Consider the following 144,179-nt stretch of genomic DNA (forward strand, 5'->3'; position numbering starts at 1 on the left):
CACAGGAGTCATTTGCAGGTATTGGTCTATTGTGCTTACACTGTGCAAGCACCATTTTGGACTTCTCTCTCTTGTTAGCTTGTTAGCACAGAGGCCTGACCATTCACCAATGGGCTACAGCAGACAGGCTCTTCTGGGTTGCACAACCAGCCAGGCTGGAGCCATCTCTGCCCACCAGCATGCCCACTGTAGTCAGCCCTGTCACAACCAAAGGGCACACAGAGCTAACATAAGGGATATTCCTGGAGCATCTAGTTGTGGTAGCCAGAGGGACGCAACCTGCTAGGACCCATAGGCTCTCTCCTATATAAAGCCACTTCTCCAAGATTAGGAAAAGAAACAGACCTACCTAATACATAGAAATAAACACAGAAAATTAGGCAAAATGAGGTGACAGATGTTACAAACAAAGGGAAAAGACATAACCTCAGAAAACAACTAAATAAAATGGAATAGCAATCTGCCTGATAGAGTTTAAGGTAATGATTATAAAAACACTGATCTTGGGAGAAGAATGGATGAATACAGTGAGAATATCATCAACAAGTTAGAAAACATTAAAAAAAATCAATCAGAGCTTAAGAATCAATAACTAAAATTTAAAAATACACTAGAGAGAATCAACAGTAGATTAGATAATACCAAAGAACACATCAGCAATCTGGAAGACAGAGTAGTGGAAATCAAACAGGTTAAACAGAAAAAAAGAAAAAAGAATTAAGAAAAAAATAAGATAGTTTAAGTGACCTCTGAGACAACATCAAGCATTCTGACATTCACATTATAGGGATACAAGAAGAAGGGAGAGAAAGGGGCAGAGAACTTATTTGCAGATATAATCACTGAAAACTTCACTAAACTGGGGGAGGAAACAGACATACAGGTCAGAAAGCACAGAGAGTCCTAAACAAGATGAACCCAATTTGATCTATACCAAGACACAATATAATGAAAATGTAAGGGAACCTCCTTGGTGGTTCAGTGGTTAAGACTTCGCCTTCCAATGCAAGGGGTGTGGGTTCAATACCTGGTCAGGGAGATAAGAGCCCATATGCCTCACAACCAAAAACACAAAACAGAAGCAATATTGTAAAAAAGTCACTAAAGACTTTAAAAAATAAATAAAATTTCAAACTTTAAAGATAAAGAGAGATTCTTAAAAGCAGCAAGAGGAAAGCAACTAGTTACATAAATGGGAACTCCCACAAGACAATAAGCTGACTCTTCAGCAGAAACTTTGCAGCCAGAGGAAGTGGCATGGTATATTTAAACTGCTGAAAGGAAAAAAACAAAAAACAAACCTACAGCCAAGAATACTCTACCCAGCAAAGTTATCATTCAGAATTGAAGGAGAGATACACAGTTTTAAGACAAGCAAAATCTGAAAGAGTTTAGTGCCACTAAAATGTTTTTACAAGAAATATTAAAGGGATTTATTAAAGCAGAAAAGAAAAGACAATAGAAATAAGAAAATTATGAAAGGAAAAAAATAATCTCACTGATAAAAGCAAATATACATGAAAGAGAGTGTATTATCACTTATAAAGCAAATAGAAAGTGTAAAAGACAAAAGTAGTAAATTTATCTATATCTATAGTAAGTATTTAAGAAATACACAAAATTAAAAGATGAAAAATATGACACCAGAAACATAAAATGAATAACAAGTAAACATGTAGGGCTATTAGAATGTGAGCTTAAGAGATCATCATATATATATATATATATATATATATATATATATATATATATATATACATGCATATATATGAATATATAGTTATATATCTATATCTATCTATAATATCTATCTATGTATCTATCTATCTATAGTTATATATGAACTTCATGGTAAACACAAATCAAAAACCTATCCTAGATGTACATTAAAAAAAAAGAGAAAGAATACAGACATAATACTAGAAACAATTATCAAATCACAAGGAAAGACAGCAAGAGTAAAGAAAGAAACAAAGAAGTACTACAAAACAAACCAGAAAAAAAATTAACAAAATGGCAACAAGTACACAACTATCAATAAATACTTTAAATATAAATGGACTAAATGTTCCATTCAAATGACATAGAGTGGCTGAACAGATACAAAAACAAGACCCATCTATATGCGGCCTACAAGAGACTAATTTCATATCTAAAGACACACACAGCCTGAAAGGGAGGGAGTGGAAAAAGTTATTCCATCCAAATAGAAATGAAACAAAAGCTAAGGTAGCAAATACTTGTATCATACAAAATAGACTTTAATACAAAGACTACAACAAGAAACAAAGAAGAACATTTCATAATGATAAAGGGATTAAGACAATTAGAAGCTATAACACTTGTAAATATATATACACCCAATTAGATGTACCTAAATACATTAAGGAAATATCAACAGACATAAAGGGAGAAATTGACAGAACTATTATAATAGTAGGTATTACATCATAATAGTACAGTAGGTGTTACATCAAAGAAAATATCATTTGGAGAGGAAAAATATATTAGATACATTAGACATCATAGGTCATATTAACTTAATAGATATATACAATACATTTCATCCAAAAATAGCAGAATACACACCCTTTTCAAATGCACATGAAAGGGTAGATCACATGTTTGGCCGTAAGACAAGTCTCACTAATTTAAGAAAACTGAAATCATATCAAGCAACTTTTTCCAAAAGAATGATATGAGGTTAGAAATTAACTGCAAAAAAAGTGGAAAAACATAAACATGTGAAGTCTAAAAAATATCTTACTAAAAAAACAATGGGTTAACAAAGTAGTCAAAGAGAAAATCAAAAAAATACATGGAGAGACTTCCCTGGTGGTCCGGTGGTTAAGAATCTGCCTTCCAATGCATAGGATGTGGGTTCAATCCATTTTTGGGGAAATAAGATCCCACCTACTGCAGGCCAACTAAGCCCACGTGCCACGACTACTGAGCCTGCATGCTCTAGAGCCTGTGCACCACAACTAGAGGGCCTACATGCCACAACTACTGAGCTCATGCACTCTGGAGCCTGCAAGCCACAAAGAGAGAGCCTGTGTACCACAACTACTGGGCCTGCACACTCCAGAGCCCGAGCGCCACAACTAGAGAAAAGCCCGTGCACCCCAATGAAGAGGCTGTGCACTGCAACAAAAGATTCCACATGCTGCAACAAAGATCCCATGTGCTGCAACTAAGACCTGATGCAGCCAAATTAATTAATTAAGTAATTGAAAATGCATGGAGACAGAGCTTCCAGGAAGATGGCGGAAGAGTAGCATGTGGAGATCACCTTCCTCCCCACAGATACACCGGAAATATATCTACACGTGGAACAACTCCTACAGAACACCTACTGAATGCTGGTGGAAGACCTCAGACCTCCCAAAAGGCAAGAAACCCCCCACGTACCTGGGTAGGGCAAAAGAAAAAAAAATAAACAGAGACAAAAGAACAGGGATGGGACCAGCACCAGTGGGAGGGAGCTGTGAAGGAGGAAAGGTTTCCACACACTAGGAAGCCCCTTCGTGGGCGGAGACTGTGGGTGGCAGAGGGGGAAAGCTTCAGAGCCACGGAGGAGAGCACAGCAACAGGGGTATGGGGTGCAAAGCAGGGAGAGATTCCCGCACAAAAGATTGGTGTCGACCAGCACTCACCAGGCCGAGAGACTTGTCTGCTAACCCGTCGGGGCGGGCAGTGCTGGGAGTTGAGGCTCGGGCTTCGGTTGGAGCACACGGAGAGGACTGGTGTTGGCGGTGTGAACACAGCCCACAGGGGGTTAAGCGCCACGGCTAGCCAGGAGGGAGTCCGGGGAAAAGTCTGGGCCTGCCGAAGAGGCAAGAGACTTTTTCTTCCCTCTTTGTTTCCTGGGACGCAAGGAGAGGGGTTTCAGAGCGCTGCTTAAAGGAGCTCCAGAGATGGGCGCGATCCGCAGCTAAAAGCGCAGACCACAGAGACGGGCAAGGGATGCTAAGGTTGCTGCTGCCACCACCAAGAAGCCTATGTGCGAGCACAGGTCACTATCCACACCCCCCTTCCCGGGAGCCTGTGCAGCCCGCTACTGCCAGGGTCCCTTGATCCAGGGACAACTTCCCCAGGAGAACGCAAGATGCACTTCAGGCTGGTGCAACGTCACGCCAGCCTCTGCCGCTGCAGGCTCACCACGCACTCTGTGCCCCTCCCTCCCCCCAGCCTGAGGGAGCCAGAGCCCCCAAACCAGCGGCTCCTTTAACCCCGTCCTGTCTGAGCAAAGAACAGACACCCTCCGGTGACCTACATGCAGAGGCAGGACCAAATCCAAAGCTGAGTCCTTGGGAGCTGTGAGAACAAAGAAGAGGGAGGGAAATCTCTCCCAGCAGCCTCAGAAGCAGTGGATTAATGCTCCACAATCAATTTGATGTACTCTGCATCTGTGGAATCCCTGAATAGACAACGAATCATCCCAAATTTTGGAGGTGGACTTTGAGAGCAAGATTTATGAATTTTCCCCTTTTCCTCTTTTTGTGAGTGTGTATGTGTATGCTTCTGTGTGAGATTTTGTCTGTGTAGCTTTGCTTCCACCATTTGTCCTAGGGTTCTACACGTCCTTTTTTTGTTGCTGTTTTTTCTTAATAATTTTTTTTATTTTAATAACTTTATTATATTTTATCTTTATTTAACTTTACTATATCTTCTTTTTTTTCCTTCCATGCCTCCTTCTTTCCTTCCTCCCTCCCTCCTTCCTAGCTTTCTTTCTTTCTACTTCTACTAATTCTTTCTTTCTACGTTTTCTCCCTTTTATTCTGAGACGTGTGGAAGAAAGGCTCTTGGTGTTCCAGCCAGGAGTCAGTGCTGTGCCTCTGAGGTGGGAGAGCCAACTTCAGGACACTGGTCCACAAGAGACCTCCCAGCTCCACATAATATCAAATGGCAAAAATCTCCCAGATATGTCCTTCTCAACACCAGCACCCAGGTTCACTCAACAACCAGCAAGCTACAGTGCTGGTCTATGCCAAACAACTAGCGAGACAGGAGCAAAACTCCACCCATTAGCAGAGAGGCTGCCTAAAATCATAATAAGTCCACAGACACCCTAAAACACACCACCAAACGTGGACCTGCCCACCAGAAAGACAAGATCCAGCCTCATTCACCAGAACACAGGTACCAGTCCACTACACCAGGAAGACTACACAACCCACTGAACCAACATTAGCCACTGAGGACAGACACCAAAAATAATGGGAATTACGAACCTGTAGCCTGCAAAATGGAGACCCTAAACACAGTAAGATAAGAAAAATAAGAAGACAGAAAAACACACAGCAAATGAAGGAGCAAGATAAAAACCCATCAGACCTAACAAATGGAGAGGAAATAGGCAGTCTATGTGAAAAAGAATTCAGTATAATGACAATAAAGATGATCCAAAATCTTGGAAATAGAATAGACAAAATGCAACAAACATTTAACAGGGACCTAGAAGAACTAAAGATGAAACAAACAATGATGAACAACACAATAAATTAAATTAAAAATACTCTAGATGAGATCAAGAGCAGAATAACTGAGGCAGAAGAACGGATAAGTGACCTGGAAGATAAAATAGTGGAAATAACTACTGCAGAGCAGAATAAAGAAAAAAGAATGAAAAGAACTGAGGACAGTCTCAGAGACCTCTGGGACAACATTAAATGCACCAACATTCAAATTATAGGGGTTCCAGAAGAAGAAGAGAAAAAGAAAGGGACTGAGAAAATATTTGAAGAGATTATAATGAAAACTTCCCTAATATGGGAAAGGAAATAGTTAATCAAGTCCAGGAAGCAAAGAGAGTCCCATACAGGATAAATCCAGGGAGAAATATGCCAAGACACATGTTAATCAAACTGTCAAAAATTAAATGCAAAGAAAGCATATTAAAAGCAGCAAGGGAAAAACAACAAATAACACACAAGGGAATCCCCATAAGGTTAACAGCTGATCTCTCAGCAGAAACTCTGCAAGCCAGAAGGGAGTGGCAGGACATACTGAAAGTGATGAAGGAGAAAAACCTGCAACCAAGATTGCTCTACCCAGCAAGGATCTCATTCAGATTTGATGGTGAAATTAAAACCTTTACAGACAAACAAAAGCTCAGAGAGTTCAGCACCACCAAACCAGCTTTACCACAAATGCTAAAGGAACTTCTCTAGGCAAGAAACACAGGAGAAGGAAAAGACCTATAAAAACGAACCCAAAACAATTAAGAAAATGGGAATAGGAACATACATATCGATAATTACCTTAAATGTAAATGGACTAAATGCTCCCCCCAAAAGACACAGATTGGCTGAATGGATACAAAAACAAGACCCTTATATATGCTGTCTACAAGAGACCCACTTCAGACCTAGAGACACATACAGACTGAAAGTAAGGGGATGGAAAAAGATATTCCATGCAAATAGAAACCAAAAGAAAGCTGGAGTAGCAATTCTCATATCAGACAAAATAGACTTTAAAATAAGGACTATCAGAAGAGACAAAGGACACTACATAATGATCAAGGGTTCCATCGAGGAAGAAGATATAACAATTGTAAATAATTATGCACACAACATGAGAGCACCTCAATACATAAGGCAAATACTAACAGCCATAAAAGGGGAAATTGACAGTAACACATTCGTAGTAGGGGACATTAACACCCCACTTTCACCAATGCACAGATCCTCCAAAATGAAAATGAATAAAACAAAAACAACAGAATACACATTTTTCTCAAGCGCTCATGGAACATTCTCCAGAATAGATCATATCTTTCGTCACAAATCAAGCCTTGGTAAATTTAAGAAAATTGAAATTGTATCAAGTGTTTTTCTGACCACAACACTATGAGACTAGATATCAATTACAGGAAAAAATCTGTAAAAAATACAAAGACATGGAGGTTAAGCAATACATTACTTAATAACGAAGTGATCACTGAAGAAATCAAAGAGGAAATTAAAAAATACCCTGAAACAAATGACAATAGAGACATGACGACCCAAAATCTATGGGATGCAGCAAAAGCAGTTCTAAGAGGGAAGTTTATAGCACTACAATCCTACATTAAGAAACAGGAAACATCTCGAATAAACAACCTAAACTTGCACCTAAAGCAATTACAGAAAGAAGAACAAAAAACCCCAAAGTTAGCAGAAGGAAAGAAATCATAAAAATCAGATCGGAAATAAATGAAAAGATAAGAAGGAAAGTGTAGCAAAGATCAATAAAACTAATAGCTGGTTCTTTGAGAAGATAAACAAAATTGATAAACCATTAGCCAGACTCATCAAGAGAAAAAGGGAGAGGACTTAACTCAATAGAATTAGAAATAAAAAAGGAGAAGTAACAACTGACACTGCAGAAATACAAAAGTTCATGAGAGATTACTACAAGCAACTCTATGCCAATAAAATGGACAACCTGGAAGAAATGGACAAATTCTTAGAAATGTACAACCTGCCAAGACTGAATCAGGAAGAAATAGAAAATATGAACAGACCAATCACAATCACTGAAATTGAAACTGTGATTAAAAATCTTCCAACAAACAAATGCCCAGGGCCAGGTGGCTTCACAGGCGAATTCTATCAAACATTTAGAGAAGATCTAACACTTATCCTTCTCAAACGCTTCCAAAATTTAGCAGAGGGAGGAACACTCCGAAACTCATTCTACGAGACCACCATACCCTTGATACCAAAACCAGACAAGTATGTCACAAAGAAAGGAAACTACAGGCCAATATCACTGATGAACATAGATGCAAAAATCCTCAACAAAATACTAGCAAACAGAATCCAACAGCACATTAAAAGGATCATACACCATGATCAAGTGGAGTTTATTCCAGGAATGCAAGCATTCTTTAATATATGCAAATCAATCAATGTGATAAACTATATTAACAAATTGAAGGAGAAAAACCATATGATCATCTCAATAGATGCAGAGAAGCTTTTGACAAAATTCAACACCCATTTATGATAAAAACCCTTCAGAAAGTAGGCATAGAGGGAACTTTTCTCAACATAATAAAGGCCATATATGACAAACTCCCAGCCAACATCATCCTCAGTGGTGAAAAACTGAAAGCACTTCCACTAAGATTAGGAACAAGACAAGGTTGTCCACTCTCACCACTCTTATTCAACATAGTTTTGGAAGTTTTAGCCACAGCAATCAGAGAAGAAAAGGAAATAAAAGGAATCCAAATCTGAAAAGAAGAAGTAAAGCTGTCACTGTTTGCAGATGACATGATACTATACATAGAGAATCCTAAAGATGCTACCAGAAAACTACTAGAGCTGATCGATGTATTTGGTAAAGTAGCTGGATACAAAATTAATGCACAAAAATCTCTGGCATTCCTATATACTAATGATGAAAAATCTGAAAGTGAAATCAAGAAAACACTCCCATTTATCATTGCAACAAAAAGAATAAAATATCTAGGAATATACCTACCTAAGGAGACAAAAGACCTGTACGCAGAAAATTATAAGACACTGATGAAAGAAATTAAAGATGATACAAATAGATGGAGAGATATACCATGTTCTTGGATTGGAATAATCAACATTGTGAAAATGACTCTACTACCCAAAGCAATCTACAGATTCAATGCAATCCCTATCAAACTACCACTGGTATTTTTCACAGAACTAGAAGAAAAAAAATTCACAATTTGTATGGAAACACAAAAGACCCCGAATAACCAAAGCAATCTTGAGAACGAAAAACGGAGCTGGAGGAATCAGGCTCCCTGACTTCAGACTATAGTAGAAAGCTATAGTAATCAAGAGAGTATGGTACTGGCACAAAGAAAGAAAGATAGATCAATGGAACAGGATAGAAAGCCCAGAGATAAGCCCACTCATATATGGTCACCTTATCTTTGATAAAGGAGGCAGTAATGTACAGTGGAGAAAGGACAGCCTCTTCAATAGGTGGTGTTGGGAAAACTGGACAGGTACATGTAAAAGTATGAGATTAGATCACTCCCTAACACCATACACAAAAATAAGCTCAAAATGGATTAAAGACCTAAATGTAAGGCCAGAAACTATCAAACTCTTAGAGGAAAACATAGGCAGAACACTCTATGACATAAATCAAAGCAAGATTCTTTCTGACCCACCTCCTAGAGAAATGGAAATAAAAACTAAAATATACAACTGGGACCTAATGAAACCTCAAAGCTTTTACACATCAAAGGAAACCATAAAGAAGACCAAAAGACAACCCTCAGAATGGGAGAAAATTTTGCAGTTGAAGCAACTGACAAAGGATTAATGTCCAAAATTTATAAGCAGCTCATGCAACTCAATAATAAAAAAAAACAAACAATCCAATCCAAAAATGGGCAGAAGACCTAAACAGACATTTCTCCAAAGAAGATATACAGACTGCCAACAAACACATGAGAGAATGCTCAACATCATTAATTATTAGAGAAATGCAAATCAAAACTACAATGAGATATCATCTCATACCAGTCAGAATGGCCATCATCAAAAAATCTAGAAACAATAAATGCTGGAGTGGGTGTGGAGAAAGGGGAACCCTCTTGCACTGTTGATGGGAATATGAATTGATACAGCCACTGTGGGGAACAGTATGGAGGTTCCTTAAACACTTCAAATAGAACCACCATATGACCCAGCAATCCCACTACTGGGCACATACCCTGAGAAAACCATAATTCAAGAAGTGTCATGTACCAAAATATTCATTGCAGCTCTATTTACAATATCCCAGAGATGGAAACAACCTAAGTGTCCATCATCAGATGAATGGATAAAGAAGATGTGGCACATATATACAATAGAATATTACTCAGCCATAAAAAGAAATGAAATTGAGCTATTTGTAATGAGGTGGATAGACCTGAGTCTGTCATACAGAGTGAAGTAAGTCAGAAAGAGAAAGACAAATACCATATGCTAACACAGATATATGGAATTTAAGGGAAAAAAAATGTCATGAAGAACCTAAGGGTAAGACAGGAATAAAGACACAGACCTACTAGAGAATGGACTTGAGGATACTGGGAGGGGGAAGGGTAAGCTGTGACAAAGTGAGAGAGAGGCATGGACATATATACACTATCAAACTTATATGTGTACACATATACACACTATCAAACTTAAGATAGATAGCTAGTGGGAAGCAGCTGCATAGCACAGGGAGATCAGCTAGGTGCTTTGTGACGACCTAGAGGGGTGGGATATGGAGTGTGGGAGAGAGGGAGACACAAGAGGGAAGAGATATGGGAACATATGTATATGTATAACTGATTCACTTTGTTATAAAGCAGAAACTAACACACCATTGTAAAGCAATTATACTCCAATAAAGATGTAAAAAATAAAAAAATAAAAAATAAACGATAAAAAAATACATGGAGACAAATGAAAATGGAAACACAACCCTCCAAAATCTACGGGATATAGAAAAAGCAGTTCCAAGGGGAATGTTTATAATGATACAGGTCTATGTCAGGAAACAAAGAAACAAACAAAAATCTCAAATAAACCACCTAACTTTACACTCAAAAAAACTAGAAAAAGAAGAACAAAAGAACACAAAGTTAGCAGAAAGAAGGAAATAATAAAGATCTGGATGGAAGTAACTGAAATAGAGACTAAAACAAACAGTAGAAAAGATCAATGAAACTAAGAGCTGGTTCATTGTAAAGATAACAGGAAAATCATAAACCTCTAGCCAGACTCATCAAAAAGCAAGATAGAGGACAAAATAATGAAAATCTAAAACAGAAGAGGAGAAGTTACAACCAATACCGCAGAAGTGCAAAGAATCAGAAGAGATTACTACAAACAATTATAAGTCAACAAATTCGATGACCTAGAAGAAATGGACAAATTCCTAGAAATGTACTGTCTTCTAACACTGAATCAGCACGAAATAGAAAAACTGAACAGACTGATTACTAGTAATGAAATTGAATCAGTAATTAAAGAACTCCCAACAAACAAAAGTCCAGGACCAGAGAGCTTCACAGGTGAATTCTACCAAATATTTAGAGAAGAGTTAACACCCAATTATCTCATGTTATTCCAAAAAAACTGATGATGAAAACAATGTTTCCAAACTCATTCCATTTTCCAACATTTCCCTAAATGCAAAGTGAGACAAAGTCACCACAACATAGAAAATTACAGGCCAAAAGCACTGATGAGCATAGATGCAAAACTCCTCAACAAAATATTGGCAAATCAAATGCAACAATACATGACAAGGATAATAAACCATGATCAGGTGGGATTTATCCCAGGGATGTAAGGATGATTCAACACCTTCAAATCAATCAATGTGATATATTACATTATCAAAATGAAGGATAAAATTTATATGATTATTTTGAGAGATGCAGAGAGATCTTTGACAAAATTCAAGATCCACTCATGATTAAAACTCTCAACAATGTGGGTATAGAGAGAGTATATCTCACCATATTAAAGCCCATATGTGACAAAATCACAACCAACCTCATACTTAATGGTGAAAAGCTGAAAGCATTTCCTCTAAGATCAAGAACAATGCGAGGATGCCCACTCTCACCACTTTTATTCAACATAGTACTGGAAATTCTAACCATAGCAAGCAATCAGACAAAAAACAAAAGGAATAAAAAGAACCCAAACTGAAAAGAAAAAATTAAAACTGTCACTCTTTACAGATAATATGATGCTATACATAAAAATCCTAAAAAACTCCACTGAAAAACTATTAGAAATAGTAAATGAATTCAGTAAAGTTGTACAGTCCAAAATTCATTTACAGACATCTGTCATAATGAACTATCAGAAGGATAAATTAAGAAAACAATCTCATTTACAATTACATCCAAAAACAATGCCTAGGAATAAATCTAGCCAAGGAGGTGAAAACTCTGTACTCTGTCCTCTGAATACTATATGACATTAATGAAAGAAATTGAAGACAACACAAATGGAAAGATATATTTAAAAAGTACACACTATCCAAGGTAATCTGAAGTTTCAATGAAATTCTTATCAAAATATCAATGAAAGTTTTCACAGAACTAGAAAAATATAATCCTAAAATTTGTATGGAACCACAAAAGACTGCAAATAGCCAAAGCAATCTTGAGAAAGAAGAAAGCTTGTAGTATCACAATCCTTGAGTTCAAACTACAGTTAACCCTTGAACAACACAGGTTTGAACTTCATGTGTCCACTTACACGTGGATCACCTTCAGTTGTAAATACTACAGAACTACAGGATCCAAGGTTGACTGAATCCAAGGAAGGTGAACCATGGATGCTGAAGAACTGCAGATATGGAAGAACCTCATATACGGAGGGCCAATTATAAGTTTTACACAAATTTTTTACTTCATTAGCGTTAGCACCCCTAACCCCAGCATTACTCAAGAGTCAGTTGAGTACTCCAAAGCTACACAAATCAAAAGGGTATGACACTGGCACAAAAATAGACATATAGGTCTATAGAGCAGATTATAGAGCCCAGAATTAAACTCATATTATCAACTGATCTATGAAAAGGAGGCAAAAATATACAATAAAAAGACAGCCTCTTCAATAAATGGAGTTTGGAAAACTGGACAACTACATACAAAAGAATGAAACTGGGCCACTTTCTTATACCACATACCAAAATAAACTCAAAATGGATTAAAGACTTAAATGTAAGGCCTGAAACCATAAAACTTCTAGAAGAAAACATAGATATTTCCTTCTCTTTGACATTAATCTTAGAAATATGTTTTTGGATCTTTTTCTTCAGGCAAGGGAAACAAAAGCAAAAATTAGCAAATGGGACTACATCACCTAAAAAGTTATTGCACAGTAAAGAAAATCATGAGAAAAAATTAAAAGACAGCCTACTGAATGGGAGAAGATGTTTGAAAATTACATATCCAAAAAGGGGTTAATATACAAAATATAAAGAAAACTCATACAACTCAATCTGATTAAGAAACAGACAATCTGATTAAAAATGGACAGAGGATCTAAACAGATATGTTTCAAAAGAAGACCTACAGATGGCCAACAAACAAATGAATATCACTAATCAACATCACTAATCATCAGGAAAATTCAAATCAAAACCACAGTGAGGTATAATCTCATGTCTATCAGAATGGCTATCATTCAAAAGACAACAGGTAACAAGTGTTGGTGAGGATAAGGAGATAAGGAAACCCTAATGCACTGTTGCTGGGATTGTGAATTAGTAGAGCCACTATGGAAAACAGTAAATTCCTCAAAAATCTAAGAGTAGAACTACCATATGATCCAGCAATTTAACTTTTGGGTATTTACCCAAAGGCAAAAAACTCACTAATTCAAAAAGGTATACAGAAGCCTATGTTCATGGCAACATTATTTACAGTAGCCAAGCTAATGGAAGCAATCTAATTGTCCATCAATAGATGAATGGATAAAGAATATGTGGTATATATATGTAATTGAGTATTACTCAGATATAAAAAAAAATCTTGTCATTTGTGACAACATGGACAGATCTAGAGGTCATTATACTAAGTGAAATGAGTCAGAGAAAGACATATTTAGTATGATCTCATATGTAGAATCTAAAAAGCAAAACAAATGAACCAACAAAACCAAATGAAAACAGACTCATATGTACAGAGAAAAAATGAGTGTTTGCCAGAGGGGAGGGGGCATGTGGGCAAAATAGGTGAAGGGAATTAAGAGATACAAACTTCCAGTTGGAAAAGAAAAGTCATGGGGGTGTATTATACAGCATAAGGAATATCATCAATAACACTGTAATAACTTTTTATGGGGACAGATTGTTACCAAACATTGTAGTGATCATTCCAGTATGTATTTAAATGTCAAAACACATTGTCATACACCTGTAACTAACATAATATTGTATGTCAACTGTATTTCAATAAAAACTAAAATAATGTAAATTTTCCTCCATTTGTAATGAGAAGCTTCAGGTGATAGAAACATCATAATGAAGTTGAAAATCAGAATTATGCAAACAATTTTATTATCTTCCTTTCACCTCTGAATTATGTTTTCCTTTGTTCCATCATTCATCATTGAACAGAATATTTCAGGGCCAAGTCCTGCACTTAATGTTTTATCTATAGAATCATCCATCCATTATCTACATCTGTTATAGTCACATATGGTAAAGGAGAGCAAGGGTTATTACAGGCTATTCTGATAGCATTTCCATACTGAGCTTTTTCCAAGCAAGAGAGGATGTGTAAAGTGTAAAGGCCATGCTTTTTAATACAGAATTATTTTCGGAGAGGTCTGAACTAAACATTAGAAATAATTAACAAAGTATGCATTTTTTGGAAACCATTGTTTCTCATAACTCAATGAAAATAACAATTTGGTGAGCATAATAACTGTTTTTAAAATGCACATTACTAGGCTTTACCATAGACCTTTGAAGTCACAGGACCAATGAATATGCCAAAAAACCAATCAGGCCAGGTGATTCTGATACGAGTGGTCCATGGACCACATTTTGAAAATGATTCTTTAATCTGCTATTTCTCCGTATATTTAACTCCCTACTTCTCATTCTAATGATACCCATAGACATTGCAAATTCCACAGTAAACGCTAGACATTCCTTGATGCTTGATATTAAGCTTATAATTGATTTTACCACTTCCTCATTCTTGATAGAAGTCAGCAGAACATTATAGCATATTCTTAGTGTGACCAATGAGAGATGGTGTAGAGCCTTGCAATTCTGCAAAAACTATGAGCCAAACACGAATCAAATCTATTGTTATCTCCAAGTTCAGAGATCACAAGTCTTTATGTCCATTTACTAGGAAAGAACTGATTTCTGATTTCCTTCTCTGGGCTCTGCTCTGGTGGCCAGTTGTGGGGTAACTGATGAAAACCCAGAAATTGTCACTACAAACCCACACTAAACTCTCATGGAGCAGTGTGATATTCTTACTGTGACAAATATCTATTTCAGGTAAATTAAATTAATATTCTTCTAAATTATACGTGTTTGGGATTATTATTGCTATTATTGTCATTGTTATTATTATTTTGGTTTTGATAGGCTGCAAAAAAATGAAAACTCTCCTTATGTTCTGAAGAAGAGGGAATAATTAAAATTCCGAGATCTACTTAGAGCCTTTCCATTGTAAGGTTTCTGAAGAAATCACCAAACTGCCAACATATTGCCCATTTGTGAGAAATATAGTACAGGTTTGTTGGAAATTAACCAAACAATCTAAAGAGTAAAAAGGAAGAAAAAAGAAACATATACAGTGTGTTTTTTTTAATATATTTTTGAACTTGCATTTTGTAACTGACCTTTATTTAATTCTCAGATAACTATAACAGATGAGCGTACATTTTGAGAGAAAATTTCACATCCATAAAAATATAAAAATGTATAATTAAAAACATTAAAATGTAGCAAAAGAAATTCCTTCATTATTCTCAGCCTCTTCCTCATCAAAGTTATGCCTAAATAGCAGAAACTCGTATTAAGTATGCATATATGTATATATGTGTGTATCTGTCTATCTACTTACATACCTACCTACTTTCCATCTATCTTTCTACCTATGTTTGCTTTTTTCACTTACTGTCATGAAAAGAGTTCAAGTTGCTCCTGGATGTCATGGAATGTTCCCCTAATCTGTAAGGGAGTTGTACTTCCATAAGTCTGCTCTAACATCAACATTCTTTGAGTAATGACCCTACCGCATTCATGAACATACATTATTTTGGGTCTGCAAGAGTATCAGTTAAACAGAGTGGATCAGTTAAGCACAATTAAGCACAGTGGAGCTTCTATTCCTTTCCAATTTCCTGCTCACAATCCAGCAATAAACATGATCAGAAAGAACAATCTCTCTCTTTCTCTCTCCCCACCACACCTTTGCTTTATATGGTAAGCAGTACTAAAAGTATTTTATGATATATACATATATTATGCATTTTACCTAACAAAATCTTAAAAAAATTAGGTAAAGTTAAATTTACACTTAACAAGCTTCTTCTTAGGGATTTTTTTTTCGTAGAATTAACAGCAGAGAAGTTCTCAGCACTCTGAGGCTTCTTCACCCCATGGCTAGAGACTGTCTTGGAATAAAATTATCTGTTACAAAGCATGTAGCCTATAGCCAAGTGTTAACCTGATTTTCCCCAGCACACAGGTATCTTTCAGTTAAATGAAACTCTAAAGTTGAGTTATGTCTGTCATAGAACTGCTCTAGAAAAGGTGTATTCCCTGAAGTATATTTTATTTGCATTGTATTTTCATAATCAAAACCTAGATTCTCTTTGTTAAGTCATATGTGAATTTGTGTAGACCTTGGGAAAATGCCATATACTCAGCCACACTGAAATATGAGTTTTCCATGAACATGATAGGTTGAAACAGATTTGTGAATTAGAGGTGGGTTTTTTTGTTTGTTTGTTTGTTTGTTTTCTATTTTGCTGGGGGTGGGGGATAGAGTATAAAGTTCTAGTTTACACTAAAATAACCCACCCTGTGTAGGGTCAAGTGACTCAAATTAATTTTCATTCAGTCCCGAAACTAAGAATAGATCTGATCTAAACAACTCACAACAATTGCTATTATATTTAAGAAGCTGCAAACATTGTAAAATCATGGATCATGTCTCACAAATATTTTCTTTTCAGTGGTAAAGTAGTGATATTACTTTTAACATGACTTCAGTGAATATTTAATTGTTGAAACAATCTTTCTAAGATTCATTTTAAATTTGAAAGGGATGAACATGAAGTGACAAAAGAGTCACCAGTCCTGCTGTAAGTCAAGTCTTATGTTTTCCCTGTATTGTGGAAACATGAAATTGACCTCAGACTTACATTCTTCTAATATATCCTCCACACAGGATGATATTCCTATGCTTGACACACGTTACTGAATCTACAAGGTCTAAAATGTAAAGTGAAATCCCCAGATAATGTACAAACCCTTGGAGAAATAACTACAACCTTTTCTCTCAGGTCCGTTCATCTCCCTTTTGTTCTAAGGAAAACCAATCATTTGCTCTTCCCTCTTACATTCCCTCTCACACCTGTTTCCAGGCTTTTTATCTTCTCTTGCATTGACTCCAAAAAAAAAAATCCGTTTATTCTTTATATTAACTTACTTATAACCTTGTCTAAGCTGCAGCCTCTGCTGAAATCTCACTCTCCCCTAGCTGTGCCGCATTCTTTCTTGTACCTATTTTGTGGTAGGACATTAATGCTCTATTGCAAAGGGCTGCATGTCTAAATTCTCTTACTAGTAAGGCCATCAGGTCCTGATGGCAGCACATGTAATGCTCATCTTTATGTTCTCAGCAGTGAGCACACTGAAGAGAAAATCAATATTTATAAAAGGAGGGAAGAAAGGCAGAGAGTGAAGGAGGAAAGAACTGTTGCATCTAGGAACACTATTTAGAGAGGAGAGAAGATGTGTGGCACTATTGTCGATTGCCTCAGACAACATACAAATCATATATAACTTTCGAAAAGAATATAAAAGTTCATTTCATCCATCCATTTGTACATAAATTGTTCATGTGTCAAAATTATCATTTGCTAGCTAGAACAATGAAGGGAAACTGCAGATTCAAGTTTACTTATTTTTCCTTTATACCAAATCCTAAAATCTTAAGAAAATCTCAACCTCGCAAAAATCTCCAATTTTTTTCTCCTTGTTTCTTTAGTCTCTATCACAGCAATTGGTACCTTAAAGTTAAAAAATAATCAAATAAATGATCAAATAAATGAATTTCAATTATCTCTGGGTTTTAAATGCAGTGATAAAGATAGATTACTCTAGGTTGAAATAAGTTTACAATTCATAGATTAAATGTGCCTATGTTGCAGAGATCATTCTTTTTTTGACAGATTATGTCACTGAATTTTCTTTCTTTTTTCTTCTTAAGAATCTAATCGAGTTGTTTTTATTTTTTTAGGTTTTTTTGTTTTCTTTTTCAAAGCAAGTTTTATTTTTTGTTGTTGTTGGTTATTGCTTACACAAGTAAAAAGAACATTGATTTTTTACTTAATACTCTCCACTCATAGCCTAAATTGAAATCCGGAGGTGGTCATTTCAGTGTAGTCAAAGAAGGCATGGTTTGTACAGAGAAAACACAGTCACAAGGGAATTAGATGCATTGATACCATCATCCCTTACTTTTCAAACTCAGGTTATCTCCCACCCAATATTACCCCTTGTAACTTCAATACTTACTCTCCCTCTAACATAATTCTTCTCCCTAAACTTGACTTATTCTAGCACAGGTCTCAGTCTTTGTTGAATTATTCTGGTGACTGTCACACAACTTAGATCTGACTTTCTGCCTCATCATAACCCCTTTCCTTTCTTTCTGCACAGAATGGAGCCTCTTAAACCTACAGCTCTTAATATTTCCCCTGCCTTCTAATGTTTTATCTATTTTGGACTTTCTTCCTTGTTCTTACTTTTAAATGTCTATGTTTTTGCTGTTTATAACTGCTTTCAATTCCTTCAGTTCATCCTTGTTTTGAACACTGCAATCTGGTTATTCCCTGGTCCAAATCCCCTCCTAATATTGAACATTTTTATTTGTGTTGAGCCATGTATGTTGGGAGGTGCTGAGGTAACACGCCACTGACGCTTTATCCCTAAACATGCCTCATGTGAAAAAATAGAGAGAGATTCATGGAGCTCTTATAAAATAAACCAGCTGGCCACTCAGACACTGATTAGGGGGTGGAAATTTTAGTTTGAGTCATTCAAAGCAGTCATACAAATTCATAAACTCAATGGATCAGAGTTAAATTGGTTTAGGGGAACTGACTCACCAACCAGACATACCACAGATGAATGCACAAACCAGAAAGCTGAATTATTAAGTTACAGGGAGAGATGTAGCTAGACAATTTGTGTCTCTGTTCAGATCACTCTGTCTTATGGGAAATAGAAAGATATTCAAAACTGTTTATAACTGTAGAATAAGGGCAAGGAAAATGAACTGAAAAAATATTAATAACAATTATCTTCAGGCCACCCTTGTCTGATGTATCCATCTTTTTAATCACATGGAAAAAAAATAGTCAGCTCAGCAGAAACTCCTTCTGACAGCCACAGAGGTATATTTATTAAAACTCTAGATTATACAAACACCCCATATATTAACAAACTTTCCTCAAGTTATTTCAATAGTGTTAATTAAATTTTACCTATTTACTTAAATTATTTTTGTCCCCTGTGGCTACACCTGGGTCATAGTGATTGCATTAAGCTCTTTCTCAATTCTAATCTCTCAATAATCTATTTTCAGACCAATTCATGGGAGTATAGTTACTTCTATTTTTGGTTAATCTGATCCATTGGCTTCAAAATATGTATAGATTAACTACAGAATAACCAAGCTAGGAGAGTCACTTTAGTGTGATCTCTGTTGAAATAATTGTGCCTTAATTTTCCCAGTCACGATGTTCCTCTCGGTTTCCAGAATGAATCATCTCTGTGGACTGGCATTCTGCCTTTTAAACAAAATCAGTAGTACATTTCTTCCAACATATAAATGTCAGAAGAGAGAAAGGATGTCTTAAAGCATATAAATATTATCTTTCTTTTTCTTTTTTAAACTAATAAATGATAAATGTTTGATTTAATGAGATTTGACAATCATATTCATCCATGTGACCAACACCCAAAACAGGATATAATTTCCATCACTTTAGATAATTCCCTTGTGTCACTGTCCAATAAATCTTCTCCAGGAGACAACTATGTTCTGATTTTTCCAATATAGATTAAACATTTTCTTATAGTTAGACCTCATGTAAAAGGATTCATATTATGTGTATGATTTTGTGCCTGATTTCTTTCACTTGAAATATAAAAAGAAAAAAATTCATCCATGGTTTTCCATGAATCAATGATCCACTGATTTTTCTTACTGAATAGTATTCAATTATATAATTATATCACAATGGAGTTGACCTTTTTCCTGAGAATTATCATTTGGGTTTTTTCTAGCTTTTAGCCATTACGAGTGAGGTGCTTTTGAATATTCTTGTACAAAGATTTCTGTGAACACACTTTCTTTTCTCTTGGATAGATTCCTGATATTGGAATTGCTGACATTTAGAGAGTGTGCTGAAGTGTTCTCCAGAATAACTGAGCCAGTGTATGCCACTGCCAGAAATGTAAGAGCATTCCACTTTTTCCACATCATCTACAACATTTGTATTTCTATTCTTTGTACTTTAGCCATTTTAATGGGTTTAAAATGGTACCTCATTATAGTTGTGTTTCTTTGTTTTTATATTTCCTGGACAACTAATGATGTTGAGCACCTTCTCATGGACATACTGGCCATTCTTATGTCTTCTTTTATAGAGTGTTTGGTGCTTTTTTTTCCCTCTTGTTTAATTGGGTTATATGACTTTTTACTTTCAGTTTATGAGTTCTTTATCTGATTTATCTATTGCAAATATTTGTTCCCAGACTGTGGCCTGACTATTCATTTTATTCATGGTGTTTTTTAGAAAGCAATAATATATAATTTTGCTGAAGTTCAATTTGCATTTTTTCCTAATGACCAGTGCTTTTGTAACCTGGGAAATCTTTGCTACCTCCTAGATGGAATTTGCATAGTTTCTGTTAACAGTTTTCAAGGTCACCGATCCTTTCCTCGGCTCTGTCCAGTCTGTAGCTAAAAGCATTGCATATATTCATTTCTGATATATATATATATATATATATATATATATATATATATATATATATAAAATTACTTAAAGCCTTTTTGCTTGGTTCCTTTTTTATAATTTCCATCTTTCTGCTGAAATTATTTTTCCTTTCACAAATATTGCTGCATTTTCACTAGATACTTTCACATATTTTTCATAGTTTAAGATATTATTTTTTTATCCTAGGTTGCATTTTCTTGCTTCACTGTGTTTCTTGCATTTTTATTGAATGTTAAACAGCTATAGAGCAGTAAATAGCATTTATCCTTCACAAAAAGGAATTTTTTTTTCTACCAGGCAGCAAATTTGTTTGGTCACTATGAGTCCTTTGTTCTCCAGTCCAGCCAGATTTTTTGTCACATTGTCCTGCTCCCAGCCATGCAGTTGGTGAAAACCAAGGGCACCTCTGAGTGCTGTTTCTCAGCTCTCCTAGCCTGTCCTGGCTGTCAGCCCACTGTCCCCATCAGCTCAGCTAGCACCTGGAGGAAAGAGTTTGCAAGTTGGATTCAGGCTTATGCTGCAGGTAGAGATCCATCCATGGGATTCTAATATACCAACCAGTCCGTGTACAGTTGTTAGGAGTTTGTTAAAATTAGGCTGGTTTCTCTGTAACACCCTGGATGGCACTTTTCTTTTCTACTCACTACCATGCAGGGATGAAAATTCCATAGGATTCTTCTCTCTTAGAAAGGTCTTGCTGCTGTCTTGAGTTTATTTTATTTAGGTTTCCTTGCATCCTTGAATATTTGATAGTAAAAATAAATTAGAAAAAAATAACTATTATGTTGAGGCTTACTAATTTTGTCCAAATTGCTGGAGTAGGAATGATGATCCACTGAAACTTTCTACATCCTAATCACAAGCAAAAGCCTGTTTCTTTTTTCATTCTTGTTAATTAAAAACAAATATCTATAGTGGATGTTAATGTATCATTTTTTTAACATTATTAGGAAATATGTAAATTTATGTAGGAAATCTATTGAACTGAACTCTGTAATCAAAAAGCAAATATTTATAAATTTAGGAGTAATATCTTGTTATTTTTTAAAAAAACAAATATTCAGATAAGGTTTACAAGGTGAATTCACATATGTTAATAAGAAAATGTCATTACATTACAGCCAAAGAAGCCATTTGCCTGTCTGTTGCCCTCCTAGTACTGTTTTGAAAAACTTTACATAACAACATTTATTTTGTTTTACAAAAGGAAAAGACAAAGCTGCCAAGAACATAATACTAATGGCACATCAATGGATCACTTTCACAGACGGTATTTTATCTTACTGCTGTAAAAAACAAAGGCACATATTATTGTTCTCATTTTACTGTGGAGGAAATATAGCCCAGTTGGATTACAGGACTGTTTTAAGGTCATAGAGAGGAGGTGTCACCACAGGATTGAAATGTTCCAAACTATCTCTCCTGAGACAGACAGATGAGGAATACATGAAGGTAAACTGCAATTTTAAATAGATCTAAACAAGTTTTTTCTGTTTAAAAAAAGACTTTGTTGATGAAACCAGAAGGAAGTGTTTCTGTTAGTGTTTTGCATTTGGACATTAATCTGCAAACTTGCCTGATGGCTTTAAAAGAAGAGATGGAAATAGTCATCTACTGTGTTAGGAAAAGTAAAAAGGGGGGAATATCTGGCTGCATTTTCCTGCATACCTCACAACCAGAGCTATTTACTCTCTGCCTGCCAATTAAACCCCATGCAGTGGACAAGAAGAATAACAGGACAGAACAAAATGGGTTCTCATGACTGTTACTTTGATTTGAAAATTTTGAAGCTTTTGATTGATTTGGAGCCATTCCTAAAGTACATAATTATTTCATCTGAGCAAATAAATTGATTCTTATTTAAGTTTATGCTCCAAATAATCTTTACATTTTTATTACATGTTAGAGACAGTGTGCATGAGGTAAAGGATATTTTGTTCATAACTATTTTTTTTTAATTATGTCATTTTGTTTGTCGTTAATTGAAAGATCAGATTGCAGATGAGGAATTAAAATAAATTGAAAAAGGGTGTCATCTCTAGTTATATCCTCAAACTTCAGATATATGAGTATCACTAAAACCAAAAATATTTATATATTGCTTTAAGATAACATAATATTTTCACATGCATGTTCTTAATTTTATTCTCAAATCATTCTGTAAGAAAGGTACTTTTATTATTAACCTATTTTCATGGATAAAAATGCTGAGTTCCAGAACTTAAAATTAATATCCATATTCATGCAACTAGTAAGTAGTAAATTTAAGACTCAAATCCCATTTTTCTAATCATGGAACTATACATTCTAGTTTACCCAAACAAATTCACAGAAGGTAATAGCACTTTTTTAAACTGCAATTTTTGGATCTCTTAATTTATAGGTCTCCCTCCTTCAAAATAAACATGCTGGAAATGAAGGAACTATTTGAGATGCAGTCACTGCACAGCCTAGTTTATAGCAATCATTTCCTAAATCACAGCAAGTTAGAAATACCTGGGGAATTTTCTTAAAAATACCAAAGCCCATACATCATCTATAGAAATTCTGATTTATTTGGATTGGGTCCTGTTCATGTTTTTTTTTTTTTTTTAACATCTTTATTGGAGTATAATTGCTTTACAATGGTGTGTTAGTTTCTGTTTTATAACAAAGTCAATGAACAAATGGGACCTAATGAAACTTAAAATCTTTGGCACAGCAAAGGAAACCATAAAAAGATGAAAAGACAACCCTCAGAATGGGAGAAAATATTTGCAAATGAAGCAACTGACAAAGGATTAATCTCCAAAATACACAAGCAGCCCATGCAGCTCAATATCAAAAAAAAACCTAATCCAAAAATGGGTAGAAGACCTAAATAGACATTTCTCCAAAGAAGATATACAGATTGCCAACAAACACATGAAATAATGCTCAACATCATTAATCATTAGAGAAATGCAAATCAAAACTACAATGAGATATCGTCTCACACCAGTCAGAATGGCCATCATCAAAAAATCTACAAACAATAAATGCTGGAGAGGGTGTAGAGAAAAGAGAGCCCTCTTGCACTGTTGGTGGGAATGTAAATTGATAAGAGCCACTATGGAGAACAGTACGGAGGTTCCTTAAAAAACTAAAAATAGAACTACCATACGACCCAGCAATCCTACTCCTGAGCATGTACCCTGTTTGTGGCATTTTTAAAGCTCCATAAGTTCTTTAACTTTTTGTGGTACGTTAACCTCTCACTTTTGTGGCCTCTCCCGTTGTGGAGCACAGGCTCTGGGCACCCAGGCACAGCGGCCATGGCTCACGGGCCCAGCCGCTCCGTGGCACGTGGGATCTTCCCTGACCGGGGCACGAACCCGTGTCCCCTGCATCGGCAGGCGGACCCTCAACCACTGCGCCACCAGGGAATCCCAGTTCTTTAACTTTTAATGTGTGGAGAGGAATAGGAATAGGAATAGGAGGAATAGGAGGTTTAGGAATCAGAAGTTAGGATCAAACTCACTTCTTCCTTTTGACTGTTCCAATCTGTATACACTAGTCATCTCCACACATATGACATGTTCTGCTTCAATAATCACGTTATTTCCATGTGTGTGACAGAATAGTAACTTTCATATTGCTTCATACATAGACATGTTTCTTTCTGCAGGATAATATATATATATATATATATATATATATATATACACATGTATAAATCATCAATATCATTGATACATATTCTCATTCTTTTGGAAGGATTTGAAGATCAATTCCTCCTTTGTCTGTAAGAAAGGCGATTTTTTAAAATTTAGTTATTTGTTATATTTATCCAGATACTTGCCAATATTATAGGCTGCAGTTTTAATAGTTTAAGTACATGAAAAGAAAGGCAATAAGGAGAAAAGCTATTTCTGGGGGGGATAATAAAGTCATGGATATTAAATTATGGGGAGGGGAGTGTGAGACATGTAACAAGGGATCACAGAGACTTAGGTGATACTGGGATGGTCTACTAAAGAGATAAGTATGTTATTAGAAAAAAATGTGGTTACATTGGAGGCTATTGAGAAATCATGGTATAGACTAGAGAACAGTTATCTAGAAATGGCTGTGCCTTCACTGGACAATCCTATCTCTTGTCCATGACCTATGTTAGTTGACCCGTTTCTCTATTTTTCTCAGGTAGAAAGTTCACTTCTTATAGCATGTAGTCTTTCAACTATTGGTTGCCAAAGATAAAGTATTCTTCCTCTTTAAATACCACTTCCATTCTGAAATGTACATATTTTGTGCCCGTTTTTTGGATGAACGCCCTGAATTGCTTCCAGGGACTACATTACTGTAAACATTACATTGATGTAAATTAACACCTCTAAGTTCTGACTGCAGATTCATTTGACTCTGGACCACTGTCATTTAACCATAATAGCACTCAGGGAACCTCAGTTGTGCGATGTTAGTAGGTTTTGGGGGGATTCTGTAGTCTAAGTGTCTGAAAAATCGTGCCTGTCACCACCCTGTTTTAGAGATTCATAACGTATAGCAGAGCTGTGACAAGTTCCACAGTGAAAGGCTTCCTTAATTTTGTTTGCATGCCAGTTTCCCAACTCACTTGACTGGATGCATCTTTTCACAGAATACTCAGTCACATTGGTAGAAAAAAAAAATTTAGGAAATGCTGCCTTTTGCAAGCTTCCCTGTGGGAAACGTGATTCTCAAGCTCCCCACGCCTTAAACAGAATGCTGGTCGAGTCCATCATCACAGTAGGCAGTGTATTTAGTTCCTAACTGTTACCTGGGGCTGTGGTCCACCCATCTTCCTCCACTGTGTTAGACCCACAAGTCACCCCATCGAACATGTAAGAGTGCTGTGGATCTCCATTTAACCCCTCCTATCTATTTTCCCAGCGATGCCAAAACTCGACATCTGTGCAACTGTGCTGAATTGAATCTCAGAGACAGAGTTGTGGGTGAAGTAAAAAAGAATAGCTTTATTGCTTTACCAGGCAAAGGGGGATACAACGGGCTCCGGCCCTCCAAACTGTGTGTCCCAACCTGGGGGGATTCGGTGAGGAGTTTTACAGCAATGGTTCAAGGGCGGGGTTGCTGATAAAGATCAATTGTGTGCAGGGCCTGCACTCCTTTAATCAGGTGTCAGATGGTCAATTGATGAGCTTCTGTGGGTCTCGAGGTTATGAAACTGTAACAATTTCTCTGGAATTAAGAAGGCTTCATCAAGCAGTTAACATCTTCCATTTGTTGGGGGCTTTAGTTCTGCAGAAGAGCTCAAAGATATTATGTGTATCTCTTGAGGCGGAACCAGGATCATGTCCCAAGGCTCCACTGTTGTCTCATGACTGAACCTCCCTTGTCGCTGCATTCCCTCCCTTCCCTGATTATCAGCTGCTTGAATCTGCTCTGGAAATCAGGGAAGGTCAGAAATGTGGGGCACAGAAAGGCTCTCATGCCCAGAAGCCCCACAGCTTCCTGCTGGGTTTCACCAGTGAATCCTGCCCACTGATGGAGAGCCTTGAGCTATTTCCACTGAGGGATTTTCATGTGAGTATTGCTATGATTTATTCAATGGGCGAGTATTTACTCATTTCTTTGCTCATTACTCTCCCAAACACTTTGAAAGACACTTGAGATGAAGAAATTAAAAATCATAATGCCTAACCTAGATAAAATGGAGGAGGTAAAGTGGGAGAAACAAATCCACTAAAATACAATAAGGATGCAGAGCATCAGTTCTGACTAAGGGTGCGAGGCTCAGGGGATGGGCAACTCAAACAGCTGGAGATTTGGGGGGTGGCTTCACAGAGGAAATGATGACTCAAACTGAGCTTTGACATATAAGGTGGAGTTCTGAGTTACAGGTATAAAGGATTTGGGAAGAGGAAAGAGTCTAGAGAAAGCAGATATGAGAGAGAGAGAGGAGGGTGAGGAGAGTAAGATAGGCAGATTTCACTATAATTTAAATAAATGGAATGTGGGAATATGTGATGTATTAATATCAATGCAGGGGAAATAGGAGGCATGGGGCTAAATTATGAGGAATTTTATTGCCTTATAAAGGGGACCTCTAAAATTTCTGTCTGTCCTACATCCATTCCCATTTTCTGATAACAACATCTGTCTTACTTTTAGACTTCTCCTCCTCCCTGTGTACTAGGGCTATTTATTTTAGAGTCCCACTCTTGCCCAGAACACTAAAATGATTCCAAACTGTTTCCCCTTCAGTTCTTAAGCAAAAAACTATTTCTACTTCTTCATGGATTACAGAATATAAAGATGCTAATCTCAGAGCTAACTATTAACATTATCTCTAGTAAAGAACAAGAGTCTGAAAAAATGCCATCAAAAGAGGTTGGTATGTTTTTTCCATCATCATTCCTATTATAAATGATAACTATAAAAGCAAATTATATTATTTACACCATCTTGAATTTGTATTAGATTTATGTAACTTGGAATTGATTGAATCCAGAAAAATCTACCATGCAAAGGAATCTTGACTTCATTCTGGAGGCAAAGACAAGCTATTGAATGGATTTGAAATGGGCAGCCATCAGCAAGGTGAGGGTTATATTGTAGGGAGATTAACTTGCTGGCAGGTGAAAGGACAGTAATCTAGTGGCACAAAATATTTTAAAATTTAGAGTGGTAATAGAGTTGGACTTTTACAGGATACATTAACATCATATTATGAGGCTATATTTTTGTTTAAATGGTGGGTCTAGTCTAGATAAGAGGATGAGTAACTCCCATGGAAAACACCTCAGTGAGTCCTTAGCATAATCCCGACATTGGTGGGGTGTAACTCTGCTTGCAAGAGCTTGCTGCTTATTTATCTGCCTAACTCTAAACTATGTTCTCTACGCACTGTGATTTATCCACATTTGCTTAATAGGTGGAGGAAATGCAAACACTGGAATTTAATCTGGCAAAGGCAGAGCAGAGGCTCCAGGCAATCATCAGGACTCAACTGATTACAGTGATATGAAGATTTTGCAGTTAAAAGAGATAAACCTTTAGGACACTGTGTTTTGTCTGCATCCCCACAGACACTGTAGTGACTGGAGGTTAATATCAGATCCTGCATTAGAGAGTAAATCTGTGATCCAGTTGCCCAGATCCATCTGAAGTGGAAGATGGCTGCACTCACTACTAGAAATTGTACCCTGGACCATCTTGTGACACAGAATTGTCCCCAGAATAACACCATCAATTCTACTGCCTTACTGTGAAAAAAACACAAGTAATTTTATTTCCTTGTACAATCTCTGCCCCTCAAAATATCAGATTCCAGGTTAAGAATGTCACTCTTCTTAAGTAATAACTGATTAAAAGTAATCATACTTTGGTTTATAGATTTCAGGTTAAAAAAAAAATCCTCCTCCCAAAATGATAGGAGTTTAAAAGTAGTCAGGCATTTCTTCACTTAACATAGAAAAATTGTGGAAAACAATACCTGAAAGATAATTGGGCAATTTTAAAGTCAAATTATTTAGTGAACATTAATTCATTTCACTTTTCAACCCCCTTCGCTAGTTCTGTTTCTCCTTTTGCAAAGCCTGCGAGGTAACTGGATAGTTGTTTTTCCCTTCCGCATTATTCTACAAACTCTTTAATTAAAATAGCTAATAAAAGAAGATTAGAAATAATTTGACTTAGTTGTGCAGTTTCCTGATTTTTAATCTCCTTTAAAAAAATTGTTAAAATAAGCAGAAAAGTTTGGACATACCATTTCTTGGCAAACATCAGTTGATAATGATTATTTTTCTCAGCAAAAAGGATCAAGAGAGAACCAATTCCTTGTTTCCCTCTTGTATGAGCTACAGTATCTACATATGATGAGGAATTGAGGTTATTGTCTTTTTCAAGATTATAAAATCCCTTTAAATCTAGGAAGAACTATGACTGTATTCCTAGAGTTAGGTAACATATCACTGTTACCGGCTTGGCATGCGTTGTGGTCAAATAGCTTCAACAGAGGAGGTCACGGAAGACCCAGACCAGCAGTTTCGGTCGTTGTGATAGCAAGCAAAGAACTGCAGACTACCACTTCACACCTATCTAGTCGGGGCATGTGCAGCCTGGGGAAGTCTCCTCGTGTTACTGTGCCCCCTCTTTATCAGGGTGAGTTGCCCACCACCCGACCATAGATTCGCCCGTTCTGGGTGGGGTCAAGGGAGGGTCCCCAGAGGGTTGGGGTGTGACTTGACTACTCCTCGCTTATCTTTTCACCACTGTCACCTCCTTGCTGCTAATGTCAGGGGAGGGTCCCCAGACAGTTGGGGTGTGACTTGATTTTTCCCCTCTTGTCTTTCTGTGATGGTCACCTCCTTGCTGCTCATGTCTGACTAACTACTTAACATCAACACACAGAGAGTCAGTAAACTGAGGTTAAAAAGAACATTTTATTTATTTGTTTCAGAATCCTTAGTGCTTAGTGTAAGGCAGAGACCACATTGACTGCTCAATATAAATTTACTGACTGATCAATGTTAAGCAACAATCTCATTATGCATTATTTGTATTGTTCCAAGGCTTTCCGATGTGAATGGGAATTCTGCACCGTTTGTTTCAGTGAGACCATGCTTATTAACAATGATACCCAATTCAGTTTCCTATTATATTGGTGCCTCAAAATTTGGTTTACTCCCAGCTGTGCAGTTATTACATTAGAACTTTAAAACTCAGAATCTAGTTATCTTTGAATTCAATTTATACTACACAATATTATACAACAGCATAGAACAATTATATTTAAAAATTTAAAAAGCATCCTAAGGCACCAAGAAGACATGCAATTCTAGAAAGGAGCAGCAAACACCCTCCTGAAATTACAAATAATAGCAAATAATCTATTTCAGTAACTTTCATAGCTAAAACAACATTATTTCTAAAGTGAACCAAAAGCAATTAAGTAGATGGACAAAGAAAAACTTAATAGAACAAACATACAAATGAAAGAACTATTCATACTTCACACTGAATATTTTTCAATTAAATATTAACTCAGAAATGAAGTGATATGATTGAATAAAATGTTTAATTCAAATGGAGAGTTATAATTAATTTTACATTGAGTTTGCTTTCATAGAACTATTTTCTGTGTTCTATAACATTATTTCAATTATGATATTATTCCAATTAATATGGAAGGACTCAAGAAAAACATCAGACTGGCTCTACCAAAGTTAGAGGACTAGCATTGTTCAAAATGTGTGGCATTAAGTTTCCTGCTGTCAAATTATAAACTCTAAAATAAAAGATTAAGTTCCTGTTTTCTTTCTCAATTATACTTGGGTTCCATGTCTGTGGCACCTGAACTGTACAAAGTTTCACCTAATCTTATCAATTTTAGTAAATTCTAATATTTATGTTATATATAAATTAAATATGAATCAGGTTTATTATATTTATCCATAGTCTGTTCAAACAGTGCTAGAAAGGGTTACAATATTGTACCAAGTGTCTCATATGCTAAAGCAGGTCACTTTCTTAGAAGGCTGTTCTTTTTTACATAGGAAGGGTAATCACAATTTGGTGGGCAACAGTAATATCAAAGGAGGGAATTTCACGAGCCGTCAGAGTGAAAGGAGGAGACAGTTCTTTGTAAAGTAAATGACTGCTCAGAAATCATACAGATCAAGAGGAAATCTGCGGTGAACGTTAGTTCATAGTCTGTGATGCCTTGATTCGGCCTAGATTGACTTAGGCCATTGTTTTCCAAGCATTTTATTCTCTGGATTCTTTTACACTCTTATAATTATTGAGGACCCCAAAGAACGCATTAGTAAAAGTAGGAAAACATTAAACATTGGTTTATAGTTCAATTTTTTATTTTTGGTTTAAAACACCTAATCATGATCATTCCCTAATCTTTCATGTAACACCAAGTCCTTCTACTACAGTATGATTGAAGCATTAAATCATATTTCTTGCATAAAGCATACCCAAATTTATCATATACAATGATTATTTTCATTTTTTTTACGTGGAGTGAGAACTTAAAGACAATTGAGAAGCATTTTAAGTTCAGTATTTTTCTCCTAGTGGTTTTCTCTAATCATTCATAACTGTCTAATCAACACTTCAATTAACCAGTCATATATTTTATTTTCTCTACAGTTAGTGAGCTTTTCAAAACATTCAACTATGATTTTTATAGAAAAACACTGTATTTCTCAATCATATTTTAAGAGCTTATCTAATAATTATGTTTAATTATAATAAATAGAAAGTATAAATAACCTTGGAGACCTACTGATTGATTCTTGGAAACTAAATGCTCAACTGATTTTTTCAAGGTTAGTGTATTTTAAGGAATGAATTGTTTGTACTGCTTTGCAAATGAGTTAAAATGGAGGTCAATTATACCATTTATGCACCAATTCTTAGAACACAGAATGGAGTGTTGAACTATTATTAATTTTTGTATACTGTTTATAATCAACTTAAGATGAACACCATTTTTATAGTTTTCTTTTTCAGACATGTCAACAGGTTTACACAGGATTTTGTTCAATTATCTAATACCACTTCCAAAACTTTATAACTTTAGTTGATTTTGATACTGATATGTATTTTGTGTTAGATATTTACAACATCTGTAAACAAATTAGAGAGTAAAAATTTGATAAGATAGATAGATATAGATACATGGCTGATTGTATGAGGGGATTCTGTGGACCTGAAAAGAGACCACACTCACAAGAAACAAAGAAGTGATAGATTTCTCACCTTTTATAGGAAGCAGACAATGAGAAGACCAGACAGATTTTTCAAGCTTACCACTCAGAAGAAATGCATGTTCCCATACTTTCAGTTCTTATCCTTCCACCTGGGCTATAAAAAAAGACTAGGGCACAACAGAGTGGATGAAACAAATCTTTATAATTTTGAGGTGTAAGAGAACATTTTCCTTTTTCAGAGTTGGATGGAGTGATTCAAGAAACCCACAAGTAGAGACTAGGAATGCCTGTTGGAAGGAAGGATGTTTTTTTAGCCTTTTAGATGGTCATGAAGTGGCATATTCTGCCAGTCTGCCTTGGTGCTGCCATTCAAATGAAGCTAATTCTCATGACAAAATTGTTGAAGAAATTGACACTTTCTCTGAAGTGGGAACCTAAACATGGAGAGGGATACTGGCCACCTGAACAGAGTTTCTTGAAGAAGTGAGAAGGTTTTTGAGAGCAGTTGACAGCTGATGAAAAAGAAAGCACTGTAGTAGTTGCTCTCCCCAGGTGTCTGGGGAGAAGCCTGGGCAAACCTGCACCCCAAAGCCCTTAGAACATTCAGAAGATGATCTGATATTTCCCTGTGCCCTCATATAAGGGACCACAATGATTAGCTAATAAGATAAGAACAAGAGAAAGGCCCACATATTTTCCACGTGTGGAATTGTTTCTTCCAGAGAAACAGTGAGGTTATGAGTCATAACTGGGATTAAAGGGACACTTAGCTGGCTGTCTCTGAGAGGGTTCTTAACAGGGGCTAGAGAAGAACTGAACACCAGTCCCCTAGAAAACTGTGCTATACCTTCTAAGTGGGGGTCACCATTTTGGTAGATGACATTATCCATAAGTGGATCCAAGAAAAATAGAGTGAAATCAAGCATGAACTCCCAGCACTACCGCAGTTACCAAGAGACTCAAGATTTCTGTCATCTTCTCCCCATTGCCCTAGAGAAGTCCCCAAACAGTTAATGCCAGGGGAAGGCATGGGGGCACAGGATAAGAGATTTCAACAGGACTGTACATGACTAGATTTTTCTTAATTTAATTAACTGAGAAGTTATGTGAACTCTGTAGCTTGTTGAGTGGGGATGGAGAGGGTAATTTAATACACCACAGTTAAAATCAATAATTGTTTGAAAACAAAATCATTTTTAGATTATTTTTCCCACTGAGATGACAGTGCTTAATTACAGAGGCAAGGTTTAAGAGAAGAGGGATTTTGAGTGGGGACATGTTTATAAATTTTCAGTTTATTAGTGAATATTTTTGTGTTATGGTGACTTTAATTTTGCTCTGTAATCTCATAAATATGGGTTCTTTGTTAATAAGCACTTGGATAATATGAAGCTCCTGCATATTTTGGGTTACAGTACTCTGCTTTTCTCCTATCAAACCAAATTGTAGTTAACATAATTATTTACATTTCCACTAAATTGTTCAATTAATTTAAATATTAAAGAAGATTACAGCTATCGGAATCTTGATATATTAGAGGGAGAAAAGATTCTACCCTTTTGGGGTGGGTGGTGATGAACTGATTATTTAAAATTAAGAAATGATCTTCAATTAGTAAGCCTAAGGGCAGTTGTAAATATGATTGTTTATGTTCTCTAAATCATTACATTGTTCTGTAGGATACTAATTTACAAGTTTTTCTCAAGTGAAACTTAAACTGGTAATTTTTTTTTTAGAATTTTAAAAGTTCTTTGGTATGAGTCTATCTTTCTATTGTTAAAATGAAATTGTCATTAATCATCAACTATTTATTGAAAAACTACTATGTGCCAAATATTGTTTCAAATAATGGTGATGTTCTTGACATCGTAGTGCTCGTAAGTTTGGAGAGTCAGCAAAATAATAAATCAATAGAATATATTTAAGTAAATGCTATGAAAAAAGTATGCTTAGGAAAAGCAGAGAAGTAACACCTTGGAATTCTAGTCTCAGCCTTGGAAATTTAGGCTTTGAGGAAGACATGTTGACTTAGTTGAATTTTGAAAAGGAAAAAGACTTTGAAATATAAAACAGACTGGATAGGTATTTTCTCAAGAGCATATGTGAAGCTGGTATGAGAGAGACTTGTGTGTATGTGCACCACATATGCTTGGGGAAGGGGCCAACTCATAAGGAATCCTGTCAGTTAACACTCAGGCTTTTCTGGTATGAAAAAAGAGATCCTTTGTAAATCTTTATGGGAACTTCTAGGAAAACTTCCTACACTTCTGTGAGCATAGGAGGAGACATGCTTAGCCAAGAGGAGTCGGGGTAAGGGTCCATACTCTCCTCAGCAATCAGTAGAACAGTTTTCAGCATGTGGGAATATTTTATGCAGGAAATTATCTATATTAGCCATGGAGGTTAGACCATTTTTTCTTTAAAAAATAACCTGACATGTAAGAGTTACCACTACATCTACCATAGCATGTATTTTGACTCTGCAATGGATAATAGCACCAGTGGACCAAATTCATTATGACACAATATTTAACCTAGAGCTTGACCATCCAATTTTTTCATGCTAATGTAGCAGTGCAATAGAAAAGTCCTTGTTATACCCTCTAAGATGTACACATTCAATAGAATATCAAATATTAATGTACTATATCTGTCAACCACAGTAATAAATGCTGGAGAAATATTATTAAATGTGTGTGTTTATGAATAAAACATTCAGCCTTATTAAATGCTAGTTTGTCATAGTTTGCCAAACACAAAAATTAATGAAAGAGAATAAAGGTTTTCTTATTTTATTTTTATATAAAGTAAAATCTAATACATTTAGGTGAGATAAACATGCCCTGCACTTCATGTCAAAGACAGGATTAGTTAATACAGCGTAGCTAGATTCAGGAAAGAAAATAGAGTATAAGTATGACACATATACTATTTGGGACATATATACACTAAAAAGTACTTGTTGTTTTTAAAATTAAAATTTAGGTCCCACTTGTTTGCTTTATTTTTATTTTCATTACTCTAGGAGGTGGGTCCAAAAAGATCTTGCTGCTATTTATGTCAGAGAGTATCTGCCTATGTTTTCCTCTAAGAGTTTTAGAGTATCCAGTCTTACATTTATGTCTTTAATCCATTTTGAGTTTATTTTTGTGTAAGGTGTTAGGGAGTGTTCTAATTTCATTCTTTTACAGGTAACTGTTCAGTTTTCCCAGCACCATTTATTGACAAGATGATCTTTTCTCCATTGTATATTCTTGCCTGCTTTGTCATAGATTAGTTGACCATAGGTGCATAGGTTTATCTCTGGGCATTCAATCCTGTTCCATTGATCCACATTTCTGTTTTTTGTGCCAGTACGATATTGTTTTGATTACTGTACTTTTGTAGTATAGTCTGAAGTCAGGGACCCTGATTCCTCCAGCTCCGTTTTTCTTTCTCAAGATTGTTTTAGCTATTCAGGGTCTTTTAGCTATTCAGGGTCTTTTGTGTTTCCAAACAAATTGTAAAAATTTTTGTCCTAATTCTGTGAAAAATATCATTTGTAATTTGATAGGGATTGCATTGAATCTGTAGAGTGTTTTGGTAGTGTAATCATTTTTACAATATAGATCCTTCCAGTCCAAGACCATGGTATATCTCTCCATCTGTTTGTGTCGGCTTTGGTTTCTTTCATCAGTTTATAACTTTCTGAGTACAGGTCTTTCGCCTCCTTAGATAGGTTTATTCCTAGGTATTTTATTATTTTTGGTGTAATGGTAAATGGGATTGCTTCCTTAATTTCTCTTTCTGATCTTTCATTGATAATGCATAGGAATAAGAGAGATTTCTGCATATTAATTTTGTATCCTGCAACTTTACCAAATTCATTGATGAGTTCTAGCAGTTTTCTGGTAACTTAAAAGCTTTTGCAAGGCAAAGGAAACCATAAACAAAACAAAAAGACAACCTACAGTATGGGAGAAAATATTTGCAAATGAAGCAAAAAATAAGGGATTAATCTCCAAAATATACAAGCAGCACATGCAGCTCAATATCAAAAAAACAAACAACTCATTCAAAAAATGGGCTTAAGATCTAAATAGACATTTCTCCAGATAAGATATACAGATGACCTAAAAGCACATGAAAAGATGCTCAACATCACTAATTATTAGAGAAATGAAAATCAAAACTACAATGAGGTATCATCTCAACTTCACACTGGTCAGAATGGCCATCATCCAAAAAACTTACAAACAATACATGCTGGAGAAGGTGTGGAGAAAAAGGAACCCTCCTACACTGTTGGTGGGAATGCAAACTGGTACAGCCACTGTGGAGAACAGTATGGAGGTTCCTTAAAAAACTAAAAATAGAGTTATCATATGATCCAAGAATCCCACTCTTGGTCATATATCCAGAGAAAACCATAATTCAAAAAATACATACACCCAATGTTCATTGCAGCACTATTTACAATAGACAGGACATGGAAGCAACCTAAGTGTCCATCGACCAATGAATGGATAAAGAAGATGTGGTACATATATACAATGGAATATTAGCCACAAAAGGAATGAAATAATGCCATTTGCAGCAACATGGATGGCCCTAGAGATTGTCATACTGAATGAAGTAAGTCAGGCAGAGAAAGACAGATATCCCATGATATCACTTATATGTGGAATCTAAAATAATGGTACAAATGAACTTATTTACCAAACAGAAATAGAGTCACAGATATAGAAAACAAACTTATGGTCACTGGGGGGAAAGCAGGGGGTAGGGGGAGGAATAAATTGGGACACTGGGATTGACAAATGTACACTACTATACATAAAATAGATAACTAATAAAGGCCTACTGTATAGCACAGGAAAATATCTATATTCTGTAATGACTTATATGGGAAAAGAATCTAAAACAGATTGGATATATGTATATGCATAACTGATACACTCTGCTGTACAGCAGAAAGTAAGGCAACATTGTAAATAAACTCTAATAAATTTTTTTTAAAAAAGAGGATAGCATATGAATTTTACTTTTTGTCCTACTGAAGTTTACTTTATTATCAAAAGTCCACTGAAGGATAGTGACTTGTGAATGATTCTTTGCTAACTAAGTTTACACATTAAAAATTTAGACATGAATACAATTTTAGAAAATATAAGCAACGTAGGTTATTTTAATAATAATAGGAGAAATAGAGTTGCAAGGAAAATTCTCTCCTTGCTTCTCTTTGGGGGTCATCAAAAATGATAGTAGATAGTTCTGTGTTCCTATAGTCCCTGGATCTAGGATTTTAACAGCTGAGAATGCTTAAAAAATACTTGCTGAGATCCAACACTGATACATGTGCAAAAACTATCTCTAAAATGTTAAATGATATTTAAAACATCACCAATTATTTTATGCTATTTGTTTTAACCCATCTGCCTTCCAAATTTCTAAGAATTCCTAAATATAGAAAATATGAAAATGTGTATTAGTTTAACAAATGCTTCTATTTGAATATTTGTTTTACTGATATATATTAATTTAAAAACAGCTTTATATTTTTATTTCTCCTAAGAATTAGATGGTTTGGAATTAATGCTGCTTCTAAGGATAAATTGGGAACACAAAACAGTTATTTATTAAAAAGTGTACTCTTGATAATAAAAGGGAAAGATAGAAGCAGATTTATCACTCAAAGTACATTTATCACAATGATTGGCAAAAACTTAATATATTTCTCCTTTTGACAGAGGCTATTGTTCTAGTGTTGTCAGGTAAAATAAAGGATGATCAGTTAAATTTTCATTTATTTATTTTTATTCATTAGAAAAGCCATAAATTTTATTTGTTCATTTTTTAAAAAATTTTATTGGAGTATAGTTGATTTGCAACATTGGCTTTGTTTCTACTGTAAAGCAAAGTGAATCAGTTATACATATACATATATCCAATCTATTTTAGATTCTTTCCCCATATAGGTTATTACAGAGTATTGAGAAGAGTTCTTGTGCTATACAGTAGGTCCTTATTAGTTACCTATTTTATACATAGTAGTGTGTATTTGTCAATCCCAATCTAGCAATTTCTCTCTCTCCCCCTTGCCCCCTGGTAACCATTAGTTTGTTTTCTACATTTGTGACTCTATTTCTGTTTTGTAAATAAGTTCATTTGCACTATTATTTTAGATTCCACATATAAGTGATATCATAAGATATTTGTCTTTCTCTGTCTGACTTACTTCACTCAGTTTGACAATGTCTAGGTCCATTCATGTTGCTGCAAATGGCATTATTTCATTCCACTGTATATACGTACCACATCTTCTTTATCCATTCATCTGTCGATGGACACTTAGGTTGCTTCCGTGTCCTGGCTATTATAAATTGTGCTGCAATGAACATAGGGGTGCATGTGATATCCTCTTGGAAGGAAAATAGAATCCACTGATCCTATCTGTATTATTACATTTTTTTTTTCTATTTCAAGTATTTTCTGTGTAGTCTATCACATTTGTGTTTTTATTTATTTTTTAAGTTTTTATATTTCCATTTATTTATTTGTTTATATTCAAAGCCATGGGCTAGCCACATAGCTTTCTGCCTAAGTGCATTGTGCTGTGATTACAATCAACAAACACTATTTTTTTTATAATTTTTTATCTTTAATAATCCATAAGTTTTGCCTCTCTTTTTTCCTCTACACTTTATATTTTATTTACAGTCTTGTGTTAGTTTTAGGTGTACGGCAAGGTGATTCAGTTTTACACACACACACTCATTCTTTTTTTACATTCTCTTCCATTATGGGTTATTACAAGATATTGAGTAGGGTTCCCTGTGTTACACAGTAAGTCTTTGTTGGTTATCTATTCTATACATAGTACTGGATATATTTTAATCTCAAACTCCTAATTTATCCCTCCCCATACCTTTCCCCTTAGGTAACCATAAGCTTGTTTTCTATGTCAGAGAGTCTATTTCTGTTTTGTAAATAAGTTCACTTATATCTCTTTTTTAGATTCCATGTAAAAGAGATAAAATTCTTCTGTTAGAAGGTGATATCAGGTGCACTAAGAATTGGGTTTCCAAATATATATAAATAGAAAAAAAAAGATAGTTATGTTGCACTTTTTTTTTGCACTTATTTTTAAAACTGTTCCCTTGTATGCCAAATCAAACACACCGAAATAACAACAAATATGTCATTTAGAGTTTAGAAATCTTAAATTCAAAAGAATGCGATTATAACAAAAGCAAGGGGATAGGGGAGGGATGGATTGGGAGTTTGGGATTAACAGATGTAAGCTATGATATAGAGAATGGTTAGACAACAAGGTCTTACTCTATAATACAGGGAACTATATTCAATACCTTGTGATAAACCATAATGGAAAAGATTATTAAAAAGAAGAATATATATATATATATATATGTAAAAAAACTTGATTTTATTTAGAATTTGTGATTCAGTATTTCAAGTACAGTGACTTACCAAAGTATACACATCCTTAGAACTTACCTTAGCATTTATTCCATCATGTTTTTCTTACATCATCTACAGCTTGTTTCTTTCTACAAACCAAACTTGCTTTCCAAAAATGCTTCTTTCTCCAAAATTCTTTAGAACCGCATGTTCAAAACCTTAATTGTAGTGACCATTCTTTAAGATTTAGATTTTGTTTTTATTGTCTGTTTGTTTGTCATAAACTTAAAGAACATCTGTCAGTATTACCAAGAATAATCAGAAGTGTTTGGGAGCTTCCCAGCTCTTTTACAAGGTTTACAAGGTTCATAAAGCTTAAGTTTTATTGAGGCCATGGAGGCTGTCCATCATTCAAGGCCCTCAGCAATATCTGTAAAAGGTTAGTTTCCCCCCCAGCACATGGTTTAGCTCAGCCTAGAGGTAAAAGAGTGAAAGGTCATTTCTATCTTTCTAATACATAAACAAATATAAATTGACTTTTAGGACTCAAGCTACTTGAGAATGAGTAAAATTATTAAGTAAATCTTGTGATGAAATAAATCAAATTCCTATGAATTATGATATAGAAAAGCAGTGGGTACTTTGACTTGAGGGATAAAGAGGACAGGTGGATCCAGATCTTCATGGAGAATGGAGACATGATCGCTCTCCCTGCTGGGATTTACCACCGTTTCACGCTGGACGAGAACTACGTGAAGGCCATGAAGCTGTTTTCGGCAGACCCGGTGTGGACGGCATACAACCGGCCGGCTGACCACTTCGGGACCCGTGGGCAGTACCGAGTTTCTAGTGCAGACGGCCTAGGGATGCCCTGAGGCTTCTCACACCCCAGCTGCCCTTGTGAAGGTCCGGGCGTGATAGCAGCAGAAAATCTGTCGTATTCTCCTTGTTTCTGTGTTGTAGACTTGAGGCTAGGTGAGCTCTCCTTTGCAAGATTATTTGATCAGAATATGCTCTAGTGAAAGTAGCTACAGAACCGGTTTGCACATGGCAGCGCCTGTGGAAATCTGGGCAAGTCTGTTTATTTTCTTGGATTCAGGATGAGTGGTCAGTGACCCTGTGTCAGTTCGTGCCTTCCGCTCTGCCCAAGTGGCTTTCAACTCCCCAGACGCAGCCACGTAGCTGCTCCATCTGGACCCGATTCTTGAACCTTAAGCAGATACCAGGCAAAGCCATGCCAGCCCTATGTGGAGGAGTGACAGTGGATGACAGGACTGGGCAGAGAGAAGACGCTTTTCTCGCAAAACACAGAGGGAATCTGAGTGGGAGTGTGCTGTGGGGGACGAGCTGGCATGTTAGGGGGACACTCGCTTGATTATGCCACTTTCTTGTTCAAAATAAAGTAGCTGGACTTCCCTGGTGGCACAGTGGTTAAGAATCCGCCTGCCGGGCTGCCGGGCTTCCCTGGTGGCGCAGTGGTTGAGAGTCCGCCTGCCGATGCAGGGCATACGGGTTCGTGCCCCGGTCCGGGAAGATCCCACATGCCACAGAGCGGCTGGGCCCGTGAGCCATGGCCGCTGAGCCTGAGCGTCCGGAGCCTGTGCTCCGCAACGGGAGAGGCCACAACAGTGAGAGGCCCGTGTACCTCAAAAAAAAAAAAAAAAAAAAAAGAAAAGAAAAGAATCCGCCTACCAATGTGAGGGACACGGGTTCGGGTACGAACCCTGGTCCAGGAAGATCACACGTGCCACAGAGCAACAAAGCCCATTAGCCGCAACTATTGAGCCCGCCTCTAGAGCCCTTGAATCACAACCAGAGAAAGCCCTGGCTCAGCAAGGAAGACCCAACACAGTCAAAAATAAATAAATTAATTAATTAAGAATAAAAAGAAGCAGTTGTAAAAACATCTCCTGTCAAATATATGAGATGAACCAAAAACTATTACCGGAAGCAAATTAACAGATTGTAGTGTTTTAATTATTAAATAAAATATTATGTATTTAAGTGTCACAAGGGTTTAGAAATAGGAAATAAGATAAACCTGTGGAAATTAATAAAGCTAAAAGAAGGAATGTATGAGTAATGAACAGAAATAAGGTTTAGTTTATAATTATAGTGGTCTGTAAAAATCAACAATAATATTATAATCAAATTTAGTTGCTAATCAAATGAAAATTTAATAAAAATAGGGAGATTAACATAGTGACATTGAACGCTATTTGGATATATTTTCGTAAAATAGGTGTTTTCTAAAATCTTTTGACTCAGGAAGTAAAAAACCTATACAGAAATATAACCACAGAAGGCAGCTTTAACAAAATACCATCAATGCATGCCCTGAAGGCAGGACCTGGCCTTGATTGTTTACCATAAAATCATTTTATTTTTCTTAAGAACAGTTGATTCCCACATTATAAAGTGAAATTTGAGCTGAGAAAATGATTTATAGATTACAAATTTATTTTATGAAACTTACATAACACTAATCCCAGAGAGCAAACATACAAACTAGAAAAGCACAGAATAAATATCTTCCTTTACTAATAAATAGGACAAAATTCTAAACAATGTTCTAGCATATTTAAGATGCAGTATTTAAGAATTAAAATATATGAAAAATCCAGTAATTTTTATTCTAAATTAAGTTTATTTGCTATTTAAAGTCTATTCATTTATTTTAACATAATAGTGGCACATTAAAAAGTTATCCTCTTCTTTGCACAGGGGGAAAGCTTACAGAATGCATTTATACATATTTCACGTGATAAATAAAATCTATCTCAACCCAAGAGCCTAAAATACATTTACAGTTTATTCCGAAGCACCATTGCCATAAAATGCTGACAATTAAGAATGTCTTTGCTCACCCACACTATTAATAATTTTATGAAAATTATAGAATGTAATATATATGCTATATAAACTTCTAAAAATGTACATAAAAACAGCAAAAATCTCAACTCACTGAAAAGTGGAAAAAATATTAGGCAATCTACAGAACTGCTCAATTAGTAACACCTTGAGTGTCTTAACAGTCATAATCATTAAATGCAAATTAAAATCACAATTAAGTAACATTCACATGCATTATTTTGATAGAAATTTCAAATCTGAGAAGAATCTTCAAGTTGGCAAGTGGTGCAGTGATGGGCACTTTATAACTCCTCCTGGAAATGTAATTTACACACCTCATCCGTTAGGAGATGCCGTCATCCTCATGGCTAACATGGACAAGATTTATAAAGCAACTTTTGGAAGACATGAGAAAACAACCAATTCATTATGGCCTTTTAGAGGGTAGCATCATATTTTAAGAAAAATTTGATGTATTATCTTTAAGTAAAAACTGACCATAACCTGAAATCATCACCTTTGTCTTATGAAATGAAACAGGAAAGTAATCCAATATGATATAAGATGAAGAGTTATTTATAAATTAAACTTATTTAGATTCCATTTCTGTCTTTACCACCATAATATGTACATACTCTGAACAACCAATATTATTAATTCATTCTCTAATTCTCCATTTACATTTTGCTTTAATATTTAGCAATTTAATACTTTCCATTTTAATTTTCCCTTAAGTGATAATATAATAATGGAAATATTAAAAATGTTGAATCATGAAGCTGAAGTTGTATTAAATGTTAATTATATTAAGGAAATTAAATTCATATTTTAGTATAATTACACTATTAATTTTCCTGAGTTCTTTGATTTTAATATTAAATTATAGAACTTCTGTTTAGAAGTTACTACATTTTGACTATCGTTATGCTTTGTGTAACCAGTTATGTCATATAGTATAGGCACCACTGATTATATACTTAATATATTTATTTTTGAACTATTTTAATATAAATGCTCAAAAACAGCTAATTTCTATCTTCAGATCAAAAAGTTATATGAAAATATATCCAGTAGGTAACATATATCCAATTAGGTCTTGATCTCTTTTACATTTAATTAATTTATACTTCTCCTTAATAGTATCTAAACAATGTAAAACATACATTAATATGCACATCATTATTTACATTTTAAAAACATTTTATTGATATATACTTGATTTACAGTGTTGTGTTAATTTCACTGTATAGCAAAGTGACTAGTTATACATATATGTATTCTTTTTCATATTATTTTCCATTATGGTCTATCACAGAATATTGAATATAGTTCCTGGTACTATATACAGTAGGACCTTGTTGTTTATCCATCCTATATATACTAGCTTGCATCTGCTAATCCCAAATGCCCAATCCATCCCTACCGGCCTCCACCTTTGGCAACCACAAGTCTTTTCTCTAAATCTGTGAGTCGTTTTCTGTTTTGTAGATAAGTTCATTTGTGTCATATTTAAGATTCCGCCTATAAGTGATATATGTTATATCTTCCTCTTTCTGACTTACTTTGCTTAATATGATAATCTCTAGGTCCATCCATGTTGCTGCAGATGGCATTATTTCATTCTTTTTTATGACTGAATAATATTCAATTGTGTGTATATACCACATCTTTTTTATCTATTCCTCTGTCAGTAGACATTTTTGTTGTTTCCATGTCTTGGCTACTGTAAATAGAACATGTACATCATTAAAATGTTATTTTTATACTACAGGTATGTGTTTAACCAGTTTAGAAGAAACTTAACAATTGATTGATGTTAATATAATATGAAACCAAGTGTATCATATAAGCATTTTATATCATTGTTTATTAAATTAATGCCAAGTGAGCTCTGAACAAACATATAATTCGAAGATGTGCCATTTTTTGCAATGCAATATGAATAGGAAAACAAAAGTTCTTTCTGCGTATCCTGAGAAATAACTTTTATCGAAATAATTTTTTGCAAATACAATTTACTTTTCTTCTGCTAAATGACTCAACTCCAAATTATGTTATCGCATAACTCAGTAGAAAAAGTAAATAAATATATATTTTTAATTTAAAATAAAAATTTCTAGATTAATATTATATGAAGAATGAATCCACTATTTTGAAGCAGTATGTGTACCAAATCTAGCTTAAGACAGGTTCAGTATTGAGATTCAGGCCTAGACCAGTGAACTGTCTGGGCAAACACACTGGAGCTAAAGGCACACTTCCCTTTATACAGAAAGTGTCAATCTCCATATAATAATGTCTAAATTGTTACAGAGCTGAAAAAACTACAAATAAAAATCTAGTAATTGGGGACAAGCATAGCCCATGTACGGACTCTCCTAAACCCATGTTTAAGTGCAGCAGGGAAACTACAATTTAATACTAAACGTGCCCGTGAGACCAAACTAATTGTGAAGGACTGTGACACATGGAAGCCAGTGCTGTTGAGTTTTCATCGATACTGTGAAAGACAAACAAAAATGAATAATATCTATTTTGCCAAAAAGAAAAGTCACACACACATGTACCCACATGCATGAGCGCACACGCACACATGATATGATGAAGTTTTGCCTTAAATGATCCCTAGCCATCTGCTTCCAACAACAGTGGTGATTGCAGTCTGCTGGGGTTAATGAGATGCCGGGTCCGGGGGTGCTGGTCATAGCGGTCAATGTGGGCTTGTTGCAGCAAGTGTCTCCTGTGCCTCATGGGTCAAAAAAGCCCCTGAAGGCAGATGTGCACCAGAGTAATTAGAGCAAACAGAAAGGAAGTAAAGCATACGGTAGTTGAAAATACTTCCTTATGTGAAGTACCTATGGACCTATGGACTTCTGCAAATAATTCTAAGATTTTAGGGCTCCTACAATAGACAATAAAGTGGAAAATATGAAAATTGTAGCTTTAACCATGCGAATATGAGCTGATGAGGTGAGTGCTTGGAAAGGGTGCATCAATATGAATTACTTCAAATTAATGAGGTAATTGTAATTAGTTATGCAATTGGTTACATCATTACATATGTAATTGCATAATGGCTATTATCCATTTGCTTAATTAGTGTCACATATTCTGTTTTTTGATATACATACAGGGACAAGAATTTATATAACAATTTAGCACTGGAAATGTGACCTTTGCAAGAGCTTGAAATGTCTTGAAATGTTGCACGCTTAGTTAAATTTAGAGAAACAATTCTTCTCACACATGTGATAGAAAAGGAGGAAAGTTTTATATCTCTCCCTGAGATCTGAGTGGAAAAAATAAATCCTCTGACAATATGTAACTAAGGAACTAATTCTAATATAGATTTACCATACCATAGAAACATAGAAACTATAATTTAAAATTATCCCTAGGTCCTCAGAGAACACAGTAGAATCTAAAAAACAAATAAAATAAAATAAAATTATCCCTAGGGAAGTGATCATTCTGACAATGTAGAAGAGATAGAAAAATTACTATAGAGGAAAACACACTCAAACAAAGCTGTATGGGACTCCCAAGAAAAACAGAGCCATAAATCAGATTCAATTTAACATTAAAGATATATACGAGGAAATATTTATATGAGTAAGGTTTGAAGGTTAAACATACTGTAAGGTTTAGATAATAGAACAGACTGATAGAGCCTCTGAAATAGGTAAGTATAAAGGAGTCTATATTAGAAACAAGACATTATGAAAAATAAATGGAAAAATGGAAAAGTTACCAATTTACACCAACTAGAAACTTCCTGAAGGACACAAAAGAAGCACACAAATGGAATTGCATGCCTCCTTGGTACAGGAGATTCAATAACTTAACAATGTTAATTTTCCCTGAGTTGATTTACAAATGACGTATTCCCAGCAAAATGTTGAAATACTTTTTCTAGACATTGATTCTCATGTTCATATGAAAAAATAAGCAAATAAAAATAACACAGTTCTAGGTGAGAACTATTGAGTAAGCATAAGCTGTACCTGATATTAAAAAAAAATAGTATAAAGCCTCAATAAGTAAAACTCTTGGTTTATGTATAGGTAGATAGACTAGTTGAAAGAAAAAGAAAGTTCAGATAAGACCCAAACCCTCTGGCGATTTAGTGTTGTAGTGAAATCAGCATCTAAATACAATAAAATAAAAGTGGACCATTTAAGAGATAATATTGGAGAATAATATATATGAAATGATTTGTGTCAATTATGAAGCTTTATAAAATTGTTAGAGTTCTGGTTGTGTAAATGATCTTGTGAGTATAACTCTTATAGATTGATTAAAATAGAAATCATTTAACTATTTTTTCCATTGTTGTGTTAATCATAAACCAGCAGGCAATAGGGCCAAATTAAAAAATTAAAAATTAAACTTTCTTAAAAAATTGGTAGTGAAATATAAAGTTTTATACTTCCAATTCACTTAATGAGGAATTACAATATTTTATAATCTGTTTTTGACACTAATTTTCTAACAATGAAAACTATAACATCGATTCACAATGTACACTGAATACAGGATTTGCCAAACATCAATTGTTAAAAGCATGCAACTGCTCTAGATTTATGAGGTTAGTGTTTTAGTAAGCAAGTGTTCATTCATGTACACAGTTTAAATAATAATAATAATATTTCAAGTGACTAAACTTTTTATTAGCATGGTGTTGCTTTTAACTGAATTTTACTATGTTTGTTAATGAGTGATTTACAAAACCAGATCTTATAATAATAAAATTTACATGCATAATTTAAGCATCTACTTTATCTGTTTTTCTTGTATCAATCATTCCTATCTTTCTTATACTACTTATACTTTATATCATCTCTCCATTTTCACTTTTATTCTGAGTTCATTTTTCTTTCTATTTAACTTGTGAAAATCAAACTTTGTTCATTGAAAAATATTTTGAGGAATATAATAAAGACAAATCTTTTTTAAAAAATTTACTGTATCATCAACTGACTTGTAAACAGTTCCTGTTAAAATGCCAGGAGATAGAAAGAAAATCAATGATTTGAGTTCTTTCTTTTGCTAAAACATCAGGAAGAAAATAAAAGCAATGACCCATGCAATAGTCTATTCAATAGCCATGATTGTAAAAACAAGTAACACTTCAACATATTTGATTAATTCAAATTTCACAAAGGTTTAGATATTGGAAATTAAAGATTGAACGTTCTAATAGAATAAATATAAATATCATCAAGTGAGTGCAGTACTAATGTTGCCATGTCATAATTGCCAAATACCTGCAGCTCTGAGTCTTCAGAACAAATGTCTTAAAATCTACAAACCTTTAAGAAAAGATTTCTTCAAATGTGTGTTGTCACCGTTTGGAACCCTTTTTAGAAGAGATGCCATTCACTGAGGACAGCCCTTTAAAGCTTGGTTCTTGTTCCCCAATTTATTTAAATTTTAATAGATCTATAATGTTGTACTTGCAATACTCCTTCCCCACAAACCATGTTAGGATATGTACATGAAGTAATATCAGGCATTTTAATGAAATAAAGGGGGGGGGGGATGCTACAGTATTATTAATATTGTGAGGATTATTTTAAATAGCCTTGAAATTTAAACATTATTCGAAGTCCATTTCAAAATTGAATCCTTTGACCTTTCTTTTTGTATTAAAATGATATTAGAACTTGAGGGAAGGTAAATCAACTCTAAAACCTCTTTGCATCTGGTTTACTGATGGAAATGGTATAAAGTTATACTTCAGGCTTGTGGTTTCAATTATTAACATAATTGTATGCAATCCAAATGTGCTTCTTATATTTTCTACCTCTTCCCATCCTTCAGAACCCAACACCAGCTCATTTCCACTGGTCACTTTACTCGAATGTGCCAGCACATGTGAGGCCCTGAATTAGCCTGAATTAACCATGTATATAATTTATCCTTACCAAGAGAGTCACCGAAACAAGGGCCTGTCCTTTGAAAATATGTTGATGACAAAAACCTAGACTGTTGAGATTATGGCTTCATGGAAATATGGGAGGGAACTTTGGAAAAAAACAATCAGAATTGTAAATGCATTGTCAAATTGTAGAAAGGATTACTTCTTAATGAAGCCAAATTTGTTATCATTAACCTTTCAAATCATCTTCAATCATGCGTAATACTGCTTCAATATCTTCAGGTGCTAAAGCAGATCCTTTTATGTAGAATGTAACTTTAAAAGTGTTTTCTAACTTGCCCTGACTGGCTTGAGTTTTTAATGTTTTTTCCAATTACATTTTCTCATGTTTCAATTTCCATAGGCTCTGTGCTTTCTGGTTTGGTCTTCTAGATGTTTATTTATTAAGAATGTGAAACATACACATGTATATATATATGGTGTGGGAGCTTAACAACAGAATAGCAAACTTAGGCTGGGGATGTTCTTTCAAGATAAGACATTTGCAACCTCCCGCAATAGAAAATTACCGGCAGTCACAGCAGTTGGCATTCCAGGAAGATTGAGCAATGACACACCCAGCCTTAACCACAATATGGGTGGAACATTAACCCAAGGGTGACCAGAAGGGACCATAAATGAAGCCCAGTTCCTCTCTCCCAGGGAGATCCCCTTTTGGTCTCACCTGCTGCTCACTTGCCATCTATTAAATAAATCTCACTTTCTGCCCTCACTTCACTTCTGGCTTGGTAAATTCTTTTACCACACGTATTGCCGGCCCCATCGTTGCACCCTGCCACATAAAGCAAGTGGCACATAATGTTTTCTCTCTTTCCTGAACAAACGTTGACTGAGCATCTCCTATGCAATAGCTCCTTTTCTGTGTTATCATCTACTTTGAACACAGGAAATCAATTTTCTACTCTCATGGATCTTACAGTCCAGTGAAAGAAACAGACAGCAAATGAATTTAAAAAAGCATAATATAATGTCATGTAGAATGAGATTCTATGAGAAAAAAGTCTAATAAATAGGGATGACAGATTTATTCAATAAAGATACAGGACACCCAGTTAAATTTAAATTTCAGAAAAAGAAAGAGACCCCATTCCATATAAATCTATCATAAAATATTTTAAGCATACTTTTACTAAAAAAGTTGTTATTTATCTGCATTTCAAATTAAACTAGGCAACCCTAGTGCAGTAACAGAGCCAGAAGTTTCTGTTTAAGAAGGATCTCAGAAGACTCTCTGAGGAGATGTGACATCTGAACAGAAACTTAAGTGAAATGAGAGACTATGTGCAAATATTTCTAGGAGAATAATCCAAGCAGAAGGAACAGCATGCCTTACGTCTCCGAGATGGAAAGTCACTGCTGTATTTGAAAAGAAACAAGGAAGCCAGCGCAGCTGGAATGCAGGGAACAAGTGGGTGGGTGACATTAAATAAAGCCCAGTAACTCTTGAGTCCTTGTTCTATATTTTATAAAGAGCTGCTGGAATGTTGAGAAACGGGGAATGTGTATTCTCACCCTACTATGTGGTATTATTCCTGCTGTTATATGAAGGCTAGATTGCAGAATTGCAAAGGTAGGGATATGGGGATGAAGAATTTTATTGGCCTGTAGTGCTAATGGAGGAAGTGAGATATTGTATCCAGAATTTTTTTTTTTTAAGGTTTTTCAATTTTTTTGATGTGGACCTTTTTTTTTTTTTTTTTGATTGGACCATTTTTAGTCTTTATTGAATTTATTACAATATTGCTTCTGTTTTATGTTTTGGTTTTTTGGCCGTGAGGCATGTGGGATCTCAGCTCCCCGACCAGGGATGGAACCCACAGCCTCTGCATTGGAAGGTGAAGTTCCAACCACTGGACCGCCAGGGACATCCGCAAAATATGTTTTGATGGTAGATCTAATAGAATTGGATGATTTGGGGTACAACAGAAAAAGAAGAATCAAGGATGACCCCATGTATTTGCATAGGCAATGTAAAATGAAGGTGGTTCTATTTACTGAGATGGCAAAGATGAGTGAGGGACATATCTTTTTTTTAACTACCCCAGAGCCAATACAACCTGGTCCTGAAAGAGAGAGTATTAACTGACATGTTTCTCTGTATACAAGTATTGAGAAATAATTATGGGAGAGTGGATTTTGAAATCTGGTATTTGAATGAAAAGCTCATTATCTCCAGGTCCTGTTTGGTCTTCCCTCATCTAAGAGTAATAAAGCAGTTGGCAGTAGTCACTGGGATTGATTTACATTTCTATCTCCCCTCTGAATTGTGAGTTTCAGGAGGTCATGATTTTCTGGCTGAGTATCCCCATTACTTAGAGTTCCTGGCACATTCCATTAATTTGAACAAGAGGAAACTGCAATTTCTATCTGTCAAAAAATATGAAAGAGTATCAGACATTTCCTGAGGTTAACCTAAAATGAACTCAATCCAAGTTTACTCAATAAATAAATTGTTTTGTGACTGGAAGAGTTTGAAAGCAGCCAAATGTTCACAGCAATCTTCAAATTCACACGGAGAAATTGCCATGCAATTAAACCTCTGCTTTGTTTTGTTTTTTTTCTGAATTTGTTGTAAAATATTATAATTAAATTAATATATCTTATGAGACTGACTTATTTGGTAATGAGCACTGGGGTGTATTCATTTTAGATTATAAGTGAAAAGGACAAGAAAGTTTATTTCCAGCCTTTGATAATGGCTCTCTACTAGAATCCTCCTTCTATAGAAGGTCATTATATGTCATTATATGTAGACCTAGACTAATATAAATGGAAGAAAATTTTCAGTAGAAACCTATCATGGTTTTATTCATGACATGAAGCCAATCAGCTCTTCCAAAAGTAAAAGACTGTATATGTGCTGGAAGGCTACATCATATATTTTGGACAAGGCAGATAAATCATGTGCTAGGATATAGAATTCAGATTTATACTAGCATATTTTGCCTCTGTGACAAAATTTCAATTATTCCATTTGTCCTCATCTCTGGATCCTATAACTTAACTTCCTTGGATATTTACCTACAGTATGAGCTTCTTGAACTTTCCAACTCCTAACAACTGAAATACAAACTCTATTTTTCCTTCTCGCCTCTGTCATATGATGCCAGCCATGACAGAGCTAGGCACAAGAAGAGACACACAGAATGTATGCCAGGTTTTCTAATATAAATCTAGGTTATATTGTGAAGCATCCCAGATGCAGAAGTTGTGACTTCGACATTCTAGGGTTTTTTTTCATAGAGTTTTTCCTCAACTTAATATCTGTGCATATTTACTCGTTCTGTTGCCCTGAGATCTTCCTATCTTAAGACCACTGTATATGAGACAATGGAAATCATTATAGCAATTAAATCATTAGCACAACCAGGATATCAACATTGACAAAAGCCTCCAGTATTATTCAGATTTCATCAATTTTACATGTACTCACTTGCATGTACTTATGAGTGTTTAGTCTATGAATTTTAACATTTGTATAAGTTCATTTAGTTACCACTATGGCTGAGATACAGAATAGTCCCCTCACCATGAGGAGGCTTCCTGTTGCCCCTTTATAACCACACCCACCCACTTCTACCTCCAGAACAACTCTGGCTGTCATTAATCTCTTCTCCATCTGTGTACTGTTGTCATTTCAGGAATGCTATCAGGAATGTTACATAAGTGAAAGCACACAGTATGGAATATTAGGGGGGAGTTTTTTTGTGGTTTTTTTTTTTTGCATAGTATGATTCCCTTAAGTTATATCCAAGTTGTTACATGTATCATAGTTCATCCCTTGTTATTGTTAAGAGGTATTCTATGGTATGAAAATAACCCATTTACTTAACAATTCACCCACTGAAGGACATCTGGGTTGTTTCTGATTTTTTACTTTTATGAATCAGGCTGTTATGAATATCGTGTACAGGATTTTGTGTGGACAAGTTTTCATTCCTCTGGGATAAATGACCAAGGGTGTAATTGCGATATAGTGTAGTAATTGTGTGTTTATTAGTATAAGAAACTACCAAAATCTTTATTATTTTTATTTTTTCAGGTTTACTGAGATGTAACTGACATAGCATTTAAGTTTAAGGTTACACTGTGATGATTTGATATACATATATTGCAAAGTGATCATTACAGTAGGGTAAGTAAACACCTCTATCACTTCAAATAATTACCTTTTATTTTATTGGTGAGAACATTTAAGATTTAGTCTCCTAGCAACTTTCAAGTACATAATACAGTATAGTAAACTATAGTCACCATGTTGTACATTAGATCCCTGGAATTTACTCATCTTCTAAGCAGAAGTTTGTATTTTTGCACCAGTGTCTCCCCAATATCCTCTCCTGCCCAGTCCCAGGTAAGTACCATTTTAGTCTCTGTTTCTACGAATCCAGCTTTTTTAGGTTTCACTTATAAGTGATATCATGCAGTATTTGTCTTTCTCTATTTCACTTGGTATATTCCACTCAGGTTTCATCCATGTTGTTAAAAATGGCAGGATTTCCCTCTTCCTCATGGCTGATTGTTATTCTATTGTGTATATATATCTACATATCTATATAGATTTAAAAAATTTATTTATTTTATTGTATAATTTTAAATTATTTTATAATTTAAAAATTATTTATTAATTCTTCTTTATTAATAAACAAAATTTTATTATTTATTCATTTTATATCTATATAGATATGTAGATATTGTACATACATACAATAGACACGTGTTGTCTTCATATTTTGACTATTATGAGTAATATTGTAATGATGACAGGGGTGCAGTTTTTTCTTCAAGATCTTATTATCTTATTGATGTCTTATTCTGCCATCTTCACCAAACTCTTTTTTGGAGTGGCTGTACCATTTTACACTCACACAAACAATACATGAGTGATCCAATTTCTCTGCGTCTTTGCTTGTATTTAGTTTCCTCTATTTAAAATTTTTAATCCATTTTTATAGATGCGTACTGGTACCTTATTGTGGTTTTCATTTGTATTCCTGTGATTAATGATGTTGAACATCTTTTCATGTGCTTATTGATCATTTGTAAATCCTTTTTCATGAAATGTCTGTTTATGACTTTTTCCCATTTTATAAATGAATCGTTTGTTGTTTGAGAATTCTTTACATAGATACTAGTCCTTTTTCATCTGTGCGGTATGAGAATATTTCCCTCAGTCTGCAACTTGCTTTTTCATCTTTTTATTAGGGCTTATCATAGAACAAAATTTTTAATTTTGATGAAGTCCAATTTATCAATATATTTTTTTTTATTGATTGTGCTTTTGTTGTCAAGTTTAAGAATTCTTTGCCTTAGCCCTAGCCCCTGAATACTTTCTTCTATGTATTTATTTTTCTAAAAGTTGTATAGTTTTACCTTTCACAGATAAATCTATGGTTCATTTTTAATCAATGTTTGTAAGAGTTGTGAGATTTACATAGAGGTTCAGCTTTTTACCTATGAATATTCGATTCCTCCAGCATCAGTTGTTGAAAAGGCTATCTTTTCTCTATTTAATTGTTTTTTTTTTTTTTCGGTACGCGGGCCTCTCACTGTTGTGGCCTCTCCCATTGTGGAGCACAGGCTCTGGACGCGCAGGGTCAGCAGCCATGGCTCACGGGCCCAGCTGCTCCACAGCATGTGGGATCCTCCCAGATTGGGGCACGAACCCACGTCCCCTGCATTGGCAGGCGGACTCTCAACCACTGCGCCACCAGGGAAGCCCTATTCAATCGTTTTTACACTTTAGAAAAAAAGAGAGTTGGGCATATTTTTGTGGTTCTATATCTGTTTCTTTTATTTTTTTTCCATAGATCTGAGTACCTATTCCTTTGTCGTTACCACACTGCCTTAATTTTAAGACTTTATATTTAGTAGGGCAATTCACTCCATTTTTTTCTTCTTTTTCCAAGTGGTCTTAGCTATTTTAGTTCTTTTTACTTTTCTGTATACTTTTAAAATTTTTGTTTATTAATTCATTTTTATTAATTTTTATTGGAGTAAAGTTGCTTTACAATATTGTGTTAGTTTCTGCTATACAACAAAGTGAATTAGTTGTACATATACATATATTCCCTCTTTTTTGGACTTCTTTCCCTTTTAGGTCACCACAGATCCCTGAGTAGAGTTCCCTGTGCTGTACAGTAGGTTCTCATTAGTTATCTATTTTATACATAGTAGTGTGTATGTGTCAATCCCATTCTCCCAATTCATCCCACAACTCCCACTCCCCCCCCCGCCTTGATAAACATGTTGGTTTTAAAACAAGCTTATCTAATTCTACAAAATTCTTGATAGAGGTCTTCCCTGGTGGCGCAGTGGTTGAGAGTCCACCCGCTGATGCAGGGGATGAGGGTTCATGCCCCGGTCCGGGAGGATCCCACATGCCGCGGAGCAGCTGGGCCCATGGGCCGTGGCCGCTGAGCCTGCGCGTCCGGAACCTGTGCTCCACAACGGGAGAGGCCACAGCAGTGAGAGGCCTGGGGACCGTACTTAGTATATATAATTTAAAAAATCTTGATAGAATTTTTATAGGAATTGCATTAAATTTGTAGATCAATTTGGGAAGAATTGACATCCTTAACATATCTTTTAATCCGTGAAAATAATGTTACTTGATCTATTTAGGTCTTCCTTGATCTCTTTCATAACACATTATAATTTTCAGGATACAGATCCTGTACATATTTTGTTAAAATTATATCAAATTATTTTATGTTCTTTGGAGAAACTGTAGATAAAAATGTTTTTAATTTTAGTTTCCATGTGTTTGTTCTTAGTATATATAATTTTGATTGATTTTTGTGTTGATCCTGTATACGATGACTTTGATGAACTTACCAGTTTTAAAAGATTTTTGATTTCCTTTTTTTTTTTAATGATCAGTATGTCTTTTGTTTATTTATTTTTTCTTGGCTTACTTTACTGTTTAAAAATTCTGGAACTATTTTGAATAAGAGTAGTGAGAGAGATTTCCTTTCCTTATTCCTGATCTTAGGAGGAAAGCATTTAGTTTTTCACTAATAATCTTAACTCTAGGTTTTTATTAGCTGCTCTTTATCAAACTAAGTTAGTTTCTCTCTATTCCTAAATTACTGCAAGATTTTTGTTTTTGGTTTTGTTTTGTTTTGTTATTTTGGCTGTGTTGAGTCTTCGCTGCTGCACACGGGTTTTCTCTAGTTGCAGTGAGTGTGGGCTACTCTTCACTCCAGTGCACAGGCTTCTCATTGTGGTGGCTTCTCTTGTTTCAGAGCACAGGCTCTAGGCTCATGGGGTTTCAGTAGTTGCAGCACGTTGGCTCAGTAGTTGCAGCACACAGGCCCTAGAGCATGCAGGCTTCAGTAGTTGTGGCTTGTGGGCTCTGGATCACAGGCTCAGTAGTTGTGGTGCACAGGCTTAGCTGCTCTGCAGCATGTGGGATCTTCCCAGACAAGGCATCGAACCCATGTCTCCTGCATTGGCAAGTGGATTTTTAACCACTGCGCCACCAGGGAAGTCCTGCAAGTTTTTATCATAAATGGCTGTTGGGCTTTGTCAAATGCTTTTTCAGTATCAACTGTTATAGTCAGAAGATTTTTCTCTTTTGCCTGTTAATGTAGCAGATTTCACCGATTGATTTTCAAAAGTTGAGATATGGAATAAATCCCACTGTGTGTAGTATATAATTATTTTCATATATTACCAGATTTAATTTGTTAATTTTTTAAAAATTATGCCATTTGGTATCCAAATTTTGTTCTGGCTCAAAACCTTTAGAAAATATATGGTAGTATTCTGTTTTGAATATTTTTCATTCAATAAAAATCGGTATTCTGGGTTTTAAAGCTTAGTGTGTTTTTTTTTAGCTTTCATGTACATTTTAGACTAAATATTTGGTTTGCATTGTTATGGTGTTATTATTTCTGGAAATATGACACTACATCTTCCTCTATGTCTGAAGTAAGTAATTAAAGAACCAACCCCCACTGGATCTAAGTTCTCTCTCTCTCACTCTCTCTCTCTTTCTTCCTCTTTTGCCTTTTTAGTTGTCATTTCTTTCACTCAAATTATTTTTGATAAGGCCCACTGCATGCATAAGACCATCCTATGAGGAATTAAGAACTAAAAATAAACAAAACCATGGCCATTTAAAGCATATCAAGAGACAAATGTGCTTGTCTTTAAAAAATATTTTTCGCATTTGAAAATGTTTGTATCCATTTTCAGATTTCTAACTTGCAGCAGGATGGCCCAGACAGAGTCAATGAATATATGAGTAAATATATGAAAAGAGACAGAAAGATGTAGAGATATTAATAGGCCAGAAATAAAGCATCCCTTTCTCTCATCCCCATGTGGGCTACAGTCTATCTCCTCTCACTTAGGAATCAAACAGAAGGTACAGAGATTTTCTCCTAAAATGCCTCCACTTGCCCTGAGAAATTCTGGAGTCAATTCTTCACGCTAAATATGTGCCGAGTGTGAACTTTAAAAACAAAACTACTTTTCAACTCTCCAAATGTATTAAAACTGTCTGAATAATTTCTTAAAGTTCACCCTTACATAACTCAAAATGCCTTAATGGAATTTTACTAACCTTTCCAAATATTGTACCTTGAAGCTGAGTGTAAGACTAAGAAATTTTGGCTTAATGGGTAATATTTCAAGAAAAGTGTAAATGATTGAAAATAAGGGTTATAAAATGTGTGTTTTCTTTTTCAAATGTAGCTACATGTTTCTTTCCAGCAATATAATTGTTGTTTGACTGAATCTAAAATTGTATCATTAAACATTTTTATTCTTAAATAAACACTTTATGCATTATTCATATTGTCAAGCTTTTATAAATGGTTTATTAAATGATATCCCCCAATAGAAGATTGACAGTGATTCAACATAGCGACTTCCATAGTAATTATGTATGAGTTACCTATAATAGGATACTGGTTAAGAATAATGCTATTCAGTTATGACATGTGAACAAACATAAATCTGATGAAATGATTTCATATTATTTTGCTAATAACTAAAATAGTGTACAGTCATGTTATAAAATTTAAATTAAAAACAAAAACATCATGATAAAAATTTTAGAAATCTTATGCTCACATTTACTTGGAAATATACACTGTAATTAAATTGCATTCAATTCAACTCATAATTTTTGCTCATCCACTATTAACTACAGATACAAAAATGGAAGATATTCATATCAGCATAGATATTTCCTTTTGTTCATTAAGGTTGTCAAGACATTTCTCCAAGTTTGTACTTTTTATTTATTTATTTATATATTTTTTGCAGTACGCAGGCCTCTCACTGTTGTGGCCCCTACTGTTGCGGAGCACAGGCTCCGGACGCGCAGGCTCAGCGGTCATGGCTCATGGGCCCAGCCGCTCCATGGTACGTGGGATCTTCCTGGACTGGGTCACAAACCCGTGTCCCCTGCATCGGCAGGTGGACTCTCAACCACTGCATCACCAGGGAAGGCCTGTACTTTATTTTTTAAGGCTTTTTTTTTCTTCCAATGCATTGAGAAAGGAATAGATAGAACATTAAAGCAAAATATGAAAATAAGAAATAATTAATAAAGTATACTGTGGGCTACACCAGAAATTGAGGACACAAGAAATATGATAAACAATAACAACAATTATGGAATTAAGACATACATTATTTTTGTTTATACAGAAATAATGGAGTGTTTTTAATTTATGGTCATATCTTCAAAACCCTGCTTAAAGAAAGAAAATTAAGTAAATGCTAGGTCTACTTGGTTTAAAATGTCTTACATTAATTACATATTGCAATTCCATTAATAACTCAAGCTACTCAAATATTTCATTTAATGAAATCTACAAATTTGGTGAAACATTTAGACATATCTGTGTAATTTCCTCAAGTTCATTCTCATATTGTGTTCAACTTTTCCATTTTGATTCACAAAAAATGTGAAGGACATATTTATTTTTATCTAGTCTCTGTTTCCACTGTTTCTTTCCTAATCCCACCTACTTCTCAAGCGTCAAGACTGGCCTTCCTGCTTTTAAACTCTTTATTTATGGGCTATCTTGTAAGCATCATTTTGATGGCATTCTCTTAATTAAGGGTCAGCATTTACTGAATGATGTATCTGTAATTTATACCTTACTTACCTCTGTGATGTAGTGGAGCCAGCCTTAACTAGCTCACAAGAGCCAATTTGACCACCTTTTCCCATTTCCACAGATAGTGACATAATATTGGGAACTTAAAATTGCCATGTTGCAGAAATTTATATCAAGTAATCAGGCTTTTTGCTTTTACTTTTTTCCCGCCTGGTGAACTAGTTGTTAAAAATTTACCAGCTTGGGGGCTTCCCTGGTGGCGCAGTGGTTGGGAGTCCACCTGCTGATGCATGGAACAGGGGTTCGTGCCCCGGTCCGGGAGGATCCCACGTGCCGCGGAGCGGTTGGGTCCGTGAGCCATGGCCGCTGAGCCTGTGCGTCTGGAGCCTGTGCTCTGCAACGGGAGAGGCCACAACGGTGAGAGGCTCGCGTACAGAAAAAAAAAAAAAAAAAAAAAAAAAATTACTGTCTTGTCATTGCTTATAGTTCTTCATCAATTAATCCTACTAATAGTGAAGACAATTTAGGATCTCAGTGTATATTGTAATTTCTTTATTCCTTATGACTTGTGAAACCATCTCTTTTATGACCCTGCAGTGTATATTTGCTTTTGTTACACCGTTTTGCTAGCTTCAGTCCCATGACTATAGCCACTTCTACCCCTGTATTCATATACTTCCCCAGTCTATAAAGATCAATATTTAAATATACATATATATTTATATACTATGTCTTTATTTTTCACATGTATTCCCAAAATATGTGATAAATTATTTGAATATAAAATTTATATATTTTTCTTATTACTCTTAAACATATTAAGTGAAAATTTATGACAAACTAGCATATTTTAAGCAAATTATAATAAACTAACATTTTAGTCAAGTTTGCATAGAATAAGAATATAGAGTATAGAATAAGAGTAAAATAATAGAGAGCTTATAAATCTGTGTGCATGTACACATACACACAACACAGTGTGCATGACAATATACTAGAAAGAGCTGAAATTTTGTGATTAAAATGAATTGAGTTTAAATCACTATCACACACTAACATAAATGTTGAAGAAACCCAGCTCTAGTTTCTCCTTTGTGAAAGAGAAATATTACACATCTAATAGGATGGTTGTGAAGAATAAATAGGAGAATATATCTAAAGTTCCTATGTGTCAATATATTACCTGGCACATGATGGTTTCAAAATCCTTGTCCTTTTTCCATTCCTCAAACAGTCAATGGTACAGTATATCAATCTTCCAACTAACATAAAAGATGCAATTAGAAAAATATCAGACTCGAGAATATTTTTTTTAATTTATACATTCATTTTTCAATCTATGGCACTGTATTTCTTTCACCATCCAGTTTTTGGTTATGTTAATAAAAATCCTGCCTGTTTTCAATCTCCACTATACCCAACTTGGGAAGGCAGGAAAGATATTACTTCCAGTAAACCAACTCAAAAGAGGAAATAAGTGGAAACAACCTGTCATTATTGTGAAGATAGAATCTAGAAGTGATAATTAACAAATATCATGGTCCAGATATACATGTATATTTCTAAAGACACATGTTAACAAGAAATCTTGCATAGAATGCATTGAATTCAGCTTCATGTTGTGATCAGTTCTTCTAAACTATTACTGTATTATAGATTTACACTAACTTCACCATCAGCTCTTAACAATTCAGAGCATTTTCACATATAAAAATCCCAGGCTTTTTTTTTTTTTTTACAATCTCTCTGTAAAAAATATGATCATTCTTCTTGTAAGAGAATAGAAATGGCCCTAATCTGAGCTTCAGGTAAGGAACTAGACAAGAACTAAAATTTGTCCTCTCTCTTTGCCTTGATATTTATTTTAAGAGTTCAGGTTCCAAGTGTGTAATTGATCTCTATTTCTTTCCACAGAGCCAATTCTGATCTGTATAAAGAGCCTATTCAAATTCTACATAAACATACTGACATCAGTTGCTAATGGATATTTTCTGTATACCCTTGGCACAATGACAATTTAATTTCCACAGAGGCAAGCAAATATCTAAGTTTGTCTTCCTGGCTTCTAATCAGCTGGTTCCTTGGGGTTGGAACATATTAGAGAAACAACATTTTATCTTGCATACCAGATGCTGTCTCCTACAGAAAGGTGACAGCATCTTTTCTTAAACTCAAAAGACAGGTCAAGGTCCCAATATACTATCCAGGCTCTCTGTTACCTTTAGTAAATGTTTTCCTTTTAACTGCAGAATCTTAAGTGATTAATCAATCTCTAGGTGATTACATTGGAATGCTAACACCTGATGTAGATGATCAGTCACAGCTAAGTGAGGAAAAGGAAACTGCATATAGAATATTTCTACTGGGGACATAAATATTTATCTGACCTGCATCCTCTATCCCCAAGGTGGCATTTGTCTCTCTGCTTTCCTTATGTTGATTTTGATAACATAAAACAATGGTTTTAAATGGTACAGTTGAATGATAAAGAGTCTTCGGAGGGGATTAGTTTAAATGGGATAATCGAATGTCTCAGAGTATGATTTTAAGCCTGACTATCTCCAGAGTCCCCTGAGGCAAAGCCAGATTTGCCTGAAATTTCAAATGTAAGGCTGCCTCTAACTCAGATGAAAAGGTTTCTATTGCGGAAGTTCTGGCAGCAGAGATAATTGCTTCAAGATGTCTTTATCCTGGAAAACTCTTTTGGAAGTTAGGAATCCCCTTTTGTGACTAAGACTTTCTTTTATATATTTATTGTATTCTCTTTTATTTATTTAGATCATAGAAAAGAAAGAAATTAGAATTAACTCAGATTTTCCACTGAATTCTCAACTCATGTTGATTTCCCACAAAAAACACAAATATTTGAGGCCACATAAGGTTTACTTAACTAAAGAGATAAACTGAGGCCAGCTCAACATTGGCAAAAAGATGAATTTATTCAGGAATAGCAGAGGGATTGCAATTTGGGACATGCAAACTGTAGCAAGCTACAGGTGCATCCCTTGAGGGTTTGGGGCTAGGCTGTGTATATAGGCAGGGGATGTAGAAGGGAGAGTTCAGTTAGAGTCTGTTAAAATCAAAACAAGTGGAGACCTGCTGTGAAAATTCCCTGAGCAGACAAAACCAGGCAGTCATACAAAGCTTAATTCAGCTCCTTTTGTGAGACCAACCTGACCTGGGTCATTGATTTCTTGTTCATGGCTCTGTAAACCATAAGCACAATTTCCCAAGGTTGATATTGGGCAACCCCTGGCCAACTCCCTATCATTTAAGAAAATTTCAGTATTATCAGTTTTCTGTAAATCAGGCGTTTGCAGGACATCAGTCTCTCTGTCAAGTTTCATTTTTCTGAGGGCACAAGTGTGAGATTTTCCATTTTATCTCCTCCAGTTCCATTTTTGATTGAACTTCTTTCACAATAATGTTTCAAAATATGGTGGGAAATGTGTTTTTGCTGAAATATTTTGTGCAAAAGAAAATTATTTTCCAAACAGAAAACTTTAAACCAAAACTTTGAATACCTGTTTATTGTTTTCAAGATGTAAATTTAGAAAATGTAGTGAATTACAAATGCTGTTTCTATCAATAAAACTAAGAGAGTTTAATGTACATACACATATTGGAATATTTACAAATGCAAATATAAGTTCATTTGATATTGACTTATTAAGTCTTTAGAGATTCATAGTATAATTTTCATTTGACAAGTTGGTGCTAGAGGTAACAGGTGAAACTTTTATAAAAATGGGATTAATATACTACCTTTGTGGTTTTTTATATATATATATATATATATATATATATATATATATATAACTGGACAACTTTCCCCTCTATATAGAAGCACAGAATATAGAAAATGTACTACAGACATGTCTCAAGATGGCCTTTCATTCATGTTGTCATGTTTATTGAACTCCGACAATATGCCAGTTGCCATAATGCACTGAGTGCTGAGGTTATGCAGTTGGGAACATACAATGTCTCTGCCCTCTTATAGCTTGCATTCTGTTGAGGGAAGGATAGATCATTAAGCAATAAAGTAAATATATATCATGTGCTGTAGTGATAAATGCTATGGAGTAAAACAAGTTAGGTTAATAGAACATAAAGTGCTAGGTCAGAGTATAAATTATATGGGGTGATCAGAGAAGGTAGCACTGATAAGACAGCATTTAGTGAGCTTGAAATAAGAGGGGGTGTCTTGTGGCTATCTGGAGAGAACACACACCAGACAAAGGAACTCTAAGTAAGCCAACAACACATGGGACAATTTTGTATATGTTTAAGAAATAGCAAGAAATCCAGCTGTTACTTCAAGGAGGAGGACATGGAACAACGTAGTTGCAGGTGAGATCAGTGAAATAGACAGCAGAGTCATTCTCCCTTATCCAAGGGAATATGTTCCGAGGCTCCCAGTGGATATCTGAAACCGTGGATGCTACAAAACCTATATATATATACACGCTATACTTTTTCTTATATATACATACCTATGAAAAAGTTTAACTTATATTAGGCACAGTAAGAGAATGTCTGAATTGCCAGCTTCTCCACTTTTGTACTTTGGGGCCATTATTAAGTAAAATAAGGGTCACTTGAACACAAGCACTGGGACACCATGACAGTCGATCTGATAAGGGAGAAGGCTGCTAAGTGACTAACAGGCAGGTAGCATATACAGAGTGAATGTGCCGGACAAAAGGATGATTCACATCCTTAGATGGACAGAGCAGGGTGGTGGGAGATTTCAAATCGCATGCAATTTAAAACTTATTGTTTATCTCTAGAATTTTCCATTTAATATTCTAGACTGATCACGGGTAACCCAAACTGGAAACAAAAACTGAGAATGAGGGGGGACTACTGCATTGTGCCTTATGCTCCATTGTAAGGCTGCGGGTCAGTGGTGATGGGAATGACACTAAGTGACACTGGGTGCCAGTAAGTGTGGAATTTATTTCGGGTTCAAATCGACAACAGAAAGAAGATTGTAGCTAAAGATCCAGGCTCGCCTTGGGGGAACGATATTAAATACCTATAATCCTTGATGTGAGAACTGCCCCTTATTTGGCGGAATATGAAATGGTCCACACTAACACGTAGGCCAGCCACGTGGCAGAAGCAGTGGCAGTGGTGGCAGCGTAAGTGATAAGCATCGCTGAGGACCTGGGGGAAGTAGATCAAAGACAAGGCCCTGCCAGGTAGGGCAGAATAAACAATCCCAGTGACTCTAGACTCTAGAGACAGAGCATATCTTTACTTCGTATGCTGTCTCTTTACAAACGGTGGTATAGAGAGAAACAGGGACTCGTTAATTGTATCACCATGGCAAACGGTGATAAAATGATACTTTTCTAGTAATTGGGACTTGGACTAAGACATCATTTAACTTCTAGTGGTAAGTTTTCATAGATAGCTCACCTTAATATGAGAACTAATGCCACGTGTGGGCTGGGGACATAAGCAAGATATTCATGCCAGAAATAAAGATATAGGATCCCACCTCCTAATGCATGGGGAGAAAAGACTAATATAGATCTCAACTGCAATGTCAAAGGCACAGGGCCCTCTGAGTGCCAACTGGGTACTCATTACCTGGTCTATTTGCAGAGAATTGTCTTCTCAGTTACTTCCCATTATCTCCCATTACCTTAGAACTGTGTCTGTCTGGTGCCCTTCTATTTAGTTATGATTTTGATTGCTATTCTGTATGAGTATAATTCCTGCTGCTAGACCCTTCTGGCATGGACCGCCTAGTCCTCCCATGAATGTGACAGGTTTTTTGTTTGTTTGTTTGTTTGTTTTGCGGTACACGGGCCTCTCACTGCTATGGCCTCTCCCGCTGCAGAGCACAGGCTCCGGACGCGCAGGCTCAGCGGACATGGCTCATGGACCCAGCCGCTCCACAGCATGTGGGATCTTCCCGGACCGGGGGACGAACCCGTGTCCCCTGCATCGGCAGGCAGACTCAACCACTGTGCCACCAGGGAAGCACAATGTGACAGTTTTCATCCAGGAAAGTGCATTAATTTTAGCAGTGGTTAATTTGGTAGTTTTCAAATATGAATTAAGAATATTTATGTGCTCAAGCTCTCTTCTACAGTTAGGTTCAATTAATCAAAAGCATGGACCTAAGAAACTTACCAATTGTGTGTTTGTTCATAGAGAATATTGTGGCTGATATTATGATGAATATCTTATATAAGTTATTCATTCAAAATCGTGCACAGCTCCTGACCTAACATTTTAATCATGTCATCAAATCCTAATAACTGCCTGTGGGTAAATAAAGTTCAAAATTATAACTAAATTGTTTTTAAAAAAAATGTTACATATGATCTTTGACTTCAATATGATATCCTTGTAAAATTTACATGCCTCTGTTTCCCATTTCTTTCCTATTATTTACTAAAGTCAGTGCAGATATGTGATAAAAATAATCCTTAGCGGCTGGGAGCTGAGGCTCGGGCTTCGGTCAGAGCGCAGGGAGAGGACTGGGGCTGGCGGTGTGAACACAGCCTGAAGGGGGTTAGTGCATCACGGCTAGACGGGAGGGAGTCCGGGGAAAAGTCTGGACCTGCCAAAGAGGCAAGAGACTTTTTCTTCCCTCTTTGTTTCCTGGGGCGCAAGGAGAGGGGATGAAGAGCGCCACTTAAAGGAGCTCCAGAGAAGGGCGCGAGCCACGGCTAAAAGCGCGGACCCCAGAGACGGGCATGGGACGCTAAGGCTGCTGCTGCTGCCACCAAGAAGACTGTGTGCGAGCACAGGTCACTATCCACAACACCCTTCCCGGGAGCCTGTGCAGCCCGCCACTGCCAGGGTCCCGGGATCTAGGGACAACTTCCCCGGGAGAACGCAGGGCGCACCTCAGGCTGGTGCAACATCACGCTGGCCTCTGCCGCCGCGGGTTTGCCCCCACTCCGTGCCCCTCCCTCCCCCCGGCATGAGTGAACCAGAGCCCTCGAATCAACGGCTCCTTTAACCCCGTCCTGTCTGAGCGAAGAACAGACGCGCTCCGGCGACCTACACGCAGAGGCGGGGCCAAATCCAAAGCTGAGCACCTGCGAGCTGTGAGAACAAAGAAGAAAAAGGGAAATCTCTCCCAGCAGCCTCAGAAGAAGTGGATCAAGGCTCCACAATCAACTCGATGTACCCTGCATCTGTGGAATACATGAATAGACAGCGAATCATCCCAAATTGAGGAGATGGACTTTGAGAGCAAGATTTATGATTTTTTTCCCCTTTCCCTCTTTTTGTGAGTGTGTATGTGTATGCTTCTGTGTGAGATTTTGTTATATAGCTTTGCTTCCACCATTTGTCCTAGGGTCCTATCTGTTCTTTTTTTGTTTGTTTTAATTTTTTTTCTTAATAATTATTTTTTATTTTAAAAACTATTATATTTTATCTTACTTTATTTTACTTTATCACTTTCGTTCTTTCTTTTTTTCCTTCCCTCCTCACTCCTTCCCTTTCTTTCTTTCCTTCCTTCTTTCTTTCCTTCCTTCTTTCTTTCCTTCTTTCTTTCTTTCTTTCTACTTCTACTAATTCTTTCTTTATACTTGTTCTCCCTTTTATTCTGAGCCCTGTGGATGAAAGGTTCTGGGTGCCCCAGCCAGGAGTCAGTGCTGTGCCTCTGACGTGGGAGAGCCAACTTCAGGACACTGGTCCACAAGAGACCTCCCAGCTCCACATAATATCAAATGGAAAAAATCTTCCAGAGATCTCCATCTCAACACCAGCACCCAGCTTCACTCAACGACCAGCAAGCTACAATGCTGGACACCCTATGCCAAACAACTAGCAATACAGGAACACAACCCCACCCATTAGCAAAGAGGCTGCCTAAAATCATAATAACTCCACAGACACACCAAAACACACCATCAGACGTGGACCTGCGCACCAGAAAGGCAAGATCCAGGCTCATCCACCAGAACACAGGCACTAGTCTTCTCCACCAGGAAGCCTACACACTGAACCAACCTTAGCCACTGGGGACAGACATCAAAAAAAACGGGAACTACGAACCTGCAGCCTGCAAAAAGGAGACCCCAAACACAGTAAGATAAGCAAAATGAGAGGACAGAAAAACACAACAGCAAATAAAGGAGCAAGATAAAAACCCATCAGACCTAACAAATGAAGAGGAAATAGGCAGTCTACCTGAAAAAGAATTCAGAATAATGACAGTAAAGATGATCTAAAATCTTGGAAATAGAATAGACAAAATGCAAGAAACATTTAACAAAGACATAGAAGAACTAAAGATGAAACAAACAACGATGAACAGCACAATAAATGAAATTAAAAATACTCTAGATGGGATCAATAGCAGAATAACTGAGGCAGAAGAACGGATAAGTGACCTGGAAGATAAAATAGTGGCAATAACTATGACAGAGCAGAATACAGAAAAAAGAATGAAAATAACTGAGGACAGTCTCAGAGGCTTCTGGGACAACATTAAGTGCACCAACATTTGAATTATAGGGGTTCCAGAAGAAGAAGAGAAAAAGAAAGGGACTGAGAAAATATTTGAAGAGATTATAGTTGAAAACTTCCCTAATATGGGAAAGGAAATAGTTAATCAGGTCCAGGAAGCACAGAGAGTCCCATACAGGATAAATACAAGGAGAAATACGCAAAGACAAAAATTAATCAAACTGTCAAAAATTAAATACAAAGAAAACATATTAAAGCAGAAAGAGAAAAACAACAAATAACACAAAAGGGGATCCCCATAAGGTTAACAGCTGAACTCTCAGCAGAAACTCTGCAAGCTCGAAGGGACTGGCAGGACATATTCAAAGTGATGAAGGAGAAAAACCTACAACCAAGATTACTCTACCCAGCAAGGATCTCATTCAGATTTGATGGAGAAATTAAAACCTTTACAGACAAGCAAAAGCTGAGAGAATTCAGCACCACCAAACCAGCTTTACCCCAAATGCTAAAGGAACTTCACTAGGCAAGTAACACAAGAGAAGGAAAAGACCTACAATAATGGACCCAAAACAATTAAGAAAATGGGAATAGGAACATACATATTGATAATTACCTTAAATGTAAATGGACTAAATGCTCCCACCAAAAGACACAGATTGGCTGAATGGATACAAAAACAAGACCCATATATATGCTGTCTACAAGAGACCCACTTCAGACCTAGAGACACATACAGACTGAATGTAAGGGGATGGAAAAAGATATTCCATGCAAATGGAAACCAAAAGAAAGCTGGAGTAGCAATTCTCATATCAGACAAAATAGACTTTAAAATAAAGACTATTAGAAGAGACCAAGAAGGACTCTACATAATGATAAAGGGATCAATCCTAGAAGAAGATATAAAAATTGTAAGTATTTATGCACCCAACATACGAGCACCTCAATACATAAGGCAAATACTAACAGCCATAAAATGGGAAATCGACAGTAACACATTCATAGTAGGGGACTTTAATACCCCACTTTAACCAATGGACAGATCATCCAAAATGAAATTAAATAAGGAAACACAAGCTTTAAATGATACATTAAACAAGATGGACTTAATTGATATTTATAGGACATTCCATCCAAAAACAACAGAATACACATTTTTCTCAAGTGCTCATGGAACATTCTCCAGGATAGATCATATCTTGGGTCACAAATCAAGCCTTGGTAAATTTAAGAAAAATGAAATTGGATCAAGTATCTTTTCTGACCACAACACTATGAGACTAGATATCAATTACAGGAAAATATCTGTAAAAACTACAAACACATAGAGGATAAACAATACAGTACTTAATAACAAAGTGATCACTGAAGAAATTAAAGAAGAAATTAAAAAAATACCTAGGAACAAATGACAATGGAGACACGATGACCCAAAACCTATGGGATGCAGCAAAAGCAGTTCTAAGTGGGAAGTTTATAGCAATACAATCTTACCTTAAGAAACAGGAAACATCTTGAATAAACAACTTAACATTGCACCTAAAGCAATTAGAGAAAGAAGAACAGAAATACCCCAAAGTTAGCAGAAGGAAAGAAATCATAAACATCACATCAGAAATAAATGAAAAAGAAATAAAGGAAACGAGAGCAAAGATCAATAAAACTAAAAGCTGGTTCTTTGAGAAGATAAACAAAATTGATAAACCATTAGCCAGACCCATCAAGAAAAAAAGGGAGAAGACTCAAATCAATAGAATTAGAAATGAAAAAGAAGTAACAAATGACACTGCAGAAATACAAAAGATCATGAGAGATTACTACAAGCAACTCTATGCCAATAGAATGGACCACCTGGAAGAAATGGACAAATCCTTTGAAATGCACAACCTGCCAAGACCGAATCAGGAAGAAATAGAAAATAGAAACAGACCAAATCACAAGTACTGAAATTGAAACTGTGATTAAAAATCTTCCAACAAACAAAAGCCCAGGACCAGATGGCCTCACAGACGAATTCTATCAAACATTTAGAGAAGAGCTAACACCTATCCTTCTCAAACTCTTCCAAAATTTAGCAGAGGGAGGAACACACCCAAACTCATTCTACAAGGCCACCATCACCTTGATACCAAAACCAGACAAGGATGTCACAAAGAAAGAAAACTACAGGCCAATATCACTGATGAATATAGATGCAAAAATCCTCAACAGAATACTAGCAAACAGGTTCCAACAGCACATTAAAAGGATCATACACCATGATCAAGTGGGGTTTATTCCAGGAATGCAAGGATTCTTCAATGTATGCAAATCAATCAATGTGATATACCATATTAACAAATTAAAGGAGAAAAAACATATGATCATCTCAATAGATGCAGAGAAAGCTTTCGACAAAATTCAACACTGATTTATGATAAAAGCCCTGCAGAAAGTAGGCATGGAGGGAATTTTCCTCAACATAATAAAGGCCATATATGACAAACACACAGCCAACATCGTCCTCAATGGTGAAAAACTGAAAGTATTTCCATTAAGATCGGGAACAAAAAAAGGTTGCCCACTCTCACCACTCTTATTCAACATAGTTTTGGAAGTTTTAGCCACAGCAATCAGAGAGGAAAGGAAAATAAAATGAATCCAAATCAGAAAAGAAGTAAAGCTGTCACTGTTTGCAGATGACATGATACTATACATAGAGAATCCTAAAAACACTACCAGAAAACTACTAGAGCTAATCAATGAATTTGGTAATGTAGCACGATACAAAATTAATGCATAGAAATCTCTTGCATTCCTATACAGTAATGATGAAACATCTGAAAGTAAAATCAAGAAAACACTCCCATTTACGACTGCAACAAAAAGAATAAAATATCTAGGAATAAACCTATCTGAGGAGACAAAAGACCTGCAAGCAGAAAATTATAAGACACTGATGAAATAATTTAAAGATGATACAAATAGACGGAGAGATATACCATGTTCTTGGATTGGAAGAATCAACATTGTGAAAATGACTCTACTACCCAAAGCAATCTACAGATTCAATGCAATCCCTATCAAACTACCACTGGCATTTTTCACAGAACTAAAACAATAATTTCACAATTTGTATGGAAACACAAAAGACACCAAATAGCCAAAGCAATCTTGAGAATGAAAAATGGAGCTGGAGGAATTAGGCTCCCTGCCTTCAGACTATACTACAAACCTACAGTAATCAAGGCAGTATGGTACTGGCACAAAAATAGAAATATAGATCAATGGAACAGGATAGAAAGCCCAGAGAAAAACCCACGCACATATGGTCACCTTATCTTTGATAAAGGAGGCAGGAATGTACAGTGGAGAAAGGACAGCCTCTTCAATAAGTGGTGCTGGGAAAACTGGACAGGTACATGTAAAATTATGAGATTAGATCACTCCCTAACACCATACACAAAAATAAGCTCAAAATGGATTAAAGACCTAAATGTAAGGCCAGAAACTATCAAACTCTTAAAGGAAAACATAGAACACTGTGACATAAATCATGGCAAGATCCTTTTTGACCCACCTCCTAGAGAAATGGAAATAAAAATTAAAATAAACAAATGGGACCTAATGAAACTTCAAAGCTTTTGCACAGCAAAGGAAACCATAAACAAGACCAAAAGACAACCCTCAGAATGGGAGAAAATATTTGCAAATGAAGCAACTGACAAAGGATTAATGTCCAAAATTCATAAGCAGCTCATGCAGCTCCATAACCAAAAAACACATAATCCAATCCAAAAATGGGCAGAAGACCTAAATAGGCATTTCTCCAAAGAAGACATACAGATGGCCAACAAACACGTGAAAAACTTCTCAACATCATTAATCATTAGAGAAATGCAAATCAAAACTACAATGAGATATCATCTCACACCAGTCAGAATGGCCATCATCAAAAAATCTAGAAACAATAAATGCTAGAGAGGGTGTGGAGAAAAGGCAACACTCTTGCACTGCTGGTGGGAATGTGAATTGTTACAGCCACTATGGAGAACAGTATGGAGGTTCCTTAAAAATTTACAAATGCAACTACCATATGACCCAGCAATCCCACTACTGGACATATACCCTGAGAAAACCATAATTCAAAAATAGTCATGTACCAAAATATTCATTGCAGCTCTATTTACAATAGCCCAGAGATGGAAACAACCTAAGTGTCCATCATCGGAAGAATGGATAAAGAAGATGTGGCACATATATACAATGGAATATTACTCAGCCATAAAAAGAAACAAAATTGAGCTATTTGTAATGAGGTGGATAGACCTAGAGTCTGTCATACACAGTGAAGTAAGTCAGAAAGTGAAAGACATATACCGTGTGCTAACACACATATATGGAATTTAAGAAAAAACAATGTCATGAAGAACCTAGGGGTAAGACAGGAATAAAGACACAGACCTCTTAGAGAATGGACTTGAGGATATGGGGAGGGGGAAGGGTAAGCTGTGACAAAGCGAGAGAGGCATAGACATATATACACTACCGAATGTAAGGTAGAAAGCTAGTGGGAAGCAGCCACATAGTACAGGGAGATCAGCTACGTGCTTTGTGACTGCCTGGAAGGGCGGGATAGGGAGGGTAGGAGGGAGGGATACGGAAGAGGGAAGAAATATGGGAACATATGTATATTTATAACTGATTCACTTTGTTATAATGCAGAAACTAACACACCATTGTAAAGCAACTATACTCCAATTAAAAAAAAACTTAAAGAAAAATCCTTTGCTGCTAAAACTTTTCAAATATGTATTTTATTCAATTTGTTTATATGAAAGCAGATTAAGGACTGACATCTTTTGAGGTGAGGGAAAGCATGACTGCAAAAGTAGTGCTACTGTATTAAGTTGAGCCATATGATCCCACCATTTTTGATCTACAAAAACTATTATTTCACATAATTCAACTAAAATAGAATAAGAAGTTATGTCATGACATTAATCTCCTGCCTTTCAGTCTGGAATCCTATTTAGAATTTTAAAAGTCCTTAATTAAGTGCTAATCCAAGGGTTTTCAGGTGTATTTCATAGTCAAAATCATCTTTCAGGGGAATCTTACATGCAAGACCAGTGTATACAACAGGTAAATGAAGTCTGCCATGGTTCCCACCAGCCGCAATCCTACAGCCTTGGCCCCAAGGGTTTCCTCCCTCTCTCTACTAAGTAATTGCTAATATGGTTGAGAGAAGACAGTGTGAAACAAATGCTCTAGTAAATTAAACCCTTATTACAAATAGGGTTCGTAATAATGGTTTATATATTAAGCCTGTGGTTCTGTGGGGTAAACTGCCTAGGCCAAATTGGTAAAACATATCACTGTCAGATTAATGAGTAAAATACAATCCTAATGATTTGTGCACTGAACAGATGGAAATGGTATAAATAAAATTTAAGTTTCTCAAAAGTATTTATCTCGCAGGCATTCAGAAATTTTAGGTTGTTTATGTACTTATATACGAGGGTGCCAGGATGCAAAAATATTCTTGAAAGGCCATGAAGCCAGATTTGATGTGCATAGTATATTCCCATGTTGCCACTTATCAGAGTATTTGAATCCACCACATGCTTATTTTTATTATTTTTTTAACCTGGCAGTGATCAGACAGTTGATAGTTTTGGAAGATGTGTTATGATTATAGAGAATGCCATTTCATGAGAAGGGTAGTTAATCATTGCAGAAGCGTCACATCAAAACCTTTCTGAAAACAATTGGCCTATACCCCTGGAAATTACTGCCCAAGGGTTTGGTAATTCGAGGCAGTTATTTTATAATAAGTCATCAACACATTTTCCAATGAACTCCCTCAGTAATGAGCAGTTTAAAAGAGAGCATGGGTATCATCCAAACTCAATCTGTGCATTGCATCAATTAACTTGGAAGAGATAATTGTAACATAGATCTAAAGAAGTTGAAAGAGAAAGAAACTGACTTGGCTTCTGATCAAATGAACTATCTTCTGAACTCTTAGATATCCAGAGTTGATTATATTAATATTCTGCTTGTAATTCATGAAAATGGCAAAATTTTCTAAGGCTGTTTTAGAGCTAACAACCTAAGATTCGGAAGACATCTTCATTATTTTATCTACTTCACTTCAAATCCTTGTCTCTCTTTAGATAAATAAACTCTAGACTTTGGGCAAAGTAGCAGAATATATGCCTAAGCCACATTCTCAAACCCATTTTTATTGCAAAAAAATCTGATTCCTATATTGCTGCTATCTTGCGTTTAAGTTTCTTTAAAGCTGTTGGGGTGGATGTGAGTGACTGTGCTACAGAATTCTCAGGATTCTGAGATCTACACTGTCTTCTGTTGCTTAACATCCATTTCTCCTTCTAGAATGTCAGCTCCATGAGAACAGACTTGGTCTGTGTAACTCCCTAACAACATTCTGTCTTGTCGATTGTAAAATATTTGGTTAATGAATAAATATTTACTGGAAATGTGCTAACTGGGAACTTAAAATACTTTAAGTTCTCAGTTCCCAGAACCTGTTGCCAACTGTTTTCTGTACTAACAATTTTTTTATTCAAACATATTGAAGAAAAAAATTAACTGGGAAGTCTGTGTGACCATCCAAGCTAACCATCGGTTATTATGAGACCTAAAATTTAACTACCTGTTGTTTGGAATTCTTAGTTATGCGCTGTGCGGTCCTCTGCAGACAATGATGCCCTCTGCAGCTGCCTCCTGTGGCTGGCCTCTGCTGAGCTGATGTCCCCATGGCCTCCACAGCCTTTGGTACTGGGACCCTCCTGCCCCAACAGTCCATATACTGTACACCAGGGAAATTTTAAAGTGCTCAGGCTGGCCTGCCCCTGCTACTTCTGCTGGGCTCAAGAGAAGCGCAGAGATTGTGCTTCTGCTGTCTTCTCTCCTTACTCTGTCTTGTGCCCCAGCCAACTTCCAGCCCTTCAGGTGAAAAGTGGGACCCAGCTCCTCCCCACACACTACAGCCATGTTTCCTAAATCCCTCCATGCCTATGGGGAGGAATAAGTAAGGTGCCTTATTTGGTTTTGTTTTCAATTGCCACAAACCATATTTATGCAAATTCTAATAAAAATAAACTACTAAAAAATAAAATACAAAATTAAAACCGAAAACAGGTATGTATTAATATAAATCGAATCTCTTATTGTTATTAGAGACAACAGGCATTGTCAAATTGCCAACATTTATGATTACCTTCTTCACTTATCCATCCTAAATAGTTCACCGACCACACTCGGCATAGATTGCTCTGGGAGATGAATGTCAGGTTCTCCCATAAACTCTTTGAATGCATGTGTGCAAGGGTGTGCTTACAGAACTCTGTGGAGTAGAAATCATCACACCAGGAGGTGAGATGACGGTGTCCCTTTTTTGCCCTCATTCTCTATGGGTGCTTTTCATCCCAAGCTCCCCACTCCATGACAGCTTATCCTACTGAGTTGAGAGCTTTGTATTTTGGTGACTCTTCAAGTCCCTCTTAGCAGTTCTGGTCTTTCATGAGTTAGAAGTGGGTGATGGGGTAGTCATGCAGCTATCTTTTAGAAAACTTATCATGCATAGTCCTGACAGACTTTTATAAAGTGGTACATCTCACCAATTTTCTCCAATTTACAACTTTCACAATAATCACAAAATTACAATCACATTATCTTTTCTGTTACATTAACATAAATGAAAACACTTAAAAGTCTTCTCACATCTCCCACTGGATATCATTGGTTAACTACAAATTTGTTTAATTAACTAAACTTTAGTTAGAGGAGAAAATCGTAACAAATGACAACTACATGCCTTAAGTCTTTACTTTAAATGAGACATGTATGCATTCATTCATTGCTCTTTTTCCATAAGCCCATGGCCTTATTGTTGATCACACTTCCACTGAGTGTTATTTTCTATCTTTACTTTTAACATAAAACACAGACCTATTCTTTAGAAATTTTAAAAATTTACTTTTTTCTTTAAAGCAGGGTGATAATCTAACAGCATGTGAAAATAAATCTGTCCAAATATTCCACAGTTTTAGAAAATTCCCCATCTCCTCCCCAATTTTTATTATTTGTTTTGAACATTCCAAATTTTGCAGCATTTTAAAGTAGCTTAATAACTTTGAATAGTTCTAAAGCATTCAACCTAGTTTTCACTGAAGGAATTTTCTCATTCTTCTCTCATTGGTTTACTTAATATAAGTATTTATTTAAATTATAAAAATTACTATGATAACTACAAGATTTGGAAACCATTTTTTTTCTCAGATTAATACTTTTCGTCTAGGAGCTGAACTCTGCTGGCATCTACAGAAAGGTCTGCTTGTCAAAAGGCTTTAGTGTCTTAAGGTATTGTTATTTTAGTATTGAGTACTGAGAATGAATAACAGTTGTTAATCTTCCTAATCAGTTACATGGAGACCAGTTGAATTAATTTATCCAAGTAGAATACGCCACTGCCATTAGTGATAGTTTTTAGAAAGACAAAGGCTATTCACTACTGGGAAAATATAAATATATTCTACTGCTTAAATATTCACAAATATACTTATATAGTCCACTGTATCTATGTATACATAAATACCCAAATTCCATTTGAGAAAATTCATATCACTAAGAAGTTTTAAACTTTATTAGACATTTTGAGATTTAATTATATAATGCATGTAAAGTATAGCATAACATAATGAACAGTACATGAGAAGCAATCAGAAAAGACTAAAATACAGATTGTTCATCCACGCTATGCTTTAGAACAGATTCTCCAGAAAATAGACAATGCGAAGGATATCTGACTGCAGAGAGTTGCTGTGAAGGACTCTGAAGACAACCCCTGAGAGGAGTGGAAGGCGGAGGACTGAGCTTAAGGAGAGTTGAACTGGGAAGCAGTAGCAGTCGAGGCGTCAGTGTCTCTTCCGCGGATCTCTGGAGATAGGGTGGCCATGCCAATATGGACGCACGGGAGACAAGATTGTGCATCACCACTTCCACCCACCATTGGGTACAGGTTACCCCATGGAGAGGGTGTGATCTTGGGTGAGGAAGCCCCCTTCAGCAAAGGAAAGTTTCCTATAACTCAGCGGTGACCTCACAACAGTATCCAAAACACGTGGTACCTGGTGGAGTCTTCCTTGCCTTCTGGACTCAAGGCACAATGAAGCCAAATTGATCGGTGGTAACTACAGCTTAATGTTTACTGGGACTCTTACTGTGTCCTTTGGCAGAAAGGTACTTTCTCTTTGGGAACTCCAAACTGTAAGAGCCTAAGCATGTAAGTTCACAAAGTAAAAATCGCCGTAGTGTGTATCACTAAGTACAATAGAAACCAGTCATTCCTACCTTCCCCTCTTTTTTGCTGTCCCACGTGCTGTGGCTATTAGAACAATAAAATAGTCATTAATTAATGATGTATAGCATATCCTGGGGAATGGCACTCCATCTTGGCAGGGGATATTTTCAAAGCTATGCCTTCAAAGGCTATCCTGTTGTTCTATTATGCTAGCAACTTCTGGACTGTGCTTTATGTGATAGGACCAGCAGATGCCACTGTCATGAGTCCACTGCTACATCTCCTTCAGTGGAGATGGTCCCTTGTTCTGAAATATTGCAATAATGATAATATTTATCAGTAGACCAAATACTGTACTCCCTAGAATAGTAATGCCGGCTAAATCCCTGTAAGCAGAAACGAAAAACCCACGCCCACAGTACAGCTGTCCCCCCTTATCTGTGGTTTCCCTTTCTGCAGTTTCAGTTAAACACAGTCCAAACATATTAAACAGAAAATTCCAGAAATAAATTCATAAGTTTTACATTGTGCACAGCTCTCAGTAGCTTGACGAAATCTCATACTGCCCTGCTCTGTCCAGCTCTGTCCCTCACAGGCAGTGACTCATCCCTGTGTCCAGGTAACCTCAATTTGTCATTTAGTAGCCATCTCAGTTATTAGTTCAATTGTCACAGTATCACAGTGTTTGTGTTCAGGTAACCCTTATTTTGCTCAATAATGGCCCCAAAGCACAAGAGTAGTGATGCTGGCAGTTCAAATATGCAAAATATAAGCAGTATATGAAAATTCTTGACAATGGAAAAGGGGAAAATTCTCAACAATGAAGAAAGTGAAAAGGGGAAAATTCTCGACGATGAAGAAAGAAAAACAAATTGTATGCTGAGATTGCTAAGATCTACAGTAAGAATGAGTCTTTTATCCACAAAATTGTGAAGAAGGAAAAAGAAATCTGTGCTAGTTTTTCTTTGGCACTTCAAACAGCAAAAGTTACAGCCACAGCATTTGATAAGTGTAGTTAAGATGGAAAAGGCATTAAATGTGTACAATAAGATATTTTGAGAGTGATAGAGACCACATTCACATAACCTTTAATACAATATATTGTTATAGCTCTATTTTATTTGTAGTTATTATTGTTAATATTTTACTATGCCTAATTTATAAATTAAACTTTATCATAGGTATGTGTGTATGAAAACAAAACATAGTACATATAGTGTTTGGCACTATCTTCAGTTTCAGGCATCCACTGGAGTTTTGGAATGTATCCCCTGAAGATGAGGGGACTTCCAATCAAGATGAATCACCACCTGTTCCAAGGTATACGAGTTTTATCATAATAAACTTTCCACCAACTGACCAGTTGTCTTCCTTAAGAAAGGTGCCTAATCAAGGTCTCAAGTTTGGTCTCTAATGCTGGACAGTTGGACATTCAGCTGCTACAGGACTGAGGTTGCCCACAGTGAATGGGTCACTGGTGGGTTGTCCTTGAAAAGCTCCATCCCTGCCACCAGGACTCTTCTGATCATGTGCCCATTTATGCCAGAGTGGCGATGGCTGACTATGGGGCTAATGGAAAAAAAACAAAAAAAAAGTTTAAAAATCTACTTAATTATTTACTGCCTCATCTAGTGTTCATGATCTCAGAAGGGTATCAACATGCAATGTGGGATCTTCATAATTTATATCCACTCCCATAGGTCCACCTACAAGCCTTTTCCCCAGACCTCAAATCTTTCTTCTTTACGGCCTCTCGCCAACCAGCCACATTACTTGCCACTGCACATAACTCTATGTATATTCTTAGCTGAGCCACTTTTCTTTTCACGCAGAGTAGATGATCATCTGCAACTCTTGAAGCTTGGCCCAAGAGGAGGATTTTCTTCCACTGCTGAGTCACCTTATAGCACGGTTGTAGTACAAAGTCAGCTTTTAGTGTGTACATACATACTTACCTGAATCACCTGAGAATCAAAGTCCTATGTCCTATGTCAGTTCATCAAAAGAGGCCCAACCACGTGGTCACAGGTATGAACTAAAAGAGATGTATTAATGCAAAAGTGATAGATGATGTGGTTTTCAGGGCAGTTTACATGTGCCCTGTGGTCTTGTTTATGCTGATTCCTGATACGTTTTCAGCTTCCAGTGGAGTTCTAGGGCCCACTCAGCCTTCGGAACTGGTAGGTCTGCTCAATCCTGGCTCCAGAAGGGCAGCACTGCTTATATGGTTCTATGATATCCCATGGTCAAATGTTCCCTTTTACTGGGATCCAGTAGCTGGCCAGGAGTTCTTTTATGAAAATTATATAATTCTCCAATGTAGAAACTTAGGATTCTGCTGTGATTCTCTCATTGGCACTTGCTACAAATACCACCTACTTCAGATAACTTTAATACAGCAATTCTCAAATTTTTCAACCCAGAAAACCTTTAAACTAGGCAGCTGTAGACATATAGATGCTATAATCTAGATATAGATATATTCACTGTATTAGAAAATAAAATTGTTAATTGAAAAAAGATTAAAAAATAATTTTAAAATAATGATAATAAGCTCATTTCATGCTAACATATGTAACAAGTTTATGAAAAATAACTATACTTTCCAGAAGCATTTAGTGATATGGTGGCATTGTTTTATATTTTTATAAATATTTTAAATATCTGACTTAGTAGATGATAGTTGGATTCTTGTATCAGCTTCTGCATTGAATCTGTTTCTATATGTTGTTTTAATTGAAGTATATGAAAAAATATCTATCTGGTCTCAGAAACATGCAGTTGGAAAAAAGAAGAGTATCTTCATGACCTTTTCATACAATTTTGGATATTCTCCTTTGTTACTACATCACAATGCAACCTGTGGTAGTTTCTTAAAGCTCAGTTGCAACATGGCATATGACATTTTATTAATGATATTTCATGCTCTGTTCCAATAAAAATCACTTGATCTTGCATTTTAAACAGATCCTTTATCCATGCAGGATTCTATAAAGCCATCCATTGATCACTAGGGAAATAAGATTCAGTGAGTTATTCAGTGAGGTTTTCCAGATGTTGAGACATCCTTAATCAGGATCAAAAATTCACATTCATTAATATCACCATCAAACTTATCAGAAAGTCTTTGAAGTGTTGAGAAGCTGTCAAGCTCATAGTTTTAGATACAAGTTTTCCAAAATTCTAATATTGATTTGAAATCTTGAATGCTATCATTGGTAATAAATAATGTCAAGGTGTTTTTTCAAGTATGACAAGTACCCCGTGATAAAGTTGAAATGATAAAAAAGTAATATTTCAAACAATTAGAAAGTAATTATAGTATTCTGTACATAAACTAAGCAAGTTACGAAATAGTTGCATTATAAGCAGCTATCAAATTTTTAATATGCTCATACATAATGCAATTTGTAAAAATCATCAGTATCAACATTTTTGTAGTACATTTACATGAATGAAAATAAATATGCCCAATAAGTGTGTATAATAGTCAACCCACTATTATACTAAAAATGTTAAGCCAAAAATATTAAGTATCTTTTAACCAGTCCAAATTGAGATATATATATATATACACACACACACACACACACACATATAAATACTTATATATGTATATATATACGAGATAGCTCATACATATATATATGTCAAGGAAGACACATGTTGGTGAGAATTTTGTGAAAATTTGACTTTAACATTTGTATAGGATTAAAAATGACAAAACTCTTCTAAAGGCAATTCAAAATTTGTATAAAACATTAAAACTATTTGCTTTGACCCATTAATTATTTGAAATAAAATTATGTATTAAAATATGTTATATATATTTAATTGTTATATATGTTTATATATGTTATATTAAAATATGTTATATTAAATATGTTATATATGTTTAATATTAACATGACAGAATATTATACAGTCCTTAGAAATCTTATTTTTCAATAGAAATTTTTTAATTAAATATGTATAATAGTAAAGAAAATAAATCAGAGTATCAAATATCACTTCCACAAAGAAACCCTCTGATGTACATAATAGTCACCCATAATCAGCTTTTCCATCTATTTAAGTTTATCTTTGAGAAAAAGTGTTTGTTTTTTTGCTTATTTTAAATATTTTTCTCTCAGTGAAATATATGTTCCATGAGAAAATACCTTTTTTTTTTTTGCCGCGGCATGTGGGATCTTAGTTTCCAAATCAGGGATTGAACCCACGCCCCCTGCATTGGAAGCACGGAGTCTTAACAACTGGATCGTCAGGGAAGTCTGGAGAAAAGGTATTTTTATTGTTTACTACTTTATTTCTAGCAGATAAACAGAATCTGGTACATGGTAGGCATTTATGAAATAATTTTTATGTTAATGAGTAAATACAAATTAACATGAAATAAATTTGGGAGTGATAAATTTTATTGTTGTATAGTTTTCTGAGTTTTGTTTTTTTTTTTGCAAATTATTTCTCAGGACAAATTCACATACTGCAACTACACAAATTCTATCTTGATAAAGGATAATCTTTTGAACAGACATCCGATATCTCAAGTTTTTAAAATATGTGTCAAATTGGAAATTATTTTATTACTCAATGTGAAGGGTTTCTAATTCCTAATGTAGCTATTCCATATTCAAAGCAAGCACTTTGTCTCTCTGTATGTACTCAATTTCTACCATGTTTCTGTTTTTGCTTTTGTTTATTTTTTGTTTTACTTCTTACAGGAGACAATCCTGCTCTAAGGGGATAAGACATTTATAGCTCTGGAATTGCCCTCCTGAGGATGCTTTCTTGAAATGTCAATTTATTATTGATTTTGAAGACTGTGCTACTGCATTCTGAAGACCTAAAGCACTATTCTTTGTTACTGTCCTTTACCCTATGGTGTCTTTACTTTGCTTAAAAGCAAATCCCAGATGGCACATGGGCCCATTGTTAATTCTCTAAAATGTTACATAACAAATGAAATTTCACACAAATTGACAAAGAATTCTTTATTTTAATTGTATGGTCAAAAGGGACATTTTTCAGCTTTATTTATTCTTTGCCATTATAGTTTCTTATTCATTATGAGATTAGTTTGTAACTTGTAAAGATATGATGTCACCCTTATGTCTTTAGTGTCCAGGACATAGAATTAAAGGAATGTCTAAAGTTTATGCCATTGTGCCAACTGCCATTCTGGCATTTAGCTCTTACTATGTTACCTTTTGTAGAGCACTGTTTCACACACCCCTGCCTCCATAGAAATTCTAGTTGTCTGTATATTAAGCTGAGTGTACGGGGGGATGGAAAGATCAAACTACTATAAAGTGGTCTGCCTCTTTCCTTGTAGAATTTCCAGAGTTACAAGCAGAATCATTCTGTTAAAAAAAAAAAAGCCCCCTGAGCTCTGGACTGAGTGGACAAAGAAGCACTGGGAAATTGTCATCAGTTCCAGGCAGCTGCCTTAGGGCAGGTTTTCTCAGCTTCTGGCATACTAATATTTTTGTTCCAATTATTCCTATTTGTAGGACCTGGATTGTAGGATGTAAAGAATCATCCCACCCACAAGATAACGTAGCACTCCCCACCTCCCTGCCTGACCACCAAAATTGACTCTAGACATTGCCAAAGTCCCCTGGGAAAATCTTAACTTGCTCCAGTTCAGAACCACACCTTTAGGTAATAAAACATACAACAACAATAAAAACAAAAACACTTCATAATCACTAGGGTTCTCAAACTAAGGACAAATCAATTAAAGACAAAATCATTATTGTTTCTTAGCCAATGGCATTCTTCAAGTGTTGGATCGAATCATAGGTTCCCGGGTCCTGGTTTTGAAACTTTAATGTACATACAACTTATCCAGAACCTGACAAGGTACAATCATTCTCTGAACTAGAGGTCAGGTGAGGAGTTTTTCAAGGAGGATGGGATTAACTAAAAAACTAATTTTGTCAAATATTTCTGCTGCTTCACCAAGTAAGATGAGGAATAGAATTGAATATTAGACTTATCATCATATGGATGTCTGCTGACCTTAAATAAAGATGGTTTAAAATAAAGATGCTTGGACTCCCATTTGTAAGAAATTCTAATTCAATAGCTTTTCAATAGAATCTATCAAACAGAGTATTTGTTATTCAATCAATAATGGAATCTATAGAATCACAGGATAAATGAGTTATTGCATAGAAAGTTTAAGAAATTGAATAAGAGCTGTCAAAGACTGAAGATAAAATTTAGTGCAGTCAATGTGGAGGTTCAGAGAAGAAGCGTCCTGTTTTAGTCGGTAGAAAGATTTTTTTTTTACCTGTACATGAACGAGTCTCAACAAATACGTTTTGCTTCTATCCCTCTGAAGCAAATGTTTATCTAGGTCCACGAGGTGATTTAGAAATACAAGTCAGGCACAAACAATGAACAATATCTTTGTGGGGAAAATTATGGCTGTTACCTTGAAAGGTAAAATGTTTTCATGACTACATTTAAAGTAACAGATGGTGAATTGTCTTTTATACAACTATAGTTAGAAGCTATATCTCTTCATTGCAATAGATTTTGAAATTGAAAAGATATAACTGAATGTTACACTGATTTTCCCTGACCATTCTCAGGAAGGAATTCACTGACTAAATCTGGACATATTCAGAGTTCCTTCCCAAACCTCTGCTGACACAATCTCATCACTTCTTTGCAAACAGTGATTACCAGACACAATCATCTCTGTCAGCTGAATAAAGAGTTCTTTTTAAAGAAACATTACCCAAGCTATTTCCTTCATGCTTCTTTTCTGAGCAAATAGTTACACTGAAATTTCAACAAAGACAAGTAGGGCTACACTGAAGTAATATTCTCTTGAGATACTGGACAAAAATTGTAGCTTTTTCTAATTCTTCAGCTTGTTTTTCAAATTCAATAAGTTTGTTAAAAGGCAAACACTATGGAGGTAGGGCTGCTTGTAAACTGTTTTGTTCGCTGTGTTCCCAGCTGTTAAAAGAGTTCCTAAGGCCTAGAAGCTGCTAAATACAAATTTGTTAAATGAACAAATAAACAAAAATTCATTGTGTTGAATTTGAAATGAGAGTATTCATGCTTTCTCTCGAGTGTTTCTGAGCAGACATAACTATGTATAAATACATTATGTGTTTATTCAAGGCCCACCCCTCCACGGTGTGCCTGTGTCCTCACCTACACACAGCCACTGATTCCTGTTCCCTGGTGCATCGCCATCCTTTCCTTTTTCTAGGGCACCATCCAGTTAATATACATGCAGGCTGTTTTACATCCTTCTGGGAAAAATAATAAAAGCTATTATAAAAGGAAGGAAAATCAAACCTCTCTCTTGTCCTCACTTCATTCTCCAACTATACTCTCTCTTCTCTTTCTATTTGAAAAGAGAATTGTTTGCCCTTTCAGTTTTAATTTCTCCCTACCTACTTTTTCTTCAACTTTCTCCAGTCAGGAATTCACCTTACAAATTCACTAAAAGTGTTTGTGTTAAGGTCAGCAGATATCTGTATGATGCTAAATCCAATGTTCAATTCCAATCCTCATCTTACTTGGTGAAGCAGCAGAAACATTTGACAAAATTAATTTTTACTTAATCCCATCCTCCTTGAAACACTCCTCACCTTACCTCTAGTTCAGAGAATCATCGCACTACGCCAGGTTCTTCTCAACATTTTTTCTTGGTTCTCCTTATCTCCCCAACAGGTTAAATTTGGAATGCCCTAGGCCTCACTCCTGGGACATCTTTTCTTCTCTATTTGCATTCTTTACTTTAAAATCTTCATCTCTTTTCCTGGTTTTCAACATTATCTATATACTGATGTCATCACATTTTTATCTGCACCAAAGAGCTCCCCATGAATTCCAGGCTGCCTAGATATAGTGGACACTAAGGACATTGCCTACTTCCAGTTAAACTTTCAGACAGTCTTAGACCTCAATTGGCACCTGTCTACACAGAAAGATGTGGATCAGCTACCCCAGCTGGCCATCAGGTGTGTCAGACTTCCTCATCTGCAGGAATCTGAGTAGCATCCTTTGCAGCAGTTCACAGAGTTCAGGTACAAGGACAGAAAATCCTTTCCAGGAGGAGACATGATCACCCAGTTTTCAAATCTCATCTACCACAGGAGAAATATTTTTGTAACAATTCAACAGGCGAGGTTTCCAGGGTCTCCATGAGGGGCTGCCCAATAACCTCCTTCACAGCACTTGGGAAAGTACAAAGCCATGTCTTTTAAATCAATTATAGTTCCCCAATACAGATGCAGTTCACCAATCATGGTCAGGCATTTCGGCCACCAGCAGCATTGTCTTGTTTTAAAGCTCATTTGCCAAATCCCACCAATGACACACCTATAGTAAATATATATATATATATATATATATATATATATAGTTTAAGCTTATTGAGTTTGCTGTAATAAAGGGCACAGCAGGATTAGTGGGGTGTCTCAAAAAGGGGGAGTTAATGAAGGACGCTTACAGGATTTTGAGATCTGGAGTTAATCACAGGATGATCTTGCTAGTGATTTGTGAGGTTTTGCAAATTAGGATGTTGTTGGAACAGTCAGTGGTCTCTATTTTTAGAATATATGCATTCACCTGGAGGTATTTTTAGTTCAGCTTTTTCATGGTATTATCTTGGAGCTATGGCTCTGAAAGAGCTGGTGTTAAAATAATTTGAGAATGGAGCACCTGTAATGGACACCATGGCTTTGGTTTGGCGCCTTTATCTGTTTTGTGTGTCATACTGTAGACTGCTTTGAAATAATTTAGTTTTCATTTCAATTTTCAGTTTCACCTACTGTCTATCAGGATATTAACACTTTATTATTAATAATACCATTCGCATATTATCTGTATGAGGTTCCCAGGAAAAGAAAAGAGCCAAACAAAAATCAAATTCTCTTATCATGCAGGAAAAGTTTGTTAACCCTTTTCCACAACATCTAACTGCCTACTTTACATTTCTCATGGAGGTAGATCACAGACAGGACTCCGCTTAAACTTAGCATTTCCAGATTTAACATTCCATCCTTCACCAGAAAGCAAACAAGCTAACAAAGAGCCAAACTACATAAAACACACACAACCCAAACCCTGCTTCTTCTACAGGCTTCCATATTGCATTCATGTAAAGTATATGTTTCCAGTTTTATAAGTTAAACACTTGAAGCCCCCTTTGTGTCTCCCTTTCTCACACAACTCATGTTCACTCAAGTCTCATGTTCTAGTAGTTTTACCTTCAAAACAAATCCAGATTTCAGTCACTTTATAATTTCTATCTCTCCTGGATGTTTGCAATATCCCCTTCAGTCAATTGTGAATATGGCAGCCACGGTGATTCTTTTAAAGTGTAGTCAGGTTTTCTCTCTTCTCAGAAGTCTCCTGTGGCTCCTGTGTCACTCAGAGTAAAAGCCAGAGCCCTTAAAATGACTTTCAGGGCCCTAGGAAAACTTACCACCATAACCTCTTTAACCTTAGCTCTTATGTTGGGGATGGGACATTTTCCCCCCTACCCCTCTTTGTGTTCTTTTTGGATGATCTAATAATTAATTCTTTAATAAGCAATTCTGCTTAAGAGTAAAGGGGAAAAGATTTCCTTAAATCTGGAGAAGAAAACGTTTAAAAAATCAGCAATGTTTCAAGTGTAAAAAAATCATAAAAAATAATAATCGTCTTCCTCTGTTTACCTAGTTCCACATAATTAATGGTTGTTCTGCTTGATCTTTTGCTAGTTTTATGAAGCCATCAGTTTTTCACTAAGGTTCTGTAAATTCTTAATTCAACATTATGACTCGATAGTTATCAAAAACTTGTATTCTAGAGTGCTTATTAAATTCCTTTCCATGAACTTCTCTGAAGATGAAACACTTTTGCAGGAAGATTTTGTAAAAACATCTGAATAAAACAATATCTGTCTTTAAATTATAAAAGTCTTAAAATGTCCATTATTAAAGATCTGATTTATTATCATGGAATTCACAAGGAAATCTGGTTATTTCTGTGACATACAACATTTTAGGATAATAACTAGAATTATGACTGATAACATTATATTAGGACATATCCACATTTTAGGAATTTCATATAAATTTCTAGAACATTTATATTGATTTGACAATGTTTGCCATGTAATTTAACATATCAAGTAAACCCAATTAGTTTAATATCTCTCTTTTATAAGGAGAGAAAAAAATCTTTTGAGGTGTTTCAGAAAACCCTCTGGAAAACCCCCAAGTTATGTTCAGGTCAATGACTTCATTTAAAATTTAGTTTTGGAGAAGTTTGTCAAAAATATTTTAAAATGCTTGGTCCAATAGGCTTATAAATCACTGTGAAACTAGACTTAGTTATCTATTCAATCAAAGTGACAAAGACTTTGCAGGCAAATTCAGAAAGTTAAATACAGTTGACCCTTGAACAACATGGAGGGTAGGGGTACAGACCCTCCACGCAGTCAAAAATCCACATGTAATGGTTGGACCTCCACACATGCAGTTACTCTGTATCTGCAGTTCTCCATGTCCATGGATTCCACCTACTGCAGATTGTGTAGTACTGTAGTAGTTACTATTAAAAATATCTGCAGGTAAGTGGACCCAGGCAGTTCAAGTCCATATTGTTCAGGGGTCAACTGCAGTTGTAAAAAGCTTTAGCTCTTTCAGTATCAAAATGACTCTTTTTTGATTTCCTAAGTAATCAAAAACCTGATAAAGACAAAACATATAATTTTTGTTTTTCTAGACAGATTAAAGGTAAAGAAAAATTTTGTTTATATTTTCTGATTAAGAGCAGACCAATAGTCTTAAAAAAAAAACCTTTGTTTTATTAACAGTGGGAAAAATCAAATTTTAATTTTATACAAGTTTACTTTTGATATTAAAATTCATTTACTTAATTAAATTCATTACATTCTTAGTTAACCCTAACAATATATAAAATTACTTTCCAAAGTTTCCTTTTTCCATAAACCTTGTACAACTTTCTATATCCATTTTATTTTTTCCCTTATTCTCTTAACCATTTAGAAATAACCAGCTTTGCTTTAGTAAAAAAAATAGTTTCATTTCCCCCAAAATGTATTTCCATACTTCATTTTTCCCCCAAAACACATCTTACTTTTCCCTGTATACAAAGATGTTTTTCTTATTATATTTAGTAGCTTTAATTGCATATATTAATTAGAATTCTTAACCATTAGAAACTGCAATATCTAGTAAAAACTAAGAAGTAAGCTATTGTGAACTGTTTGTTACATAAGCATTCTTTAGATTGGCAAATTTTATAATTTTTAGAAACATACAATTTCTCATAGAGAGAATTTTTCAGTGTGGTGCAAGACGTTTATTAATAAACCAAAGCACCTTTAATTCCTCTATAGTAAGAGGTCAAAAGTAAATAAACTTAGATTTATTTAGTAATTAATGTTTCAGTATTTTATCTTACTCAGAAATGATCTAAACTTTCAATAACTTTTCATCATTTAATTTAATTCTAAGGTGATAAGTTACTAAAGAGGTTTGGGAAACTATTAGCAGACATATCATAAAACAATCATTGCTAAAAAGTTCACCCCAAAACTCTTATCTCATTTACATCTATTTAATTCATTTGTTCTTAACAATCACACTTAAATTACTCATGAAAATTGCATGAGACATTAAAGCAGTTAGTGATTTTCTTAATGTTTTTTTTTTTCCGACAAGCATTGCAGCAGAGAAAAACATGAGCCCCTTTAATTAGTAAATTCAAGTAGAACAAAAGTTGTTTATCTGCATTATATTTAATACTGATACTCTGAGGACACACCCATATTAATTGAACCAGCAAGCTTAAAATTATCTTTTATTTACCAAAGATTAGCCTAGATCACATGAACTTGAAAAGAAAAAACATTTTGGTTAGCTTTTATTATATCTGAGATTTAGACATACTTAATTTATAACTGTTTATTTTTATGCTAAGTAATTAAAGCTCTTTTACAAATTAATTTTGGCAATGCTATCTGAAGGTAGAAAAATACCATATCTATAATCACATGCATAGACATATTTACATACAGTTAGGAACAGAGATCTCACAATTTTATTTTAAAACTTTAGTCATGAATCAGATACAATACAAACTCACTAATTTATAAGTAACAGTTGGAATAAATTAAGTTTACTTGCTCAGATAGCTAGTCTTTCATTATTTATGGAGATTTTTAAGATCTTTATTTGCCCTTGAAGAGCAGGCTAAAGATTTAGTGCTTGGGCAAGAAAACTATTTTAGCAGTTTGTGTTTTAAATGGCCCCTTCTACACCCCCTTTTTTTTTTTTTTTTTTTTTTTTTTTAGTTTCAGGTTCTATTTATTGAGTTAATCTGAGCTCAGTCTCAGGTGATTGTGGGCTATGTTTACATTTCAAAAACATAATAAGATGTATAACTTTAAGGGACAGAGAAAGAAAATATAAGTTTCATCCTAGGAGTTTTGGAGTATATTTGTCTATTATAATAAGTGTTAGGGTAATTATTATTTAAATTTTTTCTTAAGTACAGAAAAATTTTGTTCTAATATCCTGATCTTTTGTATCTATAAGCGTTTTGAGAGGAATATGTGAGGTCTTTGGATTGGTAAAAATAGGTGGGCCTTGACTTATTTCTGGAGTTGCATTTCTGTCTTTGCAAGACAAAGACAGTTTTTTCTAATAGCTGTTGAATATTGGCTTCTGCTGATATTTTTCTTGGTTTTGGTAGGAGGGTCTGGGGAATTGTGAGGAGATGGGGCATTTTTATTTTAAGAAAGGGAATTTATAATGGATCTTTAAGTCTAATTTCTGTTTTTTCTTATTAATAAGGGTTTAAACACTAAGGCTAGTCATTATACTTTGCGTGTGTGTGTGTGTGTGTGTGTGTGTGTGTGTGTGTGTATGTGTTCTCCTTTCAGTTTGGTCCTCCCACAATACCAATAAAACAGCTATTTAGGATAAGAGCTCTCAAGTATTTTTGTTTTCTCTTTTCAAATATAGTCAGTTTAAAGGATCAAACAGTCTGGCCGTTGATGAGTAGAATCTTACATTAATTTCAAATAGCAACTTAAACCAATATGCTTTTCTTATGGTTTAACGAAACTCACAGGAGGCATCTCACATGAGTCTAACACTAACTTTTCCAGCACTAACAAGCAATGAAGTTTGAAATGATAAAGGCCCCTTATGCACTAAGATCCCTGATGAAAATTCCCTAGAGAACTGGCACAGCTGGACACAGACAGTGTTGCTTATGATTTGGTGTCTTATAGAATCTCAGTCTATTTGACTGGCCACCAGTACACCCTGGTAAATTCACCTTCTGAATGGTGATGAGATCCCTGACCTTCCACTGGTCTTGGTAAGAGGTCCCAGGATCTCCAGCTGCAGAGTCTCAGGGAAGCGGGGAGTGGGTCCATCAAGTACCCTGCTGACTAAACCAACTGCTAGGGAAGGGCCGATTTCCCCCCTACCCCTACCCCTCTTGACTTCTTTTGGCTGATCTAATAATTAAATTGTCAGATTTACAAGGCAGATTGACAGGAGGAAAAAAAAAAATAATGCATACGCATGTAGGTCTCATGGAAACGGGACCCCCGAAGTGGCCAAAACAGGCCTGTTATATATCATTTTTAGCTAAAGAAGAAACTATTTGTGAAGACTTAATGAAGCAAAGGGCTTGTGCTTGCATTAGCAAGCTAATGAAGAAGGGACAGAGTTTGGTTTCTTAGCCTTGAATTCCCTAACTCTGGTGATCAGGATGCTTTCGATCCCCTTGCTGTAAAAAGGATGTATTCATGTGGGAGATTTATTTCACACTTTCAGAGGGAAAGGAATGGTCAGAGTGTTGTATTTAATATCTTCTTTTCCACTTCTGTTTCTCTAGTAAGTTTAATTCAAAATAATTAATACGGCACTGAGACATATTTGGGGGCAGACTGCCCTGCACCCCAACACTTACTTCTCTGCCCTCTCACACTCCTTTCAGCCACATTGGCTTCCTTGTTTGTCTGCAACAAGGGATGTCCTTCCAGATTTATGTATGGCTTGCTACTTCACCTCCTTCAAGTCATTGCTCAGTGTTTTCCCCACCCCACTCCCTGGTCTCTCCTCATCTCTCATTTATATACTTTTCTTATCCATGTTGTTTATTCTGTGTTTTTCTGCATTAGATTGCAGGTACATGAGGAAAGGCCTTTTCTTTCTGTTGCAGGAAGTATCTGTTGAATGGAGTTTTTGAAATTAAAAGTGCATTGTGGGTGTTTTATAGTGTGAGTAAAAAATATTGCCTGCCATAGCAGTAAACAAAGGATGTGGCTACCATCAAACCATCACCACATTCTGCCCTGATGGTGAGCCCTAAGGGAACGCAGGATGGAAACAAATAGGCTGCCCACTGCCAAGCCCTCAGCCATTGTAGCCACCTGCAACCGTGTGCCCTGAGGGGATTCAGAATGGAGAAAAGCAGGATATTGGCCCCAATAGCTGAAGTGTGAATCAAAGGAATGATTTCAGTGAGTCCAGACACTTGCATCTTCCCATACACAGAAAAGCTCTAAATTTCTTATCTTGAGATATCTGATTTTCTTTAATTAACATTATCTTTAATTAACATTATCTTTTGATACCTGGTCTTCATTGTAAAAACTCCTGTATACCCTGGCTCCTTCTCTTGCCTCTTCAGAGTAGTCCCTCAGAGTTATCTGAGATGCTGTGTCCTGGGCTTAAGTCCTCAGTTTTGTCTGCCAAATAAAACATAACTCTCAACTTCTAGGTTGTGCAATTTTTTTCAGTCAACAGTAGTGTAAGGGAAAGATGACAATAGCCTAAGCATATTTGCAGCTTTAAATGTCAGGTTAATTGAAAGCCTATTTACTATTATTATCATTTTGCTGATGTGTTTATAATACAACAGTTATCAGTGTTTCTATATACATAGACATGCATATAACATTAATCACTATCATTAGATATTGCCTAACATTAGAACCACAGTTTTCTATCACTGTCATAGGTGATTTGTCAGGGCAAAAAGACAAACTTTGATACAAAGGAAGACAATTTCTTATTAGAGCTCATTAAAGTTATGATGTTCCTGGGTTTCCAAAGAAAGCAGATTCATGTTATGATCAAACATGTATGTTTACGTGTGTGTGTGTTTGTCTAGCTGGAAGTGCATGTCACAAATATGTGACACAATTATTCATGTAAGCATTAGCAAAGGAAAAAGAAGAAAGGGAACTAACTAGGCAAGCAAATTCTAATTTTGGCAACATGGAAACTGGTTAATAGGGTTGAATACAGCTGTCGGAAATAGAACAGCAACTAGGTACCCCTTGACTTTTGAGATTTGATACCTTTATAACTGATTTAAGGTCTTCTCTTCAACTGGACTTGGAATGTTTCTGAGCATATCAAGTATGCATTGTGGAAGGCAGAAATTTATCCTGTCAGCAAAGAAGTATACATATCCACATGGACAATACAGGTAATTTTTCTGGGCAAGCAGAGTGCTCTGGCTTCCAATCTAAAACTAGGTTCCTTTTTCATACTAGATTGATGGTGGTGTATCTATGGACTTCCACAGAAACCATGACATATTGCATGTTGGGTTCCATTATTCTGTGGATACAGATCTTAATGAACTATTGCTGCCAGAGAACATGATGTATCTGACAATCTAGCTAAGACCTGGATACGCTATATATACTATATTCTGGGCATTTTCCTTGTGATACATAAACCTGGCTTTAGGCCATGTTTGTACAATAGAATTCTACCTCACTGAACAATTCACTAGGTATGATTTGTTGTGACCTGTCTACACAGCTCTTGAGTAGTGGATGTCTTAATGAGCCACAGCAAATTGGAAGGGCCAATTCATAGCTGCTGTCACATACTATAGCCACGACCTCAATTAAAGTTATAGATTGCTTCTAAGCATTGTTCATTGTTAGTGGCTCAAACTAGAGCTTAGAATACTCTCATTAATCCCTTGATCGAATGGAGAACATACATATCAGACATTTCTGCACTGAAGGTATTACTTTACCTACTGGGATATTGCATAACTTGATTGACAGTAATTGCTACCATATGCTTCCAATTATCTAATTAGTGGTTGCTACTACATATGCTACCAATTACATAAAGCTAGCACTGCTTGAGGGACTCCATTCAAAACTGTCACTGAATCTCAGAATGCTGCACCAAGTTTGCCTTGAAAAATGCTTCTTGAATTGATGTATATGTAGCCTATGAAAAGTTTTATATGAGATGATAATAATCTTTTAAGTTAAAAAAGTTTTTAGTTATAAAATTATTGAAAATTAATTTCATAAAATTATTGAAAACAAAATTTGAAAAGTAAAAGAGGTGAAATGAAACACATTAAAAATAAACTCTAGGGCTTCCCTGGTGGCGCAGTAGTTGGGAGTCCGCCTGCCGATGCGGGGGACGCGCGTTCACGCCTCGGTCCGGGAGGATCCCACATGCCGCGGAGCGGCCGGGCCCCTGAGCCATGGCTGCTGAGCCTGTGCGTCCGGAGCCTCTGCCCCGCGGTGGGAGGGGCCACAACGGTGAGAGGCCCGTGTGCCGCGGAAAAATAAATAAATAAATAAAAATAAAAAACTCTAATTAACAATCTATATCTCAATCTCTAATTAAATCTATAACACTGAGGTTTCTGCCTCAGTTCTTTTAATTATGGAAGAGGATTCAGGAGTTATTTGAATGTCATGTTTTTTTTTTAATTTATTCATTTATGAACACATATTAAGGACCATTGCACGCAAAATATTAGATATAAAGACCATGGCAGACAGAAAGATAAAAGGCAACTTTGACTACAATATAGAAGACACCAATGTACACATATTATAAATCATGATGCAATAATTTAAAAGAAAGAAGTTTCAAACTCTATACTCATTAAAATAGAGATCAGCTTTAGCTCTATGGAGAAAAATATATTTAAACTGATAGTGCAAATTTTCAATTCATGCTTGAAAAATAAATAGAATTTCATGTGGTAGAAATAGGGACAGATGAAGGTGCCTATTCACAAAGAGGGAATTGCAGGGCCAAAGGTGATTCATTTACATATGATAAGATGACACTGAGTCACTTGTCCAACCTCACATGTCAGTCTATCCAAATAACAAAATTTCAGCAGTCTGCAAATAGAATGCTGGTTGTTTGAAAGTTTTCTCCTCTTTGTTTCTACTGTGTCTTGGGGAAATATCAAAAATACATAGCTGACATTTCAAAGCAATATCCAGTAAAATGTGTAGTACAAATACTAAATTGTCAGAAATCCTTGGGAATAGTGACATAGATTCATTTTTCCTAGCTGTTTGTTTGCTCGTGTTTTCGTTTTCTGGGGCATCCACTTACATAATTCCAGTGTATCATAGCTGTATACTACAAATCCATCATTTCCTTATTCCATTTCATATTTTATGCACTTTTCTGATTAATCTTTTTAAAAATAATTTATGCAGTTTTCATTTATACAACAGTTATGTACTGACCATCTACTTTGTGACAGCTTTTTGCTAAGACTGGGAGGATTATAGCCTTGTGGACTAAACATTCTGCAACTTGAACCATATGCCATTCTCCTACACAAAAGGCTAATGTGGCCTATCCTTGCCTAGTGCAATATTTTCCAGTATTAATTCCATTCTGAGTCATACTCCTGGAAATGTATTTTTAGCAAAGGCAGTGGATATTTTATTATAAGTGTCGACTGAAAAATGCACAACTTAAAAATGCACAACCTAAAAATATCCTTTATTCAGCGGACATTCTTAGGACTTCAAGCCCTGGAGACAGCATCTCAAATAACCCTGAGAAAACTGCTCTGAGGAGGCAAGTGGGGAGCCAGAATATAGAGGAGTCTTTGCAACAAAGGGCCGGTAGTTGGAACATCAAAAGATTATTGTTAATGAAAGGAAACCAGATATCTCAAGTTAAGGGATTTAGTGTTTTTCTATGTATGAGAAGATGCAAGAGTCTGGGCTCACTAAAATTATTCCTTTGATATACACCTCAGCAATCTGGGGCCAGTATTCTGTGCTTTCTCACCCTGAGTTTCCTCAAGCTGCACCGTTGGAGGTGGTTGCAGTCTGATGACTGGTAGATGGTGGGCATCCATTGTGTCCCTCCTGAGTTCACTCAGGGCTCACAGTCAGGGGAGCTGTAATGTAGCACCTTGATTGCCACAATATCCTTTGTTTACTGCTATGGCAGGCAATATTTTAGTTCTCATAAGTAGGTTAGAGTCCTCCTCTAATTAAGAAGCTCAAACCAGGCCTGTTCAACTTTAAGGTTTTCATGCACAGTTGGACCTTCCATTATATTTATATATAAAATAAATTCATCCAGGGTCAGTTTTGATAGATAGTTTTAAAAATTTCAGGGTGTAAACTCCAGCTAAAGGGAAACCTAATAATGCTAAAAGTCTTGAATAGATGGGAATGACAGTGTTGAACAATAATCCTTTGGACCTGCAACAAGAGAAGGCCTTAGGAGAGGTAACGGGTATTAAATTGCAACCTATATTCCTACACCGGGACCAACTGCTTCACACATGGCCAGCCCCAAATTCGACTCATAAAGAACTTTGTAACAGCACAAAGTTATATTAAATACAAGACAGGAGAAAAGTTAAAAGAAACACTTTGATTGATTACTTGATGATGCTGAAGCATAATTTCAAGAAATCTGGAAAAGGAGCAATAGTGTTAGGGGAACCACTGACCAAAATCACCCACCCTGGCCAGGCATGATAGTGACCCCTTGCATGAGTTATCCTACAACAGGAGGTCCTGGTACAGAATGCAGAACTAACAAGTTACCACCAACAGGGAGAATTCAGGAAAGGTCAAAAGGAGAGAGGTGATGCCAGTCTATATGTCTTACTGACCTCTCAGAATCCTTCTCACTGGAATCTATCTTGGCTGAGCAATGTACGTGCCACCAGGAAGGACCCTGAGTCAGAATGATTGGCCAGAGACAGCCAGAAAACTAACCCCACCACCATAAAACCCAAGACTGCAAGCCACGTACATGGCAAAGCAGTTCTCCTGGGTTCCCTTAACCTGCTTCTCTCTGCCCAGGAGCCCCTTCCCCATAAAGTTTCTTGCTTTGTCAGCATGTGTGTCTCCTTGGACAATTCACTTCTGAGTGTTAGACAAGAGCCCACTCTCAGGCCCTGGAAGGTGTCCCCCTACCTGCAACAATAGCATGAAGCTGAGGGTATTGTTATGGACTGAATTGTGTGCCCTTGAAATTCATATGTTGAAGCCCCAACCCACTCCTACCCACCTTTAGAGATGATTAGATTTAGATGAGATTGGGACCCTCAACATGGACTGAGGCCCTTAAAAGACAAGACACCAGAGAGCTCTCTCTCTCTGCCATGTGAGGACACAAGAAGTCGGCTGTGTACTAACCAGGAATAGAATCCTCAACAGGACCTGACCATGCTGGCATCCTGATCTCAGGCTTCCAGCCTCCAGAAGTGTGAGAAAATAAATTTCTGTTGTTGAAGTCACCTAGTCAATGAAATTTTTTATGGTATCCCAAGCAGACTAATACAGCTATGTACAATCTGGGATATGACAAAGGCCCTGGAACAAACATATCACAGGCTGTTTAAGATAAATCTTTAAACTGGAAAACAGATAAAACACATAGACAACACTATTCCCACAACTTCAAGGAAAAATCAGTCCTCAGCTGGATGGAATACAGAGAGAAGAATGCTTGACTAGCCATTAACAGAAACACAGTTTGTTTTTTTGTTTGTTTTTTTGTTTTGTGGTATATGGGCCTCTCACTGCTGTGGCCTCTCCCGTTGCGGAGCACAGGCTCCAGACGCACAGGCTCAGCGGCCATGGCTCACAGGTCCAGCCACTCTGCGGCATGTGGGATCTTCCCAGACCGGGCCACGAACCCGTGTCCCATGCATCGACAGGCGGACTCTCAACCACTGTGCCACCAGGGAAGCCCCACAGTTTTAATTAAAGGAAAGGAACCACAGAAAATCATGCTGTAAAGATACAACATCTTTGAGAACGAACTAAAAAGTAAGCTAAAAATTAGTTTATACAATGATAACAGTGACTAACATTTGCCAACTTAAGTTCATGAATGTATAGCAGAAAATTATTGTAGTTACATATTGTTTGAATTTCCAGTGTTTTTATTTCAAGGTGCCAGTCACATACGACCAACTTTCATAAAATTTTAATGCATTGAAATTATAATTTAGATTTTGTTACTGAAGTATGTTTTAAAAAAGGATATGAGGTACTATTTAATTTCTTTTCTTCAACATTAATAAATAAGCTTTTGATTTTTAGCTATATTACTGAAACAAAGCAGATGTTTGTTAAAGTGTGTCCCAACTTAGAGCCTCAAACATTGTAAGGGATTATTGTTTTAATTATTATAAAAATGTTTTCAAAGGTTAAGTTGTCACTGGGGGTAAACATTCTGCATAATGACATCTAAGTTAGTGCACTTTTTCTATGCAGGCGATGCTAAAAACCTGTGAAAACTACCTGAAAATAAAGCACACAAAAAATAAATTAGGCTCTAAATGTGCTATATGCCAAGTATAACTTCTTCTGATATTTAGTCCATAAATTGAAAGAATTGAAGGTATGCACAGCCTTGCAGTCAGCATTATTCCTAACAGAAGAAACATATCATCTCCAGTTGGCAAAGTGGTACAAATAAGTACAATAGCTATAAATCATTTGTTCTGCTAAGAGAAACAACTCTAGGCAGCTTGAAAATACACTCTCTATTTGCAGAAACACAAATTAAGTACATAGGTAATAGAAAAAACCTCATAATGTGTCTTTTGTATATAATGGGTTTCTTTTTCATGTGAAAGTGCAAAGAAAGTACTGTTCCTGTGGTTTCTTTTTTTGCGGTATGCAGGCCTCTCACTGCTGTGGCCTTACCCATTGCGGAGCACAGGCTCCGGACGCGCAGGCTCAGCGGCCATGGCTCATGGGTCCAGCCGCTCCGCAGCATGTGGGATCTTCCCAGACCTGGGCACGAACCTGTGTCCCCTGCATCGGCAGGCGGACTCTCAACCACTGCGCCACCAGGGAAGCCCCTGTGGTCTCTTTTTATGTAGCATCTTCCATTTGTTGTAAGCACGTATATTACAGCCTTTCCCCTTTACGCACTGTCTCATGTTATGAAAGTGTATTGAATGGGTAGTTTTTAAATGAATAAAGAATTATATTCATGAATCAGAATAAATTGAATCAAGACAAATTGTACTTGTTGAAAAATTACTCATTCCCAAAGTAAAAAAAAAAACAAAAAAAAAACAAAGAAACAAAACACAGGAGTGGTGGGTACATATTATAATATAGTAGGTTGTACATTCTTAAACATGCCCAAGTTAAATTCTGAGTTTTTTTGAATCTGAAAACAAGGCTGGAAAAAATTTTAACTATTAACATATAAACATGAGAAGTCCATGATTCCTTTAGACCCAAGATACACAAGGCTAATTGTCACATTTTACTCTCACTCTGAAGTGTTCATTTTCTTTTGCTTTAACACTTTACTGTGTTTATTAATTTGAATAATTCAAGAGGCTTGTAAATAAAGAAGTTTGAAAAAAATATTCCCATTTTGTTAATAGAGCTACCTTCCCCCAAATTACTTTGACTAAATCTAAGGCTGAAAAGCATTTTTTAATCAAATTGATGAGGCTTTCTTAATGATATGCCTTTTATTATAAATAATAAAAAATTACCAATTATTTATTAAAGTTTTTGCCAATAGTTATGTCATTTTCTTCATCAATTAGTTCTGCAAACTCAAAAAGTATTAGGTAAATATTTGAGTAAAAATTATAAAACATAATCTCATTAAATATGCTCTAATTGACACTGGATTTCAGAGAGTTGTTGTGTGTGGGGGGGAGTTGGGGGGTTAAAGGGGAGTGGGAGGAAAGAGGAGGAAGACTATAGAATCATACAGTATAGGATAAAATTTTGAGATTCAAATTTTAACTCACTATACATCGTACACAGGAGAAAGACTCAAATAGTTTAAGTGACTTAATATCACAAAGGCAGTTTGTAAGTGCTTACACTCAGTTTGCAGCAATTACTGAAATTTGCCAAAGCAAATAGTAGAAAAAGTTTTCACTGTAAGTATTGTCTTGAACCAAAGAAGGCACTTAGCTAATGTCCTCTCTCCTTGATGTAAGCGGTATATTGGAACATAGAGTCCATTTACTAAGCACACCAAGATGACAGGAAAGGGAAGGGACGGAATGTGGCTGGATTTTGCTTTTGACATTAAGTTATCTTTGTAATAAAGAGCTCTCACCATGTAGACCTTAATATACAATAGCTTTATTTAAAATAACTAAATCCACAAGGCACTCCAAAGATTCACGGTAAGATATCACCAAAAATGCGGGGGAATTACACGATGCGGAGGAACAATAGCAGTCATAAAATATCCCGGCCCAGGGCTCTTCCCCTTTCTTTCTTTGCAAGGCATTCTTGCTGTTTTTTTCTTTTTTAACATCTTTATTGGAGTATAATTGCTTTACTATGGTGTGTTAGTTTCTGCTTTATAACACAGTGAATCAGTTATACATATACATATGTTCCCATATCTCTTCCCTTTTGTGTCTCCCTCCCTCTCATCCTCCCTATCCCACCCTCAATCACAGTGAAACTTTCAATTTTGTTATGTTAAAGGATTACAAGTTGTTTAATGTCTTGATAACAAAGTGTCCAGGTAATTTAGGAAACTCTAAGATAACAATAATCGTATGAGGTACTTGCTAGTAATGCTTTATGCATGTTTGATTCTTTACTTGAATGGAAAGTTTTCCTCTCCCACACTACAGCTTTATTTATTTATTTTTCAATTATTTTTATCACTAGTTATTAATCTACATACATAAAATTTTTATTTTTGTACCATACACTTCTGTGGGCTTGACAAATAGAGTTATGGGTTCATCACCATAAGCATGATACAGAATAATTTCGTCACGTTAAAAATTCCCCTGTGCATCCCATTTTAACCAACCATTGCCCCATTCCCTTGCCCTGGCAACCACTAATCTGCTTTCTGTCCCATAGGTTTGCCATTTTTGGGATGCTAGACAAATAGCATCAGACAGTCTGGAGTCTTTTGGGGTTGGCTTCTTGCAGTTAGCAACATGCATGTTGTTGCATGCATCAGCAGCCTTTCCTTTTTACTGTTAAAAATTATTACTATGTATAGATGGATCATAGTTTGCCCATTCAGTGATTGAAGGACATCTGTGTTGTTTCCAAATTTTGTTGAATATAAATAGAGTTGCTATAAACATTTAAGCACAGGTTTTTTGTGTAAATATAAGTTTACATTTTTCTCAAATAAATCACTGGAATGAGATTATAGAGTCATGTGGTAGGTATATGTTTAATTTTGGAAGAAAGTACAGAACCATTTTCCCAAATTGCTATAGAATTTTGCATTCCCACCAGCAAAGTAGTAGAATTCCAGTTGCTTCATGTCCTTACAGGTACTTGATACGGTTAGTTTATTCATTTTAATTGGTATCTCATCGTGCTTATTTGGATTGTTTTTATTTCCCTAAAAATATATGATGTTCAACATTGTTATAGCTGAGGAATTGGCACTCTGTCCAGCTCTCTATGCTCTGAGTACCTAAGAGAAGTCTCCAGCTATTGCTTTGATTTATTTCTTACTAAAAATACGTGGTGGTACATTTTCAAGCAGTTCAATGTCTTAAAAATTGCTAGATCCTTATTACTGTTGATAATTATTTAGAAATAATATAGTAAATAGGCAAAATGATATATTTTGTCATTGCTTCTTTTTCCTTTTTTTCTTTTTTAATTTTTTATTGAAGTATAGTTGACTTACAATTTGTGTTAATTTCCACTGTACAGCAAAGTGATTCAGTTATGCATATATATATATATTCTTTCTTTAATATTATTTTCCATAACAGTTTATTTTGTGATATTGAATATAGTTCCCTGTGCTATAGAGACAGCTCCCTGTGCAACAAGGACCTTGTTGTCATTGCTTCTTATGTGAATGTATTTTTGACATGCTGAGTCTTAAGTTACAATGCTTTAAATAATTAATTTCCTGGCTATGGTAAAAGTAAAAGTAGGGGGGTTGATTCTGATCGAGAAATAGAAAGCCAAAAGATGGAATATTGTTCTAAACAATGAGAACAATCCAAATAAAATACAAAATCAGAGGGGATTTTAAAAATCCATTAAAAATTGAGAAAACAAAGATATCTAAATAAACTAAATTCAAGAAAAAGTCATCCCCTCCCAGGGGAGAAGAGACTCATGGTGTAATGACCAGAAAGAAAGAAGTTAGATATCTTCATTTAGAGATGTCATGATTGTATACATAGAACATTATTTGAGATCTACAGAGAATTATTAGAACTAACTACTAACTAGTAGGAAAGAAGCACCTGCACTACCACATTCTAGTGGAAAACAACTGGAATGTGAAATACTAATACCATTTGCAAATTTTTTTAACTTTTTATTTTATATTGGAGTATATAGCTAATTAACAATGTTGTGTTAGTTTCAGGTGTACAGCAAAATAATTCAGTTATACATGCACATGTATCTACTCTTTTTCAACTTCTTTTTCCCATTTAGGTTGTTATATAATATTGAGCAGGGTTCCAGGGTTATTCATGAGATTGCAGTGAGGATGTCGGCTGGGGTTGCATCATCCGAAGGCTTGACAAGCTGGAGGAGCCACTTCCAAGATGGTGTCCTCACATGGCGGTTGGCTGGGGACTTCAGTTCTTCACCACAGGGACCTCTCCAAAGAGCTGCTTGGGTGTCCTCATGACATGGCGGCTAGCTTTCCACAGGATGCAAGATCCAAGAGAGAACAAGGAGGAAGGTGTAATAATGTCTATGACCTGGTCTCAGAAGTCACACACAATCACTCCCACCATCTCCTATTATTTCTTTATTTTTTATTGGAGTATAATTGCTTTGCAATGCTGTGTTAGTTTCTGCTGTACAATGAAGTGAATGAGCTATATGTATACCTATATCCCTTCTTCTTGGATCTCCCTCCCACCCCACGCCCCCAATCCCATCCATCTGATAGGTCATCTCAGAGCACCAAGCTGAGCTTCCTGAGCTTTATATAGCATGTTCCTACTAGTAATTTTACGCATGGTAGTGTATACATGTCAGTCCTGATCTCCCAATTTGTCCCACACTCCCCTTCCCCCTGTGACCACGTGTCCATTCTCTACATCTATGTCTCTATTCCTGCATTACAAATAGGTTCATCTATATCATTTTTCTAGATTCCACATATATGCGTTATTTTACAATATTTGTTTTTCTCTTTCTGGCTGACTTCACTCTGTTTGACAGACTCTAGGTCCAACCACATCTCTACAAATGACCCAATTTTGTTCCTTTTTATGGCTGAGTAATATTCCATTGTATATATGTACCACATTTTCTTTATCCATTCATCTATCATTGGACATTTTCTTTATCCATTCGTCTATCATTGGACATGTCCTGGTTATTTTGAATAGTACTGCAATGAACATTGGGGTATCTGTGTCCTTTTGAATTATGGTTTTCTCAATAGTTTTTAAAACATAACAAATTACTGTGAATAATACAAAATATGTCCAAGATGTGTGCATTAATACCACAATATATTGCTCAGGTAAATTAGAGAAGACATAGCAAATACTGAAATATAGCATATACCAAAATACAGAAGATATAAGTAAATAGTGAGTGGTTTGGAGGACTCAATATTGTTAAGACATCCATTTTCCAGTAGTATTTATATTATATTTCAATGAAATCTAAGCAAAAATACTAGTAGACTTTTTGAAGAAATTTATAATTTGATTTTTATATGGAAAAATATTGACTTAGTATACTCTAAATAACCTTGAACAGGAAAAAAAATGTTAAAGAAGACACAAACAGAAAGACATCTCACATTCATAGATCAGAAGTATTAATATTGCTAAAATGTCCATACTACCTAAAGTAACCTACAGATTCAAATGCAATCCCTATCAAATTCCAATGCTATTTTTCACCATAAAAAGAGAAAATAATTATGAAATTTATGTAAAACCACAAAAGACCCCAAATAGCCAAAGCAATGCTGAGAAGAACAAAACTGGAGGCACCACACTTTCTGATTTAAAAGTGTTCTACAGAGCTATAGTAATCTAAACAGTATACTACTGGCATAATTATAGACACACAGACAAGTGTTACAGAATTGAAAGTCAAGATATAAACCCCACAATAGTGTCAACTAATATTTGACATAGGAGCTAAGAATACTCAATGGGGAAAAGATAGTGTCTTCAACAAATGGTGTTGGGAAACATGCATGATCACATACAGAAACATGAAATTGGACCCCTATCTTATGCCTCTCACAAAAGTTAACTCAAAATGGATTAAAGATTTAAGCATAAGACCTAAAAATGTAAAACCTCCAAAATAAAACATAAGAAAAAACTTATTTTCATGTGTCTTGGAATCGATTTTTTTAATATGACACCAAAATCACCAGGAGAAAAGGCAAAAATGAATAAGTGAGATTATACCAAGCTAAAAAACTTCCACACAGCCAAAGAAACAATCAACAAAATGCAATGGCAACCTATGGATTAGGTGAAAATATTTGCAAATCAAATATTTGATAAAGGGTTAGTAACTAAAATACATAAACTTATACAACTCATTAGAAAAAAAATGAAACAATCTAATTTAAAAATGGGCAGAGAAATTGAATAGACATTTTTCTAAAGAAGACTTACAAACGGCCAACAGGTACATGAAAAGAAGCTCAACATCACCAATCATCAGGGAAATGCAAATCAAAAACACAATGAGATATAACCTCACACTTGTTAAAATGACTAACACCAAAAAGGTAACATGTGCTGGTGGCAATGTGGAGAAAAGGAAATCTTGTACCCTGTTGGTGAGAAGGTAAATTGGGCAGCCACTAGAAAAAACAGTGTGGAGGTTTTCTGAAAAAAAAATAAATAGAACTACCATATGATCCAGCAATCCACTTCTGGGCATATATCCAAAGGAAATGTAAACAGGATATCAGAGAGATACGTGCACTCCCATGTTTATTGCAGCATTATTCACAACAGCCAAGATATGGAAACCACCTTAGTAACCATCAATGGATGAATTGATAAAGATGATGTGTAACATATATATATATATATATATATATATATATATAGAGAGAGAGAGAGAGAGAGAGAGAGAGAGAGAATATTATTCAGTCATGAGAAAGAAGGAACTCCTGCCATTTGTGACAACCTGGATGTACTTAGCCCATTATGCTAAGTTAAGTCAGACAGGGAAAGACAAATTCTGTATAATATCACTTATATGTGCAAGCTAAAAAAGCCAAATTCATAGAAACAGAGACTAGAATTGAGGCAGGAGATAGATGGGTCCCAGGCTGAGCAGCTGGAATCTGCCCCCTGTGGACAGACAACCCAAGATAAAGAGGAGCAAAGAGCAAGGAGGAGACAAGTCCTACTTGGATCAAAGATAAAGAGACCACATACTTCTCATTCTTGAGATCAAGGAGACCTCTCAAGCTACACATGTGCAGAAAGGCTCCTCAGGGGTCAGAGACGGGGGTGGGGGTGCAGATCATAATATGTTCTGTCAGCTTTCCAGAAACCCCTGCATTGGAATCCATCTTGGCTAAAAGATGTGCATGAATGTGCATAGGGGAGGGCCCTGTATCAGACCAAATATGGACTCAGAGCCAGACAAAGCAGGATGATTGGCCAGAGAGAAACCCAGAAGCACTGCCCCTTATAAGTGATTTAAACTACCACAAAAGCACAACTCTTTCTCTTAGCCCGCCCATGTGTATCTCTCCACATGTACATTTTTCCTCCTAATAAACACTTTATCTGCGTCACTACTTTCTGTCTCTTTGTTGAATATCCTTTCTCCAAAGCAGATGACCCAGGACCTTGTCACTAGTCTAGTGGCTAGGATTCAGCGCTCTCACTGTTGCAGTCTGGCTTCAATCTCTAGACAGGGAACTGAGATCCTGCTTTAAGCCACCACAGGCCAAGGCCACGGGAGATCAGAATGGTGGTTACCAGGGGCATGAAGTTGGGGTACTGGGGAGATGTTGATCAAAGTATACAAACACCCAGTTAAAAGGTGAATAAGTTCTGTGGATATAATACTCAGCATTGTGATTATAATTTATGATACTATAGTATTATAGATTTGAACTTGCTAACAGAGTAAGCCTTAAATGTTCTCACCACAAAAAAGAAATGGTAGTTATGTGATGTGATGTGATGAAGGTGTTACATAATGCTATGGTGGTAAACCTATTGCAATATATGTGTATCAAATCAACCTGTTCTACATCTTAAACGTACACAATATCATATGTCAAATATATTTCAATGGAACTGAAAAAAATATCTGTCACAAGTAAAATTAAAAGAAAAAAATGGAAGTTTTACTTAACTTAAACATTTACTTTAAAGTTATAATCCTTAAGAAAGTTTATTATTTGTGTAGGAATAGACCAGAATATCTAAGAACAAAATAGATTCAAATAGTAGAACTGAAGATTAGAGTCAATTAATTTCTTACTCAAGTGCCAAATCAATTTAATGAAGAAAATAAAGTACCTTTTATAGCTAGTGCTGGAAAAAGTGGTTATCTCTATAAACAAGACAAATAAATGTAATGTAGATGTTTTACCTTCCTTAATCTATACACAAAAATTAATTTGAGCTAGGTTATAGTCCTAAATGTAAAAACTAGAAAATATTTGTAGAATAAATGAGATAATATACATGTAGCCTTTGGCTAGGCAACAATTTGTTAGATAAAACATAAAAAGCACTAACTTAAAAGAGAAATTCATTAATTAGATTCCATTAAAATAAAAACTTTCCTCTCATCAAATGATATCATTAGAAAGCTAAATAGTAAAGCTACACATTGGAAGATTCTTTTTCCAGTAAATACCTCTGAAAAAGACTTTTATCTATAAGATTTGAAGAAGGCTTACAACTCCATAATAAGAAGACAAAAAAACAAGCTCTCAATTAAAACTGGAAAGATGATTTGAACAGACAGTTCACTAAAGGAATTTGTGTGAGTGGCCACTAAGTACATGAAAAGGTATTTGATTATTTAGTTCATCAAGAAAATGTAAATTAAAATCATAGTGAGATTCCTTTTCTCACCCACTAAAATGGCTAAATCAAAACACGGACAATATAGAATATTGTCCAGTATATGGAACCACTGTACATTCATAATTTGTTGGTGAGTATACTTAACCCTGTAACTATTTTGGATAACTATTTGTCAGTTTCTTATAAAGATATGCATACACATAGCCAATTATTCCTTGATATGTACACACAGGAATGAAAAATGATGCCCATGAAACAACTTGGAAAATAATATTTATAGCAATTTTATTTATAAAAGCATCAGACTGGAAACAAACTTAGTTTTCACTAACAGGAGAATAGATAAGCCAATTATGCTTTAGTCATAAAGTAGAATACTATTCAGCTATTAAAAACAATGAACTATTGTACTTATACATTTATACAACATGGATAAATTTCAAATATAATGTGGTAGGCTAAAGAAGCCAGACATAAAAAAAGCCAGACTATATACCAAGGGTGTTAAATCTAAGAACAGGCAAAATTAAGCATAGTGTTAGAAATAGGAAAGTGCTTGCCTCTTGTTGAGAAAGAATTGACTGGAAGGGGCAAGCAGCAGCTCTGGGAACATGGGGGAAATAATCTTTCTCTTGCTTCGAGTGGTGGTACATAGGGATATACAATTGTTAAAACTCATCAAAGTGATTAGTAAATATGTGCACTTTTAATGTATTTAAACCTCAATAAAATAAAATGTATTTTAGTAAAAACAAAAAAAGGTACTAATTGTCTCATTAATGCTTTTTTTTTTGTAGTTCAAATTTGGAACAGTTTCCCCACCATTATGAACCTTATATTTCCATTTCATTTGTAGAATATAACCCAGGTCATTATCTACAATGTATCATCTTTGGGAAGACTGGTTTTAAGGATATTTAAGATCCACCTGCAACCATACCTTCAAATTTACTTCCCTGCAAGTTTTTATACAATTACTTGAGGAAAGACTAGAAAGTATGGAAAATATAGAAAGGATCATTAATACAATTTTCTGTTTTGGGTGGAACTTTTTCCTAAATCTGATTTAAATACTCCAAGCTTTCCTTTATATTCATGCTCCTCACCTAACTCAGGTTTTCTCCTCCCTCAATGCCTTTCCATATTTAATTCATATCGTAAGTTCCTTTAAAAATTGTGTTTCCCCACATAGCACAGGGAGATCAGCTTGGTGCTTTGTGGCCACCTAGAGGGGTGGGGTAGGGAGGGTGGGAGGGAGACGCAAGAGGGAGGGGATATGGGGATATATGTATACATATAGCTGATTCACTTTGCTAAAGTTAATACAACATTGTAAAACAATTATACTCCAATAAAGATGTAAAAAAAAAAAAATGTGCTTCCTCCATAATACCAGTCTCTGACTACCCTTGTCACTTCCTAATGTATGTTAATTTTGCTAATTTATTTAATCTTTCCAGCTTTATGGAGGAATAATTAACAAATAAAACTAAGATATTTAAAGTGCACAATGTGGTTTGATATACCCATGCATTGTGAAAGGATTCCCTCCATTGAGTTAATAATTACGTTCATCATCTCACACATTTACCTTCTCATTTCTCCTCACCCACTCAACTACATTATACTTGCACTGATGATTGTGATTATATTAATTGCCATATCCCTAATTACCTGATAAAAATAGAGAAATGTCCCAGAACCTATCAGACGATGTCTTTCTTAAGTATTCTAGGACTTAAAATAAAGTAATACAAAAATACTATAATATTAATCTATCTTCAGATGTTTTAATATTCCAATATTATCCTCCCATGTAGATTTCTGAGAATGGCAGTTCCAAAATTTCTGGGTTTTGGTCATTTTGGGGTGGACTGCCTAGAACAATGATGGGGTCAGGGGACTCAATGTTTGAGTTTAAGAACACTGTTTTCCCTGAAGTCATTGCATATTTACTTAGCATAGGGTGTGTGTGTGTGTGTGTGTGTGTGTGTGTGTGTGTGTGTGTGTGTGTGTGTGTGGCTTAGGGAGATTTGAGGGGAGAAGGGCACCTTTGTCTCCTTCAGAGCTTCTATGATTTGCTGACAAGAGACACAACTGTCAGTAATTTTGTAGTCTTGTTTTTGCAGCTCTCCACCTAAAGTGAAGTAAAAAAAGTGAAATTTCCAATAGGAACATCTCAGGAATAAATTATGATTGTCCCAGACCATATGATCTGCTATTATCAGAGGTGTAGGAACGGGTTACTGTAATTGATTTCCCCAGTGTACCCACATACGTTTGGCAAGAAGTGGTTCTCAAAACAAAAGTGGCATGAACAGAAGTGGTAGCAAAAATGTAGAGGGATTGATGGACAGATTAACAGTGGGTGTACACTATCAGTGATGCTTTCTTTTTAGATATGAGGAAACATCTGCCATGTATCCCATGCTCTTTAATCTTGATTAAAATCCCTTATATACTCTGATCCTTCCCCTGTGTTGTGTTACCTGGCATTGAGGGAAGCTATCTCCTCCAGACTTCTCTATCAGCTAGCTTTGGGATGAGTTTAGTCAACAAATGCACTGGCAGGGAATAGGAGAGCAGGAGAAAGGAGGAAAACAAAGGATTCCTCTCCTTTCCTCTTTGCCCTACCCAAAGTTGCTACATCGCCCCTGGGTTGACCTTGGAACTCCTCTGCTCTGGTACCACTGCCTGCTTCCTTAGTTTCTTCAGCCTGGAGATGGCAGTGGCTTCTTGTTGCTGCTGTTCTCAAGGCTGCTTCTGGGTTGAATTAACAGCTCTTTTATAAAGGATAATCATTTCAATAATTAAATTTCCCATTTCTTCATTAGATTGTGACTGATATTATATATATTTTATTCCATCAGAAGATTACCCATTCTTCAAAGTCCAACTTAAATAATTTTTCTTGTTAAAAAAAAAATCATCTCTCTTCTTAGCACTTTGTTCATCTATTTATGATTAACACAATCTCATACTGATGTTAGTTTTGTACAAGCCTATTTTAAATGGCTCTTTGAAGAGAAATATACCTCATTTTTCTTTTTATCTCTCAACACACATAAATGATGTCAATGATGTAATATTTTTCCCACAGTACATTCTCATATATAGCATAGAGTTAACAAATGTTTATTGCAGCAAAGTAAAATAAATATCCAGTATGTGCTCATGTCATAGATGAGAAAAAGTAGAAAATGATGGTAAATTAGGAATTTCTTGAAGACAGAGACAATCATAAACTAGATTTTGGCAATATCTAATAATATCAATATATTAATATTACTCAGACTATAATTTTGCCTGGGATACTGTTGGATTATGTCTATTTTTCCTGCCTAATTATTATAAGTGATGACTCATTTTATTCTCAGAAGTGTCCCATTTGGACAGTAAAATTATAAATTACCCTAGTTATAACACAGGCTGCTAAATCTAATAAAAATATAATTTTCATATATAATATTTAAAAACCATAAAATATTTATTAAAAATAATAAGGCCCAGGATCAAGTTCAGGAATGGACAATGAGAAAGGAAGGGAGGAATAACGATTCCTATTTGTTAATGATTTTTCAAAACTTTTGAGGCAATTGAAAAATCCCTGAGTAAATTGAACTGAGAGAGGCAAATTATCATTGTAAACAGTTCTTATAAAGAGTATCTTCCGGGCTTCCCTGGTGGCGCAGTGGTTGAGAGTCCACCTGCCGATGCAGGGGACACGGGTTCGTGCCCCGGTCCGGGAAGATCCCACATGCCGCGGAGCGGCTGGGCCCGTGAACCATGGCCGCTGAGCCTGCGCGTCTGGAGCCTGTGCTCCGCAACGGGAGAGGCCACAACAGTGAGAGGCCCGCGTACTGCAAAAAAAAAAAAAGAGTATCCTCCATTCATAATAGATTAGAATTGTGCACTTGACTGACCAGTGTATGCTAGATGGCTTGGATAGGATTTGGGGAAAACAGTAAATTAGAGAAAATGGACAGCCAGAGCACAGACCATGAAAGTGTTTCCTTACTGGCTGAAGCTGCATTTATGAGTATCCATGGGTGTTTAGACAGAGGTGAGGCAAAAAACAGAAAGTGTAGGTAACCACTTCTATGAATATAATTATCATTCAGGTACTCCTCCTAAGATGTGCACTAATACTTAACATTCTTATAAACTCAATGATGTTATTTCTATCATTCAACAAAGATTGGATGCCTACACAAAATGTTGGTACAATGTCAAATGCTTGGTATAGAGTGTTGTATAAAACAGTCATGATATCTGTCCTCTTAGAACTTTACATCTCATGTAGAAAATGGTCACTGAACCAATAAACAAACCAAAAGATGTGAATATAGAATATGAAATATATGTTTGTATTTCATGTCAGTTTTTAACTTTCATGGATCAATCCTTGAATTGCCATTTGAACTTAGGGATAAAAATAATTGAATGAGATTCATTTACTGCATAGATGATACTTACATATGGACCAAGTTTATTACATAGTTCTTTATTATAACATTAAGTTTACTGAAAGAAGAAATGGAGAAAAGATCATTTAGAAATATCTGGCTGTATTAAAAATTCATGTAAGGAATTAAAATCAATGAAAGGTTTTGGCAAAAAGAATGTGGTGAAAAGATTTCCCAGGTTTCTACATAAAATAAGGACAAACAACAACAGCAAGAACCTGCCCTGGCACTCCCAGGCTGTATGATGTCATGAAGAAGCAGAAGCTTATTTTAAGATAAAATTTGATGGAAATAAGATGTCCTTTGCCCAGAGTCAAAAAGAATATATTTAGATTTAAACAATGACATGGAGATACTTGTTTAAGGAAGCAAACCTGAGGAGAGAAGATAATGAATTTTGAGGCTAGTTACTAAGAAAGTTAATTTTACCTTTCTCTGCCTTCAGTTTTCCTCTTATTCTACTCAAACATCGACCTTACAACTACTAGCTTTACCAGAAAATTTCAGAATATCTGCAGGGCAAAACTTCTGAATTTGGTTTACTCAAGGCTATTCAAAGACAAACTCAGGGAGTTGGATCTCAAATCTCCCTTTCATTACATTCAGATGATGTGGTTTATTCAGAACTTCAAAACAGAACACCACGAAATTAGATCCTGTTCTCTGGGAACTCTGAACTTTTTATTGCCAGGTTAAAATTGGAAAGAGTTAGCGCTTGAGTACCAGATAAAAAGTGAGTTTCCATGCATCTTAACTCAATTTGTATAGTCAATTTCTCCACTCTGGTTGCTCCACCCGCTAAAACCATTCCATACCACAGGGAACTTGCTCTCAAGGAATATATAGCATTTACTATATATACGGCATTTAGAATATACTCTTAATCCTGCCTCTACCATTTTGTACTCACTGCTCTTCCATATATAATAAATTAATTTCAAGTAGGGTAGAACCCATCATTTATATTTTGGGGACTTATTTTTACCTATTAAGCAGGTAGATTAATTTTGATCCAATTTTGGAAATATAAATGAATCCATTTATTGTTACAAGCTAATCAACTTCATTTATCAAGTTGAAATTAAATCTCTTAAAATTGTATTCATTTTCACTTTTCTGTTCATCTGATTTATGAAATAAAATACTTATATTCAGATCTGTTTTAATGCAATATAAGCATGGTAGATTACTTATCACAACCACTGACCCATCGATTTTGTAATCATAAATAATTAAAGACAGATTTATGTTTTAAAGATACTTGTTAAGTATTTGAATACCTGTTCTCATCACTTATCCAGTACATCTAACATCATGGTAATCTGTTCAGGTTTTTTGGGGTTTTTTCTATGCAAAAGGAGCATATTTTTTCTTTCTGTTTCTTAAATGGTAAATTGAATAGAAATTATACATGGACAGCTGTATAGAACCCTTTGAGAGAAACATGAATATTGTTATAATGTCCTCAACTAAGGCAAAACTTTGTGAATTCTGAATGCTTATCTTCCTAAAGTAGGGAAAGCAGCAAAAAAAAAAAAAAACAAAACAAACAAACAAAAAAACCAAAAACCTCTATAAATTATAATAGTCTTAGTTAGCAACTAACATAGTGAACACCGTTTATCCCAGATATCCATGCATGATTGATTTATGGTAGCAACCTTGCAAAACGTTCTTTTAATTAATAGTTCTTTTGGTTTGAATCTACTTTCATAATAAGTTTCTTCTTTTAATTGTAGGGGCAGAGAGGTGTTGCCTTGGTTAGAAACAATTACAAAATATATATTGACCTGTATTACATTTTATTACTTTGCAACAGTTACTGTTTCTATAAAAAGTTGCTCCTCCTAGAGAAATGATTCTGTTGTATTTAGGTTTGCAATGTGAAGTTTGAATTATTTAAAAACATGTTTGTCATAATCATGGAGCATATTTCAGTATGATTATGACTATATGTATTTAAAGTACATTTTGTGTATTTTGGGCTATCTGCAACTACCAAATAAATAATAAAAATGCAATAAAATTATTTTCTTCAGAACTTTTTCCAGAAAGAATGGCTTATGTGAAGATATGACAACCAAACACATCTGTGAGACTTTGCTCAACGGAGAGCGAGCTCAAACATCTTCCCCTTTTTTATCAGGGTCTTTTTGGACATCACATTATGGAATATTCTTGGTGTTATGGAGCAAGCTTTGATCTTCAAATCTTGTCCAAACTGGGTCTTAATCTCTCCCATCCAGCTCTGGATAACTTGAAAAGTCAACCAATAGAACACGATGCCATCTTCCCTAATATGGTTCACCCAGGAAAGAGTAGAGATGCACTGCATTGAAGGGTTGCCATACCCAAGCTATAGTTGCAAGCCCTTTGATTCCAGGTTATCCTAGACAACTCTTGCAAAAGAATTACCTTATTGGAGTGTTGATGAATTTGAAGCAACCTGCCCAGATATCTTTACTTACATTCAAAGCTCATTAGAATGACCAGAGGGATTCTTGTATTAAGATGGATCACAGTCTTTGGAAATGATGGACTGTATTTCACAGAATAATCAATGTTTTATTTGGTATTGGATGTGCTATATGTTTATGATAAATAATATTAGACATATCTTAGTAAATATATGAAAGGGTAAAAGTATGGATGACTTTGAAATGAAATATGGCTACCAATTTACTGACTTTTTTTTTTTACACCATTTTTTATCAACTCAGCAACAACACAGGGTAGATAAAGTAACATTCCCTTTTTTCACACTTTTAGGGTAGATAACACAATAGAAACTAAATCAATACAAAATAAATTTGCAAGTGAAATTAGTTCTTGAAGAAATTTTTCTGCCAAAAATGTTGAGATATTGACTATTTCACAACTTTCTTATCCCACCCTGAAAATTCAAAACTCTGGGATTTTCATCTCAAAAGACACATTAACAAAGCCAACATGATAAAACTCTAAGTATTTACATAAAGTGTAATAGTTCATTCTGGATTATAGACCATAATTATGCAGTTCAACTTTGATCCTCAATTCCAGACTTAAAAGAGCTTCTTTACAAAACACAGGGCTGCATTGATGCAGATATCAGCTAAGGATGGAAAAATTCATTCCTGAAAGCAATAATTTATTTCAATGAGCCATGTTACTGTGGTTAATTATATGTGTATCAGTGGTTCTGTAAAATGTTCCAGGGGTTTGTTGCTAATCAGAGTTTACACCTCAGGCTCTGCCACAGTTAAAATGACTGCCCCTGTCCAAATGTTCTTCCTCATTGCTGAGTTTCCCCATAGTGAAGTTGGAATAATGTTACTCTCCTTATACATCTTTATACAAGTTAAGTTTTATGATATGTTTAAAATGCCAGGCTCAAAATATGCTCTTAGCAAGTAATAGTATGTTCTCTTTGTACTCTGTGAATACATATATATATTTAATAATTATATTTGGCATTCACTTACTTTCTAGATCCGGTTAATGGCTATATTTTCCTATGAGTTTCTTCCAAAAATAATTTAAGATATTTGTACTAGATAGCAAAAAGTTCCCAAAGCACCTGGAAGCAGTTGTTGCAATTAAGAGCTACTGAGAAGATGATATAAATCTGTACAGAGAAGGAGGGTGACACTGTTGTCTGTATAGGATGAGTTTCTCCATTGTAATACAGGCATCCATTTCTCAAGTTAATAATTAGAAATCCAAGTAAATCAGTACATTAAGAATTTTATAAAAAGATTTTATTTTTACATATTTCTGTGTCTGAATTAAAAGTAATTCCACTTATGAAAAAAAAGTAATCAGTAGAGAATCAAATGGTTGTTATTTTCAGATAGGTATCAATATTATTAACAAAAAATACATATTTTGTGGTAATCTATTTTGGAAAATTTATGTGCAATCTAATTACACATTAATTTTCCATTAATGTGTAAAGTGATCGATAATCACAGTAAAACTAAAACTGAGACAGTTAGTTAGAATTTTTTCAACATTCAATTTGGTTTCTCTTCTGTAGCCCTTTCTTGTCCCGACTGCATAGTTGGTGTGAGTGGAAGCATGCAAACGTCCTCCTCTGAGAACTGTAATTCAGTGTAGTACATAATTGCAGTGTCCTTCTGGCACAACCTCACAAAAGCACGTGTAGCAGTTTAGTTATAAAAATGTTCAGGTGACAGGATGCCAGATGTTTTGCATGGTTGTCATCTTTGAATTTCCTTCTATTTTATCACCTAACATAACCTCAGTATAATGACCTTCATGCTCATGTATTTTCTACATTTTCTTTTGACCTCCACAAAATCAGAAAAATAAGCATTATAAAGAAAAAGGGCATAAAATGCAGACCTCTAGGAACATATCCTTACAAAGTAGAGAAAAAATATAGCTTATACAGCACAGCTATCTTTAATCTTATGTATTTTTGTATGTATTTAACCATCATCATTAAGAACTATGATCTTCCTTAGATGAAAATGTAAAACAAATTAAATGTGGTAATACTCTTATGAATTCATGTAAGTCTGGATAATCCCGGCAGTAATGTGTAAAGTAAGCTTTGGATATGGATCCTATGCCATTTTTCCAAAGTTCTCTTTCTTTCTTTTTCACTTTGATAACTGTGATCAGTGTGAGGGAAGTTTAGATATCCATTGCCAGCTCTAAGAATCAGACCTACTCAATGCTACTGCTCCTTGGGTAGCCTGAGTCATGATGTTTCCTTTGCACAAAGTACCATCTACATGGATTTGACTAGAACAGAATTAGCTGCTTCGAAGGAAAGGACTAACAAATATTATAATGATCATAATTTATATGCTCTGTGTGTTTAGATCATCAGGAGTATATCTAGGATGCACCTAACTATGAGGTTCCCAAGTTAATAGTGATGGGACATTTTTGAATAAATTATGTCATATTGAAACTCTTGCTTCCAAAGTTCATTTTTCATTTTGACACAAAATTCCACATGAAATACTTTGGGTTATGTAAGATTCCTGAATGCCTTTAAGCCTTCCATTTTCTATACTGAAAATGGTGGCTGCAGAATTCACTGAAATGTTGAAATGTTGAACTTAAAAATGGTCCAGCAGTCAAAGAAAATGATGCTGATAAATTTACTCAGACTGTTTCTCAAGAGTCTATCTCTCTGATTATCAGATACTGGCCCACAGAAGGATGAGCAACTCTATCAATCTAGGCAGAAAAAAAGTAGTTCCATACCCATCAGTCAAGAGCTGGCAGTGGGCAGTGATTTTGCTCTTACAGAGAAATACTATAAATGACAGGTTTGGTCTTTCTTTTCTCTAATGTCCATTATTCAAATTCCTTAGGTACAGAACCACTGTCCTCCTGGCAAGTGGCTATTCCACTCACATTTCTAATAAGTTAAAATAGAGAACAGCTTGAGGGCCTTGGAGAGATCAATATATCTGCATATTTTGCTTCTCAATTTGATTGTTTACAATTGCCATGAAAAGTTGGAGAAAATACTAAGCTTTACTAAGTATGATTTTTTCATCATCGACAATATTTACTCAAGGTAAATACATTTATTTTTACATAAACTGTGTGTCCAAATATTCGTTAGTATCTGTACACAAGTATTACAATAGGTTCCTGTGATGTAACACTGTTCATTATACTTTCATTAGGTTGTAAGGGTTAATGAGTACAGAAATTTCAGCCTGGGGCACAGGAGTATCCACTGTGAATTGAAGTGGTTTATATACCTATGGAATATACTAGGCTAACATGCATTTGATCATTGTGAAACTGAAGATTACTGATTTTATTCTAATTAATAAAAATTGACCTTGCAGTAGAGGCTGACTAATCATACATGTATAATCTAGTACTTTTAAAATTCATATTGAGAACAAAACCAATTTATTCAATTAGAATGGAGTAAGTCAGGCTCCAGAAATTTGTTGACATGAGACAAAACTTAAAACCAATTAAAACCAAAACCAAGGGAAGCAAAGGCTTAAAGCAAAGACTTGATATTGGGGTCTTGAAAGAGAGAGTCTTAACTGTCAGTTAAAAACTGAGAAATCTGCTATAAGACAGCAGGAGTGCCCTTTAATACTCTAATATTTAATACTCCACTTTTAATACTCTGCTATTTAGAGCTAAGGCACAGGTTTAAGGCCTGAAAATGTAACCTTAGAACACTGTAAATTTTACAAACAAAGAAATCCTAGTCTAGAATAATGTCTTGGCTTGTTCTAAATCACATAGTTATTAGTGACAGGATTGAAACTGCATCCTAGTTCAATCAATTTAGATTCTAGCATACTCTCTACTATGGTATATAACATTCCATGTGCAGAAAAAGAAATGAAACTCATAATGGATCCATCTCAAGCCTACTACATGTAAGGGAGCCTAAGTGGTGATCAGTTTGATTGAAGACAAGGAAAGCCTAGGGTAGACAGCATGGAAAAGGCAAATAAGAACTTGACAGAATAGTTATTAAAGGAACTCTTCAAGTACACCAAAAATTTATTGAGACTGTCCTGTAGTATATCCCTTACCATTTGTCAGACAATGAAATATACTGTTCTATTATTCCACATTCCTATACTTATGCAAGCTGTGAGGACAAGTGCTTCCTCTTTTCTACAGACATACTCAATGGAGTTGCCAGTATTCACAGCACCAACACAAATACCGAAACACATACACTTATTTCCTACACATTTTTTTGCACTTTATGAAACTGCTTTTTCATCTGCCTAATGGTACATTTATAGCTGAAATTTCATTTTTTACCCATTTTATACCTTGTGTAGAAAGGATTTTTTTTACATCAATATATGTAATATAGTGGCAAATATTTGTGTTTGTGTGTATATATGTATGGATGTGTTTGTATGTACGTATTAATTTCTTAAAATTATCTGACATACACTAGAATGTGTTTCTTCCAGTTATCTTTTGTATTGCATTCCTTTTGTGAAAAATAATTTTAAATATTGATATGGCAAAAATACAGCTTAGTTTGTATCTTACTATATGTTAAATATGGTGTAGGGGAGTGTTATTTAGGAACATAATTACACTGAATGTTAACATTTAGGATCTTAAATTGCCTCATTACCAGTTAAAGAAAGAAAACTAAACAAAATAATTAACTTTTACTAGAGAAAATGGAGCACAATCATACAAGGATAAAAATTCTTGACTCCAAACAAAAACACATTTTTATGTAGCAAACAAATTGAAGAATATAAATCATATTGAATGTTTGTTTAAATTTGTTTGAAGATATCTAAAACATGTTTCAAAATGAAATTTTGCATATTTAAAACCAGGCATGATACTAAAACATAACTAAAAACATACCATAGAATAAAGGAAGAACTGTCATAAAGAAAATGTTAGTTGTACTGAATGCCAGATTTATCTGGAAAAAAATCTCTTATTTCTTCACTTCAGAAGTAAAGTACAGACACTAGGGAAATAGATAATGATGTATTTTTTTTTATCTGTCACCTAAATCACTGATTTGAAGGCCAGACATAGCAAGTAGGAACACTTCATGAATTTGTAAGTCTTTTTGTGAAGTTTTGGTTTCATAAAGCTAAAAAAGATTTGTTAAGTCCTCATATAAAAGCATGATACTCTTGTTTTTAATTATGCATTTTTTAAATACAATTTTATCTGTAAGCTTTAACCAAGCAGGGCAATTACTTTTACAGAGCTAAAGACTTTTCAGAATGACTTTAATATTATTGAATTCCAGTATTTTTTGAAGAAATGTAATGCTTTCACTCAACTTTTTTATCTTTCTGAATTTAAATGAATAGGGAGGAAGGAATGTAAAGAAAGGCTGAAAATGTAGCATGGGTGTTTTGAGTAGGTATTTTGAGGAAAATGTTGAAATAGACAACTTTCTAGTCTAGAGTCGAAGGAGATAATTTTGAGAAGGATAGATTTCAGGATAAGAAAGATAAAAAAAAGAAATCATGGGACAAACATAAGATTCCAGATGGATTAAAATGTCCATCCATCCATAGACAGTAATTCTTAATCCAAGAAGAGGTTAAATTTAAAAAAAAAGTCCACTTCTATTGTCATTACTAAAGTATAGAACATGTAAACAAACTGAAAGAGTGAAAATTTAAGCAGAGACTAGAATGTGCAGAGTGCAAACAAAAAGGGCTTAACCATCATCAGAATTCCCAAGATGATTGTCAATAATAATTCTTAGTGCAACAATTAAATCTGTTATTATTTTATGATTGTCTCAAAGGAGAGATTATAGATAGGATAAGGAAAACTGCCAGTAGAATCAGCTAAATTCACAGTTATCTCAAATTTTAGTGAATCAGTAACATTCATTTTTTTCAGACACGTGCCTCATTTTTAGTACCACCCCTCTGATTAAAATATATTCTGAGAGGTTTTTACAGTATGAGGCTGGAAACCTAAGTTTCTTGATGTAACAAGCAACCCCAAAAGATGTGGATAAATTCCCCATGAAGAGCTCTGAATGAGGACTTCTCGGGAAGCTACAAATATTTTAAATTTGTCAGACATGGAACTGAATAATCAGAATCATTCCAGAACTCGATTTCTCATCTGAATTCAGAGTATGGGAAAAAGTGTTTGTTACTATATGACTGGTTAAAGTGGAAACAGCAACAAAAAATAAAGCCAAACAACAAAAAAATGGAAGTAATTTTACAGTGAGAATATTTGACATGCGTTAGGAGCTGTAGTCTGCTCCTAGTACTGTGAAAGAATCTGCCTACACATCTCGGCTTATCAAGTATGTGAAATGAAAATATTTGTTAGCATTTGCTAACAATCAGAGTAAAATACACAGACACACATACACTTAAGGGCAACAAAACTTTGTTTTTCAGGTGTTTATTTTCAAATGCTAAAATGTTTGGTAGTAATTCTAAAAACTAGGTAGTATAGGAGTTTATGGTCTATATATTTTCTTATTGTGGAATCTACAGCTTAAATATTTATTTATTCTTCCACATGTATGCAGAGAGACACCCATACCACACACATACACACACACCACACACACACACACACACACATACCTTACACACTCATATACATAAATATATGTCTTAACAGGAATTCCACTGTGTATATCAGACAGAGGAGCTGGTTTGGTACTCAGTTTTCAAAAAGAAGCTCCATCTTCTATTGGGGAGGGGCAAACAATAAGCTGCATTCAGGGAAAGCTATTTCTTTCTAATCTTTAACTTTTGGGGTTATTTTCTTTCTTTTTCTTCCAATTTTATTGAGATCTAATTGACATACATCACTCTACAAGATAAAGGTGGGCAGCATAATGATTTGACTTACATACATCATGAAACGATTATCACAAGTTTAGTGATCATCCATCATCTCAATCAGATACAATATTACAGACATTTTTAAAATACATTTTTCTTATGATGAGAAATCTTATGATTTACACTCTTCACAACATATTTATATATATATAACTTTTATATTTACATCTCTAGTATTTATTGATCTTGTAAACTGAAGTTTGTACTTTTTGACCACCTTCATCCAATTCCCCCTCCTCCCACCCAGCCTCTGGTAACCACAGATTTAATCTCTTTTTCTATAACTTTGTTTGCTTTTTGGTTGGTTAGTGGGTTTTGAAATATAATTGATCTACAACACTATGTTGGTCCTTGTTACACAACGCAGTGATTCAATATTTTTATATTTAAAAATGATCACTACCATATGTCTAGTACATCTGTCGCCTTACAAAGATATTACATAATTATTAACTATATTCCCCAAACTGTACGCTTCATACCCATGACCCATTTATTTTGTACCTGAAAGTTTATACCTCTTAATCTCCATCATCAATTTCTTTCCTTCCCCAACCACCTGTCCCTCTGGAAATCACCCATTTGTTCTTGGTATCCATTACATGTTTCTGTTTAGTTATGTTCATTTGTTTTGTTGTTCAGATCCACATATAAGTAAAACCATACAGTATCGGTCTTTCTCTGTCTGACTTATTGCACTCAACATATTATACTCTAGGTCTATCCATGTTGTCATAAATGGCAAGAATTTATTACTTTTTATGGATGAGTAATAGTCTATTGTATATACATTTTTTTCAAATTAGAGATTTAGTATTTCTCAGATTTAGTATTTTTTAGATTTCAGTATTTTTTACAATTTATTGAAGAGTTTATTTCCAGGACTGTAACTGCAGGACCATGTGGAAGTTCTATTTTTAATTTTTAGAGGAACTTCCAAATGTTCTCCACAGTGGCTGCCCCAATTTATATTTCCACCAACAGTGTACAAGGGTTCCCTTTTTTCCACATCCTCACCAGCACTTGTTATTTGCTGTTTGTTTCATAATAGACACTCTGATAAGTATGAGGTGATATCTCATTGTGGTTCTGATATGCATTTTCCTGATGATTAGGAATGTTGAGCATCTTTTTCATGTACCTACTGTACATCTGTATGTCTTCTTTTGGAAAATATCCATTCATGTCCTCTACCTATATTTTAATTGGATTGTTTTGTTTTTTTAATATAATTTCCTTAGCTATACTATTCTTTTTTTTTTTGGCCGTGCCACGTGTCATGCAGGATCTTAGTTCTCCAACTGGAGATCAAACCCACACCCCCTGTGGTGGAAGCAAGAATGAAGTCTTAACCACTGGACCACTAGGGAAATCCCTGAAAATCTTTTTAAATTAACGTAGTCCCATTTGTTTATCTTTGTTTTTGTCTCTCTTGCCTGAGTAAGTATATTCAAACAAATATTGTTAAGACTGATAACAAAGAGCTTAATGCCTGTGTTTTCCTCATGAAGTTTTATGGTTTCATGTCTTACATTTAAGTCTTGATTCCACTGAGTTTATTTTTGTATATGATGTGAGAAAGAAGTCCAGTTTCATTCTTTTGCATGTAGCTGCCCTGTTTTTCCAATACAATTTACTGAAGAGTCTATTCATTTGCCACTGCATATTATTGCCTCCTTTGTGAAGATTAATTACCCATATAGGTGTATAACTACCCATACACTTATATTCTTATACTCTGTTTTGCTCCATTGATCTATGTAAATGATTTTGTGCCACTATCATAGTTTTTTGATTACTGTAGCTTTGTAGTATAGTTTGAAATAAGGGAGTGTGATATCACCAGTTTTGTTCTTCTTCCTGAAGATTGTCTTGGTTATTCAGGATCTTTTGTGTTTCCACATATAAATATTATATTTATATTTAGTATAAATTTTATACTCATTTGTTCTAGTTCCATGAAAAATGCCATTGGTATTTTGATAAGTATTACATTGAATCTGTAAATTGCCTTAGGTAATATGGTCATTTTAACAATCTTATTTCTTCCAAATCATGAACACTGTATATCTTTCCACTTGTTTGTGTCATCTCCAATTTCCTTCATCAGTATCTTTAGTTTTTTTGTACAGTTCTTTTACTTCCTTAGTTTATTTCTAAATATTTTATTTGTTTTGATGCAATGTAAATGGGATTTTTTTAACTGTATTTCTGATAGTTTATTGTTAGTTTATGGAGACATAATAGATTTCTGTATATTGATTTTGCATCTTACAACCTTACTGAATTAATTGATTAGTTCTAGTAGCTTTTTAGTGGTGTCTTTAGGATTTTTTAATGAATTGTATTATGTCATCTGAAGAGTAAACTTTTATTTCTTTCTTTCCAATTTGAATTAATTTTATTTATTTTTATTTTCTGATTGTTGTGGCTAGGACTTTTAATAGCATGTTGAATAAAATGTACAAGAATGGGCCTTCTTGTCTTGTTCCTGAACTTGGAGGAAAAACTTCTAGCTTTCCAACTTTGAGTATGATGTTAGCTGTGGGTTTGTTATATATAGCCTTTATTATGTTGAGGTATGTTTCCTGGACCCCTACTTTGTTGAGAGTTTTTATCATAAAATGATGTTGAATTTTATCAAAAGATTTTTGTGTACCTATTGAAATAATAACATGATTTTTATTTTTTAGTTTGTTAATGTGGTGTATCATATTGATTGATTTGCTGACGTTGAACCATCCTTGCATTTCTGGGATAAATCCCACCTGATCACAGTGCATGATCCTTTTAATGTATTGTTGAATTCAGACTGCTAATATTTTGTTAAATATTTTTATATCTATGTTCATCAGTGGTATTGACCTGTCAACTTCTTTTTTTGTGATATGTTTTTCCAGCTTTAGTATCAGGTTGATGCTGGAATCTTAGAATTAGTTTGGAACTGTTCCTTGCTCTGCAATTTTTTGGAATATTTTGAAAAGGATAAGTGTTAACTATTCTCTAAATGTTTGGTAGAATTCACCTGTTAAACCAACTGGACTTTTGTTCATTGGTAGTTTTATTGACTCTACTTTATTATTGGTAGTTGATCTGTTCATATATTCTATTTCTTCCTGATTCAGTCTTGGGAGATTATACACATCTAGCAATTTGCCCATTACTTCTAGATTGTCCATTTTATTGAATATAATTGTTTGTAATAATCTCTTGTGATCCTTTATATTTCTGTGGTGTCAATTGTAACTTCTTTTTTATATCTAATTTGATTCATTTGTGCTATATCTCTTTTTTTTCCTGGGGAGTCTGGTAAAGGTTTATCCACTTTTCTTATCTTTTCAAAGAATCAACTCTTAGTTTCATTGATCTTTTCAAACTTTTTTCATCTCCTTTTCACTTATTGAATATTTATGCCCTGATCTTTATCACCTCTTTCCTTTGACTATCTTTGGGTTTTGATTATTTTTCTTTTCCTAGTTCCTTTAGGTGTAAAGTTAGGTTGCTTATTTTAGATTTTTCTTGTTTCCTGGGGTAGGTTTTTTATCACTATAAACTTGCATCTTAGAACTGCTGTTACTTGTTACATAGATTTTGGATTGCTGTGTTTCATTTTCATTTGTCTCCACATATTTTTTTTGATTTCTTATGTGATTTCTTTAGTGGCTCATTGGTTGTTTAGTAGCATATTGTTTAGCCTCCACATGTCTGTGTCCTTTTGCATTTTTCTTTTAGTTTATTTCTAGTTTCATAATGTTGTAGTCAGAAAAGATACCTGATATGATTTTCAATTTTCTAAAAATTACTGAGTATTCTTTTGTGGCCAAGCATGGCATCTATACTGTAGAATGTAATCTGTTGCTTTTAGATGTAATGTTATATACATCTATTAAGTTTATCAGGTCTAATGTGTCACTTAAGGCCAATGTTTCCTTATTGACTTTCTGTCTGGATGATCTGTCCATTGATGTAAATGTAGTTTTAAAGTTCCCTACTATTATTGTGTTGTTGTCAATTTCTCCCTCTATGCCTGTTAATACTTGCATTATGTATTTAAATGCTCCTATGTTTTACATATATAATATATATATATACATATATATATATATATGTATATATATATATATATATATATATATATATATATATATATATATCTTCTTTTTGGATTTATCCTTTGATCATTATGCAATGTCCTTCTTTGTCTTTTGATGAAGCTTATGTTTCCAAGTCTATTTTGTCTACATAAGCATTGCTCCCCCGGAATTTTTGTTTCCATTTCATGGAATACGTTTTCCTATTGCATCATTTTCAATGTGTGTGTTTCTTTAGATATGAAGTGATTTTTTGTAGGCAGCATATTTATGTGTCTTGTTTTTGTAACCATTTGGCTACTTGATGTCTTTCAATTGGAGAACCTAGTCCATTTACATTTAAAGTAATTATTGATAGCTATGTACTAATTGCCATTTTGTACATTGTTTTTTTTATATAGTTTTTTGTTCCTTATTCTACTTTTGGTGTCTTCCTTTTTACTTAATTACTATTTTCAATGTTATGTTTGGATGCCTTTTTGGCTTTTTTATGTGCATCTATAATAGATTTTTGCTTTCTGGTAACCATGAAGTTTATGTATAGCAATCTATGTATGTATATAATTATTTTAAGTAGCTGATCTCTTAAGTTCAACCATGCATTAACAACACTGCATTTTTACTCTCACCCTACATTTACTGTTTTTCACATCATATTTCATAGCCTTTTGTTTTATGTATCCCTTAATTACTTATTGTGGATATAGATGATTTTACTACTGCTGGCTTTTAGCCTTCCTACTAGCTTTATAAATAGTTGATCTAGTACCTTTACTGGGTATTTGCCCTTCCAATAATATTTTTCCTTTCATAATTTTTATATTTCTAGTTGTTGACCTTTTCTATTTAGAGAAGTTCTTTCAACATTTCTTGTTATGTTGGTTTTGTGATGCTGAACTATTTTAGGTTTACTTGTCTGTAAAACTTTTGCTCTCTTTCAAATCTGGATGAAGTCCTTGCCAGGGCAGTATTCTTGGTTGTAGGTTTATTCCCTTCATCACTTTAAATATGTCATGCCACTCCCTTCTGACCTTCATAGTTTCTGCAGAAAAGTCAGCTCATAGCCTCATGGGCATTTCCTTGCATGTAACTTGTTACTTAAACTTTTTCTCAATATATTCTTTATAAACTGTAGTCCTAAGCAGTGCCTTATAGAAAAATTCTTGGCTGTGGCTATGTGATTTAGGGAAAGTCCATAATATATGTCTTTCTTAGAGACTCAAAATGGATATTTATATTTGGAAGAATTTCAGGGAAACTTTGTTTAAAAAATACAATGTATTTATTTACTTATTTTCCATAAATCTCTCTCATGTGCTTCCCCTCCTTTAATTCTTTTTTTTTCCCCAATAAAATTTTAAAGTCTCTTCAAAATCACGAGCCTTGATATAAACTCCACAATGTTTGTGGACAGAGGTATTCTCCTATTTATTTCTAAGAAACCATTTTCTTACTCACAACACAATAGATGCAGATACTTGAAAATTGGCAGTAATCCAAAGAAAAATGGTGAAGAGTTTTATTCCCTAAGTTTTAATTCTAATAACAGCTCATATCTATACATTACCATCACATCTCAACCAAATCAGAATATAGTCTTTAGTTTTCACACTCATAACTGTGAAGTTTGCCATTGCATTCCACATGTAACTGACTTTTACACTGCATCTTCTGAAGAAATTTGTGGTATACAGTTTTGACAAATGGATACTGTCATGTAATCGTCACTACAATCACAATATAGAACAGTTCCATTAGTGCCCCAAATTCCCTTGTGTAAATTTGCAGTCACCCTCTCACCATACCAAGCCCATGGCAACTCTTCATCTATTTTCTGCCCCCAAAATTTTGATGAATACAGAATGTTTATGAAAGGAATATACATATTTATGAAAATAACATACATACATAAGTATAAATATATGTGCATTCTTATATCACTTTTTGAGCTTGTTTTTTCACTTATAAAACTGTCATTTTGATTCATTCAAGTTGTTTTTTGTATTAATAACTTGTCACTTTCAGCTGTTGAGTAGTATTCCATTATGTGTATGCATCAGTTTGTTTAACCATTCACTAGATTAAGATTAAGGACATTTGGGGTTTTTACAGTCTTTCATGATTATAAATAACATCACTAGAAACATTTGTATTAATGGATATACATTTTTGTTTCCAATTTAGAAAGCATTCCATCGTTCATCACTAATTTTTATACTAGCCATAAAATTCATTGTAGATGTTCTTTATAATGTTAAGTAAGTTCCCATCATTTCTTATTTTCCTCAGAGTTTTTTTATCATGAATGTTGTTGAATTTTGTCAGCTATTTTATATGCCTCCCTTGAGATGCTCATATACTTTTCTTCTTTAGCCTGTTGACATGATGTTTGATAGATTTGGAAATGTTTAATTAGCTTTACATTCTTAGAATAATCCCCGTTTATTCTTGATATATTATCTCCTCATATATTTCAGGAGCTGTTTGCTATACTTTGCTAGATTTTTGCATCTAAATTAATGAGAGATATTAATCTTGCTCTTCTATTTCCTTACAATATCTTTGTTTCATTTTTATATCAAGATAATACTGATTTCAAAAAATAAATTTGTGTAGGATTATTATGATCTTTCTTACAAATTTTGTAGAGTTCTTGGATGAAGCCATCTGAGCCAGAAAATTTCTTTTCTGGAAAGCTTCATCTATGAATTCAATTTCTTTAATAAACTTAAAACGACTTAAGCTCTCTATTTAGCTCACTCTTACTCTCTCTTTTCTTCCTGTCTATTTTTTGAGTAAATATTCTTTCTTTCAAGGAATTAAACCATACTATCTAAATTATATAGTTTATTGGCATAAAATTGTTCATATTCTCTGATTATCATTTTCCTATCTATGGTGTTTGTAGTAATACCCCATTTAATTTCTTAAACAGGTATTTTTGGAATAGTTTGGCTAGAAGATTATCAAATGTATGAATTATCCTTTGGTTTCATGGATATTTTATTGTTTTCTGCCCTTATTTTTATTACTTCTTTCTTCTATTGGTTTGGGTTTAATCTCCTTTCCTATTCTGGTGTCTCAAAGCAGAAATTATATAATTGACTTGAGATCATTTTTCCTTAATACCATAAACTTTACTTTAAGCACTAGATTGGCTACAGCTCACATATTTTGATATGTTTTATTTTCATTTAAATCAAATATTGTGCAATTTCCCTTGTGACTTCCTTGAATCATTATTTAATAGTATATAATTTAGTATACAATTATTTAGGGACTTTTGTAGATATTTGTCTGTTACAAAATTCTATTTTATTTTTTTAATTTTTAGTTTAATTCTAGTTAATTTGGCTTAATTTATTTATTTGTCAATTTTTAACTTGCAATAAACATTTTATGCTTAGGATATGGCTTTTCTTGATGAATGTTCCAAGTGCATGTGAAATTAATATGCATGTTTCTCTTATTGGGTGGAGTCTCCTATGAAAGTCAATTATGTCATGTTAGTTAATAATGTTCTTCCAATCCTCTACACCCTTGCAAATTTTCTGCCTACTACATAATACTAAAAGTGGAATGTTGAGGCCTCCAAATAAAACTGTGTATTTGTCTATTTCTTTTCTCAGTTATATGTTTGCTTTATGTATTTTGAGGCTTTAATATTATTATGTTCATAAACGTATTATGATCTTCTATTTGTGAACTAACACTTTTATGATTGTGTAATATTCTTTATTTCTGACAATATTCCTTGTTATGAAGTCTAATTTTCTAAAAATAATATAAGTATATTTAGAATATTTAGGTATATTTAGAATAATACAGAATATTTCACATTCTATTTTGTATATATTTGTACTTAGCTCTATTTCCTTAGATTGAATATTTTTAAGTCCTTGTTCTTGGAATTCTAATATCCATAACTCACATTTTCCATTTATTTTGAGTTATGATATTATTATCTCAAGTAAAATTTTAAAGCCTTGCAACCACATGGATCCATTTACCCACCACCGTACATCAACCACCTTTATTTTATTTTTGCTATATAAAATACATATACCATACATCAAAAGACATGTTAGATTTTTAAAATTTATATATGTATTTTGTATAAGAGAATGTATATATTTATTTATTTTGCTTTCAACAGTCATACACATTTTATAAATTTTAAGATGCAAAATATTTTATATTTTCCTAGAGATTTACCATTACTGTTATTCAAGAACCAAGTTTCCCTTTGGTATTATTTTCTTTCAACTAGAATTTTTAAAGATTCCTTTAGAGCAATTCTGCTGAAAACTAAGTCTCTCAGTTTTCCTGTACCTAGCAATGCCTTTAGTTTCACAACAATTGAATACTATTTTTAATGGATATAAAATTCACATTTATAGTACCATTTTAGCAACATTTTGAACATATTGTTCCTGTGTATTCTGACTTGCATGGATTTTATGAAATATGCCCAATCAATTAAATTATTGTTCTTATGTATTTAATATGTTGCTATTTTCGAGATACTTTGAATATTTTCAAAATTATATTTTCTTTTTTTTTTTAACATTTTTATTGGAGTATAATTGCTTAAAAATGGTGTGTTACTTTCTGCTTCAAAACAAAATGAATCAGTTATATATATACATATATGTTCTCATATCTCTTCCCTCTTGCATCTCCCTCCCTCCCACCCTCCCTATCCCACCCCTCCAGGCAGTCACAAAGCACTGAGCTGATCTCCCTCTGATATGCGGCTGCTTCCCACTAGCTATCTACTTTACGTTTGGTAGTGTATATATGTCCATGTCTCTCTCTCTCTTTGTCACAGCTTATCTTTCCCCCTCTCCATATCCTCAAGTCTATTCTCTAGTAAGTCTGTGTCTTTATTCCTGTCTTACCCCTAGGTTCTTCATGACATTTTTTTTTCTTAAATTCCATATATATGTGTTAGCATACGGTATTTGTCTCTCTCTTTCTGACTTACTTCACTCTCTATGACAGACTCTAGGTCTATCCACCTCATTAAAAATAGCTCAATTTCATTTCTTTTTATGCCTGAGTAATATTCCATTGTATATATGTGTCACATCTTCTTTATCCATTCATCCGATGATGGACATTTAGGTTGTTTCCATCTCTGGGCTACTGTAAATAGAGCTGCAATGAATATTTTGGTACATGACTCATTTTGAATTACGGTTTTCCCAGGGTATATGCCCAGTAGTGGGATTGCTGGGTCATACGGTAGTTCTACTTGTAGTTTTTTAAGGAACCTCCATACTGTTCTCCACAGTGGCTGTATCAGTTTACATTCCCACCAGCAGTGCAAGAGGGTTCCCTTTTTTCCACACCCTATGCAACATTTATTGTTTCTAGATTTTTTGATGATTGCCATTCTGATTGGTGTGAGATGATATCTCATTGTAGTTTTGATTTACATTTCTCTAATGATTAGTGATGTTGAGCATTCTCTCATGTGTTTGTTGGCAGTCTGTATATCTTCTTTGGAGAAATGTCTATTTAGGTCTTCTGCCCAATTTTGGATTGGGTTGTTTGTTTATTTGTTATTGAGCTGCATGAGCTGCTTATAAATTTTGGACATTAGTGCTTTGTCAGTTGCTTCTTTTGCAAATATTTTCTCCCATTCTGAGGGTTGTCTTTTCATCTTGTTTATGGTTTCCTTTGCTGTGCAAAAGCTTTGAAGTTTCATTAAGTCCCATTTGTTTATTTTTGTTTTTATTTCCATTTCTCTAGGAGGTGAGTCAAAAAGGATCTTGCTGTGATTTATTTCATAGAGTGTCCTGCCTATGTTTTCCTCTAAGAGTTTGATAGTTCCTGGCCTTACGTTTAGGTCTTTAATCCATTTTGAGCTTATTTTTCTGTATGGTGTTAGGGAGAGATCTAATCTCATACTTTTACATGTACCTGTCCAGTTATCCCAGCACCACTTATTGGAGGCTGTCCTTTTTCCACTTTATATTCCTGCCTCCTTTATCAAAGATAAGGTGACCATATGTGTTTGGCCTTATCTCTGGGCTTTCTATCCTGTTCCATTGATCTATATTTCTGTTTTTGTGCCAGTACCATACTGTCTTGATTATTGTAGCTTTGTAGTATAGTCTGAAGTCAGGGAGCCTGATTCTTCCAGCTCCGTTTTTCGTTCTCAAGTTTGCTTTGGCTATTTGGGGTCTTTTGTGTTTCCATACAAATTGTGAAATTTTTGCTCTAGTTCTCTGAAAAATGTCAGTGGTAGTTTGATAGGGGTTGCATTGAATCTATAGATTGCTTTGAGTAGTAGAGTCATTTTCACAATGTTGATTCTTCGAATCCAAGAACATGTTATATCTCTCCATCTATTTGTATCATCTTTAATTTCTTTCATCAGTGTCTTATAATTTTCTGCATACAGGTCTTTTGTCTCCTTAGGTAGGTTTATTCCTAGATATTTTATTCTTTCTGTTGCAATGGTAAATGGAAGTATTGTTTTCACTTTCAGATTTTTTATCATTAGTGTATAGGAATGCAAGAGATTTCTGTGCATTAAATATTTTATCCTCCTACTTTACCAAATTCATTGACTATCTCTAGTCATTTTCTGGTAGCATCTTTAGGATTTTCTCTATGTATAGTATCATGTCATCTGCAAACAGTGACAGCTTTACTTCTTCTTTTCCAATTTGGATTCCTTTGATTTCCTTTTCGTCTCTGATTGCTGTGGCTAAAACTTCCAAAACTATGTTGAATAAGAGTGGTGAGAGTGGGCAACCTTGTCTTGTTCCTGATCTTAGTGGAAATGCTTTAAGTTTTTCACCATTGAGGGTGATGTTGGCTCTGGGTTTGTCATATATGGCCTTTATTATGTTGAGGAAAGTTCCATCTATGCCTACTTTATGCAGCATTTTTATCATAAACGGGTGTTGAATTTTGTCAAAAACTTTCTCTGCATCTGTTGAGATGATCATATGGTTTTTCTCCTTGAATTTTGTAATATGGTGTATCACATTGATTGATTTGCATACATTGAAGAATCCTTGCATTCCTGGAATAAACCCCACTTGATCATGGTGTATCATCTGTTTAATGTGCCGTTGATTTTGTTTGCTAGTATTTTGTTGAGGATTTTTGCATCTATGTTCATCAGTGACATTGGCCAGTAGTTTCTTTCTTTGTGACATCTTTGTCTGGTTTTGGTATCAGGGTGATGGTGGCCTCATAGAATGAGTTTGGGAGTATTCCTCCCTCCACTATATTTTGGAAGAGTTGAGAAGGAGAGTTGTTAGCTCTTCTCTCAATTTTTGATAGAATTCGCCTGTGAGGGCATCTGGTCCTGGGCTTTTGTTTGTTGGAAGATTTTTAATCACAGTTTCAATTTCAGTTAGTTTTATAATTATGATTGGTCTGTCCATATTTTATATTTTTTCCTGATTCAGTCTTGGCAGATTGTGCATTTCTAAGAATTTGTCCATTTCTTCCAGGTTGTCCATTTTATTGCCATAGAGTTGCTTGTAGTAATCTCTCATGATCTTTTGTATTTCTGCAGTGTCAGTTGTTTCTTCTCCTTTATCATTTCTAATTCTATTGATTTGAGTCTTCTCCCTTTTTTTCTTGATGAGTCTGGCTAATGTTTTATCAATTTTGTTTATCTTCTCAAAGAACCAGCTTTTACTTTTATTAATCTTTGCTATTGTTTCCTTCATTTCTTTTTCATTTATTTCTGATCTGATTTTTATGATTTCTTTCCTTCTGCTAACTTTGGGGTTTTATTGTTCTTTTTTCCCTAACTACTTTAGGTGCAAGGTTAGGTTGTTTATTCAAGATGTTTCCTGTTTCTTAAGGTAGGATTGTATTGCTATACACTTCCCTCTTAGAAGTGCTTTTGCTGCATCCCATAGATTTTAGTTTGTTGTGTCTCCGTTGTATTTGTTTCTAGGTATTTTTTTAGTTCCTCTTTGATTTCTTCAGTGATCATTTCGTTATTAAGTAGTCTGTTGTTTAGTCTCCATGTGTTTGTATTTTTTACAGATCTTTTCCTGTAATCGATATCTCATCTCATAGCATTGTGGTCAGAAAAGATATTTGATACAATTTCAAATTTCTTAAATATACCAAGGCTTGATTTGTGACCCAAGATATGATCTATCCTGGAGAATGTTCCATGAGCACTTGAGAAAAATGTGTATTCTGTTGTTTTTGGATGTAAAGCCCTATAAATATCAATTAAGTCCATCTTGTTTAATGTATCATTTAAAACTTGTGTTTCCTTATTTATTTTCATTTTGGATGATCTGTCCACTGGTGAAAGTGGGGTGGTAATGTCCCCTACTATGAATGTGTTACTCTTGACTTCCCCTTTTATGGCTGTTAGTAATTGCCTTATGTATTGGGGTGCTCCTATGTTGGGTGCATAAATATTTACAATTGTTATATCTTCTTCTTGGATCGATCCCTTGATCGTTATGTAGTGTCCTTCTTTGTCTCCTCTAATAGTTTTTATTTTAAAGCCTATTTTGTCTGATATGAGAATTGCTACCCCAGCTTTCTTTTTGTTTCCATTTGCATGAAATATTTTTTTCCATCCCCTTACTTTCAGTCTGTGTGTGTCTCTGGGTCTGAAGTGGGTCTCTTGTAGACAGCAAATATAGAGGTCTTGTTTTTGCATCCATTCAGCCAATCTGTGTCTCTGAGGGAGCATTTAGTCCATTTACATTTAAGGTAATTATCTATATGTATGTTCCTATTCCCATTTTCTTAATTGCTTGGGGTTCATTATTGTAGGTCTTTTCCTTCTCTTGTGTTCCTTGCCTAAAGAAGTTCCTTTAGCAGTTGTTGTAGAGCTGGTTTGGTGGTGCTGAACTCTCTCAGCTTTTGCTTGTCTGTAAAGGTTTTAATTTCTCAATCAAATCTGAATGAGATCCTTGCTGGTTACAGTAATCTTGGTTGCAGGTTTTTCTCCTCCATCACTTTAAATGTGTCCTACCAGTTCCTTCTGGCTTGCAGAGTTTCTGCTGAAAGATCAGCTGTTAACCTTATGGGGATTCCCTTGTGTGTTGTTACTTTTCCCTTGCTGCTTTTAATATGTTTTCTTTGTATTTAAGTTTTGACAGTTTGATTAATATGTGTCTTGGTGTATTTCTCCTTGGGTTTATCCTGTATGGGACTCTCTGTGCTTCCTGGACTTGATTAACTATTTCCTTTCCCATATTAGGGAAGTTTTCCACTATAATCTCTTCAAGTATTTTCTCAGTCCCTTTCTTTTTCTCTTCTTCTTCTGGAACCCCTATAAATCGAATGATTGTGCATTTAATGTTGTCCCAGAGTTCTCTGAGACTGTCCTCAGTTCTTTTCATTCTTTTTTCTTTATTCTGCTCTGCAGTAGTTATTTTCACTATTTTATCTTCCAGGTCACTTATCCTTTCTTCTGCCTCAGTTATTCTGTTATTGATTCCATCTAGAGTATTTTTCATTTCATTTATTGTGTTGTTCATCATTGTTTGTTTCATCTTTAGTTCTTCTAAGTTCTTGTTAAATGTTTTTTGCATTTTGTCTATTCTATTTCCAAAATTTTGGATCACATTTACTACCATTATTCTGAATTCTTGTCCAGGTAGACTGCCTATTTCCTCTTCATTTGTTGGGTCTGTTGGGTTTTTATCTTGCTCCTTCATCTGCTGTGTGTTTTTCTGTCTTCTCATTTTGCTTATCTTACTGTGTTTGGAGTCTCCTTTTTGCAGGCTGTAGTTTTATAGTTCCCATTGTGTTTTGTGTCTGTCCCCAGTGGCTAAGGTTGGTTCAGTGGGTTGTGTAGGCTTCCTTGTGGAGGGGAGTAGTGCCTGTGTTCTGGTGGATGAGGCTGGATCTTGTCTTTTCGGTTGACAGTTCTATGTGTGGTGGTGTGTTTTGGTGTGTCTGTGGACTTATTATGATTTTAGGCAGCCTCTCTGCTAATGGGTGGGGTTGTGTTCCTGTCTTCCTAGTTGTTTGGCATAGGATGTTCAGCACTGTAGCTTGCTGGTCGTTGAGTGAAGCTGGGTGCTGGTGTTGAGATGGAGATCTCTGGGAGATTTTCTCCATTTGATATATGTGGAGCTGGGAGGTCTCTTGTGGACCAGTGTCCTGAAGTTGGCTCTCCCACGTCAGAGGCACAGCACTGACTCCTGGCTGCAGCACCAAGAGCCTTTCATCCACATGGCTCAGAATAAAAGGGAGAAAAAGTAAAAAGAATGAATTAGTAGAAGTAGAAAGAAAGAAAGAAAGAAAGGAGGGAGGGAGGGAGGGAGGGAGGAAGGAAGGAAGGAAAGAAGCAGGAAGGAAGGATAAAAGAAAGAAGATAAAGTAAAATAAAATAAAGTAAGATAAAATATAATAAAGTTATTAAAATAAAAAAATAATATTATTATGAGAAAAAGAAAAGAAAACAAACGAACAAACAAAAAATGGACGGATAGAGCCCTAGGACAAATGGTGGAAGCAAAGCTATACAGACAAAATCTCACATAGAAGCATACACATACAAACTCTCAAAAAGAGGAAAAGGGGAAAAAATCATAAATCTTGCTCTCAAAGTCCACCTCCTCTGTTTGTGATGATTTGTTGTCTAAAGGTGGGAAGGAAGGAAAGAAAGAATGAAGATAAAGTAAAATAAAATTATTAAAATAAAATGTAATTATTCAGAAAAAAATAAAAAATAAAACAACAATAGAAGGATAAAACCCTTGGACAATGGTGGAAGCAAAGCTATACAGACAAAGTCTCACACAGAAGCATACACATACACACTCACAAAAAGAGGAAAAGGGGAAAAAATCATAAATCTTGCTCTCAAAGTCCACCTCCTTAATTTGGGATGATTCATTGTCTATTCATGTATTTCACAGATGTAGAGTATATCAAATTGATTGTGGAGCTTTAATCCGCTGCTTCTGAAGCTGCTGGGAGAGACTTCCCTTTCTCTTCTTTGTTCTCACAGCTCCCAGGGGCTCAGCTTTGGATTTGGCCCTGCCTCTGTGTAGGTCACTGGAGGGCATCTGTTCTTTACTCAGACAGGATGGAGTTAAAGAAGCAGCTGATTTGGGGGCTCTGACTCACTCAGGCCAGGGGGAGGGAGGGGCATGGTGTGCGGGGCGAGCCTGCGGCGGCAGAGACCAGTGTCACATTGCACCAGCCTGAGGTGCGCCTTGTGTTCTCCCAGGGGAGTTGTCCCTGGATCCCAGGACCTTGGCAGTGGTGAGCTTCACAGTCTCCCTGGAAGAGGGATGTGGATAGTGACTTGTGCTCGCACACAGACTTCTTGGTGGTGGCAGCAGCAGCCTTAGCGTCTAATGCCTGTCTCTGGGGTCCATGCTTTTAGCCTCGGCTCGCACCTGTCTCTGGAGCTCCTTTAAGCAGCGTTCTTAATCGTCTCTCCTCATGTACCAGGAAACAAAAAGGGAAAAAAAGTCTCTTGCCTCTTTGGCAGGTCCAGACTTTTCCCCGGACTCCCTTACGGCCAGCCGTGGTGCACTAACCCCTGCAGGCTGTTTTCACGCCGCCAACCCCAGTCCTCTCCCTGCGCTCTGACAGAAGCCCAAGCCTCAGCTCCCAGCCCTGCCCACCCTGGCGTGGGAGCAGACAAGCCTCTTGGGCTGGTGAGTGCTGGTTGGCACCGATTCTCTGTGAGGGAATCTCTCCACTTCCCCGCCCCCCACCGCTGTTGCTGTGCTCTCCTCCGTGGCTCCGAAGCTTCCCCCTCCGCCACCCACTGTCTCCGCCCACGAAGGGGCTTCCTAGTGTGTGGAAACCTTTCCTCCTTCACAGCTCCCTCCCATTGGTGCAGGTCCTGTCCCTATCCTTTTGTCTCTGTTTATTCTTTCTTCTTTTGCCCTACCCAGGTACGTGGGGGAGTTTCTTGCCTTTTGGGAGGTCTGAGGTCTTCTGCCAGCGTTCAATAGGTGTTCTGTAGGAGTTGTTCCACGTGTAGATGTATTTCTGGTGTATCTGTGGGGAGGAAGGTGATCTCTGCGTCTTACTCTTACGCCATCTTCCCGGAACTCTATATTTTCTTTTGATCAATTAGATTATCATATGTCTAGGCATAGTTTTATTTAAATTTAATTATGCTTGGGTTCACAGAGCTTCTTAAATGTGTAAACTTTTGCCATTTACTGCATTTGGGAACTTTTGGTGATTGTGTCTTCAAGTGTTTTTTTTGTTTTTTGTTTTTCTTTTCCCCTTTTTCCCTTTTCCTTTCCTTTGAAACTTCAGTGACATGAATTTTAGACCTTTTAAAATTGTCCAAAATATACCTGAAACTTTGCTCATCATTTTTTGATATTTGTTTCTATTTCTCATACCAGATATATTTTTTTTAATTTTAATTTTTATACTGAAGTATAGTTGATTTACAATATTGTGTTAGTTTCAGGTGTACAGCAAAGTGATTCAGTGATATATATATATATATATATATATATATATATATATAATTGAATCTATATGTATAATTTTTTCAGATTCTTTTCCATTATAGTGTATTATAAAATATTGAATATAGTTCCTTGTGCTGTACAGTAGGTCCTTGTTATTTATCTATTTTATATATAGTAGCATGTATCTGTTCATCCTAACAACAAATGAAACCCATAGCAAACAGAACACTCAAAGGTAAAAAGCTGACAATCTTCCCGCCAAATTCTGGAACAAGACATACCAGATATTTTTTATTTATCTATCTTCAAGTTACCTGGCCTTTTCTCTGTGCCCTCAGTTTTGCTATTGGGATCATCTAATATTTTTTTTCCAATATCGTACTTTTAATACTAAAATTCCAAAGTGATTTTTTGGACATATTTTCTGTTGAGTTCTGTTGAGAATTTCTATCTTTCCAATTTTTAAGTGCATTTTCCTTTACTATTTCAAGTCTAGTTCTAATATTTGCTTTATAATTTTTTTTGATAAATAGGTCATATAAACTTTGGCCTCTGTTAATTGTTGTTTTGGTTAAATTTCCCTTGTTCACTGGTTGCTGAATACTTTTGAATTGCAATCTTGAATATGGTGCATAGTCTCTAAGTTTTATTATAATCTTCTAGAGAAAATAAACTTTTATTGGTGTTATTGATGATGTTTAGCAACCAACAAACCTTGTTAGTATTAGACCATCATATCTGCCTCATCTTTTGTGGATGTTGGTTTAAATCACAGTTCACTTTTTAAAGCCTTTGCCATAAGGCTTTGAGTTTGTCCTGTGCATGTTACTTCATGGTTTAGTTTGAGATGTGGCTTACAATTTTAATTACATTTATATCTCAATGTCTCTGGTATGCTGACCTAGATCTTCCCTATATATGCATAGCTTGGGATGAGTCCTGGTCTTCTACTTCAACCCCTACACTCTCCCACTTCAGGGTTCCCTTTTTTAAGTTCTCTGGTTGACCATAAAAAAAATGAGAATTCTATCAGAGACTTAGTCATCCATCTCAGAGCTTTGTTCTCAGTTCTCAGACTTAGGTCTGCTCTGCATGCAAAGTAATGAAGTAAAGGAGAAAAATACAAATAATAGTGAAATTCATCCCTTGGCAGGCATCTTCCATTGTTTTGACTCTTCTCCAATAACTTCCTTTTTTTTCTTTTTCAAAGACCTTAAGTGATTGCTTCCTTTTGTTTATTTGTTCAAAGTCCTTAAGTGGTTGCTTTCTGTGATTAGTTATAATTAGTGGGAGAGATAGGTTTATGGAGCTTATTTCACCATGATGAAAGCAGGCCACAGTTATTAATTTTCATGTAGTCAACTATATTTTTTTGTTTTATTCATGGCTTTTGGTATTCCTGGGATGCTTTTAAATAGTCTTCAAAACATCCATAATCAAGCTCACTATTTTTTTAAAAAAACATGTTAATGTTACCATATTACATTAATATACATGAAATGCCCTGTAAGTCAAAAATTGTTTATGCATTATATCATCTATCTATCTACCTACCTATCTATCTACTACTATCCTACCTATCTATCTACTTGGAGGATATGGGTTGTCTAGAAATGCATTTATATGGATATTTGAATTTGTAACAATTTTGAATTAGTTTATTGATATGAAAAACTATAGTGTTTAACAAATACCCTTTAGTTTCTTCATCATTATAATATAAAATATTTATATGTATACAATGAATGTTTCAGATCATCTCCAATATAAATTACTTGTCTCAAAGTTTTCTTTATTTTCCCTTAGATTTTTAATTGCAGATTCCAGGATGAAGCCCTGTTTCTTTTCCTATGTATGTTACATAATTCAATTAGATTCATACTAGGAAAGAGTTGAGTCATATTAAAATATTTTTGACATCTTTAGGTATCATAATTCTATATGTCCACATGTTAATTACATAATTACAAGCTGTCAGTATATGATTGCTGATACTTGTAATATTTGGCAATTACATAATTTGGCATGAGTAAAATTATAAAAAGAGTACATAGTAATTGACAAAAATTACTTTTTATCTTTTCTGAAACACAAAATTGTGTTCTAAATTAAGACAAGGAACAAAATGTGTAATTAGAATAAAATGTGTATGGATAGTGTATTATTCTTAAAAATGTGGGCAAATTAGATTTCTGTCTTTGTATAATATTTGTCAAAATGTATAACATTATATCTACCTGAGCCTATGTGTAATCTATTAAAATGTGTATAATATGATTGCTCAAAACCTTGCTTTATGCAGGGAACACATTTACCTGCTTTGACTTTTTTTTCACTAATTTGAAGTTATTTTGGCATCTTGGAGACACAAATAATCCAAAGTGGAAAAATGATAAAAGTGATGTTGCCATTAATAGCTGCATGTTTTGTATTCCTCTCATGAAGCTCAAAGTGAACTAATAACAGGCATTAAGTTTTTCTGTATAAGTCCTCTTTGACCTTTGGTCTATGTGTTTGATGAAGGGAATGGTATGATTTTTAAATAATATAAGTGAATTTTAAAATACATGTGGTATGAAAAGTCACCTGCATGATTCTGGCATGCAGCTTCAACAAATAATTATGAACACATTGGAAACAAACCAAAAATGCTTTGGCAATGAATGGAAAATTCTCTACAATGAGATAGAATATAGGAAGTAGAATTAAATAAAAAAATTTAGAATGGAAGATATGAGATATTTTGGAGTGGGTTCAACAGCAGAAAATAGGCAATAGAGGAAAAATAAGTGAACTGGCAGATGGAAGAATAGACATTATCTAATCTGAATGACAAAGAGAAAATAGACCAGAAAAAATGAACAGAGCCTCAAGACCTATGGGACTATAATGAATGATATAATATTAAGTTTTATTTAAGTCCCAGAGACAGAGGAGGATGAAGGTGAAATTTAAAAAGTACACAAAGAAATAGTGAATGAACACTCCCTATATTTGGCAAAAGACATAAACCTACATATTCAAGAAGTGATTGAATCCCAAACCCAAAGATAATCCATATCAAGACACCTCATAACTGCCTACCTACCTACATGACCTGAAAAAATAAGACAAATAAAAATATTTGAAGAAAGAGAAAATGACACCTTATGTATAGGGAAAACAATTTGAATGACAGCAAACTTCTCAGCAGAAACAATGGAAACCAGAAGGAAGTGGCAAAACATTTTCCAAGTGCTTAATGAAATGTCTGGACTTCCCTGGTAGAACAGTGGTTGATGGTCCACCTGCCAATGCAGGGGACACGGGTTTGATCCCTGGTCAGGGAAGATCCCACATGCCGTGGAGAAACTAAGCCCATGTGCCACAACTACTGAGCCTGTGTTCCAGAGCCCTTAAGCCACAACTACTGAGCCCATGTACCACAACCACTGGGACCTGCACAATCTGGGGCCTGTGTGCTGCAGCTGTTGAGGCCCATGCATCTGGAGCCCATGCTCTGCAATGGGAGGGACAAGCACAGTGAGAGGCTCACACACCATGGCAGGGAGTGTTCCCCACTCATTGCAACTACAGAAGACCTGAGCACATCAATGAAGACCCAGTGCAGCAGGAAAAATAAAAGAAGAAGAAAAGAAATGTCAATCAAGAAACCAATACCCACTTAAAATATTCTTCTGAAATAAAGAGGGAAAACATTTTCAGAAAAAGAAGATAAAGAGAATTTGTCACCAATAGAATTCACTCAAAATCTGCTAAAGGGTATTCCCCTAAACACAAAATAAATAATAAAAAAGAACCATCAAGAGGGAAGAAAGAAAACCATATTCAAGCAAACTTTTTGAGGTTTTAAATTTATATTTGAAAGCTAAAGTGAAAACTATTGCTTTTTAAAATGGTTTCAAACATATGTAGAGGAAATATTTGATAATTTTACACTGAGGAGGATAAATGCATGCAAGAGGCAGTACCATTTTTATAATTCACTGGAAATGAAAAAAATGACAACAGTTCACTGTGATTAAATAATATAAATTTAATATAATATCTAGCACCATAAATAAAAAAAAAAGTTACACAAAGAAATACACTCACAATGCTATAAATATTTAAAATTAAAATTATAAAAATATATTCAAATAACCCACAGGAAGTTAGTAAGAAGATGATGAAGAATCCAAAAACTGTATAAAATAAACAAAAAAATAAATTAGGAAAATTTAAGCCTTGTATAAGTTTTATAAATACACTACTCAAAATGCAGATTAACCAATTATATTAAAATGCTATTACTCAACTATACTCTGTCTATAAGAAATTCACTTCAAATGTAAAATTATAGGTAGCTTTAAAGTAAAAACCTGGAAAAAGATATATCAAGTAAGATTAATCAAATGAAAACAAGTGTCTATATTAATAATAAAATAAAGCAGATTTTAGAGTAAATAATGTTACCAGACATCAAGAGGGATATTACATATGAGAAAATGATTTATCAAGAAAATCTGAATACACATTTTCCCACAGAAGACATGGCTAATAGATACATGAAAAGATGCTCAACATCACTAATCATATGAGAAATGCAAATTAAAACCACAATGATATATTACCTCACTCTTGTTAAGATAGCTATTTAAAAAATGACAAGAAACAATGTACTGGTGAGGGTGTGGAGATAAGGTAAACTTTGTTCACTGTTAGAGGGATTGTAAATTGGCACAGCCATTGTGACAAAAACAGTATGTCGTTTCCTCAAGAAATTAAAAATAGAACTATCATATGCTCCACCAATTCCACAACTAGGTGTATATCCAGAGGAAATGAAATCACTACCTCAAATACCTGCATTAGTATGCTCATTGTAGTGTTATTAACAGTAGCAAAGAAATGGAAACAACATAAATTTCCATTGACAGATGAATGAAGAAAATGTGGTATATATATATGCCACTAAAATTATTAATTTATATATAATATATGTATGTATAGACATATATATTAGCCATTAAAAAAAGCAGGAAATTCTACCACTTGTAGCAACATGGATGAACCTGGAGAACATTATGTTAAATTAAGTAAACCAGAGAGGGAAAGACAAATACTATATGAATTCATTTGTATGTGAAATCAAAAAAGTTGAACTCATAAAACCTGAGTAGAATGATGGCTACCAGGGTCTGGAGGGTGCGGAAAGGGGGAGATGTTTGTTAAAGGGTACAAACTTTCATATATAACATAAGTAAGTGCTGGGGATCTAATGTACAGCATAGTGACTATAGCTAATAATAGTGTATTGTATGATTGAAATTTGTTAACAGAGTAGATTTTAAGTTTTCTCACTGCACTGGAAATAAAAACCAAAAATAAATGTAAAGTGATGGCTGTGTTAGCTTGATTGTGGTAATCATTTCACAATGAAAAACATGTATTCAACTGTCACATTGAAAAATTTAAATATATGTAATTTTTATTTGTCAACTAAACCTCAATAAGGCTGGGGGAAAAAGAAGACCACAATTCTATTGTGTGTACACTAATATACAGAGCTGTAAATTATGAAAAGCAAAAAATTGATTAAAATAAGAGAAAAATAAACAAATTCACAACTACAGGAAAGAGAATTTAATCCTCCCTCTCTGAACAACTGATAGAACAACTTGACAGAAAATTTATATAAGATCTCAATAATACCATCAACCAAAATGATCTAATCAGTATTTATAGGAAAATCTCCAAATCCTTGGTAATTTAAACAGCAAAATTCTGAATAAACTATAAGTTAAACAAGAAATTTCTTGCGTCATGAAACTAATATAAAATTGTAACTTAACTATACATCAATTTAAAAATAAACAGTAAATATATATATGTATATATATATGCATATATGTATTTGAATGGAAAATAAAATATAACATATTAAATTTGTGGGACACAACTAAGGTAGAGTTGAAAGGATCATTTATCGTACTAAATAGCTATATTGGAAAAGATGAAAATGTCAAGTCAATAACCTAAACTTTCACTTCAAGAATATAGAAAAGGAAGAACTAATAAACCCAAAGCAAGCAAAGGAAATAATAAAAAAAGCAGAAATCAATAAAATTATAAACAAGAAAATGATAAAGAATATGAAGTAAACAAAGAACTTTGATCTTTCCAAAAATAAATAAAATTAACATACTTCTAGCTAGACTGACAAAGTAAAAAAGAGAGAATGCACAAATTACCACATATGAGGAATGACACAGGGCATCTCACTACACACCTTGCAGACACTAAAAGAATAATTAGGGAGTACTAAAAACAACTCTGCACACATAAATTGACAACCATGATGAAACAAATTTGTAGAAAAAATAAAACCTACCACAGTTTACCTAATATGAACTAGAGCATTAGACTATCTCTATAACTATTAAGGAAATTAAATTCATAATTTTAAAAATCTCAGATGATTTCCCTGAAGAATTCTACCAAATGTTTAAAGGATTAAAAGCAATTCAACACAATCTCTTCCAGAAAACTGTAGAGGAGCTATAACTGCTCAATTAATTTTCTGAAGCTATTATTACCTCAAAACTAGATACAAGCAGTACAAAAGTGAAAAGAAAAGAAAAAAGAAAACTCAGATATCAATGCTCATAGTGAATAGGGACAAAAATCCTTGACAAAATATTAGCAGATAAAACTTAGCAATATATAAAAATAATTATTCACTATGAGAAAACGGGGTTTAGTCCAGAAATGCAAGATTGGTTCAATATTGAAAAATCATTCAGTATAATCCTCCATATTAATAGGATAAAGAAGAAAAAATACATCATGTCAACTGATGTAGAAAAAGCCTTTGACGCAATTCATGATCCATTTATGATAAAATGTCTCAGTAAAACAGGAATAGAGGAAACTTCTTAAGTTATACAAAAAGCAGCCTTTAAAAATATACCACTAACATTATACCTAATCATTGAACACTGAATTCTTTTCCTCTAAGGTTAAGATCAAAGCAAGATTGTTCTCTCTTCTTCAGTATAGTACTGGAAGTTGCAGCAATACAATATGGCAGAAAAGAGAAATTTTTAAAAAATACAATTCTGAAAGGAAGAAATAAAACTGTCTCTGTTTACAGATAATAATCAAAATCTCATCAAGATTATTTGTAGATACAGATAAGATTACTCTAAAATTTATATGAAATGTCAATGAAACTTGAACAGCTAAAATGATTTTGTAAAAGAGAAAGTATAAAGAAGAAGAAAATGGTGTAACAAACTTCAAAGCATATTATAAAACTATGGTAATTAAGACTGTGGTATTGATGAAGGTATAGATACATAGGTCAGTGGAACAAAATAAAGAACATGGAAATAGGTCCATGCAAACATGTCGTACTGATTTTTTGCAAAGCTGTAAAAGCAATTCAATGGAGTGAAGGTGTCCTTTTCAACAAATTATGCTGAAACATCCATTAGCAAACAAAGAAATTAAACAAAACAAAAAATATTTGAGATAAGTCTTGAAATTTTAATCTAAATGTCTCACACTTTATCTCTGGGATCTACAGTTAGATGATTAGAAAACTAGACACCAAAAGTATGATCCAACAAAGAAAAAACAAATTGAACTTCATCAAAGTTAAAAACCTTTGCTCTGTTAAAGATTTTGAAAATAAAAAGACAAGATAATGTACAGACTGGAAAAATTATTTATAAACCATATAGCCAAAAAATGATTAGTTTATTGAATATATAAAGGACTCTTAAAACTAAAGAGTAAAAAAAAATACAATTAGAAAATAGGAAACAACATGAACAGACATTTCAGTGAAAAGAAAATACAGAGAGCAAATAAGCGCAAGAAAATATGTTAAACATCACTAACCATCAGCAAAATGCAAATTTAAACCACAAGAGGGATATCAGTACATATGGCTGATATGAGAATGATAGCTAAAATAAAAAATAGTGACAAAACTAAATACTGACAAGAGTGTAAATGAACAGTAATATATAACTATATTACTGCTAGGAATTTAAAATGGTACACTCACTCTGGAAAACTATTTGGTAGTTTTGTTTGGTTGTTTTTGTTTTATAATGCATATGTGCATGCAAATGTACAAAAGAACTCCTGGGCATTTATTCCAGAAAAAAAAAATGGAGAATTATAATCACATACATGAAATCTCGTACATGAATGTTTATGCAGATTTATTCCTAGTAGCCACAAACTGGAAATAACACAAATGTCCTTCAATAGGTGATTGGCTAAACAAACTGGTGCATCCATGCTTCAGAATAATACTCAGCAATAAAGTGGAAAAAATGATTGATATTCCCAACTTGTGTCAATCTCAGTGAAAAAGTGAGTGAAAAAAGCTAATACAAAAGTTACATATTTTACAATTTAATTTATATATGAAATATTGAAATGACAAAATTATAGAAATGAAGATCAAATTCATGCTTGTCAGGGTTTAAAGGGAGAATAGGAACAGGAGAGAGCTGGGTGTAGATATAAATATACAACATGAGGGATTCTTGTGGTGATGGAAATGTTCTGTTTCATCACTGTATCAATGTTCAAATCTTGACTGTGATATTGCATAAAGCTTTGCAGGATGTTACCACTTGGGAAAACTGAGTAAAAAGTTTAAAGCACCTCTGTATTAATTTACATAAGTGTATGTGAATCAATAATTATCACCAAATAAAAAATGTAATTTAATAAAAGTGTATGCTAAGCACTGTACTTCTAAATATGATTTTTATCCTAGGCAAGATTATATATTCACTTATTATAAAGCCTGACAATGATAATATAAGAAGAATAATATGATGAAAGAAGCCAACAGATTGTTGATGGGACCACATCTTCATTTAAATTAATTTTCTTTTTAATTAAATTTAAATATATATGCATCATAAGCCAGTATTTGGATACTGTCTAAAGATATTTAGCAACTGTCAATAAATTCTAGATAACAAGATAGAGAAATGTCTTCAGAATTATTCTATAACTAAAGATATTGATAATGTTCTGATCTACTCTGATGGAGCGCTATTTCTAGAAAGACTATTCCAACCCACATAAATATTTCAGATGCTTTCCTTCATTTTTTCTGGTAAAATGT

The sequence above is a fragment of the Aethalodelphis obliquidens genome, unplaced genomic scaffold, assembly GCF_003676395.1.
Source record: "Aethalodelphis obliquidens isolate GAN/ISIS:26980383/991018 unplaced genomic scaffold, ASM367639v1 scaffold3, whole genome shotgun sequence".
Classification (NCBI taxonomy): Eukaryota; Metazoa; Chordata; class Mammalia; order Artiodactyla; family Delphinidae; genus Aethalodelphis; species Aethalodelphis obliquidens.